Source organism: Saccostrea cucullata, unplaced genomic scaffold (assembly GCF_032062105.1).
Source record: "Saccostrea cucullata isolate Sc308-1 unplaced genomic scaffold, CSIRO_AGI_Scuc_v1 ctg204, whole genome shotgun sequence".
Taxonomy (NCBI): Eukaryota; Metazoa; Mollusca; class Bivalvia; order Ostreida; family Ostreidae; genus Saccostrea; species Saccostrea cuccullata.
The window spans coordinates 619740-763918 of NW_026940736.1; the positions used below are offsets into that span (position 1 = coordinate 619740).

The window sequence follows — 144179 nt, forward strand, 5'->3', positions numbered from 1 at the left end:
ATGATTTTTATATCACAATGGCTAATGGCCTTTGGAAGACCACTATTAGAATGGCAAAAATATGTTCAAAAATTCATACATCACAAATAACATTTTCTACATGTTCAGTTTAACTTTTTTAAAGATTTTCTTCAAGAACAAGATTTGTTTGTGAAACACTGATGCCCCTGTATGGCAACATAGCAAAGATTAAACTTTACATGAAGGTGAATTTAATATATTGGTACCAAAAGTAGGGTATTTTCACTGGAAATACAATTGTGAAATATGAAAGTAGGCCCAAGGTTAAAGTTTTTTCAATAGTACGGAAATCTTCAAGGTCATTGGTATCCAATGAAAGGTCTTGTCACAAAAAATACATATGTGAAGTATGAAAGCCCTAGCCCTAACCGTTCAGATGTTATGCCAAAGGTTAAGAATTTTAAAAAGAAGGTCTAACTCCAAGGTCAAAGGGTCAAAGGTCTTGCTATCAAATGAAAGGTCTTTTCACAAGGATTAAATATATAAAGTATGAAGGCACTAGCGCTAACCCTTTAAAAGTTATAGTCAAGGTTTGCTTTTTTAAAGTAGGTCAAACTCCAAGGTCAAGGTCAAAGGGTCAAAGTTCTTGGTATCCAGTGAAGGGTCTTTTCACAAGGATTGCATTTATATAGTATGAGATCTATTCCTTACCTTTTAAAAGTTATGGCCAAGGTTAAAGTTTTTTCACAATTTTATAAATCTTTGTTCAAGGTCAAAAAATATCGTTGGTATCCAATGAAAGGTCTTTCAACAAAAAATACATATGTGAAGTATAAATGTCCTGGTATCTACTGTTCAAAAGATATGGCCAAAGTAAAAGTTTAAAATTTGTGTTTAAAAGTGGGTCAAACTCCAAGGTCAAAAGGTCAAATTTGGTTTTACACAAAAAAAATTCTTGTCACGAGAAATACACATGTGAAATATAAAAGTCATAGCTCCAATAAATCAAACGTTATAGCAAACTTAAAGTTTTTGCTGAAATAATAAATTTCTTTATTAAGAGAGACAATCAGACTAGACAAATTTTAAAGACAGACAGACTGAATTTTTGTGAAAAAGGCAAACATTTACTTTGGCCATATCTTTTGAACAGTAGATAACAGTACTTTTATACATCATGTAGTATTGTTTGGGGCAAGACTTTTCATTATATACCAACAACTTTGACTCTTTGACCTTGACCTTGTGTAACCAAGCAGTAAGGCAGATGTTATGTTTTCATCATTTATTGAGGAAATAAAGGATTGATCATAAGATGCATATGATGGACACTGGATTATAAATATAACTTCTTTCTTGAAAACGTAATACTGCTCTAGCGCGGCAAATTTATACTTATAATGAAAATGTATTATGGGATGAAAAAATAGGAAATAACCAAATTAAAAAACCAATGAAATCATAGAATAAAACTTTACTCAGGCAACTCAATTCAGATGTGCAATACAACTTTTGGTTAATCAAATTTTAAGATTTTATATCTCAAAACGATACGAAAAAATAAATAACAAGATGTGTTTGTGAAACACTATGCACTTGGCAGCAACAAAATTCGAAAAAGCTATTTTTAGCATATAGGTGACAGTCAAGGTCACAAGGTCATTGACCTTGCATTTGGTGTCATTTGAAAGAACTTGATTAGCTTTGTGGCCTGTTTACAAATATGAAGTTTATATCTTTCATGTTTCAAAAGTTATGGTGAAGGTTAAGTTTGCAGAAAAAAAGCTGTGTTTAGCATATAGGTCACAGTCAAAGTCACAAGGTCATTGACCTTGGTGTCATTTGAAAGAACTTTTTAGTTATGAAAATGTTTATAAAGTTGCATCTTTCATGGTTCAAAAATTATGGCGAAGGTAAAAGTTTGCAGACAAACAAACAAACAAACAGACAGACAGGACAAAAACAATATACGTCCCGGATCTATCGATCCGGGCGCATAAAAACGAATAAATACATATAGAAATAGATTTCATAATATCACACTTGGAGAGTTCCGTACTTATGAAAAAACTTTAACCTTTGCCATAACTTTGAACGCTAAGGGTTAGTGCTTTCATACTTCACATATTTAATCCTTGTGACAAGACCTTTCATTGGATATCAAGAACCCTGACCCTTTGACCTTGACCTTGGAGTTTCGATTTTTACACAAAAAATCCAATTTTTTACTTTGACCTAATTTTTAAACGGTAGATACTAGGAATATCATATTTCAAACATCAATTTTTTGTGAAAAGACCTTTCTTTTGGCACCAACAATTTTGACCTTTTGACCTTGACCATTTCCGTACTTACGAAATAACTTTAACCTTGACCATAACTTTTGAATGGTAAGAGCTAGGGCTTTCAAGCTTCACATATGTAATTCTTGTTGTTTATTGCCTGTTTAGATTGTATTTTTGTTCCTTTTAAATTATTCGTTATCTTCTTTCTTTCTTTCCTTTTTTTACCATATATATATTAATAAAACAAATTTAAATAGAGGTTCTGCATTTTATTACTGTTATAGTTATGAAAATGTTTTTGAAGATGCATTGAAAATGAAAGAAGGGTCGAAGGAAGGTCCCAAATGAGACTTTCCTGCGAGGCGACAATTCTATATATCAAAAATGACCATGCACCTCTTGTCAATTTGCAACATATCAAATCAGCGACCAACGTACGTTTTAAGAGGTCATAAAACTTTTGTAATTTTATTTTTAACTTTATCAGTTTCAGATTACTATTCACCTATTTTCGTCGGGGCAATTTTAATGGACTGCATTTTTAAAAGTCTCTTTTCAAAGAGGCAGTTTTTTTTTCTCTCATGGTATTATTCACCCATTCTACCGATTTTGTATATTGTAGTAAAAACGGACAATAAGTTCGAGAGCGCCCTCGGGTAATTGCCAACAATGGGTCAGTCCCTAACGAGATTATTACTGGTTGGGGCTCTTCATTACTATTTGAAATATCTTTCATTTTTTGAATTTGTATTATCCTAGATGGTCAACATGATCAAAATACATGTCAGACTTCGTTTAATAGGTTCAAAGTCAGTTCATTCACGCTTTGTCTAGTCAGCTTGCTAACAGCAGAAGAACCGATCGAGTTATATATATGTTCTTAAGAAGACCTTTTTGTACATAATTTTTTTTCATTCTTATGCCCCGTAATCGAAGATTCGGAGGTATATATACTTTTTATCCTATCCGTCTGTCTGTCTGTTCACCAAAAATAACCTTGCTCCGATTTTTTGATGGGTTGGGGCTATGGCTTTCATATTTCACAGACGTATTCCTTGTGCCAAGACCTTCCTTTGGGTACAGCGATTACAACCTTTTGACCATGGTATTTGGAATTTGAGTTGCAATTGAGAAAATTCAACCGGTCTCGCCATAAACTGCCATACGGGGACTTCTGTGTTTCTGACTGTTTCAAAAACACATTTCGTTATATGAAATTAATTATTCTGAAACCATTTATTTATTTATTCAATAAATTAATTTAATATCTAGGGAAAAAAAAGAATTATTATAAAAGTGGAATCATCAGAGTCTACTGTTGAGTATTGAACATGAAGGAATTCGATGTAAAACAACGCAACAATTGCAAGCCACGGTGTGCACCCAATGGAAAAAAAGTCTACTAAATTTATACCCGATCTGTAAAGTTCTGAAACCGATTTACGTATTACATGGTTATAAAGCATGATTATGGTAACATATCTTGAATGTGAAATCGGTAACATATCTTGAATGTGAAATCGTTTACCCCAGTCCTAATTATTGGCATATGATGAATCTGGAAGATTAAATTAATAAACTATTAAATTAATATCATTAAATATATAATTTTTATTTTCATTATTTATTGAATTTTACAATAATATTCTGAAATAAACAAGGGCTCTTACGTTTTATCTTAGAAAGTAAAATGTATCAGAACGTAAAATTTCAAAAGCTGTTTGAAGATTACACCAGTTATTATATTTTAAAGAATAATTAAACGGTTGGTAAAGCTTTTCTATTTTCATTCAAAAGATTGTCGAGGGAGCTTACCCAGAGACATAAATAACAGTGAAATATTAATCTCTCGGCCAATTAACAGTTCAAGATTATGAAGATTTTAAATGTTAGATGATGATTGCGCATTGCAATATCTGTTATGTAATCAATATACAAGTATGTTCGGAACACTGACTTATTGTCACTATCATTAATTCTACAAGTCATTAGTTTAACAAATTGAAAAAAAATAAAATATTTAAGAACGTTTTCTAGACTGCATAGGTTTTGAAAAAGTGGAAAGTTTTTCTAAGCTGCAAGCAATATTTTCTTTTTGAGTCGGGATCGGCGTTCAGTTCGAATCTGAAAGCAAAATTTCCTGTCGAGTCAACTTGGGTTACACAGGGACCAAATTTTAGCATATGATGCTTTTGTAATCAGCGACACTTTGTTTAAAGTAAGCATGGTAAGTGAAATGATAACAACTTATAGTATGTTCAAATGGACACGCCTTTCTGGAAAATGTTTAAAATTTAAAATCTTTTTCAAGGCTTCACTTGATTCATAATATTGATTTTGATGCAATTTTGAAACATGTTTGTCTTTATAATCTGTATTTTTATCTGTGTTTATTAAACGTGTACATATTCAACCCTTAAATTATTTAATGATTTCTCAATGTCTTTATATATATACTGTAGTTAGATTACAGAGAGATCCACGGAACAAATATTTTAGAACAGGAAGGATATTAACATTTTTAAAAAAAATCAAATTTGTCATGCCTTTAAAATTTAATTCCTCTATAAACCAATATTTCAAAAAGTCTTACCATTTCCAATGTTTTACTGAGAAATCATACATTGATTGACTGTGTTCTCGGGCAAAGTGTGTTTTGTCTACCCCTCAAACCAAACTGGATGTTTCTTTGTAATCCGAGATTCCTCTGACTCTGTCCTCTGCTTTTTATATTGTAACATGTGCAGGGGAGAGTCAGAGCAGCAGCCAATTTGAGAAGTTGGAATACAGCGACACCAGCTGGTGTCACGACTCTGCCTTACCTTTTACAACTTTATTTCTCGGATTCAGGGACCTATATATATTCGTATGTAAGTCCTTGGCGGATCTAACCCCTGAGGCATGAGAAACCAGTAAAGGGATTATTCTTCTACAATTTTATCCTCACTAAAAGGATGCTATTGCTTTCACAGGTACTTGTGGACAGGACCCCCCCCCCCCCCAATATTCAACCCCGGGGCTTATTTGACATTTTTTTCCACAATTTATACTTAGTACACTTATTCAACATGTTTGAAATAGGAACAAATCGTCAAAACCCCCAAATAATCGCTCCACAAAAAATACCTTACTATACATTATAAGAGAGAAAGGTAAGCAACTTCAGTTTGTTTACGTTGTACCCCCACTGGTCTTTCTGGGTTTAAAAACGTATTTATTTCATTTTCACCTAAAATGTCGGTCCACACTGTCTCTACATATATTTCTGTCTCAGTCAATGCTATCGAATTGACTCTGCATCTCGTAAGAATCCCACAAACAGCATTCCAGTTAGAATGTTGAAATTTCCTTAGGTAAACGCAACGGAAGTGCATAGAGAATGTTACACTTATTACGATAACGTCCGAGAGAGTTTTTGCCTGACGTAATAATCACTCTCGGGTGTTATCATAATAGGTAATAGGCACTTCCGTTGCGTTTACCTAAACGTAAACAAACCGAAGTTGCTTACCTTTCTCTCTTATAATGTATAGTAGGGTATTTTTTGTGGAGCGATTATTTGGGGGTTTGGACGATTTGTTCCTATTGCAAACATGTTGAATAAGTGTACTAAATATAAATTGTGGAAAAAATGTCAAATAAGCCCCGGGGTTGAATATCGGGGGGGGGGTCCTGTCCACAAGTACCTGTGATTGCTTTTTAATCGGCCCTGTCACCAACAAATGGAGCATCACTTGAATTAGGTCACTCCTCACCATTCCATTTCTTTGCGCATGACGTCAGCACACAAATACACAAAATTCCAATCTGTTGTAAAGTAACACATGCTCAAAACATGTGTGGACCTTTTGTAAAAACATGAAAGTGTTGTGAGAAAGTACATAAAACAACATAATAATGTTTCATTTATTTATTGATAAGGAAAGCAACTGTCAAAAACGACTTCTATGCTAATATGTAGGGGAAAATCAGCAGTAACAACACATGTGAATTTTTCAAGTGATAGTTTGTTTGTGTATTTGTGTGCTGACGTCATGCACAAAGAAATGGAATGGCGAGAATGCGACTTATTTCAAGTGATGCTTCATTTGTCAGTGGTAGGGCCATTTAAATGGCTATAGCATCCTTTTAATGAGGATAAAGTTGTAGAAGAATCATCCCTTTACTGATTTCTCACATCCTGGGGTTTAGATCCACGAAATAAAGTAGTGAAAGGTAGACAGGGTCGCGACACTAGCTGGTGTTGCTGAATTCTCACTTTTCAATTTGGCCTCCACTCTGACTCTCTCCTGCACACATCACAATATAAAAAGCAGAGGTAAGAGTCAGAGGAATCTCGGATTAGGTTCCTGGGTCCAACAAAATGCAAGCTGCCCTTTGAAAATTGTCAATAAATGTTTATGATTCTGACCAAACTGTCTTGAAGGTAATGATATAATTTAATCTTCCTCTGCTAGTTTTGCATCTTAGGTAATATGTTGACAGTGTGATGGCTAGGGCAAACCCAAATGCTTATTCAGTTTTTAGCTCACCTGAGCTGAAAGCTCAAGTGAGCTTTTCTGATCACATTTTGTCAGGTGTCCGTCTGAACGTCTGTCTGTCTGTCTGTCTGTCTGTCTGTCTGTCTGTCCGTCTGTCTGTAAACTTTTCACATTTTCATCTTCTTCTCAAGAACCACTGGGCCAATTTCAACCAAACTTGCCACAAAGTATCCTTAGGTGAAGGGGATTCAAGTTTGTTCAAATGAAGGGCCATGCCCTCTTCCAAGGGGAGATAATTATGAATTAGTGAAAAAATAATGGCATTTTTAGGTCACTTGAGTAAACTCAGGTGACCTATTGCTATCTGTTTTCGTCCGTCGTCCGTCGTGCGTCGTGCGTTAACATTTAAACATTTTCAGCTTCTTCTCTGAAACCGCTGAACCAATTTCAATCAAATTTGGAATATAGCATCTGTGGGTGAAGGGGAACAAAAATATTAAATTTCATGGTCCCTGCCCCCTGGGGCCTGGGGGGTGGGGCAAAAACCACTAAAATTAGTGCAATCTTTAAAAATCTTCTTCTTTACTCCTGGACATCAAGCAGTCAAACTGCTGGTATGATTGTAATCAGCATTGAGTCCTCTACCAAAATTGTGAAATTCATGGCCCCAGGGTCAGGGGTTCTGGTGTTAGGGCTGGGCTCTATTGATTATATAGTGAAAATGCATTAATTCTTTGAAAATCTTCTTCTCTGCTCCTGGGTATGCTTCTCTGCTCCTGGGTATTAAATAAACTAATTAAGTTCATAGTTATGATCAGCAAGAGTGCCTCTACCAAAATTGTGAAATTCATGGCCCCAGGGTCAGTGGTTCTGATGTTAAGGCGGGGCTCTATTGAATATATAGTGAAAATGCATTATTTCTTTGAAAATCTTCTTCTCTGTTCCTGAATATTAAATAAACTAATAAAGTACATAGTTATGATAAGCGAGAGTGTCTCTACAAAAATTGTAAATTTTATGGCCCCTGGGTCAGGAATTCTGGTGTTAGGGTGGGGCTCTATTGATTATATAGTGAAAATGCATTAAATCTTTGAAAATCTTCTTCTCTGCTTCTAGGTATTAAATAAACTAACTAAGTATATAGTTATGATGAGCAAGAGTGCCTCTTCCAAAATTCTGAATTTTATGGCCCCAGGGTCAGGGGTTCTGGTGTTAAGGCGGGGCTCTATTGATTATATAGTGAAAATGCATTTATTCTTTGAAAAGCTTCTTCTCTGCTTCTGGGTATTAAATAAACTAATTAAGGACATAGTTATGATGAGCAAGAATGCTTCTACCAAAATTGTGAATTTTATGACCCCAGGGTCAGGGGTTATGGTGTTAGGGTGTGGCTCTATAATGATTATATAGTGAAAGTACATTACATCTATAAAAATCTTTTTCTCTACTCCTGAGTAATAAGCAGATGAACTATTTATATGGTTATGATGTGCAAGGGCTTTTCTTCCAGAATTGTGAATTTCAAGGCCCCTGGGTCAGGGATACCAAAGAGGGGGGGGGGGGGGTGGCTCTACTAATATACTAAAAATGAATTGTTTGAAATCTGCTCCTTGGTATTAATCAAACATTTTTGATAAGCAAGTGTGCATTTAAAAAATTGTGCAATGTGTAGACCTAGGGTCAGGGGTTCATTTGTGGTAGGGGCACTCACAATTATTGCTGAATATTACTGATTAGTTAACATGCATTTTTGTTCCCTTACCCTGCTTATGGGTATTAAGTAAACAAACTAAATATTTGCTAAGTGTATAGTTATGATTAGCAATGGTGCCTCTTTCAAAATTATGAATGCCATAGCATCTAGCTAAAAACATGAACCAAATTCAATCATTTGAAAGTTGTTGCATGATGCTCAGGTGACCTATAAAGCCCATGGGCCTCTTGTTAAAAAATCTTCTTCTGAAGAACCACTGGGCCAGGAAAGATGAAACTCATGTGGAATCATCCTCAGGTAGTGTAGATTCAAGTTTGTTCAAATCATGACCCCCGGGTGTAGGGCGGGGCCACAATGGCCGATCAAAGTTTTACATAGAATTACATAGGAAAATTCTTTAAAAATCTTCTTCTCAAGAATAACAAAGCCATGATTGATCATATTTATATGAAAGCATCCTCAGGTAGTGTAGATTCAAATTTGTTCAAATCATGACCCCCGGGTGTAGGGCGGGGCCACAATGGCCAACCAAAGTTTTACATAGAAATATATAGGAAAATTCTTTAAAAATCTTCTTCTGAAGAATAACAAAGCCATGATTGGTCATATTTAAATGAAAGCAGCCTCAGGTAGTGTAAATTCAAAATTGTTCAAATCATGACCCCCGGGTGTAGGGCGGGGCCACAATTGCCAACCAAAGTTTTACATAGAAATATATAGGAAAATTCTTTAAAAATCTTCTTCTGAAGAATAACAAAGCCATGATTGCTCATATTTATATGGAAGCATCCTCAGGTAGTGTAGATTCAAGTTTGTTCAAATCATGACCCCCGGGTGTAGGGCGGGGCCACAATGGCCAACCAAAGTTTTACATAGAAATATATAGGAAAATTCTTTAAAAATCTTCTTCTGAAGAATAACAAAGCCATGATTGGTCATATTTATATGGAAGCATCCTCAGGTAGTGTAAATTCAAGTTTGTTCAAATCATGACCCCCGGGTGTAGGGCGGGGCCACAATTGCCAACCAAAGTTTTACATAGAAATATATAGGAAAATTCTTTAAAAATCTTCTTCTGAAGAATAACAAAGCCATGATTGCTCATATTTATATGGAAGCATCCTCAGGTAGTGTAGATTCAAGTTTGTTCAAATCATGACCCCCGGGGGTAGGGCAGGGCCACAATGGCCAACCAAAGTTTTACATAGAATTACATAGGAAAATTCTTTAAAAATCTTCTTCTCAAGAATAACAAAGCCATGATTGATCATATTTATATGGAAGCATCCTCAGGTAGTGTAGATTCAAGTTTGTTCAAATCATGACCCACGGGGGTAGGGCAGGGCCACAATGGCCGACCAAAGTTTTACATAGAATTACATAGGAAAATTCTTTAAAAATCTTCTTCTCAAGAATAACAAAGCCATGATTGATCATATTTATATGGAAGCATCCTCAGGTAGTGTAGATTCAAATTTGTTCAAATCATGACCCCCGGGGGTAGGGCGGGGCCACAATGGCCGACCAAAGTTTTACACGGAAATATACAGGACAATTCTTTAAAAATCTTCTTCTTAAGAATAACAAAGCCATGATTGCTCATATTTATATGGAAGCATCCTCAGGTAGTGTGGATTCAAGTTTGTTCAAATCATGACCCCCGTAGGTTGGGCGGGGCCACAATGGCCGACCAAGTTTTACATAGAAATATATAGAAAAATTCTTTAAAAATCTTCTTCTGAAGAATAACAAAGCCATGACTGGTCATATTTATATGGAATCATCCTCAGGTAGTGTAGATTCAAGTTTGTGCAAATCATTCCATCTCTCCTTTAAGGAATGGTTGGGACTACTTTTTGGTTTAAGGTAGTTCTATACTCGGCACTAAATGGGCTCAATCTTTAAAAATCTGCTTTTATAAGATAGACATACATCCCAGCAATGGATAGACACAAGAAAAATTAGATGTCAACATGTTCACTTTTCCGCTATAGCGTATCGGAGTATATACCCCGAAATGTAAAATACTGAAATTTTACCTATCCTAGATTTTGTTGTATATAAATTAATTTAAGTCTAAATATTCAACTTTAATTCCCAAAATAGAGTAGAAACATGTTAGTAAACAATATATAATCATTGTTTTGCATGAATTATTATAAATAGATGCACTTTGTTAGGCTATTGTATCAAAATTTAATGTGAGAAAATATGCTTCATAGGACAATCTCGGTCATTTAAAAAAAATTATGGACTCAAACTTCGTAAATTTGCATTATTTTTACTAAATTATATTTAAGAAAAATAATAAGCTTAAAAAAATTATATGTTGACGCATTACTTTTCATGGTATGAGCTCCACACTAGAGGGACCCCCCTATTTTCTTTCTTCCAGAAGTAATATATTGCCACATATTTCCGTAATACTGTTAATGTTTGAGTGTATACTTGTATTAACAAAGTTGAACATAATTTAAAACAATAATTATACAAACCCAAAACCTATTGTCCCTAAAATTTATTTTATTTTACTCAGAAAAATAAAAAATAAAAAAAAAATAAAACACACTTGTCTTTAAATTGGAGACGATGAAAATGAAAGTAATTGACTGATTCTCAGAAACTGGATGATTTTGCTACAGAAAGTAATGAAGTGTGCTGCAAGTGAATCAAGTTTTGTCAAATACTTATTCAAAAGATAATTTTGCATTGGGTTTCGTGGGTAAGCAGGTTGGGGGAAGGGGGTATGCATTTTATGCAATAATTATTATTCAAAGTAAATTTTGTAATGATTAATTAGTAAAATCCATAAATTGTCAAAGTCAAATCGTAGTCATTACTTTTCTTCCGAATTATCACTTGTCTATTAGCTTCAACTTGGCCGTCGACAATAATCGCCTCGATAGTTTGATACATGTTCTGATGTGGCATGTATATGGTCCGTGTTTTCGGCGCGGCATATAAAACATGCATCATTCACAGAAATATCGTTTTATTACCTAATTAATTCTGTCAACCGAAAGTTGTTCCCAGCCTTCTCTTTTTAATTAATTTATCCTTAAACTGTAGAATCTGTGTTTGTTGACGCGACCGACTTCGAGCAAAATCATTACCGGATATTTAAAACGCTAAGTAAAAGTCAAACCAATATAGTCAAAAAGTCTCATCTCGGAAAAAGGAAGCGCGGTTCCAGTTTTACTATTCGTAAATGACGTAGTGCGAGTATAGACCTACTTTAAACTTTTCAATAATAAACTAATTTCTGCTTTTATGCTAGCCACAGTGCTCAGGTGAGCGATGTGGCCCATGGGCTTCTTGTATTATAGATAAGGCTCATCAAATCTCATGTGACATTTTGTGCATCTCGACTCTGATGTCACATGACGTCATAAGTATGTTGCATCAATAAATGAAGTCTGCACAGTGTGAATTTTAGTCAAAAACTACTATTTATCTGCTCTATATATCCATTAAAATCAAGGCAGACTTAAGTTTATTTTTTTCTTGGAATATCTGGCTACTGGGAGAACATAAATTGGGGTAATACACCTTTGGCTAAGGATTTTGGGACCACAAGTAACTGGAAAAAAATTCATTTGGATCAATATGTGCAAAACCTGATTTTTAGCTCTACTGGTCAGAGACCAAAAGAGCTTATGCAATCGTAATGCGTCCGTCGTCCGTCCGTCTGTCTAGCTGTCTGTCTGTCTGTCTGTCTGTAAGTAATTTTTCAAAATGCTACTCCTCCTAAAGTTGTGGTCTGATTTCAATATAACTTAAAACACAAATAAACTACACTAAGATGCATAATTCTGTGCATCGATTTTGGATTTCAATGAACGGTGTTGCTGTGGTTACTAAAAATAGAAATTTCTGTAGAATTCTTTCAAAATGCTACTCCTCCTACAGGTTTGGTCAGATTTCAATATAACTTGGCACACAAGTAGATTACACTTAGATACATAATTCTGTGCATCGGTTTTTGATTTCGATGAGCGATGTTGCCATGGTTACTAAAAATAGAAATTTCTGTGAAATTCTTTCAAAATGCTACTTCTCCTACAGTTTTGGTCCTATTTCAATATAACTTGGCACACAAGTAGACTACGCTAAGATGCATAATTCTTTGCATTGGTTTTTGATTTCGATGAACGGTGTTGCCATGGTTACTAAAAAAAGAAATTTCTGTGAAATTCTTTCAAAATGCTACTCCTCCTACAGTTTTGGTCTGATTTCAATATAATTTGGCACACAAGTAGATTACACTTAGATACATAATTCTGTGCATCGGTTTTTGATTTCGATGAACGATGTTGCCGTGGTTACTAAAAATAGAAATTTCTGTGAAATTCTTTCAAAATGCTACTCCTCCTACAGTTTTGGTCCTATTTCAATATAACTTGGCACACAAGTAGACTACGCTAAGATGCATAATTCTTTGCATTGGTTTTTGATTTCGATGAACGGTGTTGCCATGGTTACTAAAAAAAGAAATTTCTGTGAAATTCTTTCAAAATGCTACTCCTCCTACAGTTTTGGTCCGATTTCAATATAATTTGGCACACAAGTAGACTACACTAAGATACATAATTCTGTGCATCAGTTTTTGATTCCGTTGATTGGTGTTGCCGTGGTTACTAAAAATAGAAATTTCTGTGAAATTCTTTCAAAATGCTACTCCTCCTACAGTTTTGGTCCGATTTCAATATAACTTGGCACACAAGTAGACTACACTAAGATACATAATTCTGTGCATTGGTTTTTGATTTTGATGAACGGTGTTGCCATGGTTACTAAAAAAAGAAATTTCTGTGAAATTCTTTCAAAATGCTACTCCTCCTACAGTTTTGGTCCGATTTCAATATAACTTGGCACACAAGTAGACTATACTAAGACACATAATACTGTGCATAGGTTTTTATTTTGATGAGCAGCAAGGATCATTTTTCTTTTTATTGCTGTTTTTAATTTTCAAGTCCCAACTGCTACATTTCTATTCCTTTGTTTTAAGTATAAACCAGTTGAGCTACATGTCGAGACTTCTGGTTCTCTTTTCCCATGTGTTGTTTTAAGAGCTCACATTGATAAGCAGCGTTTCACACTGCTCGCTGTGCTTATTATATAATAGCATGAAAGCTCATTGAGACCTTTCAAGTGATCTCTCATTATGACACAAAATAGTCTTAAAAATCTAATGTTGTCCACATGTTTTCATGATTTTAATATTTGACATGGCAGGGAAAAGTCAGAACCAACACCAATGAAAAACCTGAGGTGGCATTCTAATGTCAATTTTTTGAAACATACAAACCAAATTTTATGTCTAACTTACATCTTATAAACAACACAATGCTTCCAGTACTTATACCTGCAGTATGGCTTTATTGTAATTAGTTTGTTTGGGTTTTTATACGCCCGTCTTAAGACGGGTCGTATTATGTTATAGGCTTCATGTCCGTCTGTCTGTCCGTCTGTCCGTCTGTCCGTCCGTCCGTCTGTTAGCTTTTCTCGTGTCCGGCTCATAACTTGAATACTATAAGGCCTAGAGTTATCAAACTTTGTCAGCTGATACATCTTGGGTAGAAGGTGTGTCGCGCACAAAAAGTAGGCCGCTCTGACCTATAATTAAAAAGTTATAGCCAAATATGGAAAAATCCTGTCCGGTCCATAACTAGAAAACTATTAGACTTAGAATCATCAAACTTGGCCACTTCATGCATCTTAGGTAGAAGGTGTGTCGCGACCTATTTCAAGGTCACTGTGACCTTTAATTAAAGTGAAATTTTAAAAAAAAATGTCTTTTTTTCTCTTCATTTACACACTCCAAAAAATGTAAAAGTATTGCACTATCCTTATTAGAAAAATGTTAAATCAAGAAAATACTTATTTTTTTTAGCATATACTTGACAGCAATCTATAACAAATGTAATGTATGTTAAAGAAATTCCACCACTCCCATGAGTTTAATTATCAAGCACTGGTCAAGAAGAATTTTGATAACGGAAAATTGCATGTCAAATTAGAGAGAGAAATTAATGAGTTTAGTGTGAGGAAGAGCATCGGTGCTATCTATATCCCTTGAGTATTGGGACAAATGGGTAATCCTGTTGATTAAAAATAGCTCTTGTTGGCTAGCATAAGTTTTAAAATGAATTTAATGAGAAGTAAATAAAACTAATTTGATTTTGCATAATAAACTATTTTGATATTACATAATATTATGAACTTTAAAAAACTAATTTTATGGGAGTGGGGTGGAATCAGCATGTCCATATGAATTGCATATTAAAACCTGTCTGCCATTAAATCTAACAAAAAAATCATTGAGGTTTTATATGTTTTAAACATGCTTTATGGTAGATAGTGCAGATCCAATAATCTCTTGGAAGTAATGAGTAGACAAGCATCCAGTTAAAGATTAATTAATGTGTTCAATGTAGCAAGGCTATAGCTGTCTCAATCATTTCTTCAGAGCATTATCTTAACTGACAGTGTATCCTTTGGGAATTAGACAGAAGAACTGTTGGTCATTTTATATTTGATGGCCAGCCTTTTATTTTCAAAATTAATTAGGTATAGATTAAGTTGTTAAGACTAATTTGATTTTGTTTAATATGATAGGCATTTTGGCAAGGTCTAACACAACCAGTATAGAAATCTATGAATGATGCAATATATGTTATAATTAATGCCTACACCACAGGAGATGGATAAACAAATTTTTAAGGAGTTGAAAAATCATGGAAATCTAAAATCAAGGTTGACATGATTTTCTTGCACTTTTAATTGTTTAAGATAATTGTAATTTTTTGACGGGCGTATCATGCTGTGGCGTGGCACTTTATTTTATTTTCTAAGAAATTTTTGTCAAATTTTTATTTATATCACAATCGTAAAATTTTATTTTTCAGGTTAAAATGGGAAAGAATTTTGACGAACCACAATGAGTGGACAACTGAATTACAATGAGTGGACAAACTGACAATCTTATTGGGGACCAGCCTGTTACTAGTCCCAGTGTATCGGATGAAATCCTCTATGAACTTGGATATTCCATAAGTCCGTCACAAGAGGAAAATGAGGGGGCTGATGAATTGACTCCAAAAACTGTTGGACAATTGGAATCAAATACAGATTTGACCAGCAATGGCCCTTGTTTAAATTTAGGTCCAGAGTTGCCCAAAGAATCTGAGAATTCTCTTCAAAAAGAAGGTAGTGTTTTGACTGGAGAGGAACAGAGCTCTGAAGAACCTGACTTTCAGATAGGTATAGATTCTTCAGCCATAAAATATCCTGGACATAAATTAAAAGACAAAAAGTACTTGCAGAAAATCAAAAAGAGAAAAAGACGAAGAAAGCACACAACTTGTTCACCAACCAAGCTTGAAGCCATCTGCAGGGAGATGTCTGGACTGGTCGTGTCTGAAGATGATACGTCAGCCAATGAAACTTCTCCAGAGTCACTGAATTCGGAGGAAGGGGGGATACATCAAGATATTGCAAACAATAGACATACAGAAGATCAGAAAGATCAGAATGATGAAAATGAAGTAATGCAGCAGAGCAGCTTAGAGGGGGCAAAGAAAGACCATGACAGCAACACTAACATGGAGAGTAACTCTAAAGAGCTTAGTGAGCATAATCAGGATGAAGAACTCACTGCAGGTTCAAAGGTAAAACAGTGTGTAAATGTCAGAGAGCTCAGTCCAAGTGATGAGGCAAGAGAAAATCTACCTAGTCTAACAGATACCTCCCCAAAGTGTTCAAAATCGGACAAGGAAGAAGATGTAACAAATTTTGCAGACATGACTGAAGTGACAAGTACAGATGTTGATGGCTTCATTTTCAGGTCCTTTAGTAATGAGGAAACTGCATGTGAAAGCTCTGTCAAAGATCCAAGCAGTTCTCTGTCCGCTTCTGATTTGTCTGGAAAAAACGATGTTTGCAAGGAGTATTCTTATGAAGACCTATTTGGAAACATTAAGAAGTGTTCCATAAAAGTGAGAAGGCTAAGTGAGGAATCCATTGCCGTATACACTGGAGGGTCTCCAAAGAAACAAACATCTGAAGTGTCTTATGCCTCAAGCAGTAAAAAACCTCTTCCCGAGCCACCTGTTCAGAGTGAACCCTTGTTTCATGAACCACCTGCTCAAAGTCTACAAAGTGAAACTGATGAAGAGACAGTTGTGAAAAATAAAGCAGAAACTACTGAAACTTCATCAGATAATCTAAAAGAAAATTTCGTGAACTTAAAGCCATTATCAGTAAGAGTGCGTCGTTTGAGTGGTGAGTCCATTGCAAGCTACACAGGCAGTGCGATGTCTCCGCAGAAGGGAAAAAATAAAGATGGTGAATTCAAAGTCCCAGAAAATCCCTCCAAATTGAAATCCAATGACAGAAGAAGATCTGAGAGGTTTACAAAAACTGAAAATCTATCACCAGATCATCAATTGAAAAAGCAGATACCAAGTCCAAGTAAAAGTGTTAATATGAGGGCCAAGGAAAAGTCAAGCAATTCAGTTACCAATCAAACTCAAAAACCTAAGAATTCAAGGATGTTAAGAGGTGAAAAACAGGAGGAACAGAAAGATACCATGACTAGCAGTAGGAGGGGTAGAAGAGGTAGGCCTGGATTGTTTGAAAGTATTAGTGAAATCAACTTCAAGCATGATCTCAAATCAAACACCGTCATCAAGAAATTGGAAGAGAGGAGGAATGAACATGCAAGACATTCTAAAAATTCACTTCTGCTCGAAAAGTTTAGTGAAATTTCTAGCAAAAAGTTTTTAGAACAGATTAAGAAGTGTTCCGTGAGTCTTGAAAAAATTGTTATAGATTCGTCCCTGACTAAGATAAAAGAAAAACCAAAGGCAGCTGATGACAAGAAAAGTTCTGACTTTGACAACTTTAAAGTACCCATGGAGCCCAAGTTATACCTACAACAGAGAAGATCTGGTAGGAGAACTAGTGCTTCCACAATCAGTTTGTCTCCAGGATCAAGTTCAGAAAAGAGTTCAAGCACCAGAGCTGTTCATAAACCAAAGCAGAAACCTATGTCTTTTCAACGAGAAACAGCTAGTGAAGTTAACTATGGAACTAGGACAGTGAGGTCACAGTCATGGCAAGAACAATTCATTAAATCATTAGCAAACACTTCACCTTGTCAATCACAGAACGAAATCGAAAAAGAAAGTTTTAACAATGATAGAACAGTGAATACCAAGAGAACTTCCCCTCGAACAAGAAAACTTAGTGAAGTTTCAGCTGAAAATACTGAGATTCAGAATAAAAGTAAGAAGTCCACAAATAGTAAAGGAAGTCAACAAGAAAGTATGAAAGCCAGTCAGTCATCCCCTATAAAACTATGTAGTGTGAATATTCCAAGACTAAGTAGCAGTGAGATTGCAAAATACATGAGTAAGAATGTTGGGATTTTTGATGACATAGTCAAAGAGTTGAAAAAAAGAACTGAAAAATCAATTTCAGATGAAATAGTGAGGGAAACTGCTGCAAGAAACAGCTCTTCAGAGTTTCTAGTTCCAACTCTACCTGTCAGAAAAAGGAGGAGAAGTGGAGATACCATGTCCAGTTTGTCCAAATGGAGCACCAGGAGGCAGCCATTGAAGATCCCTAAACCAAACACACGAAAAGCTCAGAAAAAGAAATGGATAGACATGGAGAGTGTTGATAGTGAATCATCAGTGAGGCCATGTAGTGTAAAACTCATGAGACTTGATCCAGATTCTGTATCAAACTGTCCACACGACTTGAATCAAACTGGTGACAGAATGCCCAATCAAATTGATAATCCTGCCCTCAATGTAATAAATGTGGACCAAGTGGTAGATGATGAACTGTACTGTTTGAGAAGATTTTTACAGGTGCCTATAATACCTGAACCTGAACTTCAGGCTACAGCAATGGCTGAAAATATATCTGCTGGAAAAAAGGAAGTTCCTAAATTGAAGTCATGTTCAGTTGTGCTAAAAAGGATAACTAAGAAACAGAACTTAAAATCTGTGAATATCAAGAAAGTGATTGCTAAGCAGCTTGCAGACAATGTGGCCTTTTCTTCTGGAAGTGAATCAAATCATGATGAAGAAGAATCCTGCATGGATATTGACAAACTTTTGTTTTCTCTGAAGGAGACCACTGGTGCTAAAGCTCAGTTGGATGAACCCACAAAGGAAGACTTGCCAGAAGTAGGAGAAACCATTGATAGGGTGACAAAAGAATTAGAAAACATCAATAGTAGGGAAGAGGATGTTAACATTTGTGGGACAAATGACCAAGCAGATGAAGAAATAACTAGCTTGCCATTACCTGTTAGTGAAAATGAAGATGGAAAAAAGGATAAAGCAATTGCTGAACAGAGTAGATTGAGAACAGAGGACAGTAGTGAAGACATAGTATCTATAAGTGTTATTTCTACTGAATTCATCATGGCTGAAGAGAAACCTGCTGAAAATATAGTCCCACCTGTAGACCAAGAAAGTGTACCACTGACTTTAGATGCAATATATGAAGAAACCAAAAGGCAGTGTACAGAGAAAGTGGGCAACAGGGATTTTGAAGTCAGTGTTGAGGTGCATAAGAACCTGACAGAAACTGTGAAATTGATAGAAAAAAGAAAACCGGAGTCTGATATCTGGAGTGATAGTCTTCCAGATTTAGACTTAGATGATGCAAATGTGGAGAAAGCAAAAGAAATCCAGTCGGAAAGCTTGTCAACTGCCAGTGTATGTTCAACCAGTAACTCTTCTGTCAAGGAGGATGGTGGAAAGGAAAAAAGCACAAAACTACACAGAGACTATTTTAATTTGGCAGACATGACAAAGAAATGTAGTGTAAGGTTGGAGAAAATCAGTATGAATGTCAAAGTGTAGCCAATGACCACCATTTTGGGTTTTTTTTTTCAAAAATCATGATAAAAACAAGTTTTGTTTTGTCATTTTTGATTGGTTGATTTTGTATTGTTTGTTGACTAGTTGGGATGTATGATTAGGAATCTATATATATTTTTACCTACTAATATTTTAGTATTGAAATTTAGCATATCTCTTGTGAAGAACATATGAAAAATCACATTTCAGCAATGCTCATGAATATACCATCTTTAAACATGTTTTTGTGGTAAAATATGAAAACCAAATATGTTCACATGCAGTATTAGATGTTTCTTTAAATTTAAGAAATTTTTAACCAAAAAAAATTCTCTTTTTCAATTTTTAAGGAAATCTTTGACCTGAAGCTAGGTTCAAAGATGAGTTTAGTTAATGATATGTGCGCAAGAAAAATGTTTTGATTAAAATTTCATTTAGAGTGGAAACGTAAAGTTTTGTTTCAACTTTTGGAATGCAAAGTTCTTTAATGTGTGATGTTTACCGGATTGAAATATCAGGCTTTACAAGTAGGAAAAAAAATGTAAAACTAAATTTTTAGAATTATACTTCCATATGAAATAAAACCTTATTTCTTTATGAAAAAAGATGGTATAAGCATATTTGTTCTATCATTTGCCTCCGTAAAGGTCCCCGGCATAAGGCCAGATATGTTTATTGTGATAACCTAGCTAGCTTTCCTTGTAATTAAAAAAGAGGAATGAATTGTAAATTGATATTATGGATAAAGTGTGATTTTTGCCATATTGTGATTGTTTACAGGTTATGGCTAGGCAACCGTTGAAAGTTAAAGTTGTAGGCCCAAACAATTTTCATTTGTTTTAATGTAAGTTTACCAACTTCTGTTTTCATTTGAATATCTTTCATTTGAGCTTTTATTTAAAGCAATTTGAGCTGCATTTTTAATAGTTTTATTTTGCCGATGAAATATGTTATTATGATAAATTTTTATGTACATTAAACCTTTATGTTCAGTTAGACTAAATTAACGTATTCAATTGTTTCGAAAGAAACACTTCTGTATAATCAAGTATAATAGCATTAGTTAAGACATCAATATTGTACAGAATGACAGTAATGCAATTTTGCTTCAATCATTGCTTATAAAAAGTTCTTCCATCACAAATATGAACAACGGAAGATTATAAATATTCTTTTTCTCTGTTCTTGAAATAGTTACTTGTATTTATAGTTTTGCAATAAAAATTTATGGCTTCAAAGTTGCAGCTCATATTTCTTTAAAGAATCAAACATTTTCTTTCTCCTATCCAAATTTTCTGTACTGTTCTTTCATATTCTGAAGTTGGTTTGGTGTATAATATATTTTTTTTCAAGTTTGACACAAAATTAATGTACAGCTGTATGTATAGTGAAAATGTGTAGAAAACATTTCATACATATGTATGCATGCCTGGGGTTCATGATTTTGAAGCCAATGCTTTCCTAAAATGAATGGATGATAAATTGTAAAAAAAAATTTCATAATATCTGAATTTTGCTTCTTTTAAATGCATTATTGTGTACCAGTACTTAATGTAGGGCCAAGTGACTTAATCATCTTTTTGTAAATCAGTGTTTGATATGTATATAACCATTAAAATCCATTGATTTAGCAAATGATTTGCAATTAAAGTCAACTCCAAGTTGAATTCCTCTTTAAGAAAACTTACAAATAAATCAAAAAGTGTAATTACCGGTAGTTTAAATCTAGTTTAGTTGTTCCTGTTGATGTTATCATCTGAGTTGTTTGTTTGCTTTTTAATTAGTTATGGTGCTTATATTTTCATGACCACTATGTGCCATTTTTCATGGATTTTTTTTTGGTTTCATATTTCAAATGTTATTTTAGTGTTTTACCATGTTTACTGCAAGAAAATGTTGAAGTAAAGCATTGGGCTTCATATGAGAGTGTATTGTGTTTTTTGTTCACTGTTTAAAAAAACTTACCTTTTGATGTTTTCAAGGGTCTGTGTTTAGACCCTGTTTACAATTTGTTGTTTTTTTTTAAAGAATTTATTAAAATGATCACTGTTCGTTATCGACACTTCACATTATTAGAAATAAGTATGGAAGATTGTGTGTGAAAAATACAGTTACCACTAGATTTTTAAGAAATTATCTAGCTGATATAATATAATCCTCACATGAGGTTATGCAGTTACGGTATCAACATTCGGATTATCTCTCTTCCCACAGAGGGTACATCCTGTTAGCTTTCCACATTGATGTTTGGTGTTCATTTGATTCAGAACTGCATTCGCAATGTCTCAATAATTTCTAAACAGCCCTCATATATGTTGTGAAACATTTTTTTATTCATATTTTTTAATTTTTATATCCTGAAATATGAAAGGAAATGCGACCTTGTTTTATTATAAGTCTGAAAGTTTTGTTTAAATTGCATTTCCATCATGAACCGTGACCTTTGCACAATTATTGACGTTTTTATACCTGCTTTTAATTAGTATTCTACAAGTGGCTTAATTTTTCTGTTAAAGATAACTCAAAATGATAGTTACCCTCTAGGTGATTTTCTCGATATATTCTTAAGTAGGCAACCATTTACATTACATTTAAGGCTATAAGCAAAAAAATTCCATTCTAATAAATATACATACAACTTGATTAGTAAAAAAATCATACCTTTATGTACCGTATATACTGGCCTATAAGTCGGATTTTTGGGAGTTAATTTCTGGTCCAAAACTCTATGTCCGACTTATAGGCGAGCTATAAAATGAATGGTTTTATATGAGGTCAGTCCCTATGATATATAAGCTTTTAAAATACAACCGACTTATAGGCAGACCGACTTATAGGCGAGTATATACGGTACATGTCACAGAGGGGGTTTAAGACAATCGATTAAATTAAAGTTGTGAATTTTTTCAGAGATTCAAGGAGCAATGTTTTAGAAATATTATTGCTTTGAAAGGATGCGTAGGTTTGTTTAAAAACTCAGATTTTTTACAATAAGAAATATTAAAACATTATTTTTATACATTTTTCTATAATTGAAAGAGAACTAAAATTGTTGTTCAGGTAGTAGGTGTTTTGGGTATTTTTGTGAGCGTACAAATGTTCTTAATTCTTTGTAAATAGTTTTTCATAGATTTTTCTTAAAAAAGGTTTTGATAAGAAATATTCTCTATCATTAATAGGATCCATCATATTTTCATATGTTGTGGAAAACAGTCGTTGTAGAATGCAGGTGCTTCGTTTTGTTTTGTAGCAACATTCTTTGATGAATTGTGTATGGCACACCAAATTCACAAAAATGAGCTAAAAATAGTTTCACAGTTGATAAACTAGGTTTATCGACTGTAAACTATAGTTTACAAACCATGAACTATAGTTTACAATTCGTTAACCATAGTTTTCATCTATAAAACTTATTGTTAACTATAGTTTACGAATGCTAATCTAAGTTTATCTGTCTGTAATAAAACGTTAACAATAGATTTTGTTGATAAACATAGATTCACGTCTGTAAACTATAATTTACAATCGTGAACTATAGTTAAGAGTTGTTAATCATAGTTTCACAAATCGTGAAATTATATTTATCAAATCGTTAACTATAGTTAAGAGTTGTAAACCATAGTTTACAAATCATGAAACTGTATTTATCAGATAATCTATGTTTTGCAATCGCAAAAAATTGTTTTCAGTCGTAAGTATAGTTTACGGTTCTGAAACATAGATTATCGCTTTAACTATGGTTTACAGATGTAAAATATTTACGTTGTTTAACTACAGTTTACAACCGATAAACATAGTTTATCGACTGTGAAACTATGTTTAGCTCATTTGTGTGAATTTGGCGTGCCATAATTGTGTTTAAATTTTCATTTCAAGAAATTTGTTTTTTGACTCATTTGAAATGTGTATTTGTAATTGCCCATTTTTATGGAGGTGTTGTAATTTGCTCATTTAAATCAGTAAAGTCTTTGTTATTCAGCAAGTTATAATTTTTGGATGACTCCAAAAAATACATAATTACAGATTTTAAGATTATATTTGAAAATACGAGACTTTTGTGTTCTTTTTATTGCGAAATATTTTTAATAAAAATTTAAACTCTTCTGACCAAAGACCAAATGAGCTTGGGTGAATGTAGTATCATTTATTTTCCGTCTGTCTATGTGTATAAACATTTTTTTTCCATCAATACTTTTCGTAAATGGGTCGAATTTCAGGAAAAACGTAACATTCTAGTAGAAGAACCAAGCATTGAATGTGAAATTCTTTATCATTAATTAAGACTTCACCTGAACCAGTGGATCTAGAACAGTGAGCCTATACGATCATATGTTGTCTGTCAATGGTTTTGAACCTTTTTACATTTTTTGACTTACCAAAGCTAAAAAAAAACTTGCCACAAAGCATCCTATGGGGATGAAGATTCATGTTTTTTTCAAATCGAGGGCCAATGTCTTTTGTTGGTGGGTCATTTAAAAAATCTTTTGAAGAAACAGTGGGTCAGAAAAAATGAAGCTTCTTTGAAAGCTTCCAGGCAGAGTATAGAATGGGATTTTTTAAAATAATGGAGAGGATTGGACCAGTATGAAGGATCCAAGTTGTCTTTTTAAATAAGAATATACTGTATAGTTTAAAGGGGAAAAATGAGAAAACTCGTCTTTAAAGTGTCAAGTTTATAAGCATTAAGTTTGATTTTAAATAATCTTTGAAAAATCGTTTTATTTTTATGTCAAAATCTTGACGAAATCCCATTGCAGAGGTGTGACAACTCGGCAAAAGAGACTGGGAATAAATAGATAAAAAACATAAAGGTGGTTCCCTTTGATGCCGTAATATTTCTCTTTTTATCTACACATACATCCTTTTAGTCCTCAAGAAAATTGAAATTCTAAAGAAAATTTTAGGAACTTAACACTTCTTTTCTATTTATATAAATGTTTGCACGGAATAGGGCACATTTTTTCCAAATAATATGCATGTATATCTTTATTGTTAATTCAGTATGCAAATGTTCGCTGATTTGCCCTCTCCATTTTGTTGTAGCAATGTCAAATTCTTCATTGGTGACGTATATGTATTTAAAATTTTATATTCATAAAAAGTTGCTTTCCATCCCTGAAAATAGGATTGTTCTGTTTTGAAGTTGTTAATTTCCCCCTTCCCTAATTTTCTGAAACGTTACCACGTGCCTGGTATGTATTATGTAAACTGAATGTTGATTGAGAAAAAAGATTCAACGACACAAGAATTAATTGCGAGAAATAATGTTCAAAGGAAGCTCTCACAACCTGTTAAATTGAAGAAAATACTTTTAATAAATTAAAATTGTAAAAAGCATTGGTTTGATGTACAAACAAAACATTTTTTAAAAAGTTTGTGATTCATAATGTACATATAAAACAGCATCAGAAAACGATCATGAATTCGTACTCAAGGCCACTTCCAAGGTCAAATCTATCGCCGTAAACAAACATTGTTTTGTCTTTCATCTTGGAATGTAGAGAAATAAAAAAAAAATATTGATTATTCAAAGTAAAAGTTATGTCATACAATTCGAACGTGTTTATGATCTGATTTCGACACTTGTAGATCAGCTTGTAAGATCTTAACAATGTCGTGTCGACCTATATGACTAAGTCCTTTCATAAGTATGCCCACGGTCGTGTTCCGTTTACTGTGTGACCAAGTCTGCAACATCATCTGACAACAATGTAAACTGTCCCCAGCACTCGATTCTAATTGGTCAATCTTTGTAGATGTGTATCCTGAAAAAAAGGATTAAAATTGTTAAAAATTCCGAAACGCTTTTCCAGTTCTACTTTTTTTAAGGAACGCCATAAAATGATGAATTTTATATGATCTGTCGAATACACGGATCGCAGATGAAATTTTAAAAAAGAGGTTATCCCCCTTTTACAAATTATATAAGGGTCATTGCATCAAGTTGATGACTCTTGATTCATGATATAAACGCCTTCAATGCAGTGGTCTTTAGCCTTGAAAAATATGACCTTAAATCAAAACCAGAACACATTTCAAAGACATTGCGAACAGCACGCTAAACTTCAAATCTATTACATTCCATCCATCAATGATCCTAGTCTTGTATATTCTAGTATGACCTTGACCTTAAGTTTTGACACAGCTCTAAGTCACCATTATAGTCATATCAACTTGAGATTCTTGTAGCTGCCATTGGATAAGCTTGAAAATCGCTAAACTGGCAACACACTTTGATTTGTATAGAGATATTACTCAAAATAATTTTTGAAGTAAAGCGTTTCAATGATATTCCTGTGCACATCAATGTTATTACTAAGCTTGCACCAGTGCAAAGGACCGTATCTCATGTCCTGACGCCTTTGATTCGTCTGCTACTATTCATCTGTGTTTATTTAGCTCTTGTTCGATGTACACTGTAAAAAAGGAGATTAAAAGAACAAAAAAGAGTGCAGTGAAGCTTTATACCGAGAATTTGTGCCAGAGCTCTCCAGTCGCTGGGATTTCCGCGGCGGCTAACTAACTGATGCTCCACGCACTTTCTCTTTGATATAGGAAGATCTTTGTACTTTGTGAGCTCATTATCTGAGAAACAAAATTTGTTCATTTGTAAAACCACGTGTTGAAATGACAATATGTTTTTAGCATTTGGAAATTTATAACTATTAATCAAGGGGAAATTTAGTTTGAACATCATTTCAATATTTGTTGAAGAATTGTGTCTTCTAAGAAAATGTCATCTTTTATAAAGTCACATTGATCAAAGGGAAACTTGGTTTTAACACCATTTTTCAATATAAGTAAAAGAATTGTTTCTTCGAAGAAAATGTCATATTTTATAAAGTTATTTGTAAGTTATTTGTAGAGCTCTTTAATTCTTAGTAACCGAGAATCAAAATGTGTTCTTCAAATTATATCTCTTTTAATTCTTGGAAATAAGTATAATCCTAACTTGTAAGTTTTGTATCTGTTTCATTGATCTAACGAAATGTATCCTATTTATAAAGAAATGTTTCTCTTTGATACAAATCTTTGAACTTGTGATCTCTTTCAGTAAGAAACAATATTTCTACTTGTTTTCTGTAAGTCGCAAGTTGTGTATTGTTTCTTACAAGATGTACTTTGCAAAACCAACATCTAAAGATAAAGATACTTATAAGTTGAAGAAATGTGTAGATTTCATGTAACTTTAAAAAGAAGGCTTACATGTTTTGCATTGCATGGTAAAATCTACACACACGCCGCTGTCTGTACCACCGGAAGCTCTTGCATATTCCACGTGATCGTGCGGATCATGAATTTGGTGGCGCTTCTTGTCTTTGAGTCTGGAATACTGTTTGAAGAACACATAACCAAGGAGACCTAGCACAACCGCTCCAAGAGCTGCGCAGTAAATTGGAATGGCGTCGAATTCGTCCTCTTTGATGGTTTTACTAGGTGGCTGTTGTGTTAGCTTTGTCGTTAGGAATGCTGTTGGTTTATCTTAAATAAGATAAAGAAGAAAAAGATTATTCATCATATTCATAATCAATAGTCGTTTCATGTAAGAAAACCTAAAAAAAAAACACTTTTTGAAAAGCGACCAATGTATCAAAAATGGCGAGTAAACTTATTAAACGTTCGAAACTTAAGTTCCTCCAGATTTGATGCAAAGCGTCAAATTAAGATAGGTTTCAATTATATCCTCATTATATGTGCAAGGAAAACTGAAGACCTGCAAATGCAATTAGGATGCAATAATGTTGCCACTTTTCACTGAATTACATGCATGTATTATAAACTATTCAGCTGTGCACTAAAAGAAAAATTAAATCACTTTTCGACTGTTCATAATTTTTTTTAATGTTCTTGAATAAGTTTATATTAATAGAGAAGATGTTTTTAACTACAAATAGGGTTCAACCTGTTGATATATATTTGGTTGCTTCAATGACAAAATGTATTTTTTTTTAAATCGAAGATTTGCCATTTACAATGAATGTGTTATCTTTGCTAGTAAATTATTTTGCTTCTTATTGCCTGCACATTCTGAAATTTGTTCAGATCAACATAATGATGATTTCACCCAAAAGAGGAGTCAAGTCCAGAAGCGTTATTTGGGCGGTTTTCCCTAAAACGGAGTTGTGTTCATTTTGGACTCTTTTTACCAAAAATAACTGATTGACATAATGGTAAATGGAAAGAAAAAGGTCTGCTTCCTGAACTTCCTTCCATAAAACATTCCCAACAAGTACATGAAAGCACAAATTTAGATTCTTAAAAGGGTTATGTGGTCACGACAATTTTTATGCAATTTAAACCTCCTGGAAAAGACGAGTTCTGTTTGAAAATAAAGGAAATTACATAATATCATGTGGTATTTTACAGTTTATGGCTTGAAAAAAAATTAGGTGGATCTTTCTTAAATTTTTATACCACTCAGTGACTTTGAATAATTTTTTTTAATTTCGGTGAACTTACCAGGTATAATGATTTCCTTCTAAAGATGCTTTTTCATAGTTTTTAATTCTTATAGTATTCGTTCATTTTTTTGGTTTGATTGGGTACTAAAATTTAAAATTTTATTTACAGCATCTAAAGTATTTACCCTGGGGGCGGGGATTGGGTGTAATACTTACATGCATCCAAATTTTAAAACACGCTAGTTATATCAAGTGATTATGAATTTGCTAGATACTATATGAGCCTATCCGGCTTTTCCTAATCTAAAAAAAAAATTTCACAGACAAAAATAAACTTTTTTCTTTATATCAAAATCGAATTTCTGATATAAAAAAAGTATAACAAATAAAAATCAAGATATCAGATATTATTTTTTTTTAATCAAGTATATATCTTTTGATATCAGAAATTCAACCAATGAAATTCTTTTAGACGTGTTTGCTGTATTTACGGATTTATTTTTATTCATTTTACAATAATACGTATTAAGTTCAGACAACCTCGTAAAAATCGTATGTCAAAGGAAGAAATGAATATATTACAAGTGCTGATCACACTTCTATGGATTCAGGGACATAAAAACTTAGAGTTGAGGTCACTTTTGATATCAGTTTCACTTTTCCACTATACACTCTTTTTCTAAAAGCGAGATTAAGATCAAAAGTGAGCTCACCAAAGCTTCGTGGTCATGAAGTCTGTTGTTTTGTGAAGAAAATTATTCATCAAAAAACATATACGATGAATTGACAGTTTCTAACCTATTTAGAGATTTTCTTTTAGATGACTTCATTTAGAGTCGAATCTTTGCAAACTAGTTCGTGATTTACATCGGGATTAAAAAATAACTTGTCTGGGTCTAAAAGTATAACTTTAAGTATTCTATATTTTTAGGATCAATGCCCATTCCTTTGCAATGTTGCTCGTTAACAAATGTGACGCACATTAAATCAGTTAATTGGGCCAAAAAGAAATCAGACAAGGGTGTTAGAAATTTTTAAAACATATATATCTTGTACCCAATGACATGTCTCCAGAAAACGATATTTAGGGTGCTTGAACTTTTTATAGAATTTTTTTCAAGCGAAACAAGGATCTTTTTCTAGCATTATGTTGTTTTTTTTAATATCACTGTATTTTTATTGGATACTAGTATTCATACAGCACACTTACTCGAAACCATCATGGCGCCTTGGGCAAAAATGATGAAAGGAGAAAAAATATATATAGGCATACTACAACAAATCAATGTCAATTCGGGCGATATCAAATTATTTTCAGTGCATCAAAAATAAGCATATGTATATAATGTAATGGATTGGAGCTTTGAATTTCTATCCACAAGTGGCTCATGAGCCATGACTTTTAACCGAGTATGAGTATCAAATCAAATAATCAACCCCATTCCCCTTAGAATCGGAAATCGACTCATGTGAGGCGATTTTTTCAGTTTGTTAAGGGCTCTAATATTATGGAGCTGTTAGAGGGCTAAATGTTTTTATATAAAAAGTTTCGAATTTAGAACCACGGTAAAGAAAAATTGTTACCTTGTAAGAGGTATGATATTCGCCATATCCATGTTTTACTGTACAATTATATATAATACTTTCATCGTACATTGTGGTCCCATCCTACCCCGGGGTCATGTTTTAAAATAAGTACATCTACTGTAACAATTGCAACGAAGCTTTTATTCAAGTTTCATCTTATTTGGCCCAGGTGGTTCTTGAAAAGAAGTTTTTGAAACTTTATTCTCATTAATTTTCCACAATTCTTTATAATGTTCTCTGAATTCTCTTCACTCAAGGATACTTTGCGGTATTTGATTTGAATGACATTGGCTGGCTCAGCGGTTCTGGAGAAGGCGATGAAATGGGAAATGTTTACAGCGTCAGACAACGGATAAATTTCATTTAAAACAGCTTTGTTGAGCCTTCGACTCAGGTGAGCTAAAAATATCAAAGATTACATTTAATTCTTCTTTGAATTTTTATTTTAGGAAAAAGGCTTTTGTAGTCTAACTTTTCAGGATTTTACTGGTCTTCATAATAGATACAATCTTCATAATTTTAAAGGATAGACTAAAACATACATTAAACATGTACTTCATGTATCACAAAAACGGGACAAATTGTTCTGTATTATATTTTATTAATAAATTCCAAGTCTTTTGTATTTTCACTCATCTCCATTTCGGAATAAAAAAAACATTGTAACCCCCCCCCCCACCCCCCACCCCCTCCATACTATAGTGCCGTAATATCTAATTTTGAGTTACATAAAGCTGTAACTTTTATGATCCTCTAATCTTCGACTTCTGAAATGTCAATGGTTATCATTCAGGCATCTTCAAAACCCACGTGTTTTCTCCCTTACATTTTGGATTGAATGTAAAATGACGGAGAGAAAACTCGTACATTGGTTCCGACATGTTCGCTAGCCAGTGGTTTCTATAGTCCGTTTCTGAGGAGTGTAGCGGACCCGAGACCTTTGGTTAGCTAAGATGGTGTTCCAATTAACAATGAGAAATAATCTGGGTTACTTTGTATTTGAAAAGTAATACAGGGTATAATCTACACAGTTACAAAACAGCTAAAAGTTACTTTGAACAGAGGAATTTTGATTAGTTGAAGGAGTGTGTTCTTTGCATTGAATTGCAATGTTTGGGATCTACATGTAAGATCCACATAAGAGTCCGAGATTCAAAATTCTTTGCGGAGGTCTCAATCTATTCGATTTATATCTTATTGATTAATCTGTTCGTCGATTTCTACATTAAAAATTCAAAATCTTTTGTCTGCAACTTTCTTGCAAAAAAAAAATGTATTAACTTCTATCATGGTGATTCGTTGAGACATAATATAAATTAGACATTCGTGACTTTATCCATCAAACTTCTAACCACCAAATGCTTTCACAACAAACACTTTGACTGCGTCGTTAATCTGGTTTTATCCCTGATCAACTTCGTGTTTTCTACATCTTAAAAAGAAAACATGAAAAGGGGTAACGTATTTTATACATCGGGGTTTGTCGTAACCGGCAGATATTATCGTTTCTTCCTCTTTTGTAGTCCTATGGTGGAGGCAGGCAGTTGTCGGGGCCATAAAGCGATAAAATAAAACCCTGTATACATAATTCAAACAATCTGAAATCAAAAAGACGATTTTACAGCTACGATCATCTGTGGTTCCTTTATACTGACGGGGAGCAGTCCTTGAGTCAGGCAGACTTCCGGTAACTGAACACTCCCGAGAGAATCCGCGTTTTTGCCCATAATATGCAACTAAGATTTTTTATTATATACATGTAATATAAAGTTGATACCTTATTCGATTAGGAAAATACTCTTAAATTGCAAATTGCATACAGTTCCAATGAAAATTAATATACAAATGGCTTTGGTTTCAAAGCCAATAGCTGCAGAACTGTAGCTCGCGGGAAAAAAATATTGATCAATCCTTCTTTTTTTCAGACCAGCGAGATACAGGTCTGGAGCTACAGAGCCAGTGGAATGGAAACGGATTTGGTCCACACCTAGATGTGTATTTCCAAATTTTTGCAAGTCAAAACTCCAGTCCTAGTTTTAAACACATATTAACCTTTCGTGTTATGAAGAAACTCTTGGATTTGGAGGATAATTAGAAAGAACAAATGTTACTTTAACCCCCTTCTCACTGCATGCACCTTTAGTTGATTAACTTTAAGTTTGATTGGTAAAACATGTTGACGACGACAGAGACAAAAATTGTATGAATTTCCAATATTACGATAGATCAATGTCCTGTTTATGTAGATCAAAAAATTAAAACGAATGCAGAAACTGTGTTTGATGTTGGTAAACGCGGCGTTAAATTGATTTAAGTAATGGCTTAAAGGAAATTCGAATACTTCTATCTCGGGTTTTATTGCATTGCTATATCAAATAGAGAGACTTTTTTATCGATGTAAAATAAGTACATATATAAACCAAACATCAGCTTTTAAAATCTCGCGAGATTTTAGATTGTGATTGATCTTTAAAATAAAAAAGAGATGAAAAGGACAAATTCAACACAGTCGTTCTGGAGGTATAGTTTTTTTTTTTGTCAGGACGTGGTGTCTTAATTAACAATCATGGTTATAGGAATGAAATTAACAAACATGTTATCAAATTGATGGTTAAACTTCACAGTCGTATTTAGTCCTTATGGACTCTCTCTCTCTCTCTCAAATTAACTCATGGAAAACTTGTTTGATTTATATATTCCTCCATCTTTGATGTATAATTCAACAGGTTTAAATTCTATCCATGTTACTGTACTAATTTCTAAATTATAATCAATACATACACTATACAATTAAATAAAACTTGAAGCTTTATAAAGATCAAAACATAAAACTACCATATGTCATTAAAAATAAATATCTAGTTTCAAACATGTGAGAGAATAAAGAACGAGGCCGGATAGGTGTAGAATAAGTCAGCTGCTTCAGCTGTCAAATTTATTTATAAATTTTAGATGAAATCTCTTTTGAAGTGCCCAGACGTTATCGATTTTAATTCCAAAGAACAATCAGTAGGATAACAGCGTATATGCCACTTTTTCAATACATAATAAACAAGGATGGTTTATATCAGACATATTTAGGAGTCGCTTCACAAAAAAAAGGGGGGGGTGGCGCAGAATTAGAGTTAGAGAAAAAAAATTCGACCCTCCTCAGCTATGATATAAAGATAATAAAAAATCTTATTTTAGTCGTTTTAATGTTTCCCATGCTTAGTGATATCTAATTTTTATAATCTAATCAATATTTTATTGTGTAAAGACTCATTACATAACTGGATTGGACACCAGATAAGATGCATATATATGTCCTCTCCAAAAGGTCAAGGTTACATGTGCTTAGAATTAACAGAATATTTACCCTTTAGTGTCAGGAGTTTTGTAACATAAAAATGTTTTAATTTTCTGATTATGAAAGCATAGGTTAACAAAAGTTGCCAGTCAAGATATTACAATGAAATCTTGTTGTATGCTCAATTTGACAGATTCTCGACAAATGCAGAATGAAAAAGATGAAAATAACGAACAATGGCCAATCTCGATATTCTTATATTAAAAGTAAAATTTTGTGAACAGGGACATTTAGAAACTCCAAAGGGTATCAGGTGTTTGGGCGGTTTATATGAACATTTCCTGCATGTCGATCGGTTATATATGCGTTACATATGCCGTAAACTCTTTGTTTTGATCAGGGGGACAGGAAATTAGTTAGCATAAAAAGTGTCCAACAATAGACATATGAAATCTGTCGGTCGACAATAAGACTGAATTTTAGTTATATTTGCGAAAGGTGTCATTATAGCGACCCTAGCAGTTTTGAACTACGGCCTATCATTTCTTTGAAATCCCTGTAACATAAACTTATTTACCAATAACCTGTTTCGGTCTATAAGTTGAAAACTAGTCTAACGCATAGCATGTTTGCAAAGGAATTTTTTTTAATCAGAAAAACCATTAACAGGTGAATCAACGTGATAATGAAATATATGTATATAACTAAATAAGGAACTCTGACGATTGAAAAAAATGAATTTTTATTGTAAGGGGGGCATTATTGTCTATAATCAGTAAAATAGCAAAATATGAAATATAAGTTCACTGAGGTATATCGATTCGCCATATGAATGAAAGTTGTATATAGTTGTTTACTGAGAAACGAATTGACAAAATAGTATAACCAAAAAAAATTCTTTCTCTGAACTTCTGTTTTGGTGTGTGTTTTCTGATCAAGGGTTGTTTTAATTTAAAATCACGTTGACATGAGTAGATTCTAACCAAAGAAAAATTCTATACATAAAAAATGAAATCGTTTGATAACACAGTAGATGTTGTGAACTTTAGAAATTCTAAAATACCTCATCAGTAATTTTCATATATACATATAGGTCTGCTTAAATAAAGGGAAAGGATAGTGCTGTACAAACCACCGCGTTAGCCGCTTTAAAATGCAGAGGTGTAGTTGTTTTGGTGGTGCTGGTGTGGGTTAATAGGGGTAGTGGGGTAGTAGGGTAGGTACCTACCTAAACACATGGTGTCCTGCTCATTTGTACAATCCATTACTGTGAATTGATTCGGCCTGCAGATGGAACAACGTCTACACCGCGCGGTGGCGCTCTTGACGTCGGAGAAAGTACCATTCTCGCATTTCCTACATATGGAGTTAGAGTCAGTACTACAGGGTACCATGACACCCGAACCATACGGACACAAGTCACAAAGCTGGCATTTCCTTACTTCTTCTGCAAAATAAAAGTCTAATGGACACCCACAAACGGTATCGTGTGTGGTATTGCACGGCGAAATTTCTCGTTCCATTTCCCGGCAAGTTTTACATTTCTTACAGGGTAATGTGTCGTATTTTGATGAAGAAAACGTTTTTCTGTATTCACAGGGCTGACATTTTGTATCTGTTTCGTTTGTACACTTCTCGATTTCTCCATGGCCCGGTGGACATAAGCTGCAGCATTTTGAGATATCGCTGGAAGAGTTCGATGTGCAGTCCTCGTAAGAAAGGCTTCCCATGATGCAAGTCTGTCAAAATGATTTAGATAAATATTAGTTAATTGGAATGGAGGGGGACATTCATTTTATTAAAAACAAAATGATTGTAGAGGCACTTGGAATTAAAAAAAGGTCGAAAACGTATGCATAACAGAGAGGTGGAAATAAAAATTCATGCCACATAGTGAGAGAGAGAGAGAGAAAGAGAGAGAGAGATATACATATGTATGTAAATGAAATAATAAATCAAAATTTGATGTGACTTTTAACTCTAAATTTAATCAAATGAAAAACTAAAATTGACTTTCGTCACTTTGTATTATATAAAGGTATTGGACAATCTTCTCATGATTTAACTTGCACTAAGTTTTTGAAATTTGAAAAATTGCAGCATTGAATAAAAAAACAAAGACTTCTCATACCCAAAGCAAATAAAAACATTAACCGCATTTAAACGACCTCATGGGTGGGTGACCATGTTATATATTCCAAAAAAACTTCCTCACATAAAACACTCCGATAAAAAGAGGGGAAAAGAAAATTACTTTATTGACAGGCATTTAATTTTTAATTTCTCATGGAATTTCTTCTTTTGTTGAAATTAATATTTCATCACGCAACATGAAACATCGCAAGAGGCTGGCGTGCATAATTATCACCTTTCATTAGCTCTTCTTCCAACACTGTGATCGGGAAAGCATAGTAAAGGTATCCCAGGTGTAATGTTTCTAATTTAACATCAAAGGCAACCGCTCAGGTAAATTATACAACACACAAGGATCGCAAAACAATTGATCAATATTTACTTTGTAGCGGAGGCACATTTTTCTTTCGCTGAAAGAGTTGAGATATAAAGTTCGTTCGATCTATAGTGCTCGTCTGTCATCGCGTTTGGTTAGAAGTTGTGATGCACCGGCATGATTAACGCTATATAGATTTATCTATCATTTTTTCTATGTGTGATTATCATTGAGTTCTCATCATCAAAAGTACCCTAATTAGAATATGGGAAATAAAACCAAGTTAAGCCCGGATCTGAGAAAAACGATTTCCATTCTAAGTCTTAACCACAAAATGTTGAGAACTATATTGCTACATGTAGTCATCTTTAAATTAAATACGGGAAGTTACTTGTTAAGGTTACAAATGTTGTTAATGCATTATGTAATAAGATCGTCGAATAAAATTATACCATTACTGAACTAGCAACGGGGGAAAAAGTTTACTTCTTTTAATTTTTATAATTTTGCTGTTCAACCCCCCCCCCCCCCCCCCCCCGTTATAAGAAACCGTACTTTCCTCAATTCTTTCAATTTTTTTTCTTAATTTGAAATTTTAAATAAAAAATCCTCGTTGAATCCACCCATCCTTTTCATCGCCCTTTATTGGTTTCTTGAAGTTTCTGATTTAGCTGTAAGTTGTGGAGAAAATTTACATACAGTTACACACAATCGCAAATCTAGACACACCTACATCTTCGGAAAATAAAAGAGCAGAGGAAATTAAATGGTCAAGTTTTATGAGAATTGTCTTATTTAATGGCCATTATTGACTACAAGTAGAAAAGCCGGTGATTGGTAAACATTCTCTTAAAATGTGCTTAAAAATTGCTGTTATGAACATGGGTGGTGGATCAAGCATTTTGTTGTTCATTTATTTATTTTACTAAGAAATAACAAAATTATGCATATATTACACATTAAATTATTAATTATATATTTACAATATTATTATCATTTACACTATATACATATTTTTAAAAAGTTTTTGCTGAGAGAGAGAGAGAGAGAGAGAGAGAGAGAGAGAGAGAGAGAGAGAGAGAGAGAGAGAGAATAACCGTAAAAATTAGAAAAGGAAAAAATTAAGATTTAAAACATATAATTGTTAAAAATGAAGGTCTAACTACAAAAAGTTTGAATATAAAAATAAAGTAATAAAACCTTACCACAATGGTTAGGAGGATGATATGCTTGTGTCCCATGTCTCAGCCACTATACGATGTTCACTGCAGCTCTCACACTATAATATGATCTGATCAATTCTGCACGCGTTTGACGGTATAATTCAACTAGGTGACAAATTTAATTCTAATTTACAAAATATCTCGATGTAAAGAGATCAAAACTACATAATTTATCCAGCGGCAATTAAGATATCGTAAGATGAATAAACGTGTGAAATCCTTTTCTTCGGGTCAAAAGTTAGAGTTAATTGCATTAAGGGTAGTGTAAATTATACCTGTTGATTTTCATACGTATAAAAGTGATACGCACCCCTTTCTTCTATCGGAATCCCGACAAAATTCAAAATTTGACAATTACCAAGTATATCTGATTTGAAACAAAGGCAGTAAAAGAAATGAACGGGTGTGACTGCCAGATGTCCCACCATTATCCATGCCCTGGGGAATAATTAATAAATCCGACAAGTTTACACACCGATAAAAATTCCATCTAAGTTTCTGAGCAAGGTATTAAAACTTTGCGCAAATGCGAGATTTTTTTTTAATGTGTGTAAGTCAGAGAGGGGGGTTTATAAATAAATAGACATCACAAACACGCAATAGGGCCCTTACGCGTAATTACAGGTTGCTTATAATATCCAATGCATTTTTGTCCCTCAGAACTTCTACAGCGCAATGTTGTGTGATCGTTTTCCGCTTGCAGAGTCAAAGAATTTTTCTCACTGCCATAAAAACCAACTCCAAAGCTATCTCTCCAATTGAATCGTACACGTTAATAAACAGACACGGTTAAGTTCACAAGACAAATTAAATGCCACCATCTTTAACATTTATTTTATTTCGATATAATTTTTGTCCTGTTCTTCACAAGTGGTTGAATCCTATTAACTTTTTTCCCCTTTTCTAAATCTCCTGTTTGCCAAGTTAAAATGACATAAAACGGAGAGAGAGAGAGAGAGAGAGAGAGAGAGAGAGAGAGCTCTTTACAGATGGATGTATATTTCAGAATAATTATCCTTTTAGATCCACCCATTGTATAAAAATATCTTTCCTTGTCAGTTTCAAAGTTTAAATTGTTTTTAAGAGTCTATGAATTTTAATTTTAAGAAATAATTTTTATAGCACATGCAAGGCTTTCTTTCTTAATTTTTTTTTACAATTTGAAGAAATTTTTAGATTGGACAATAATCAGAACAATACGCCAGGTGCCAATGTAAACTGCAAGACGGAGAAGCGGGTTTTTAACTTTAATGGGAAAATAAAATTTATGCCATCACCTTTTAACTGTGGATTAATTTTATATGGCAATTTATCTTTCTTGGTGCCATAAATGGATGGTTTTAATATAACTATCATTTTGCAGATATATCAAAATCAATTCATCTTCAGTTTCAGAAATAAATAACTGAGTATGAAATAGGTAATGTTTATTTTAAATTGCACATGCAAGTTACCATGAGCATTACCAGTATTTATATTTATGTGTACTTAAATATGTTTCTCAAATCAAAAAAAGTTTTTTTCTTAAACACAATTGTTTCCTGAAATTGTTATGCACTTTTATTTCCCTTACATTTTGAGAGAGAGAGGGAGAGTACTTAATATGTATTTTATTCTTTTTCAGTCAAAATATTAACAATTTCAAATTTTAGAAAATTCATAACTCAATGGTAAAATAAATGCAGTTTTGTGTCTTTAACAGTTTTAAAGCCATGAAAACAAAACAGTGGGGTTTTTATGCGACACAGTTTTGTACATTTGAGAAACACATAAATGTTTATGAAGTCTATGTATACATATAATATCATTCTAGCACATGTGTCAACACATTTAAAAATGAAAAATGTGAAAATAAACAGACCATGTAACTTTAGGACACAAACATACTTTTTTTTTGGGGGGGGGGGGGGGGGAGGAGGGTCTAAATGAAATTTCTAGCATCGTAAAATATTAAGTTTTTAGTAATTATGCACTTCATTAAATATCAAGATTACAGTACACTGTAATTATGTAAATTTAGAAAAACAAAAACAAGTTGTTTTATCTCTGAAAAAAAGAAGTAAATCATAGATGCTGTAGTTTTCAATCAAAACCCAAAGATAAAGCTGTTTTTAAAAGTTAAATCATCCATCTGTGTACAGTTTATATAAATGCCCCCCCCCCCCCCTAAATATCAATTTTATTAAAGAAATAGAATTTTTAAATTCTAAAATTTTCAGCATACTTGTACATTGTAGGGCAAAATTCTACAGAAAAATATTTTAATTTAACATTTTATTAAAGGAATAATTGCATCACATTGAGAGTTATCTCTCTCATAAGAAACCTTAATTGTACAGTAAAAAATGATTGATTTGAACATGTTTTATTGTTTAGATGTTACAACAAAAGGATTGGACACAAGTTCTTTTAAAACTTAGAACATCCTCTCCTTAAAAAATCATGTAAAACATGATTATGGTGGACATGCTTATCAAAAATGGATGCAGAGAGCAAAGTGATTTTTATTCCTAGCCTCAAAACCATAAACTGAGAACAGGGTTAATTAAGTCCTAATTTCAAATCAATATAACTTTATTTTTAATTTTGATAACAATACAAAGTTTTTACCATATTATTAAAATCTGCACATTTTTTATAATGTATGTAATTATAAATGACAAGGTATTCAATATCAAAATTTCAGTTTATGGTCTCTAGACCTTATACCTTAACAGGAGGCCCATGGGCAACATCGCTCACCTGAGTAGCCTTGCCCATGCTGTTCTTTCCTAGATTTCCCCCTTGTAATACATACTGTGACCCCACCCTACCCCCAGGGGTCATGATTTGAACAATTTGAAATCTACACTATCCCAGGAAGCTTCCACATAAGATTCAGCTTTTCTGGCCCAGTGGGTCTTGAGGAGAAGATTTTTTAAAGATTTTTTCTACTGTAGATCACTAAATTTTCGCGACACCTTATTTTCACGAGATAGTCATTGACTTTTGATTAGCGAGACACAATTTTCACAAATTGTGGTTATTGCCTTATATAATCCTACAGTATATATTTCTATGAAAAACTTTGTGCCCCCCCCCTCCCCCCCCGAACCCGGGATCATGATTCGAATAATCTAAAACCTACACTAACCCAGGATGCCTCCATATAAGTTTCAGCTAATCTGGCCCAGTGGTTCTTGAGAAGATTTTTTTATGATTTTTCTTACATATTTCTATGTAAAACTTCGATTACCCCATTAAGGCCCCGCCATAACCCTGGGGGTCATGATTTGAACAATTTAGAATCTACACTACCCCAGAATGCTTCTACATAAGTTTCAGCTTTTCTGGTCCAGTGGTTCTTGAGAAGAAGATTTTTAAAGATTTTTCCTAAATATTTCTCACAGGTCTTCAGATCACTTTGATCTTACCGACATGTATAAAAAAGTTTTTTTTATACATGTCGGTAAGATCAAAGCGATCTGAAGGCCTGTGATATTTCTATGTAAAATTTGATTCCCCATTGTGGCCCTGCCCTACCCCCGGGGGTCATGATTTGAACAATTTAGAATCTACACTAACCCCCATGATGCTTCCACATAAGTTTTAGCTTTTCTGGCCCAGTGGTTCTTGAGAAGAAGATTTTTAACGATTTTTCCTATACATTTCTATGTAAAACTTTGATTCCCCATTGTGGCCCTGCCCTACCCCGGGGGTCATGATTTGAACAATTTAGAATCTACACTACCCAAGGATGCTTCCACATAAGTTTCAACTTCTCGAGCTCAGTGGTTCTTGAGAAGAGGATTTTAAAGATTTTTCCTATATATTTCTATGTAAAACTTTGATTCCCCATTGTGGCCCTGCCCTACCCCAGGGGGTCATGATTTGAACAATTTAGAATCTACACTACCCCAGGATGCTTCCACATAACTTTCAGCTTTTCTGGCCCAGTGGTTCTTGAGAAGAGGATTTTTAAAGATTTTTCCTATATATTTCTATGTAAAACTTTGATTCCCCATTGTGGCCCCGCCCTATCCCCGGGGGTCATGATTTTTACAGTTTAGAATCTACACTACCCCAGGATGCTTCCATATAAGTTTCAGCTTTTCTGGCCCAGTGGTTCTTGAGAAGAATTTTTTTTAATGACCCCACCCTATTTTTGCCTTTTCTTAATTATCTCCCCTTGTGAGTGCTTTGTACCAAGTTTGGTCAAAATTGGCTCAGTGGTTCTTGAGAAGAAGTCAAAAATGTGAAAAGTTTACAGACGAACGGACAGACAGACGGATGGATGGACAGACGACGAACAAAATGTGATCAGAAAAGCTCTCTTGAGCCTTCGGCTCAGGTGAGCTAAAAATATATATTCATGGACTTAATGAATATAAAGAATTACGTTTATAACAAAGCAAACTTTTCTGTCCCTGGAACTTTGTTATACATGTAAGCATCTTCCAGTGTAATAAAACTTTACTTGTTTTCCAAGTTGCATAATATTCTTATGTAGAAAAAAAGCATCCCATTTAAGTTGTCTTATTTTATTATTCTTGAGCATTTTTTAAAATCATTCAACTACATAACATTTTTTCATTTGCCATAAAAATAAACTTCATCAATAACAATATACACTTAAAAAATATATACTGATACATAATTTTAAAACACAGTTTTCCTTGCAGTCTTCCATTATAAATCATTTTGTGTTTCTCACAAATTACCTCTACATAAATAATGTAGTTCTTCCATTTTATATTGAGGTTTCACATCACATGAACAGGTAAATAACATATACATTGTTATATAAAAACTGCTAGTCTGCTCTCATAGCTAGCATTTATCAAAGTGGACTCTCCTGCGCAGGGTAAACTGGGGTGCTGGGACCTGCTTATACAGTGCTCCTTGTTCATCACTATAATGGAGATCGCTCACGGCATTATTAACTTCTGTCAGAATGGACATCAGATCAGAGCTCCTGAAAATAAAAACAATATATACATTTTTTTCAGAAACAATAAAGATAAGTTCAAATTGTGTGATCGTTTTCTGCTTGAAGCCAATGTTTTTCAAAGCAGCCATGTTTTTTCTCTCAATGACCAAGCCAATTTCCATCAAGAACAGTAGTTACAAGTATGTCAATGCAAACAAGAAATTTTCTTAGGCTCAAAGAAATGTATCTTTGAATCGATAAAACTTAATTAGCACTTGTGATGTGAATGAAGCATCAAATTAATCATTTGTAAAAACTAATTCATAAATTACTGTCAGATATCTTATATAATTTTTTTTTGCATCATTCATTAGAAATTGTGCCATACTTTCCACTGCATCAAAATAACAAGGTTTAAATAAATAATTTTGTCACATGTATATTCATAAGTCTGCAATCTTCCAGCATTTTGAGTTTTAACAAGTTTAAATAAACTTAAATAGAAGAATACTTAATAAAAGCAATTTATAGTTTCTACCTTTGACCAAGAGCATATTTCTTCAATTTCTCCACGAGTGTGTTGATATAGAAGGATCCAGCTGACCTACTTCTATAGGACACATAACCTGGGACCGTGGCATACCCCAACAGGAAGTCAGACTCATCAGGGATCACGCTGCGGGGAGGGGCAGGGCTGGCCCCCTCAGGGGGTTCCTCAGGTCTCGGGTGTTCATACTGTGTGTCTGTCTGTATACCTGGACTAACAATTCTAGTGGTTCTTGTGTTATGCAGACCTGTAAAAGTGCATAAAAATTGCATTATGTTTCAAATTCAATACGAGTAATAACAAATATGATACCAGAAAATATGAAATAATAATGTTTAAAAAGCAAAACTAATTTTCCCTTGTGCTTGAGTTAATGGAAGAGAAAAGGGATAAGACTCTGTTTTAAAATTGCATGAACTGAATATGTGTAAATAGGATATTCTAGCTGTCTCTGAAAAAAAAAAAACGTTGGGACTGAAATCCTACTTTGACAAATCCCAGTATTCAAGATGTATAAGATACCAAAGTTCAACTGTAGATCCCTACCATATGACCACAAAATAATGTTAATCTCCCATTATTCTTACCTGACTGATGAACAAGCCCTTGGCATGCTTGAAAAAAGAAAAGTTTTGGTTTATCAGCCAGAGTGGGGCACTGTGAGGCAGTAAAATAGGAGGTTATATCTCGGATAGGAATGCTCTGGCTGTCTGAACCATACACAGCTCCTGTTGTTCCATGGGACAGAATGCACACAACTAGGCTGTCAAATTGGCTGTGATCTTTTCTTGAATAATCCTGGCAGACTTTCCTGATTTCTTCACAAGTGCAATCTCTGAATATCTGAACGTCAAATTCCAAGAAGTTTCCAAAAGTTTCTTCGAGTTTCTCTGTTCAACAATACAATTTTTAAATAAAATTATCTACTACTGTTTCTGCAGAACTGTAGCTCTCTGAGAAAGTCTGGACAGAAAAACCAAAGCTATAGTTCCATGCATTGTAAAAGCTTTTGATTTACAAAACTTTTGTGAGATTTATCCCATATGCGTCTGTCTTTAACACCCTGGCATACCAAACAAACTAGACAGTGATTATATTTATTACAATTAACATGTGGATGTAAATGAAATGTTTTCTAATAGAACTGAAATACAAGAAGCATTTCATGTTAAAAATGCATAGTCCCCATCCAAGTACATCAGACATTATATTAAAGACAGTTGCAAGAGATTGTCATGCAAACTTAGGCACTTAACCTTTCACTGGCAAAATTTGTAAATATTGAGGAATCAACAAACTGAATTTTCAAAGAAATGTCACAGCTAGAGAAAACGGAAATGTAAATAGATATATATCATTGTAAAAAGATGTACTTTATACAGGGTTATTTTTACCCCATGCTATTTTCGTCCTTTTACACTTGCCAACAATTTTGCCCAGTTTCAAATTCCCCCAGTCACAGTTCTGTTTTAGAATTTATACTGTATTCTTTGAATTTGCCCTGTTTTCAATTCGCCCACTTGTGAAAAGGGCGAATTGAAAACTGGAGATAAAATTTCTGTACTGTACAGTACATTTGTATTACCTAAAGTAATCTTCAATATGCCATTATTTTACTTTAAAAATAATTGATATAAAACAGCTTGCCTTCATCTATATCTGTTCCTGCTCTCTCTCTCAGATCTGTCTGTCCACGGAAGATTTTATTATTGATAATGATACAGTAACCTGTTAAAGAAAAGAACATTAGATTCAATGCAACATCCAATAAAGTTACAGTAATTCTTTTGCCTGATATATATAAATACTGTAGAAGTGGAATACATTACGGTGTTTTTAATTTCACTATGTTCACGATTTTTAAATTTTCTGCAAACTTTAAACCATCGTGATTACTATTTCACTTTATTTTTACCTTAAAACAGGCATTATAGCACCTGAGTATTTATAATCGATTCACTGTGAAATTAAAACCACCGTGAAAAGTAACTTTCTAACAAACCATGAAATTTTAGACATGTGAGACAAAAGACGTCTACAGTCCATTTAATTCTTTTTTTTAAGTTTAATGATTTTTGTTGTTGGTGCATTAACACAATTAAGGGAGGTAACTCCTATAATTTTCAAATGTCTCTAGAAACATCTACAAGTTTTTGACCTTTCTCAAAATCTAACGATCCAGAATTATTTCACGTTTACATGGGGATATACCATAAAGGTACATAAAAGTGAATAAGACTGATAAATTCACAAATGTTGTACTTCACTTAGCAGTTATCATATACTCTGCCATTAACTCCTAATTTCCAATACTAATCAATAGACAAATGTTTTGTTCTTTTTTTGTAGCCCATTGTCTTACAAACGCATTTTTATATTTATCAATCTTTAGGTCCTACGTATTCTTTGCTTAGGATGTTTTCTTTTTATATTTTTGCATATATATATATAGTTAAACTTTGTTATCTTAAACTCAATACATGTAGATCTGAGAAAAAAAAAATTCAAGATTTCCAAAGATTCCAGATGATAATCAAGGTAAAATACAATTAAATACTGTATTTAGGATTATTCTTGCCTGGTGTTATTTTCGCCCTTTTACACTTGCTAATAATTTTTATGAGTTATATTTCATTTGCAGATTCACATTTATTTTTTTTTCTCTACATCAATTCACACCAAAGACATAAGAATGGATCCTCTGTGAAATAAAGTCATGCAGCCATGCTTTTATCATGGGTGTACTAATTCTAACCTCTGGGCTTTGCTGTCATTTTGTAGTAACTAAAACTATCCAATGAGTCTTGGTCTTCCTGGGGCGACTGGACAACTGACCCTTGCCTTGACAACAATGTATCCATGGCATCTTGTGCTGGAGGGTTCATGGAAGACAGAGATGGATAGGCAGCCATTTGTGGACCAGCTCTCTCTAAACATATGCAAAAGTCAATTTTCAAATATATGATCAGAGTAGAGAATTCAAACTAGAAATCTATAATAGAAGCTGTATGTATCTAACTTCATTGAGGCTGTAAAGGAGAAATACAATTGCTTTTCTAAATTAGAAGTTATTTTCATCAACATTTTTGCTCAAGACTAAATTGAACCTGTCTTGTAAATGTATTACCAGTTGTAGTTATATAAACATGTAGCAAAAGCTAACTAGTATGCACTTTCATGTACATCACAAAACATGTATACTTTAGCATTTACTGCATGAGGGCATATAAGTTACCTGACTGAGCAGTGTGGTTCTGTGGTGGTTCCTGATGTTCTTGTGGCACCACTGGGGTGGAGTCTGGGTGGTTACTTATGTGTAAGTTCAACTTCATCCCTGGTACTTCATCAGATGGACAGGCAACTGCAAAAAATCAAATAAGTTTATACATGTGTTAAGTCTTTTTAGAAATAAGTTAGATTCTTGATATCTAAACATTATTTTATTTAGTTTGAATTTAATCGATTTACTCTTTCAGTGTTTTCCCTAAGAAAAGCCACCAGCCAAATCGACTGCTTCAGTTGACAAAATGCCACTTCAAAATAAAAATTCATTTGTTGTTAGGTCCGACCAGATTTTGTTCAAAACCTGTTACAACTGATCTCTAACCTTTTACTGTGAAATAAAGAGAAAACACTGCTCTTTGTCTCTACATGTATGTCCAAAACCATATGAAAATGTATAGGCTTGTCTGTTATTGTAGAAAACTGTACATGTTTTTTTTCCCACCTACATGTAGTAAGGAAGACTACTACCCTCTATCTGCTATTCATAAATATCAGTGAAGAATTTTTGATACTAAGTGTAATTTGGAAACAAGCTGTATGAATGAAATGAAATAACAGACTTTAATTTTTTTAATTGCTGAAATTTGAATTAAAAACTTGAGATAATCAGTCTGCTAAGCAATTTATGTTCTCACAATTTTACATCTACCTGTCGATTGTGATATTAAGAATGCACATATTAAGGAATCTACAGTACATGTCTCATATCCCTTAATTTCCTCTTCAAAAGGTACAAAAATTGTCATATACATGTAGTACCACTGTACTCTGAATTGTTATACATGTAATACTAAGGCCTTATCTATTTTTATGCTGCTTAATAAATGTAGTACATGTACCTAAATTTTTGTTTTTGTATTTGTAGAGAAGATCTAATAATTCTTCATCTCCAGTTGTTTCAATGAGTTGCTCCATTGTTTTGACTTGAATTGGGGTCAACAGCTCTTCTTTTTCCAGGACGTTGAACAAACTTAAACATGTTGTCACTTTATTCAGCATTTTCTTGGTCATCTGCAAAGTTGTCCGTGAATAAAATTTCATGGCTTCAAATTCCTCATTGCCACAGTCCTCAGAAATTTCAAAAAGTAAAACCCTGCAAACAAAAAAAAAAAAATCATTTATTTAAAAAAATTGGCTATGTGGCAAAATGTAATATTTAACATTATTATTTCTAATGAAACCTTACTCCAACCATTAAATTGCTGTTTATGTAGTGTTAAAACAAGGCTATGTACAAGTAACTGTCATTAATGTAGAATAGAACTTAAGTATCTCAAACAACCATATCTCATGCATATGGACAAATAAATGTGGGATGGAAGTCCAAACTATATAAAAAATGTATTTTACGTTAAACATATTTTGGCCTCCATATTTTGAATGTTTTAATATTTTTGACAGCTAGTATACCAGTATATGTAACGTACAAAAATATGGAATCAGGATACAATGATCCTAGTGTAACAAGAAAGGAAGAAATGTATGGCTGGACAGGGAACCAAACCCATGACCTCTGATTAACTTGTCAGGTGCTCAACCAACTGAGCTATCCATGCTGAGATCCATGGCCCAAACCATTACATTTTCTCCTATCCAGTTACAAAAGCATATGTTCCACTACAAGAGTTCATTCTGAAGATTGAAGCATAAGAAAAAAAAAACAACCAAGTGATACAGGCTACATATGAATGAGTTGAAAGATTTACCTAAATTCAGTTAGCTGACTAGGTCCATCAGCTTTTATCTTCTTCTCAAGCCTTTGTGGATCTCCACCTAGTTTTCTGATTAAATCTTTTCTCTGCATGTAGTGGAAACATTCTTGTAAAAATTTGGAGTCTTCCTCTCTGAGCTTCCCTTTTTGTTCTAAATTAGCAAACACATCCAGACTCCTCCTACATTTATCAAGAACACTGAATGGAATAATGTCTTTACAAAGAAACTTTAGAAGTTCCAGGTCACTAGAATCCAGATGAGCATCGATATCTAGTAATGTTGCTCGGAAATCACCAGATTGTGGCATCTTAGATGATTCCCAGTCTTTGCTTTACGTAATTTTTAGATGTCTTACAGGTAAGGATGATACTAAGACTAAACTCTAAAAAGATAAAATATAATGCCATTAATGGTAAAATTCAATTTAAAACCCATTGTGAATTTAGTGAAATATATATCAATTATATTCAACATTTTGAAATTTTGAGTGAAGTCATGCTTTTAAAGAGTCAGCTCATGAAGAAAACAATTCATTGATTAGGCTGTGATTATATTCTCCAAAAGGGATGTAAAATTAGCCTATCTCATTATTTTCATTTTACCCCCAACTGTTGAAAGTGAAAGTAGTGAAAATATTTCAGTATACAAATTGATTTGAGGGGTATCAAAAATGTTTTACATGTATAGAATAAACATGATATAATTCTAATACTTCTGATATAAACTAGTCGTTTACTCATTACCAGGGAGACGACACATTTACTTAATGTGTTTACCAATAACACTAACAGGCCTAATCCCTTATGTTTACATTTTTTAATGACGTCATATGATTCGATGTCAAGTTGTACAATCTTATTTCATTTTCTTTCAAAAATGGAAACAAACCCTTTATATATAACATAGACGTGATTCATATAAACGTGTGAAGATTATAGTTAGTTTTCATTACTTTTGATTTTTTAAAATCAATTAAATGCAACGGAAAATCAATTCTTTTCTCTAAAATGTAACCGAGTTAACGTACGAGTTAACAAAAAATTACATTATAAATATTCATTACGTATTTTCCCATATTTCAGTATTTCGATACAGGCTCGAAAGGGATTTCGCAATATTTAAAGTGGGAAATACATTTATTTAAAGAATGAAAGGAAGGCTTTGTTAATTGCACAAGTTAAGCGAGGAGAAGACATCATGAAGATAAAAATTGTAATATGTTTTGCTGTCATTTTGCTTTGTAAGTATTTCTTGTGCAGTTTGGGACACCCTGAACTAACCGCTTTCTTTCGATAGAGTCACTAGTTACCGGATCAGTTTAATCCATGTAATACACATGATCAGAGAGAGTAATTAGCCAATGAAGATTTAAATAAATCCATTTCAGTTGTATAACTTGCCCACCAGCTGCCCAAGTACTTTCTCTAAAATAAGTAATAACCTTAAACTTTGAATAAATTCTCTTCTGTATTATATTCAAATGAATTGAAATGTTGTTTTATCTAGGATTTGAATATATCCATGATAATTTATTAAATTACTGACTAAAATTATAATTTTGGGGTTAATTATTATGGTCGCAGCAGCGGCCGATCTATTTGTGATTGTGTTAGAAAGCTAGTGCACATATGGGGAAATGAGGTGTTATTTTATTTGTTCAGTAAAATAATTCTCAAATCAAATCAAATGATAACGTGTATAAAATCATGAGTAAAATATTTTTAAAGCTTGCTTTAAAATAAGTTTTAATCATAATTCATTGTTATTATGTTTCAATTTCAGTTATTTATCATTTCATATCAGATAATTGATAAGTAGGTACTCTCCAGGCCATCCTTAAAAAAATGTTTGTTTGGAATTGCCGCCTGGGGGTTTTATATTCTTTTTTTTTTTTAAATTGAAGCTAAATGCTAAAAAAAGAAAATCTCAATGAACATTTGTGATTTTTATCAATTTTCCTCCTTTAATTTATTATTATTTTTGTTTTTATTTTGAAAAATATAAATATATATATACAGAACAGTACTAAAATACCAATCTTATTTAGATGTTAGATCTGCTCATTTAATAACAGTCAAATTTCAGCATCAAACATTCTAGTTTATTTAAAAAAAATATATCAAAATAATTTTATTAGTCTAAATCATAACATTTCTCTTAAAATTTAGCCCTTTGTTAAGACATCCCTTACAAACAGTGCAAATCACACAAAAGTTCTTAAAAATAGTTGGAGTGTTTTGTGGAAAAGCAGGAACGAGTGTTTGGTACATTGTATGTTCTAGAGCGTTTACCATGAATCAGTTTTAACAGACTTGTCATACTGACAGACAATATTTTTCCTTTGGTATTTGGGATAACAGATATCTGATTCATGTATTTTTTTTAAACTGGGATCTAAGAGGATCAATAGCTTTTTTCCTGTATTGGTGTGTTTTGGTGTATTATTCCATTTAATTATTTATTCACCTTTTATTTTTATGGAGATGCATAAATGTTCTGCTCATCAACGCTTGAATGTTTTCACATCCACTGACCCAACCTGGTCTGACATTTTGACGGCTTTCATTTTGTCAAATCACCACCTATAATCGCTATATCATCAATACTAATTACTATGAAGAAAGCGTTTTATTGACTGGTTTTGTTAAATTAATGGGAGCAGCGATTTTTTTCCTACCTATTGGGAAAGGGTCCGGTACCGGTTCAATTGGGAAAAATAACATCAAAGAAGAACAATGAAAATTTTCTCTCATTTAATCAAATAAAACGTATTTTGTGCTTATTCTAACTAAATTACCTATTACTACGTGTTTTGGAGAATAAGCAACAAGAACTTTTTTTTAAATCAATGTCCCATGTTTTCCATATTTTCATGCTTTCAATTTGTCAAAACGTATGATACTACGCTTTTTACACCACAGGTCCCGCTAAATTACGACGTTCTCTACTTTCGATTAAAGCGGAAGTGAAACAATTAGTCAATTTGTACATTGTTTCGTGTAGAAAGAAATATGATGTCGTCATAGTCTGCTGCTTCACAGTTGAACTGGGAATTTTGGTCACAAAATTGGGAAAAATTAACGTTTTGGTGCAGTTTATCGGTACCAGTTATATTAGGGGAAAAAAAAACGCTGGAGCTCAAACCCGACTTTAAAATGCTATTTCGACAAACGAAACGGTAAAAAAAAAAAATATTGTCAATATTTTGCCAATAAAATTTTTTGAGCGGGGGGTATTTCAATGAGGCGGGCGGCAATTCCAAACAAACTATAATTTTATTTTGGCCCCATCCTGGGAATGTGTAAGATACTTTAGGAAATCGTCATGATTTTCCGGATAATAATGACATAATATGTTAAAAGTGCATGGACGGTGAATAAAAAATGGAAAAGTTGTTGAACTAGTAAAAAATTGTTTGAATATGCTACAGCTGAGAGTGACACAAAGATTATTTTTCTACTTTTTGCATCACGCCATGCAGCATAGCCTACTCTGCAGAAAACATACAGGCATTATCACGTGACAAAAATCCAGGGTATCAGCACGTGGTTCATCTTGAGAGTCCTACATCTTCATTTTGATGACAATAATTTATCACATATTATTCATTGAATAGATTATTTTACATTGATAAATCCATTGTATGAGCAAATGCACTAAAATTTCTATTTAATTTATTTATTTTGCTTTGAAGAGGGTCTGAAATAAAAATGATCTTGCATGCATAGATGCTTTTAGTTTTAAAATTGTGAAAGTACTTTTTAGCTCACCTGAGCTGAAATAAAAATCGTAAACTTTTCACATTTTCATCTTCTTGCAAACTTGGCACAAAGTATCCTTGGGTGAAGGGGAATCAAGATGCTTAGAGAAAAATTAATGGCATTTTTAAAAAATCTTTTTAAAATTGGGCCAGGAAAGGTGAAAGTACTTTTTTGAAGTTTGCTAGATTTGTTCATAACCCCCGGGGCAGCCAATTTGATGCTTTGCATCAAGTTTTACATAGGAATATATAGGAAAAATCTTTAAACATCTTCTTCTCCAGAACCACTGGAACAGGAAAGATGAAACTCAAGTGCAGTTATCCTCAGGTAGTGTAGATTCAAGTTTGTTCAAATCATGACCCCCGGGGCAAGGGTGGGGCCAAAATGGCCGACCCAAGTTTTACATAGGAATATATAGGAAAAATCTTTAAAAATCTTCTTCTCCAGAACCACTGGGCCAGGAAAGATGAAACTCAAGTGGAATCATCCTCAGGTAGTGTAGATTCAAATTTGTTCAAATGATAACCCCGGGGCAAGGGTGGGGCCAAAATGGCCGACCCAAGTTTTACATAGGAAAAAATCTTGAAAAATCTTCTTCTCCAGAACCACTGGGCCAGGAAAGATGAAACTTATGTGGAATCATCCTCAGGTAGTGTAGATTCAAGTTTGTTCAAAACATGACCCCTGGGGCTTTGGCCCACCCAAGTTTTACATAAGGATATATAGGGAAACCTTTTAAAATCTTTTCAAGTACTTCAAAACTATGATTAGTGTTATTTATATGGAATAATCCTCAGGTAGTGTAGATTTTAGTTTGTTCAAATGATGAACGCCTGGGGGGGGGGTTAAATTCAAGCCCAATGTGCTCAGGTGAGCTCTGTGGCCCCTGGGCCTCTTGTTTGAAATGCTAGATTTGTTAGCAGCCAATTTGATGCTTTGCATCAATTTTACTTGTTGAAATATTTTGTTAGATATGTTAGGTATAACTAGAAAAGCTGCATGATATCCTCTAATTATTTTCTTTGAAGACAAGTAAAATAAAGTTTTTTGTTTTCTGATGATTTTTCAGTGATAGCCTTGACTGATCTCCAAGTTTTCAGGAAACAGGTTATCAGGCAACAGGTTATCTTCAAAAAGCAGTTTGAGGACAGCCATATTGTTAGGTTCAGTTTACGGTGCCACAAGATGGAAGAGAAGGGCTAGCTATAGGTCTAAGGGGAGTTGTAAGTAATTCATCCAGTATCAGCCAGCAGTGCTATTGAGTTTTGCAAGCATTTGTTTTATACATAAATTAATTTATTTTGCATTTATTTAATACCTTTTTATCTATCAATTCATGCTGTAAGGAATAACAAACAAGTAGTAATTGCTTTACATATTATTAATGCCCCTTCCTCTCTCATCATCATGCTTTCAATTTGTCAAAATCTAAGGCACTTAGCATGATTACGCTGTCAATAACATGTGTCCTGCCACATTGGCTATTATACTGAACTCTATTTTGATTTAAGAGGATGTTAAACATTTTGTAAACTCATACATTTCTTATTAAAAAGAAATACATTGTCATCATAGGCTGTTCCCTAGCAGTTGGGAAATTTGGAAAAATTAATGTCTTTTTGCATTATGAATGGTAATGAAGGAAATAAACACTGGTACTAAAACCAATTAAAACTTAAATGCAGTGAATACAATTTAAGATTAAATAATAAGCTTATGTACAACTGATTGACATAATTAATCATGAATGCAAAAGTGAATTTTATTTTTTTAAAAATACTTAACACTGGAGGAAAATCAGGAAATATAAGTTTCAGATTTTAAATCTTAATTAATTGATCCTTATCATGGACATTTTCCTTTTCAGTGCCAGAAGTCTGCTACAATGACAGATATGATAAAAATGCATGGGGCAATGTGTCGTATGTGGGGCGTTTCCTTTGCCCCACAGATGACAGTATGGGGGATGACCACACCTACTGCTGTGGTGACGTGGGGCAACAGTACTGCTGTACATTCTGGGATGAGTAAGTGAAAGAGATTAATAGACTGAATTGTTATAATTCAAGTCTATAGTTGAAGTGTTACCACTGTTTGAAATCTGTCCCTGACTCAATGATGTTCTTGATTTCTGGAAATATTAAAACTATTATAATAGCAGGAGTATTGTATTAACCAGCCAATGTTTGTTGTTGTAAATTTTTGTTTTAAAAGAAATATTTTTTCTCTCCTGGTTTTTAGAAAGTGATGATTGCACATAGGTCCATATTTAATTGTTAATTTATTATTATAACTAACAGGAATATTGTATTATCCAACTGATCTTTGTAGTTTAAGGAAAACATTTATATCCTGTTTTTACCCTGCAGTGACATGCACAAAGGCCTTGTATTTTCAACAAATATTTTAGCTTATGTCATTTGAATTAATATATTTTATTTGTTTACAGTGGAGGAAGAGTGGCTGGGGTCGTAATTGGAATAATTGTGGTAGCGGGGATTATTTTCATTGGTTGTTATTGTTGTATCAAGAGACGCAAGCACAGTCAAGGTTCAGTTGTTCGCAGCCCTCCAAAAACCAATTACCAACCAGCAGGTAAATAAATGGAAATATTTACATGTAACCAATGCATGTTTAATGTATTCATTTGTGGTGGTTTTATTCATCCTTGGGTGATTATAAGCTTACACACTGCTCTTCAATTCAGTTATTGACAACACCATCATAAACACAACGGCAAATAAGTCATGAATGGAACAATAGGATGATAATTGTGCGATCCTAAATATAGGACCTGTTTGAGGTTAAACAGAAATGAACTCATTTTTGGGTTAAAAAAATTTCCAGCTGAATCATTTAGGTGTCAGGGGCTTGGAGGGACTTCACTGACTAAAATATAATCTGCCATTCACACAATCTGCCCCTTGTGTTGCATTGCACCTGCTTGATATTGACATACATGCTTTAGAATATTAAGGTTCATTGGCACTCTGAGAAGAGGAATAACTTACCAAAATAAACAGCATGATAAACACATCCTTCTATTTTAAAGTTCTCAAGTTCAAAAGTCTTGTTTTTTTGTCAAATTCTGCCTTTTTTGGTTTGCTGAATTTGTGTACATTTTTAAAAAATAATCAAATCGATTTGATTTCTTCTTTTTTATGGCGTCGGGCTTGCCCGATCGTCATCTAGCCATCAGTCAGGTTTACGCGACCGCACGTGTCAGTGGATGCATCCGCAATAGAAAATAGCAACAGCTGTAAACCAATTTCTTTTAAAACGTTCACAATGAATAATAGCTTGAATATAAAATTAAATCAATTGTTTCTTCAATTAATACTACAACAAAACAACGATATTATGTTTAATTTTTACGCAAGAAAAACGTTATGGTTGTTGCGGATGAATTTCTACAGAGAGGGTGCATCGAATGACATGAATCACATTTTGGGACCGATTAATTAATACAAACAATCTTAAATACGGTAAAATAATAAAAAAATAAACATGAATTCAACAAGACAATAAAGATTGAATTTCTTAATCTTAGCTTTACTTTTCCGATCTTCAATCCAATTTTATCCGAACAACCGACGATATTGACCAGTAATGCCAGTATTACTGTATTTATCCATTTCCTCCATTTGTTTACCGCGCCCTATCGTAAGTCGATCGTACTTCACTACTTGTAACATTACTATTAGAGTCATGGTTGTAGTTAAAGATACAGTCACTATACAACAGAACAACGCTCTGACAATGTAAATTAATTAAAATAATTTATGAAACCCTTCATATGTCATCGATTGACTGAAAAGAAATTAGATTGATATAGAGGATGGACATTTCTGACGATGTCTGGTCAATTCGAACCCTGACTCATTCGGAACAGGACACAAGGCTATCAGGCCATATACTGTATTTGTGTTAAGACTATTTTTTAAAAATTTTATTATTATGTTACCGGAGTCATTCACTTGACCTATCTGCAGATCTTTTGAAATTGTTTTTCTTGTTCGACGCCATTGAAGCCTTTCAGGCTTTTGATTTTTTTTTTTTTGAAAGAAAAAAGAAAATTTTAAACGAGTTAACAGAGCTTGAGAAAATGAACCTTAATATTAACAGAGTGTCATTGTTAAAGATGTCCAGTTTTTGTTGTAGATGACTGCATGCAAGTGTACTAATTGTTTCAGATTATCAAGATCAGAGTGTCCCACTCAGATCCCCTTATAATCATGACAATGGTAAGTATATATACAAGTAGTTAATAGTATTTTTGGAGAGTGTTTGGGTTGTTTTCAGGGTAGTCATTTATTGGGTGGTATTTATAGCAATTTGTGTGTTATTTTCACTCAAAAGGGCAGTGTTTGGGGTAAACTGTAAATTGTGGTAAGGTTATATAACTTTAATGGTACGCTATGTTTTCATTTTACATAATACATATACAGGGTTGTCAATAAGAATTGAAGTAGAAGGGGAAATTTATAAAGAAGGAGGGGGAGGGGGTTCTGACGTTCTTTTCCTAACATTGGGTTGAGGAAGAAGGGGGATAATGTTATTATAGCCAGGGTAATTCCCTCACTTCAGGCCTTAGAGACAACCCGGTATATAAATGTTGAATTTCAAGTAAAAATAACGTTTGAAAGAGCATGCAGTATGCTATATAAAATTTACATTGTTTCTTATAATTAATTCAAAGTAAGGGAGAATATAATTATTAAAGCATTGTATTATGGCATTGGAAGGTGAAGATATTTTTATGTCAGATATACATGTAATGATGTGGAATGGATCTGTATCATGGTTCTTGCATGATGAAAAGATGAAGATGGGCATTTTTCTGTCTGTAAAAGTCAATCAACTCAGCTAAACCAAATAATTAAATTTTATGCATACAAGGATCTGTTGGTTTCAAAGGAAGCATGCATATAACTTCATAAATATATACAGTGTAAAAACAATGAGGATATTTTGACATTTATTCTATAAGAAATCAAAAGGTTTTATATTTGTAAAAGTTGTATTGCAGTATTTGAAATTCCCAAAATTTAAAATAAAACTTATTTTAATGGTAAACATCAAATTGTATGAAAAAGTATGAATATTTATGTTTTTTTTTTTTTACACAACTTGCATTAAAACATGAGCATGTATTAGGATATTTTTCAAAGAATGGATTATTTGAACATAAATGTAAATAGGAAAGCTACATGAAATGATGCCAAAAGAAAACCAACATGAAACTTGCTTGTAGATATTAAATGTTTTGCTATCTTTACTTTCAATTTATTTTTATCTTTTAGGTCCAATGTCAAGTTACCCAATGACCAAACCGCCTTACCCTGGACAGGAAAACGGCCCACCCCCCTCTGGTGCTCCCCCTCCCTATGACTCTGCCACAGCTGGTCAGGGAAACCTACCCTACGACCCAAATCCAAGTAAGTATTTCTCATGTCCGCATAACAATTGCTTCTTTATATACTGGAAGTTAAGGAGTTATGGTAAAAAGATTGTTTTTAATTTGTAAATTGATCGTATTAATGCACAGACTAGTAGGAAATATATGGATTGGATAACAACTTGTACAATGAGAGAAAAAAAAACATTTGGATGCAGAATGGTAGTTTTTATACGCCCGTCTTAAGACGGGACGTATTATGTTATAGGCTTCGCGTCCGTCCGTCTGTCCGTCTGTCTGTTAGCTTTTCGTTTCCGGCTCATAACTTTAATACTATTAGGCCTAGGAATATCAAACTTTGTCATATGATGCATCTTGGGTGGAAGGTGTGTCGCGCACAAAAAGTGGGTCGCTCTAACCTTTAATTAAGAAGTTATAGCCAAATATGGAAAAATCCTTTCCGACCCATAACTAGAAAACTATAAGACTTACAATCATGAAATTTGGCCAGTTTATGCATCTTAGGTAGAAGGTGTGTCGCGACCTATTTCAAGGTCACTGTGACCTTTAATTTAGGTGAAATTTTTTTTTAAAATGTGTTTTTTTACCATTCATTTACACATCCCAAATAATGTAAGAGTATTGCACTGTCCTTATTAAAAAGTGCTAAATCAAGTAAATACTTGTTCTTTTTAAGCAAATACTTGACAGCAATCTATAAAAAATATAATGTATGTTAGAGAAATCCTACCTCTCCCATGAGTGTAATTATCAAGCACTGGTCAAGAAGAACAGAAAATTGCATGTCAAATTAGAGAGAAATTAATGAGTTTAGTGTGAGGAGCTAACTGGTAGACCATTGGTGTTATCTATATCCCTTGGGTATTGGGCAAATGGGTTAGCCTGTTGGATTAAAAATAGCTCTTGTTGGCTAGCCTAAGTTTTAAAATCAATTTTATAAAAAGTAATTTAAACTAACTAATTTGATATTGCGTAATAGACTAATCTGATATTATATTATAATATTAATTTAAAAACTAATTTTATGGGGTGAGTGGAATCAGCATGTCCATATGAATTACACATTAAAACCTGTTGGACATTAAATCTCAACCAAAAAAAAAAACAACTTTGAGACAGTATTTTATATGTTTTAAAAAAAATTTATGGTAGATAGTGCAGACCCATTCATCTCTTGGTAGTAATGAGTAGACAAGCATCCAGTTAAAGATTAATTAATGAGTTCAATGTAGGAAGGCACTTCTTTAGAGCATCGTCTTATCTTTATCCTTTGGGGATTAGACAGAAGAACTGCTGGTCAGTTTATAGCATATGTCCTTTGATGGTTAGCCTTTTCTTTTCAAAATTAATTTGGTATAGATAAATGTGTTAAGACTAATTTGATATTGTTTAATATGATGGGCATTTGACAAGGTCTAGCAAACACAACCATGCAGCATAGAAATCTATCAATGATGTAATATTTATTATAATTATTGCCTACATCACAGGGGATGGATAAATATTTTAAGAAATGGAAAAATCATGGAAATCTTAGAATCAAGGTTGACCTGATTTTCTTGCACTCTAAGTTGTTCAAGAAAATTGTAATTTTTTGACGGGCGTATCATGCTGTGGCGCAGCACTTTATTAAACTTTGATCCAACAGAAAAACGCATGAACTCTATTAGAAAAACTGTAAACCCCATTTATACCTCACCTGAGAGCTGATGAAGTCAATGTTTTCAATGCTAAACTGATTTCTGCTTTTTCCTAGCCACTGCGCTCAGGTGAGTAATGTGGCCTATGGGCCTCTTGTAATAGGAATGAAAAATGTTGGTGATTTATATTCTTGTATGATAATTAAGCAGACAAATTTCAGAGTTGATAATTTTGCAAAATATTAATCTGATTCATATTGTCTTTGTAAATCCTGCAGCAGGGAATTTGCCTTATCCTGTAAATCCACCACCATTTCAATACCAAGGTATATACATGTATTTGTGGAATACTCTCTGTATTGTGGTGCGATACATGTTACACTGTCTTTCCTGACCCAGATTGTGTATGTGCATGCAGTGTTACACATCTCCACTAAATTCTTCTTTTTTCCATATTTATCAAATCCAGTCTTTATAATTAGTTAGATTAGGGGCATCTCCATACGTTTTAAATCTTTTTGTTGGACCTTAATTGAATGGTATCAATTAATTCATCCTTCTTTATTATTAAATAACAAATGTTGTATTCAAGTTTTCTGACCCATTACTTATTTTTTTATGGAAAAAATATACGTTTACTAACTGTTGAAAAACTTTTACCCATTTCTTTTCCTTTATCAGTTGTTTATACATTGTAAATCACTGACACATGTATTTCCTGTTGAGTAGAGCTACAGTCTCTGTGGAGTTTCTTTATACTGAGAAACACTTTTTGTTCATGACAACTTTATTTTCATGTAACCATTTACTTGCAAAAATCCATTCTTACATTTATTTTTCAATATCAAAGATTTTTGATGGGAAGGCCAACTTTAAAAAAAAAATGTTTGTTTTATCCTCTTCCAACTGACTAACTAAAAATGGCATAACTCAAAACTTTTTGATATTTTTTTTCCCCATTATTCCATCAACAAATATGTTCAAATTTTCTGGAAAAAAGGTTTTCCCATCTTACAACCGATCCATTATTTTTACCCTGAGTCGGGGGAGAGCAAACATGCAGTAATTTAAAGATGGCCTTATACTCAAATCTGTAAAAAAAAAAAATTGTTTTGCTTATATAAATATAAATTCCAAACAACAATCTCACAAAAATAAGAAGTCACCAAAATTTATTGTTCTGCAGTATATGAGTTGTCATTTTCAAGTGATTGTCAATTAATCCATTTATAATTGATGTCATATAATACCAATAACTGTTTTTTTCTGTGTTTTGTAAATGTCAAGATATATTGATCTGATCTCTCTTGTGCAAGGAAAAGCATTGGAAATGATTGTATTAAATCAATTATTTACAATGTATGAGTGGGTGTTGTACATGTAATCCAAATGAAAGTAGTTTTTTTAGCTCTACTGGTCAGAGACCAGAAGAGCTTATGCGATAGTAATGCGTCCGTCATCCGTCCGTCTGTCTGTCTGTCTGTAAACAATTTTTCAAAATCTACTCCTCCTACAGTTTTGGTCCGATTTCAATATAACTTGGCACACAAGTAGACTACACTAAGATACATAATTTTGTGCATCGGTTTTTGATTTCGATGAACGGTGTTGCCGTGGTTACTAAAAATAGAAATTTCTGTGAAATTCTTTCAAAATGCTACTCCTCCTACAGTTTTGGTCTGATTTCAATATAACTTGGCACAAAAGTAGACTACACTAAGATACATAATTCTATGCATCGGTTTTTGATTTCGATGAACGGTGTTGCCGTGGTTACTAAAAATAGAAATTTCTTTGAAATTCTTTCAAAATGCTACTCCTCCTACAGTTTTGGTCCAATTTCAATATTACTTGGCACACAAGTAGACTACACTAAAATACATAATTCTGTGCATCGGTTTTTGATTTCAATGAACGGTGTTGCCGTGGTTACTAAAAATAGAAAATTCTTTGAAATTCTTTCAAAATGCTACTCCTCCTACAGATTTGGTCCGATTTCAATATTACTTGGCACACATGTAGACTACACTAAGATACATAATTTTTGATTTCGATCAACGGTGTTGCCGTGGTTACTAAAAATAGAAATTTCTGTAAAATTCTTTCAAAATGCTACTCCTCCTACAGTTTTGGTCCAATTTCATAATAACTTGGCACACAAGTAGACTACACTAAGATACATAATTCTGTGCATCGGTTTTTGATTTCAGTGAACGGTGTTGCCTTGGTTACTAAAAATAGAAATTTCTTTGAAATTCTTTCAAAATGCTACTCCTCCTACAGATTTGGTCCGATTTCAGTATAACTTGGCACACAAGTAGACTACACTAAGATACATAATTCTGTGCATCGGTTTTTGATTTCGATCAACGGTGTTGCCGTGGTTACTAAAAATAGAAATTTCTGTGAAATTCTTTCAAAATGCTACTCCTCCTACAGTTTTGGGCTGATTTTGATATAACTTGGCATACAAGTAGACTACACTAAGATACATAATTCTGTGCATCGGTTTTTGATTTCAATGAACAATGTTGCCATGGTTACTAAAAATAGAAATTTCTGTGAAATTCTTTCAAAATGCTACTCCTCCTGCAGTTTTGGTCTGATTTCAGTATAACTTGGCACACAAGTAGACTATACTAAGATACATAATTCTGTGCATTGGTTTTTATTTTGATGAGTGGCAAGGATCATTTTTAGCTCTACTTGTCAGAGACCAGAAGAGCTTATGCGAAAGTAATGCGTCCGGCGTCCGTCCGTCTGTCTGTCCGTCTGTCTGTAAACAATTTTTCAAAACGCTACTCCTCCTACAATTTTGGTCTGATTTCAATATAACTTGGCACACAAGTAGACTACACTAAGATACACAAAATAGTGCATCGGTTTTTGATTTCGATGAACGATGTTGCCATGGTTACTAAAAATAGAATTTTCTGAGAAATTCCTTTAAAACACTACTCCTTCTACAGTTTTGGTCTGATTTCAATATAACTTGGCACACAAGTAGACTACACTAAGATACATAAAATAGTGCATCGGTTTTTGATTTCGATGAACGGTGATGCCATGGTTACTAAAAATAGAATTTTCTGAGAAATTTCTTTAAAACGCTACTCCTTCTACAGTTTTGGTCTGATTTCAGTATAACTTGGCACACAAGTAGACTACACTAAGATACATAAAATAGTGCATCGGTTTTTGATTTCGATGAACGGTGTTGCCATGGTTACTAAAAATAGAATTTTCTGTGAAATTCCTTTAAAACGCTACTCCTTCTACAGTTTTAGTCTCATTTCAATATCACTTGGCACACAAGTAGACTACACTAAGATACATAAAATAGTGCATCGGTTTTTGATTTCGATGAACGATGTTGCCATGGTTACTAAAAATAGCATTTTCTGACAAATTCCTTTAAAACGCTTCTCCTTTTACAGTTTTGGTCTGATTTCAGTATTACTTGGCACACAAGTAGACTACACTAAGATACATAGAATAGTGCATCGGTTTTTGATTTCGATGAACGATGTTGCCATGGTTACTAAAAATAGAATTTTCTGTGAAATTCCTTTAAAATGCTACTCCTTCTACAGTTTTAGTCTCATTTCAATATCACTTGGCACACAAGAAGACTACACTCAGATACATAAAATAGTGCATTAGTTTTTGATTTCAATGAAGGATGTTGCCATGGTTACTAAAAATAGAATTTTCTGTGAAATTCCTTTAAAACGCTACTCCTTCTACAGTTTTAGTCTCATTTCAATATCACTTGGCACACAAGTAGACTACACTAAGATACATAATTTTGTGCATCGGTTTTTGATTTCGATGAACGATGTTGTCATGGTTACTAAAAAAAGAATTTTCTGTGGAATTCCTTTAAAACGCTACTCCTTCTACAGTTTTAGTCTCATTTCAATATCACTTGGCACACAAGTAGACTACACTAAGATACATAATTTTGTGCATCGGTTTTTGATTTCGATGAACGATGTTGTCATGGTTACTAAAAAAAGAATTTTCTGTGGAATTCCTTTAAAATGCTACTCCTTCTACAGTTTTGGTCTGATTTCAATATAACTTATCACACAAGTAGACTACACTAAGATACATAATTCTGTGCATCGGTTTTTGATCAGTACAAACCAGTAGAGCTACAGTCTGGACAGAGACTTCTGGTTCTATTTATTGCTGATTTAAAGTCTCAAGTCCCAACTGCTACTTTTCTCTTCCTTTGTTTTAAGTATAAACCAGTAGAGCTACAGTCTCGACAGAGACTTCTGGTTTTTTTTTTTTGGCATAATGTTTGAAATGATGAATATTTGAATTAGATTTAAATGCCATATAATGAATATACATACATGTGTCCTTGTATTTTGTCAGGTTAAAATGAGACATAATTTTAAGATACCCAGTTTTTTCTCAGAATGACAAATGCCACCTTTTCTAAAACAAATAGAATTTGTTTGTATTAAACACTTTGGATGAAATGAGGATAATATATATTTGGTATCTGTGTATTTTCAGATGGGGAGAAGCCACCAATGTCCTCTAACGGATCTCTGCCCTACCCCCTACACCCACCGTCTGCACCCTCGGCACCACCCTATGGTGAGGCACCCTACCCCACAGGCAACGCCCCCTACCCACCAGCTGGAAACATGCCATACCCACCAAACAACACTCCCTACCCAAATCAGTAGGACTTAAGGGAGTGTGTGGGTGGGGGTATTATTGAATTTTTTTGTACGGATCTACTTCTTATGGCAATTTCTTCAATGTAAACGTATACATGTACTTTAAGATTTTTATCAAACTTTTTATGGACATGTTTTGAACCTTGTGAACCATTGATATTTTAAAATTTATTATTGTTGGATTTTATATTTGATGTTTTGGATAAATTTAATGATTTTTTATGTTAACTTTTTTTCTAAGTTGTTGAACAAAAAGAAGTTTAATATTACTATTTTTTTTATTATTTATTTGTAGTGTTTTTAAGAACCAGTATTTCTGCTGGATTGAAAAAAGAGATTTTTTTCTCTTGTTTTCACTGTTGTGATTACTGTGAATATTTACTATACTGAAATATTTCAGAAATATATCACTTTATTTAGAAAAGTGTCCTACATCTGTTAAAATAAGAAACATGTTTGTTTAATTTAACTATGGTTGCATACCTATAGTTATATTTCAAAATGGCAATGACTTTTAAGTTTGGTATTTCATCTTATTTCATTTTAAAAGCATTTAATCTTGTAACTTTTTTGGCTAACTATAAATCATTAAATGTAAGTAAAATTGAAAGAATAAATGATTAGTAATTAGGGAAAAACTGAGAGAAAAAAGGGGAGAAAAGATAAAGATCAAGTTTTTCTAGATTTATTACAAATTTATATGTATATTTTTGCATAGAAAAAATAGATCTACTAAACACACACTAGAAATAATAAATAATTTCAAATTTTCATGAACATTCCATGCCTGTTACCTCGAAAGTTACCTCCGAATGTATTGATTCTATAATACTGATGCATTATGCATTTAATTAAAGATTTAAAATTAGTCTTTTTATCAGCTCATTATACAATAATTAAAATTTTATCTATTGGTAATGCTATGTTTAAGTCATATGACTTGAAAGATTCTACAAAGAGGCATTTCAAAATTGGATAAATGATTCAATAAAAGTACATGTATCCTTTAATATTTGAAATGGTTGTAAATTCAATTTCATTTAAAGTCCGATTGAGATTGTACATTTATTTATTTTTTTTCGTATTTTTCATTCTTGATGGTACTTTTATTTGTTGATATATCATGTATATCAATATTTAGTTTTATTTAATGTGAGCATTGATGGGAAATTTCATCATTTAATGCAGAATTGGTTTTGATGTGTTGTTATTTATCCTCATTGAGAAATTTATTTTCTGCAGTAGAAAGTACTACATCACAAATAATGGGGATTGTGGGTATTTTATACAATAGAAATTATCTGGTCACTGTGTTTTCATTTTGTTGTGTCAGATTAAAATAAAAAGTTCAAACTTTCATGAAATGGTGTATAGTTTCATATATTTTGATTCTGAATGATTAAAAAAATATCCCTGGATATCACCACTGTGAACAAGTCAAGATCTGTGTTATATTTCACAAACACAAAATTTTCTCTTAATAACTCTGTTGTGGAGGAAAGAAAAATAACTCTCCACTTTAAAACAAGAGAATGCAGATCGAATTAAATGTTTTTTCTTTTAAATAGATTTGTTGTTGAAGTACATGTATAAGATTGACATGACTTTTTGTATTCTATGTACAATGTACATATATGTGATGTACTATTTACTCTAAGGAATGTTTACCTGAATGTCGCTGATGTTGTGTTCTATGGAACATGTATTCTTTTATAGTTTATACAAACTCTCAATGTTATGATGTCCTTAAACTGCTTTTTAGCTCACCTGAGCTGAAAAGCTAAAGTGAGCTTTTCTGATCACCCAATGTCTGTCGTCCATCCGTCCCCCAGTCTAGCTGTGTGTCCTTCCATCTGTAAACTTTTCAAATTTTCAACTTCTTCTCAAGAACCACTGGGCCAATTTAAATCAGACTTGATACAAAGCATCCTTGGGTGAAGGGGAGTTTAAATTATTAAAATGAAGGCCTTCCAAGGGAAGATAATCAAGACAAGACAGGGTCATTAAAAACTTTCTTCTCAAGAACCACTGGCCATTAAAGCTGAAATATATGTGGAAGTGTCCTCAGATAGTATAGATTCTAAATTCTCAAATCATGACCTCCAGGGTAAAACGGGACCACAATAGACAATCCAAGTTTTACATTAAATTATATTAGAAAAATCCTTTCCTCAAGAACCACATCAAGAAAGCTGAAACTTATGTGGAAGCATCCTGGGTCAGGTTAGATTCAAAATTTTCCAAATAATGATCCCTGGGGGTAGGTTGGGCCACTATAGGTGTAACGAGGGGGAGAATCTGGTGAAGAATAGCATGGCCAAAGTAAGTCTGGTGAGCGGTGTGGCCCATGGGCCTCTTGTTTTTTATTGTTATAATGCAGGTGCTGGTCTTTTATGCCATCAGAGGTTTTATATACTCGGATTTTTTACTGTGTCAGTTTTTCTTAAATTTTCATTTTTAAAAAAAAATTAAACCACCTTTGCCAAGTTTATATCACAGGAATCTGAAGTTTTTATCACCCACCCCCCCCCCCCCCTCAAAAAAAAAAATCAGAAAAAAATTACCACCCTTAACTAAAAAAACACACAGTCTTAAGTTTTTATTGTCTAAAAAAAAAATTACCTTGGAGGTAAGATTTATATTTCTTGGCATAAAATATGAAAATATAAAAGTTTATTAAAATTATATTTCATTTTTTAAAGCAAACTTCTAAATTCTTCCTACTGGGTATTCAGGGTTTCCATTATATTTTGCTAATTTGTATACATTTTATATTAGCTAAAACTTCATGCATAATTGTTCAGCTAACAATTATAACTTACATGTTGCCTACATGTACATGTATTTGCAAATTTGTTGTTTTGAATGTGTTTTTTTTTACTTCATACTTATATAATAAGGCAACCAGAAGTAAAGTAATCCTAAATATTATGTGTTTTTATCTTTTGAAATGCATTAGTTTATGAAAGCTTAATGATTTTTTAAAGCTATTTCAAAATTAACTAATGAATAAGTACTTAACCAACAGATTCATGTTGTAGTGCACTGACTGGCCTACATAAATATATGAAATGTGCAGATAACAAAGGGTAATCAAGCTCAAAAGTCCATTAAAACTGTACAAATCAGGAGCAGAGCAAACACAAACCTCTCAAAACAACAGAGGTGGGATCAGGTGCCATAGAGGAATGAGAATCCTTCTATAGACCAGACACACCCACTGTGTGCCCCTTGACATGATATTTCAGTTTGTAAATATTGATTGGCCAAATGATTAATTTTAAAAATGTCAGTCAGCATTTGCCTTATAGCGAGCGCAGCAAGCTCAATAGACTAACGTGTAAGAACAGAGAAAATTCGGATTGAAATCTGTACATACGTCAGCCAAATTTCTCTGTGAAACATTCCCAGAATTTCTGCACTACCCAATGTCCTTTGTGCAAATGAATAAATAAATAAATAATAACGTAAAGCATAAAAGGCTAGAACAGTTTGTAGAAATCTTTCAAAGAATCAAAAAATAATTCTACAATGTTTATCAACTAAAATTGCACAAGGTCTATAGTTTCAAAGAGACGCTCGGCTGTCTCCGTAAGCTCCGACGAGCTCCGTGACGTCACAGCTAGTCGAGATGTCTCGTTTGGCTTGATGTTTGAATTAGCTGATCAATTTTTAGAATGTTTTTGATGGTACAACTGCGCTTGCCCCAACGGTCACACCGTAAAACACATTATTAATAATAGAATGTATTTGCTGCAATCTACTTAGTAATTAAAATTAGATGTTAGATCTCCTTGCATACTTGCTACACTAGCATCTAACAACATCCCAGGGTTACTTCAGAGGTCAAATTAGGTACAACTTCAGACTTATTCACTTCAACAAATATACAGTGATTTTGTAGACGACAACTTGATTGGTTGATAGAATTTGATCTCTGGCATGACCCTCTGTAGAATGTTGTTAGATGATCAAATGATAGTGTAGCAAGTATGGGAGCAGATCTAACATCTAATTTAATTAGACTGTATTTGCTGACAAGGCCATGGTATTGACTACAAACAATCCAAAGACTACATAGAACAATTGAAATAATAGTTTCTGACAACAATGGTTCAGAGTTGTAAACTATAGTTAACAACGTTAATCTATATTTTACATCTGTAAACTATAGTTAACGCGATAATCTATGTTTCACAACTGTAAACTATACTTAACACCGAAAACTATCATTTGCGATTGCAAAACATAGATTATCTGATAAATACAGTTTCACGATTTGTAAACTATAGTTTACAAACCGTTAACTATAGTTAACGATCTGATAAATATAGTTTCACGATTTGTGAAACTATGATTAACAACTCTTAACTATAGTTTACGATTGTAAACTATAGTTTACAAACGTGAATCTATGTTTATCAACAAAATCTATTGTTAACACTTTATTCAGACAGATAAACTTAGATTAGCATTCGTAAACTATAGTTAACGACCGTTAAATATAGTTTTACAGATGAAAATTATACTTAACGAATCGTTAACTATAGTTTACGGTTTGTAAACTATAGTTTACGTTCGATAAACCTAGTTTATCAATTGTGAAACTAGGTTTATCTCATTTTTGTGAATTTGGCGTGCCATAGCAGTGGTATTAGAGAACTTTTGAGATAGCACTGGTCAGAGGTACATAGACTATGCATACACACTACAAAAGCATTATATGAATTTTAGAAAACAAAGATGTATTTATGAGACACTGAGGCCCGCGTATGGCAGCATATGGTGAGGGTTGAATTTTCTCAAATGCATATCAAACTCCAAATGTCAAGGTCAAAAGTGTAGGTACCCAGAGGAATGTACTGTTACAAAGAGTACACTTGTGAAAAATGAAAGCCCTAGTTCTTACTGTTCAAAAGTTATGCCAAAGTTAACGTTTTTCAAAAGAGGGTCGAACTATAAGGTTTAGGTCACAAGGTTAAAAAAAAGTTATATCCTCTGAAAGGTCTTGTCACAATGAATACACATATGAAGTATGGAAGTCCTTGCTCCAACTGTTCAAAAGTTACAGTCAAGGTTACAAAGTGGTATTTTTTGTAGAAATAAGTCAAATCCCAAGGACAACAGGTCCAATTTGATGGTATCCAAAGAAAGGTCTTGTCACAAGGAATACATCTGTAAAATATGAAAGCCATAGCTCCAATAACTCAAAAGTTATGGGCAAGGTTTTTGCGGACTAACAGACAGACAGAGAAACAGATAGACAGACGGATAGGGCAAAATTATTTATCCCCGAAACTTCGTTTACGATGGCATAAAGATATAGAAAAACAAGATGTGTTTACCAACGAATACACATGTATAAAGAAGAACACTTGATACAGAACAGTAAGACAGAAATGAAATATTTAAAAATTTAAATCATGCTGTACATGGTCAAGGCACCACTATAACCATGCAGATTTCAAAAGATGAGGCACGAAAAAGATCCTTTACTACTCAATGACCCTGATTGCAGAGTAAAGAAAAAAGTTTGTAGCTCTCCACCGGCAAGTGGTGGCGTCTCCATATGATCGAAAAATTCTTGAGAGAGACTTTAACCAACACACAATCAATCAATCAACAATTAAAAAAGATCCCTCACTACTCAATTGCCATTAGTACCGAGTATAGGACAAAATTTGTAGCTCTCCACCGGCAAGTTGTGGCGTCTCCTTATGAGTGAAAAATTCTCGAGAGGGACGTTAAACAATATACAATCAATTGATCAACACTCAAAAGATGAGGTAGGTACTACTTAAAACGTAGGAGTATTTTGAAAAAGATTGGTTTTTCTTTCTTGATAAAGTGCAGGTATTGATTATGGACATATCTTTTTAGTGGAATCCCAATAGGAGATTCAAAAAATGAATTGAAAGACTTAAAATTCTATTTTTAACCAAACATTGGACCCGGAGGAAGGGTGGCTAAAATTAAAGCTCCGGACCCGGTTGTATCAAAAGTTCATTAAATTTAATGAATTATTAAGCCTAATGATTTTACATCATGCATGTATGTATACCTAAATTTAAATAATTTCAATCCCCTTTCTTCACAACAAAATACAAGACCATTTTATTCATACTTAAACTTGAGTATCGCCTCGTTCAAGTCTGATAAATCCAGTAAGTCACATTTTACGACGAGGCATGGAGGAAGAGTGGTCTGTTACAACGCGAAATGTAACTAGTGCTAATTGTAACGGGGACCGTTACAGATGTTCCCCAAACGCTCCCCAACTTCCTTTTGGTGCCACATTCCCTGTAAGCTTCATTAAATAAGACAAACTCTATGCATTTGAGGCTTTAACAACATTTACCCAGAAAGTACCAAGTTCATTCAAATTTTAGAATTCCACGCGTGCGCATGTGAATGCATGTGCGTAAAGACTATATCATCTTGTCTATACAATCTATATATTTCAATATACTAAATATTAAAGTATTTAATCCAAAAGTATAAAAAAAAAATACGCTCATTAAATTGTATTTTTGATTTTACTCATTTCACGTAGAAGCACGTGCATACATGAGCATGATGGCCTACCTTCTTGTAGAGGTCCACTACATCTATCTATGTTCTAATTCCCACCCCGTTTGATTGAAAACCAAGGGAGTTATAGCTGTTTAAAGTTTCAGCCAATCAGATTGCAGTGCACGTACACGCACGTGTATGCGTGTGCATGATGACTATACCATCTTGTAGAAGTCCATTATATCTATCTATGTTCCAAATCCCATCCTGTTTGGTTGAAAACCAAGGGAGTTATAGCTATTTAAAGCATAAGCCAATCAGATTGCAGCGCATGTGCATGCACGCGTTTTCATGATAATTGCTATAAATCTTATTGTAGGATATCCTAATACATGCCTATGTTTAAAATTTCAAAGGATTTCGTCAAAAAACGAGAAAGATATTGAGACTTTAGTTTCAGCCAATCAGAGCGAAGCGCACGTGCATGCGCGTGAGATCTTACTTTTTTGACCATGTCATTTTGTTTATGCTTCTAATATATACTTATAATATGAGTTTCAAAGCATTTCATCAATAATTTAAATAGTTACGTCTGTATCAATTATATTGGACATTTCTCGTGTTGCACGTGCGAGCTCTTGCAAGCACATGTGCATGCACATGCTTTCATGATAAATCTTATAATACAGGCTGTAGATCTCCCTAATATATGACTATGTTCAAAATTTCAAATGATTTTATCAAAAAACAAAAAAGATATTGAGACTTTAGTTTCAGCCAATCAGAGCGAAGCGCACGTGCATGCGCGTGCGATCTTGCTATTTTGACCATGTCATCTTGTGCTTACTACTAATTTATCCTTACATTATAAGTTTCAAAATATTTCGTCACAAAATAGAAAAGTTACGGTTATATCCATTTTATATTGGTCATTTTAAGTTTTGCACGTGCGCGCTCTTGCAAGCACGTGCGCGCAAAATGACCTTGATTCCGCAAATCTACATAACATGCCTACTTACCCTAAAAAGGTTTCACCTAAGTCGGATGTGTAGTTTACAAGATCACTCGCGGACAAAATTTTCCCAGGAAGAAAAATAAGAATAAGAATAATAACTAGAGCAAAGCTCGTTGCAAAGCAACGAGTAGGTCTTCCGTCCGGTTTTGACCGGAAGTTGCGGAAGTGACATCAACACAAGAGAGCAATGAGCTAAGTTGTCTTCAGTGACTTTATAATTTCAATTTTGCATCAAAACCTTCAAAATAAGCTATTTTTGGCTACTTCCGGTTTGACCGGAAGTGATGACGACGGACGGAATATTAATTTTTATGATACCAGAGACATATATTATCCAAAAACTTGTCTAGAACGGCAAAAATACGTGTTTTCCGACTACTTCCGGTTTGGCCGGAAGTGACGACGCCGGACGTATTTTGACGACCCCATTAGATAAATCTTGACATTTTTAACAACTTTGCTTCTTTGATGTATTACAAATTCTCTATACGTTTTGAGATATAAAGAAAAAACTTTCGGCCCCTCTAGGCCCTTAATTTTAGGGGCCAGCCCTTTTTTCGAGATATCATTTGAAAGATCTTGGAATTCTACACTTCTTTTGTTCTATATGTTTAATCAAATTATTTCCAGGTAAAAAGATATCGTAGAAAAGGTGTTAAAATGATGAAATTCGAAATATGTCATTTTTCGGGTCATAGCGAGCGCGGACGTGCGGCACTTCCGATAAAAATGAAATACCTTACGCATATCTACAGACTTAGGACTTTCATGCCTGAAAGTTTCATGATTCTATCTAGAACCATTTCTTAGAAAGTCTGCGGACAACCTGACCCTTCAAAGATCATAAAATCGGCAATATCTCCGAACCGGAAGTGACATCATCAAATCAAAAAATACGTATCAGGTTCAAGTAATGTTAAATAAGTCCTGAAAGTTTCATTAAAATCCATCGAGCCGTTTTCGAGAAATCGCGTGCACAAAATCGGTAAGAAAAAAAAGAATAATAATATAGAAGAAAAAAAGTGAAAAAGAAACCGAAGAATAACAAGAAGGTCTTCCGCTGAAGACGGAAGACCTTAATAATAAGAAACAGAGTAAAAACAATATGTTCCCCAACTTCGTTTGGGGAACATAATAACGCGAAATGTTAAATAACTGCAAAATACATCGGGGGGACGCTCTAGATGCACACACGAGTCCTAAGGTGAGCGTAGTCTAAAGGTCTCTTGTCTACAGAAGAACTTGTAATCTATACGCTTCTTATAAGAAAGAACTTTATTCGGTTATAACCAATATTTGCCCCCAAATCAAACTTTGATGGAGATTTATTTAACTAAGTTCTTAAACAGGGGGGTATATGTTGACTTAAAAGCACTGAATACGAGGGACGTTCAATAAATAATGTCATCGGGGCTCGGAAAGAAGCAAAAGACGCTTTTTAATGATTTAATCTTCATGATTTTACTTATTAATCTCTTGTGATTAAAATAGAGGCCCGTTAAAGTTTTTATCTAATTTCTGATTGTATATAGAACACATTTTTGGGTATGACCCTTAGTATACTGGAAAATAGCAGATCCAATGATTTCCTGGACTTGTTTTTTTCTTCCTGAAAGGTGGTTTTTCAAGTTTGGAAATAGAAACAAGTCAAAAGGTAAAAGATCTATCGAACATTGTTAAAGTGAAAAAATATTTACTTTCTTTTTATCCCGAAAACCCCTTTACTCTTCAGGGGTGCAGGGTTTGGACGCTGTCATGAAGAAATTTCATGTAGTGGATTCCTGATTCTAGGTCCTTCTTCTAATACTAGTAAACCTTCGATTTTTTTGCAAAAAGATTGCTTTCTAGACTCCTCCAAAAATTAAATTATCTTCCCTAATACGAAATTGAACAACATTACCACTAATATTTAAGAAAATTGCATATAAATCTGTGTTTGTGTTCTTGAATACCTTTCCTCTTGCTCAAGTACATCTTATGGTAAATATTGTATTGAGTGTTTTAACCAATAGATTCATCTTCAATTATCTCTTTGAATATGAAACAAACTTGAATAGCTACAGTAACTGATATTTTAAAATAATTGTTAAGACATTCTTAAACGCTGTCGTTTTCACTCTTTTTTCAAAATATAGGGTGATCTTTGAGTACCAAGCTTTTTTTTTTACCGTCAAACGTTTCGTAAAAGCATTGTAAACTACTCCCGATATGATGTATATCAAATTTGCTATGTGTCTTAAAGTCAGTCATAAATCATCAGATATTATTTGTTGAAATTGGGCAAATATTACATAAGTTGTTATAATTTGTGTTGGAGAAGACGGTACCCATTTTTGATGCCCATTATATAATTTTTTATCATTGAAATCCACCTGCTTATTTGTCTATAAAACAGGCATTGGTTGCTGTAAGTGTCACATATTTCAGTGAAAATTTCTTTGGGATTTTTAACACGTTTTACAGCAGCTTTAATGAAGCTTTTATTTTCACTCAAGTTTACTGATTCTTTACCATTCATTTATAACGCAGTGTCTCGAATAGCCCTTGTTTACCAGCTTCTCACGATTAAACTATGTGATGAAAAGTGGTCACATAAACTGTTATCAATTCATTAAAGATTCAATAATGAGAGAAAGTCTAGCTTAATGTCACATGATTTCTATGTTGTATGTCATCGAGCTATTGACATTATTTATTGAATGTCCCTCGTATTTTCATAAGTAATGACGCCGTATGTACGTAATGACGTCACAAACAGACGTAAATTTCAGTTTTTTATGAGTTTTACAGAAAAATATTTCGTCGATATTTTGAGTAAAAGTCACCGAGCGCATGTGTGTTCAGGATCAATATTTTGATATAATGTGTAGAATGATAATATCAATGAAATGTGTCAATATTGTTCCTGAACAAACGTGCGCTCTATAAATTTTAAAGCTAAAATTGTTGAAATTTTGTCCATTTTGTCCTCTTTCTGAAAAAGGATATAAAATCGGACTAGTTTGTGACGTCATAAAAACAAAAATTGTGAATACACTGCTTTGACACTGTGATATTTTCTATTAATTTATATTTCTCATACAATTTACTGAATTCAGCACATTTCAGGAAGTTTTCAAAATTTGACTTTTGTGGGGGCAAATGTATGCAATATACCACATATAGTTCTTTGAATTCGTAAGTTTTGTATGACTGGTGGAAACCTTTTTTTCCTCCCAAAAATGTCTGTGATCTTAAAAATAATTTAATTGTTTTTCAAATTTCAATCTATTAAATGTCAGATGTTTGACCCGCTTGATATATTGCTCTCAAATTTCTGATTTTTATACGACTGATTTAGGAGTATAAGTTGCGTTTAACATGAGAACATGCCTCAGGAGTATCTGTTAATAAATAAGTAAAATATATCATTAATATTCATGAGGAATTCCATTATACTTATTCCGTTCTCTTAGAAGTTGGAAATTCCCATTTAATAATATGATAAACAAACGTAATAAAAGACTGATCTGGAAGATAGGGTTAATTGCGCAAGTTTAATGAAAAAGAAGACTCAATTGCAAAATATATTGTAACTGGATTTGCGGTTATTGTGCTTTGTAAGTATTGAATTCTATGCTAGCTAGATAAAATTGAAATGTACAGGTTAAGGCTCTCTGTAATTGTTGGTTTTATTGTTTTTACTCTAGAATTTTTGTGTTTTATATGTTTTGAAATGAGATGTTATTTTTCAATGTTTTAAACCTATTGAAAACAACCTCAAAAGGTATGATTATAAAAGATTTTTTTAAGCCACATGTTTAGTCTTAATGTTTGGTTTAGCGATGTTACTTCACTGAAAATGAAGCATACATTTTATGCCCCCGCAAACGAAATTTCGGGGGTATATAGTTTTTGCCCTGTTCGTCCGTCTGTCTGTCTGCTGGTCTGTTTGTCTGCAAAAGCTTTAACCTTTAACTGGGTGGGATTGTGGCTTTCATATTTCATATAAGCAATATACCAGCTGAGTAACACATCAAGTAACATTTCAATATAAGTTACAAAAGATTTTGTTGAACTTTTACACTAGGGCAATATACGGAACCTCTACTGCAATATATATATAGTATATATATATATATATATATATATATATATATATATATATATATATATATATATATATATATATATATATATATATATATATATATATATTTAGCTCAACTTTTAAAGAAAAGATAACAATTAGCTTTTCAAAGCACATACTGAGTTGTTTGGGAAGAGAACGCAAACACCCTATCCTTAACCCCTCCCCTTTCCACTTTGACCAAAATTTGCGAAGTTTTCTATCTGGAAAATTTTTGCCTTATTTGATTCATTCCGAGAATGAGATTAAAAGGAGTTATTAATAATTATCCCTTATCTAAAGTTATGTTCTGCCTCAAAAACATCTCTTGTATACCAGTAAATCATGTTAGCGCTCTAAAACAATATATTATAATAATCACTTCTTAGGTTTTCTTACCTATTGTCAATTCCGTACCACCGTACATAATGAAGGTTTTCAAATGTCAAAGTAAGCTGTCCACCGTGAAAATCAGCGCTTCTCGAAAACGTTTAATAATAACATTTCACTTCAAATCAAAACGGGTATAATGTGCAATAAAGATGGGATTTTCATTTTTCTCCCGGATGACCAATGGGGGTGTTCGAAAATCGACTTTTTCTATGAAAACCTGGTTCGTAAACTCCTCCCACAATCTACATAGTAGTCAATTTATCTTTTGGAATATGTTCGTGGTGTCCTCCATATTTGCAATAAAGTGTTTAAAATTTTATTTTAACCAAGGAGCTAATTTTGTGTCAAACGTTAATATGTATATAAATATATTCTTTTTGTAATAGCAAAATTTGAGTGTTCTTTCCCAAACGCCTTAGTTTTAAGCCGTGTAGCTAATTCATCTGTAGGAATATAATAAGTAATGTAACGTCAGCGGTTCGAATCCCACGGCGGGACGTGGAGAATGGTTCTTCGGAAGAGACCGTATAAACCGAGGTCCCACTTTCATATATTTGATCCGCTCCTTATTTTGATAGCCTGCAGTTTACATGATTCTTTATGATTTAAACATTAAGAAAAAAAATGCCTCGGGAGTTTATGTTAATTAAAAGTTATGCTATTATTATTCATGAAGCTTCCATTCATACTTTATCTGACGTTTCAAGAAGTTGGGAAATCCATAGTATTATTTTTGTAAATTATCTACATAAAAGAAAGACCTGTAGTTAATTGCGCATTTAATGAAAAAGAATGGACCATGGGAAAATACATTTTAATTCTATTTGTGGTCATTATGCTTTGTACGAGTAAGTATATTTCATTCTGTGTCAGTTTAAATGAAATTGGTACACACGGCGGGTTCTTTTTATACCCCCGCTTGAAAAGCGGGAGGGTATATAGTAATCGTTAATTCCGTCCGTCCGTCCGTCCGTCCGTCTGTTACGCTTTGGGGTACCCATCTCTTATCCGCAACTCCTCTCATACCACTGAATGAAATTTGATGAGACTTTCACAGAATCTTTATTACAAATTGCCATCGTGCACCTGCTATTTTACTTTTTGATCTGACATATATTTTGGGTTTTCCGGCCACAGCAAAACATGGACTTTGCCATTATAACTATATGGAGGCGGGGGGTATCATTTAGTGAGCTCATCGCTCACAGTACCTCTAGTTTTTGTATAGTATTTGTGCTTAAACAGCTGTTAAATAGTACGTTATATGTCCCGTAGTATTCAATATTGACATCAGACTTCCCGAGACACCATGAACGCTCCTGATAAAACAGGCTGGATGAAGTCTATGTCTGTGTGTGTATGTTGGTGGTGATGGATACAATTAGAAATTAAACATATTTTTCAGTTTGTAAGAAAATATACTAGTCTCTGTCATACTTATGATCGTTAGTTCGTCTGAAAAATCGAACGGATAACATGAAAAAGAGCTAGTAAATGTTATAAACTATAGCTATCAGACCGACCATCCATTTTTGTTTTTTTTCAGACAAATGAGCTACAGATCTGTCATTATACATAGTACTGTGTCTTGAATTCTCTACACATGTGTATATATCAACTGAATAAATCAATCAATATTCAATAAAAAAATCTAAATTAGCCCGATCTTAGATTAATTAACAAAGAAGTAAAAATAAAATAGCTGCAATACTGTCAAATGTATTTCTTAAGGAATTAAGAAGTTGGGAACTTGTCAACGTCTTTTAAAGTTAGATTGACTCCTTTATTCTTGTTTGTACATACAAGCATATATACTCAAGATTTTTTTCTATTTCAGAATTAGTTTAGAAGCGCTGTGGCAACGCACTTTGAAAAAATTACGCACTTTGAAAAAAAATTTCAAAGAGCGTAAAAATTGGGACAAAATCAACGCACTTTGAAAAAATTTTTCAAAGTGCGTGAAATTTTGGACATACTCAACTCATTTTGAAAAAAAATTTCAGAGTGCGTAAAGAGTTTACATCAATATTTTTTTACCATGGAGACATTTAACGCACTTTGAAAAAAAAATATGTAAACACAAAAATTCTGGATAAAGATTTTAGTACTGGAACGATTCTATTTTAGTGTTATTTATCTGGTAGAAGATCTCTCGGCCTAACTCTTTCTCTTTCAATACATAGGCGTCGGAAACAACTCAACCTACCCAAAAATGGAAATGTATTTACATTACCGGTACGACGTTGAAAACTATCAATAATTGTATTAACTTAAATCAGATGAAAACTAGAAATTTTAAAGCACAGTAAAACGTTTGAGAAAGAATTTTCATAGTCTTGAAAAATCATATTGCCCCTTTTTCGGAAGATAAATGGCTATGCTTTAAGTCGTTCACTTTTAGCCCCCCCCCCCCCCCACACACACACACACACTTCCAACATCTACTTATTACAGATTAGAACTTCTTCTTTTAAAAAGAAACGAAAAAATGATATGAAAGAATCATCTCTATTTTTTCTTAAAGACCCATTTCCCATTTTTGATAACGGTATTTATCAAAACCTAAAATATTTAAAACGTCAATATCACAGGTCCTGAAGTGATCTTACCACCAAAAAGATATCCAACCAGGGTCAATTATTTATCAAATTATCAAACCGATTATTTGTAAGAATATTGATCAAGCTTTACATTTTTTTCAAAGTGCGTTAATATGGTCGATATTAACGCACTTTGAAAAGAAATTAAATTTTTTTTTCTAATTTGAAATTTTTTTCAAAGTGCGAAATTTTTCAAATTGCGTTGTAACAAAGCGCATTTGTCTTATTGCTCACAGTAATGACAATATGTATTCGCTATTTGAATTTTCCTCATTCAATGATATAAGCTTTAACTTAGGAATGGATATCACATCATCAAAGACAGATATAATCTAAGTTCAGTATTTTTATTAGCTCTACTGGTCAGAGACCAGAAGAGCTTATGCAATAGTAATGCGTCCGTCCTCCGTCCGTCTGTCTGTAATTTTTTTTTTCAAAATGCTACTCCTCCAACAGTTTTTGTCCGATTTCAATATAACTTGGCACACAAGTAAACTACACTAAGATTCATAATTCTGTGCATTGGTTTTTGATTTCGATGAACGGTGTTGACATGGTTACTAAAAATAGAAAATTCTGTGAATTCATTCAAAATGCTACTCCACCTACTGTTTTGGTCCGATTTTAATATAACTAAGCACACAAGTAGACTACACTGAGATACATAATTCTGTGCATCGGTTTTTGATTACGATAAATGGTGTTTCCTTGGTTACTAAAAATGGAAATTTCTGTTAAATTGTTTCAAAATGCTACTCCTCCTACAATTTTAGTCCGATTTCAATATTACTTAGCACACAGGAAGACTATACTAAGATTCATAATTCTTTTCATCGGTTTTTATTTTGATGAGCGGCAAGGATAATTTTCCTATTTAGACGTTTTAAAGTTTCAACTCCCTACTGCTATTTTTCTCTTCCTTTGTTTTAAGTATAAACCAGTAGAGCTACAGTCTCGACAGAGACTTCTGGTTTTATTTATTTTTTAATTTTTTGATTAATTTTCCTGGATATTTTTCAGTGTTAGTATTGATTGACGCAAGAGGAGGAAAAGTGAGATGGAGAGTGAGATTTTCCTTTGGAAGACATTTTTCAGGAAACAAAATTACCTCGAAAAACGATGTTGGTTCAGTTTACGGGGCCTCATATTGGCGGATACGTTCTAGCTCTAGGTCAAAGGGGGATTGTAAGTTACTAGATTTATAGTCCAGAATCAGAAACAATTTTAAGAGATTTGTAAATAAATTTTACGCAGATAATGATTCTAGTGTTTTCAACTCAATCGAAGCCGTAGATGTATTACGACTTTTACTAAACTTACATATAAATTTCTTTCGCTAATAATTATTCCCTTTTAAGGATATTTCTGTAATTTTTCTTCTTTTTCTGGCTCAAAATTGAACAATGAAATCAACAACAACAAAATCTTTCTGTTTAGTGCCAGAAGTCTGCTACAATGACAAATATGATAAAAATAATTTGACCAATGTGTCATATGTGGGGCTGTTTATTTGCCCGACAGACGACAGTATGGGAGATGACCACACTTACTGCTGCGGTGACGAGGGGCAACAGTACTGCTGTACATTCTGGGATGAGTAAGTAAAACGTATCAGGAAAGAATTATTTTCAAATTAAAATGCACATTTTATGCATTGTTATATTTAATCAGAGTATTAATGTTTAATAGTTATGTCTGTTCTGTATTAGCATTATTATTATCAATCAGACTTAACTCAATATGAGTTAAGTCACGTTATGGAGACAAATAGAGATATGGTCCAGTAAAGATAACTCTCATGCAAATGTATATAACTGCTTAGCCACACCCATTGTGATTACGCATGTGCATTTTACTCTTTCTTTTCCATCTTCTGTCATCCATTGAAGCTCAGTATATCATTGAATATCGTTGTATCATTGAATATCATTGGATATCTTTGAATATTGTTGTATCATTGGATACCATTAAATATCATTGCATATCATTGAATATCGTTGCATATCATTGAATATCGTTGAGTATTGTTGTATCAGTGGATACCGTTGAATATCATTGAATATCGTTGCATGTCATTGAATACCGTTGAATATTGTTGTATCATTGGATACCGTTGAATATCATTGAATATTGTTGCATATCATTGAATATCGTTGAATACCATTGAACTATCGTTCTATATCATTTAGTACCCATTTAGTTGCAGTCGTTCAATATACACTTTGTGTACATAATTGCATCGATACCATATGTACATCATTGTTTTGATACCATGAGTACATCATTGTATTGATAATTCACTTTGGCTATTAATCAATAAAGCCATGACAAAAACTACCAATCATTGTTAATCTATTTTGTCGACATAATACATGAGTACATGTCGTTGATACTATATCGTAAGTCAGTTACGCTGTTGGGTACCCATCTCTTATCCGCAACTCCTCTTATGCCACTGAGTGAAATTTAATGAAACTTTCACAGAGTCGTTACATATTATCATTCAGACCTTCTATTTTACTTTTTGATCCGGCACATATTTTAGGTTTTGACCACAGCAAAATATGGACTTTGCAATTGCCATTATAACCATATGGGAGACGGGGGTATCATTTAGTGAGCTCATTGCTCACAGTACTTCTCGTTTTAATAATACCTGTAAGGATATTTTCCAAAAAAAATCGTTTGCGCTCTCCCGACCAACTGGCTAAAAATAGACGGACTCAAAACTTTTTTACCTCCAGAAAACACAATATACCGGTATTTTATTTTACTTTTTACCCTTGAAACTTGTCAATTGCAATAAGTATGTTGAAATTTTTCACTTACCTATATACCGACCAATATTTTCTACTTTGAATAGGGAGGGGCCAAAACAAACGTTATGTTAAAGATGACCTTTAATTGATTTCTTCTTTTTTTCAGTGACTGGAGAGTATATCAAGTTGTATTTGGAATACTTTGGGGACTATTCGTGATTTGCATCTTTTCTTGTGTGTGTTATATGTATTGCTTTAAAAAATGCAAGTCTAAGTAATCCTTCATATGACAACAGATAATTAGTTGGAGATTTTGAAAACATTTTTGATAACTCTCTTATTTCATATCAGCTGGGGCTAAATCTAAGGTCAGACATTTAAAATCTTTGGTATAGAATCCATGTACGATGACATTCAATAACGTTGTTCATAAGCATGTTTGTCTCTTTCAGTTAGATAAGAGTGAATGGCATAGGGATAAGGCCTTAAAACCGAGGCCCTGTACCACGATAGGTGTTGGCATGAAAATGTAAAGTGGGTAATCTTTAAGTGCGAGGCATAGGGCAAGATCCCTTACTGCTCAATGGGCCTTCATACCTATATGAGTGAAAAATTCTCGAATGGCACGTAAAAAACATAAATCAATCAATTATTTAAACTATGCTTTTTGTCTTAAATATCACAGGAAATGGGTAGCACTGGTTCTCTACCCTTGATTCCAGTCGCTGCCGCTAGGAATTGTGTCTGTTAACCAATGACAGGGCACCAGTCTAATGAAATGGGAAGAGTTTACAAAAGTATTTAAAAAATTTGTTTTAAAAAAAAAATTATGCGTCGTCATGTTTATAATATAAATAGTTTTAATTCAATTTTTCAGTTAAAGTCAGATTGGAAGTGTACATATATTTGTTACTGTTTTAGCATTAATTGTTAATGATGCATGTAATTTTATATTTAGTGGATATTATGTACATATATTAACGTATTGTTTCTATGTAAGTATTATTAAGAAAAACTAGTTATGCAGATTTTGTTTATGCTTTATTGACTGGCTCCTTATTGAGAAATATGTTATATCCAGTGTATAATACTACAAATGCTGTTCAAGGTACCTGTCGACATTTTTCACAACAGAAATCTATCTATTGTATTAAACATTTAACAATATTTTTTGTCAGCATGAAATGAGGAGTCTTTCAAAATTAATGTTACAATGGTGTACATGGATGGAATATATTAAAATTTGTTCTATTGTTTTCTGTTTACAAAAAAATTCAGTTTGACTTGGGAAGCGTTTTGAAGCTGACGGTTTCCTTTCTGTTTGATCCTCTTTCCGCATCACTGCATTTTGGGTTATGAGCATGAAAAAGCATCAAATAACAATTCATATGAATTACTAGTAGATATATGCTCCAATTTTCAGAATACAACAAATTTCAATACAAGCATGGCTAAAATCCCGAAAAATGTCAGAACATGCTTATGCAAGTAGGGAAGTAGAAAGAATCTTTCAAAACAGCAACATTAATGATCATTCTTATGCCCAGATGCACGATCAGCAAATAACAAAAGTCAACACTGCAAATTACATTTCTGATGAGCATAATTATGCAAGCAAAACAAATCAATTCAATCAGTGTCATTCAGTTCTGCCAGAGAGCTCCAAAATTTTTCAACATCAAGAAAACTCAAAATTCTTTTAATAAACATACATCCCCATCAACCATTTGAGGTCCAGTTAGAATTAATGAAACAAATCAGGGCTCTGTTTCCAAAACATTACTGCCCATGGACACAGCTCAAATTGAAAGTGAAGCAACACATTTTGAAAAAATGACATCAAACTCATATTTTGTAAATCACTCAAAATACAAGAAAAAGACATGCTCAACAAAATTAACACAATCCTTCACCTTTTTCCCAAAAACAAAACAAAAAAAGAAAAACACGCCTTTTTGTCTCAACAGGAGATAAAACTACAAGAACGCTGCAGAAAATTTAGTGTGCCATATAAAATGCCAGCACAAAACGAAACATATCTTAAGTTAGGAAATAGAAAGCAAAGATTAAATTGGCAAATTCAAAATAAAATAAATACATGTACTTATAAAATGCAAGAAAATGAAATTCTCCATCCTCATCCTCCTTCTGAAGACAACCAACATTTTGGTAAGGCCTTGGATTCAATAAGAGCATTTGAACTTCAACAAATGGCATATTCTTTTGAACTTTGTACATTATGTCATGAAAGGAGACTAGATATGAAAATGGACACAAGTGAAATTGGTACGCGTTGTTATAGAGATAAGCAAAATATAAAAATATACTCAAAAGAAAACAACATAGACCCAGGTAGATTACCCGAGCAACTTAAAGATTTTACAATTATAGAACAACAACTAATCAGTAGAATTACTCCATACATTGATGTCTACATGCTAAACCATGGTGGTATCGCATCATCAGGTCATTGTGTCACTTTCCCCCAAGAAATCAATGAACCATCAAATGTTTTTTCCTAGATTGCCTTCTGAAATACAAATAATATAAGTTAGAAAACAATTAAAAGGCAAAAATGATACTTCCAAAAAATTTCGAGTCCGGCGTTGAACAGTCCTTGAAATGGCTTAAGAAGAACAATCCTGCGTACTCTGACATTATTATTAGTAACGAAAGGTTGCAATCAATTCCTGAAGATTAAGAGACATTGTAAAAAAAATTCAAAGAAAAAATACTGTCCACAAAAATGATAAAGGTCCATCACTTGATCAGACAGATATTGGAGTTTCCCAGAGCTTTACACACTCTGGTGCTCAACTACCAGATTCAAATATACACAAACGAGAAGAAGGTTGAGAAAATTGTTACTGAAATAATTGGTGAAAACCATGGGGGAGTTACTATGAACAGATAGGGAACCATCACCGTTCCTTGGCATACAAGAGACAACATTCCACAGCGCAACATTCTTTTACCCTTGCCTTTCCTGCTCTTTTTCCTAATGGCTCTGGAGACTTTTTTGTCAATAGGCCTATTACATTATCTTTTATGGGACAGTGGGCTGTGATGGAAGATGGCAAAGCATCCATACTTTGAATTTGTTGTTCAAAACATGATGACGTGGAGACCGGTCCTTCGGATGAGACCGTATAAACCGAGGCCCCGTGTCGCAGTAGGTGTTGGCACGAAAAAGATCCCTCACTGCTCAAAGGCCCTGAGTGCCGAGCATAGGACAAAATTTGTAGCCCTCCACCGGCAAGTGGTGGCGTCTCCATATGAGTGAAAAATTCTCGAGAGGGACGTTAAACAATATACAATCAATCAATCAATCAATCAAAACATGATAATGAGAAAATGAGAAAAAGGGCGCTTGAACAAAGTCAGCAATTTACAATAACTGAGTTGAAAAAACTGATTGAAAATGGTGACACTTCAGTTTGCCAAAAATTCTCTATTTTTTGGGAAAATTTAAGGGGGACTTCTCAATACTGGGAACAGAGGCGGAAAGAATTAAGAGCATGAATTAGTGCAATATAAAATGAATGAAGTGCAGGTCTGTCCTCATTTTTCACCACTGGCAGTAGTGCAGAATTTCACTTTGGACCCCTTAAACGTTTGCTTTCAATGTATGTTTCAGAAACAACTGGTTCATCTGTAGATTTAACAGACAAAAATATCCTTTTCAAAACTCTTCAGGAAAATGCCCATTTAGTTGCACATTATTTTGATCTCAGAACTCAGTCATACTTCAAAAATGTAATGGGACCTGTCTTTGGTGTTGACTCCTACTGGTAGAGGCAAGTGTTTGCCAGATCCAGAGGTATGGTCCACTGGCACGGCATTTGTTGGAGGTCAGATAGAGAGCCTCATGAATTACTACACACTGCTATTTCAGCTGGTCTATCTGATGAACAATGTGCCGTGAAACTTTCTCAATGGGCAGCTGAAAATTTTGGTATGACTGCTTCTCATCCTGCTGGTAAGGATGAAAGTGGAAATCCAAACAGAAATGTGTGGCCTCCACCTTAAGGTAATGCTCCTTCTCCTCCAGAAGAAATTAACCTTCTGATTTGTGATATACAGTGAAATATTAATTGCTATAAAAGGTTTAGGATGAATTATTGATGTACATGTAACAAGGATGGAACTTTTGAAGCAAACAGAGATTTAGAGACCTATTGAAATATCAAGGATTCTATAGAAGTTTTGAAGCAAAAAGATTTAAAGAACTTTTGAAATTGACAAGGATCCTGTAGAACTTCTGCAACAAAGGGGATTTGGAGGACTATTAAAATGTCAACTGTAGAACATTTAAAGCAAAAATGGTTAGAGAGCTATTAGAATAACAAGAATTCTGTAAAACTTCTAAAGCAAAATGGAGATTTAGAGAACTATTGAAAAACAACATTGTAAGTAACAAACATTCTGTGGAACTTTTGAAGCATTTTGGTTTAGAGAACTATTGAAACAACAAACATTCTACAAAATTTTTGAAGCAAAAAAGATTTAGAGAATTATTGAAATACCAAGGACCCTGAGGAACGTTCGAAGTAAAAAGGGATTTGGTGGACTACCGGTATATTAAAAAAAAACAACAACTGTAGAAACCTTTGAAGCGAACGGGGATAAGAGAACTATATTGAAAGATACAAAGATTATCTAGAACTTTTGAAGCAAAAAAGACTTTGAGAACTATTTGAAATAGCAAAGATTCCGAAGTAAAAAAAATCCATAATAATATTTGGACATCAAAGATTCCTCGGTACTATTGAGAAAAAAAAAAAAAGAAGAAACAACAATACAATTGAAATAACGTTTCTAGAGATTAACAATGCCCACTTTAATCCATCAAGTTGATTCGATTAATTTCTTTGACATACAGAGGCTAACACATCTGTTTCATATTTGGATATTAATTGATGTCAGCAAATACATAGAATATGGAAAGACTAGAAACCGTTATGTGATATAGGACAAAGTCGTTTGTGATCAAACATTAATGATTAAGATTATGAAACATATTGCAGATTCGATCATATTTCAGAAATTTTTCCGACCTTGTCACTTTTGATAATGACATTTATTTACCAAATTCCTTTTAATTATTTTAACTGTCCACACTGCGTTACATATTTTCTGATATTTATCAAAATTATTACTGCTACATGTTACTCCTTATACAGTTTTGGTCCGATTTTAATATAACTTTGCACACAAGTAGACTACACTAAGGTACATAATTCTGTACATCGGTTATTGATTTCGATGAACGGTGTTGCCATGGTTACTAAAAATAGAAATTTCTGTGAAATTCTTTCAAAATGCTACTCCTCCTACAGTTTTGGTCCGATTTCAGTATAACTTTGCACACAAATAGACTACACTAAGATACATAATTCTGTACATCAGTTTTTGATTTTGATGAACAGTGTTGCAATGGTTACTAAGAATAGAAATTTCTGTGAAATTCTTTCAAAATGCTACTCCTCCTACAGTTTTGGTCCGATTTCAATATAACGTGGCACACAAGTAGACTATACTAAGATACATAATTCTGTGCATCGGTTTTTATGTTGACGAGCAGCAAGTTTCAAGTCCCAACTGCTTCTTTTCTCTTCCTGTGTTTTAAGTATAAACCAGTAGAGCTACAGTCTCGACAGAGACTTCTGGTTTTGGTACATAGTTATATCCCGTAAATAATGTCGCCCTAAAATTAGGGTGTTGCGTTTCTATTGTTTGTGAGTATATATTGCTAACTTGTATACATTTCATATTAGCTAAACTTTATGCATAATTGTTCAGATAACAAAAATTATAACATATACTCGTATGTTGCATATTTGTCGTTTTGAATGTGTTTTTTTTTTACTTTATACTTGTATAATAAGGCAACCAGAAGTAAAGTAATACTAAATATTATATGTTTTTATCTTTTGAAAAGTCTTAGTTTATGAAAGCTTAATGATTTTTTTAAGGTATTTCAAAATTAACTAATGAGTAAGTACTTAACAACAGATTCATGTTGAAGTGCACTGACTGGCCTACATAAATATATGAAATGTGCAGATAACAAAGGGTAATCAAGCTCAAAAGTCCATTAAGACTGTACAAATCAAGCCAGGAGCAGAGCAAACACTGACCTCTCAAAACAACAGAGGTGGGATCAGGTGCCATAGAGGAATGAGAATCCTTCTATAGACCAGACACACCCACTGTGTGCTCCTTGTCATGATATTTCAGCCTGTTAAAATTAATTGGCCAAATGATTACACATGTAATTTTAAAAATGTCAGTCAGCATTTGTCTTATATCAATAATGTATTTGCTGCAATCTTCTTAGATTGATCCTAATTAGCCCCTTCACGGTAACTGCGGTACTACACTTTTGCAGGGCAAAATAATACCGTTTGGTGAAGTTTTTGTTGACAGATAATTAAATGGCGTATGTCTAACAATTACCTTTACGTCATATTTCACCAAACTATATCATTTCGCCCTGCAAAAGAGCAGTACCGCAGTTACCGTGAAACGGTCTATAGTAACAAAATGCAAGTCCATTTAATTCATACTTAATTGAAGTATCGCTTTGTTCAAGTCTGATAAATCACGGCATTTTACGACAAGGTGGGGAGAAAGAGTGGTCACAAAAATGGGGATCAAATATTTTCATGGTAGTAAAGAAGGGAAAGTAAATGATAGGAGAAGTACACCAGACCCAGGTGCGAAGGGGGGGGGTCATATAATTGATTGCGAATTAAAGCTTCATATCTATGACGCAAAGTCATAGATATGAAGCTTTAATTCGAAATCAAAATTGAGGGGAGGGGGTCCGAGGTCCCTTTTAATTGGTTTATTACACACTGTATATAGATTTAATAACTCTGCAAAATACAGCCCGGGAGGGGGGGGGGGCTCTAGATGCACACATGAGTCCTTAGGTGAGCGTTGTAGTCTAAAGGCCTCTTGTAAGAACTTGCAATCTATACGCTTGTTGTAAGAGGTTTGAAATCGGAAGTTTTGTATGACTAGTGGAAACCTTTCTTCCTCCCAAAAATGTCTGTGATCTTAAAAAAAATTAATTGTTTTTCAAAATTCAATCTAATAAATGTAAGAGGTTTGACCCGCTTGATATATTGCTCTCAAAGTCTGATTTTTATACGACTGATTTAGGAGTATAAGTTGCGTTTAACATGAGAACATGCCTCAGGAGTTTCTGTTAATAAAAAAGTAAAATATATCATTAATATTCATGAGACATTCCATTATACTTATTTCGTTCTCTTAGAAGTTGGAAATTCCCATTTGATAATATGATAAACAAACGTAATAAAAGACTGATCTGGAAGATAGGGTTAATTGCGCAAGTTTAACGAAAAAGAAGAAGCGATTGCAAAATATATTGTAACTGGATTTGCGGTTATTGTGCTTGTGTAAGTATTGAATTCTATGCTAGCTAGATAAAATTGAAATGTACAGGTTAAGGCTCTCTCTAATTGTTGGCTTTATTGTTTTTACTCTAGCATTTTTGTGTTTAATATGTTTTGAAATGAGATGACATTTTTCAACGTTTCAAACCTATTGAAAACAACCTCAAAATGTATGATTATAAAAGATTTTTTTAAGCCACATGTTTAGTCTTAATGTTTGGTTTAGCGATGTTACTTCACTGAAAATGAAGCATACATTTTATGCCCCCGCAAACGAAATTTCGGGGGTATATAGTTTTTGCCCTGTTCGACCGTCTGTCTGTCTGCTGGTCTGTTTGTCTGCAAAAGCTTTAACCTTTAACTGGGTGGGATTGTGGCTTTCATATTTCATATTTATAAGCAATATACCAGCTGAGTAACACATCAAGTAACATTTCAATATAAGTTACAAAAGCTTTTGTTGAACTTTTACACTAGGGCAATATACGGAACCTCTACTGCAATACATATATATATATATATATATAGCTTTGTATTGTAAAACATCATGAAGAAGAAATGAAAGCGCTTATGTTTCACTCGTTCTCTGTGTTTTTATTCCGAGAATGAGATTAAAAGGAGTTATTAATAATTATCCCTTATCTAAAGTTATGTTCTGCCTCAAAAACATCTCTTGTATACCAGAAAATCATGTTAGCGCTCGAAAACAATATATTATAATAATCACTTCTTAGGTTTTCTTACCTATTGTCAATTCCGTACCACCGTACATAATGAAGGTTTTCAAATGTCAAAGTAAGCTGTCCACTGTGAAAATCAGCGCTTCTCGAAAAAGTTTAATAATAACATTTCACTTCAAATCAAAACGGGTATAATGTGCAATAAAGATGGGATTTTCATTTTTCTCCCGGATGACCAATGGGGGTGTTCGAAAATCGACGTTTTCTATGAAAACCTAGTTCGTAAATTCCTCCCACAATCTACATAGTAGTCAATTTATCTTTTGGAATATGTTCGTGGTGTCCTCCATATTTGCAATAAAGTGTTTAAAATTTTATTTTAACCAAGGAGCCAATTTTGTGTCAAACGTTAATATGTATATAAATATATTCTTTTTGTAATAGCAAAATTTGAGTGTTCTTTCCCAAACGCCTTAGTTTTAAGCCGTGTAGCTAATTCATCTGTAGGAATATAATAAGTAATGTAACGTCAGCGGTTCGAATCCCACGGCGGGACGTGGAGAATGGTTCTTCGGAAGAGACCGTATAAACTGAGGTCCCACTTTCATATATTTGATCCGCTCCTTATTTTGATAGCCTGCAGTTTACATGATTCTTTATGATTTAAACATTAAGAAAAAAAATGCCTCGGGAGTTTATGTTAATAAAAAGTTATGCTATTATTATTCATGAAGCCTCCATTCATACTTTATCTGACGTTTCAAGAAGTTGGGAAATCCATAGTATTATTTTGTAAATTATCTTCATAAGAGAAAGATCTGTAGTTAATTGCGCATTTAATGAAAAAGAATGGACCATGGGAAAATACATTTTCATACTATTTGTGGTCATTGTGCTTTGTACGAGTAAGTATATTTCATTCTGTGTCAGTTTAAATGAAATTGGTTCACACAGCTAACTGACTTGTCACTGATCGAGGGTTTATTTTTTGTAAGTTTTTATGCTTAAATAGTTTTATGTCCCTAGTATTCAATATTGACATCAGACTTCCTGAGACACCGTGAACCCTCCTGATGAAACAGACTGGATGAAGTCTATGTCTGTGTGTGTATGTTAGTGGTGATGGATACAGTTAGAAATGAAACATATTTTTTTCAGTTTGTAATAAAATATGCTAGTCTCTGTCATACCTCAGATCTATAGCTCGTCTGAAACATCGAACGGATAACATGAAAAGAGCTAGTAAATGATATAAACTGTAGTTCTCAGACCAGCCATCCATTTTTGTTTTTTTTCCAGACAAATGAGCTACAGATCTGTCATTTTACACAGTGCTGTGTCTTGAATGCTCTATACATGTGTATATATCAACTGAATAAATCAATCAACTATCATTAAAAAAAAATCTCAATGAGCCCGATCTTAAAATTTACCAAAGATTAATAAAGAAGTAAAAAAAAAAAATCTAGCTGCAATACTCACAGTTAAACGTATTCCAAAAGACGCCGGGAACTTGTCAACGTCTTCTTATGTTAGATTGATTCCTTTATGCTTGTTTGTATATACAAGCATATATACTCAAGATTTTGTTATTTCAGAATTAGTTAAGAAGCGCATTTGTCTTATTGCTCACAATAATGACAATATGTATTTGCTATTAAATTTTCCTCTTTCATTGATACAACTTGGAGATGGATATCACATCATCAAAGACAGATGTTATCTAGGTTCAGTATTTTTTATTTTATTTTATTTATTTATTTTTTGTCTTTTGATTAATTTTCCTGGATATTTTTCAGTGTTAGTATTGACTGAGGCAAGAGGAGGAAAAGGAGGAGGAGGAAGAGGAGGAGGAAAAGGAGGAGGAAAAGGAGGAGGAAAAGGGACATGGGGAGTGCGATTTTCCTCTGGAAGACATTTTTCAGGAAACAAAATTACCTCGAAAGGCGATGTTAAGGCAGCTATATTAGCAGGTTCAGTTTACGGGGCCTCATACTGGCAGAGACGTTTCAGTTTCAGGTCAAAGGGGGATTGTAAGTTACTAGGTTTATAGTCCAGAATCAGAAACAATTTTAAGAGATTTGTGAATAAATTTTACGCAGATAATGATTCTAGTGTTTTCAACTCAATCATAATCGTAGATCTATGAAGACTTTTACTAAACTTACATATAAATTTCTTTCGCTAATAATTATTCCCTTTTATTAAGAGTATTATTTTCTGTAATTTTTCTTCTTTTTTTCTTTAAATTGAACAATGGAATCAACAACAAAATCTTTCTGTTTAGTGCCAGAAGTCTGCTACAATGACAAATATGATAAAAATAATTTGACCAATGTATCATATGTGGGACGGTTTATTTGCCCGACAGACGACACTATGGGTAATGACCACACCTACTGCTGCGGTGAAGAGGGGCAACAGTACTGCTGTACATTCTGGGATGAGTAAGTAAAACGTATTAGGACCTAAAGAATTATTTTCAAATTAAAATGCACATTTTATGCATTGTAATACTTAATCAGAGTATTGATGTTTAATTCTTATGTCTGTTCTGTATTTGCATTAAGGAGGCTAGCTAGCGGGTAAACAATTTGCGGTCAGTGTGCTTTGTAAGTACATATTGATTTTTATGTCAGTCAGGTAAGGGTTCTCACTGATTTTCGGTTCATGTTTATTGCTCTAGAATATTTGTTTATATGTTTTGAAATGAGATGTTTATTTTTCAATGTTTTAAACCTATTGAAAACATCCTCCTCAAAGGTTACGATTATGAAAGTTCTGGAAAAAAAATGAATACTCAATATTAATGTTTGTTGTAACGATGCTACGTCACTGAAAATGAAGCATATATTTTTCTGTTTTTTTTTTTCTTCTTTGGAATCTTTCTTATTTAAAATCTTCAAAATGCTAAATAATGAATACCTTTTTGCAGTTATTGTATTGTTTTGCTTCAATTTAACTTGAATTTATTAAATTAATGTTCAATATTGACATCGGATAAGTCGTGCATTATTCGATTCCATACAGCTCTTTGGTATATAACTCGAGATCATTATTTTTTTTTCTTTTTTATCCGATCATGAGAAAGAGAACATAACAGGAAATGTTTACTCCTTCATGGCACCTGATCCTGCCCCTCATGTTTCTGGAGGTCCTCATTTGTCTGTTCCTGAATTCTTCTGTTTTCATGGGCATTGGGTTTAAATACTGTTCGTTTCCTTCGTTTACTCGAAATTATCTTCTGCTCTTTTAATTAATTAGAAAAGGAATTCATAGAGGGAACGTAATCTTGTTCCATCAATACTTTATTTTTATGCCTCACCCCGCAATCATAGACTCGGGAGTATGTCAGTCCGTCGTCTAGCTGTCTTCCCATAACTTTAGAATTCGACCTATGACTTTCATTTTCACACGTGTATTTCTTACAACAAAGCCTTTCTTTAAATACCAATGCGATTGACCTTGACCCTGGAGTTTGACCCACTTTTGCAAGAATTTTTTCAAAATTTTAAATTTGGCCATTTTTTTAATCGTTGGTGCACACTTTACATGCTTTTTTACGATGATAAGGCATTTACATGGATGTAAATATTTTTGACCTTAAACTTTGAGTGTTTTCTGCTTTTAAGAAACTTTCGTCATGGGCATACATGTAATTTACGAACAGTTCAATTTTACTCTATAATAATATACCGACATTTTGTCCTTTTCACCTTGGATATTGACCTACTTTTGAAGAACTTTAATCTTGGCCATAATTTGTGTGTATTCCTTACGACAAGACCTTCCACTTCTTTAATTTGACCCTTTGACCTTAGAGTTTGACCAAAATTTAAAAAAAACTTAAATCTTAGGTTTTATTAATTTCTAGTACCGTTCAAAAATAAGAAAAATACATAAAAAATGAATACTGATTAAAAAAAAGAAAACTGTGGGACCAATTTTTTATCTTTAAAAAGTCGCGTGGTCCCGTAGTTACATGTAGACATAGAGAGAGGTAATGAGTTGATCCTTACGTCCCGGGTTCGAATCTCATTGTCGGACGTGGACACTGGTCCTTCGGATGAGACAGTTCATAAACCGAGTTCCCATGTTGCAGTACATGTAGGTGCTGTCACGAAAAAAAACCCTCAATGCTCAAAGATTACAAGTGCGGAATATAGGGCAAAATTTGTAGATCTCCACCAGCAAGTAGTGGCGTCTCCTTATGAGCGAAAAATTCGTTAAACAACATTCAATCAATCAATCTTCAATTCGTAAAACAAAGACGGCATGTAAACTCTGTAGTATGTCATCAGTTTCAGAGAAGCGTGATATGGATGAAAAATGGAGATGATGAACAAGCCCAAAAGTCCATCAAATAATACAAAATAGGATTCAGGATAGGATAGAAAAGTCGGATCACGCCGTAGCGTGAATTCAACAGTTAACTTGAGTGATATAGAATTGAGTATATTATAACATATTTCTTGGGGTAACGAATATTTTTGATCTCCTGACCTTGGCGTTTAATTTGCATTTAAGAAACTTTTGCCTGCCATTCGGGGGCCTCGGTGTTTTTAAACCATAAACCACAGGAGTTGGTGTACTTATCAATTTTACTGAAATTTTCAGTAAATTAATAATAAAATACGTTATACCGGGGGAACCAATAACAATACGTTTTTTAATTTACTGAAATTTTCGGTAAAATTGGTAGGTACGCGAACTCCTGTGCATGAATATATCTTCTTTTTTTAGTGGTAGGCTCGTCTGAAGCTTGGGCTTCTCAAAGAAGATACCATTCCAAATTTTCAGGAAACAAGCTTTACACGAGAAGCGATGTTAAAACAGATATATTGGCAGGATCAGTTTACGGGGCCTCATATTGGAAGAGACGTTCCAGCTTTAGGTCAAAGGGAGATTGTAGGTTACCATTATCCAGAATTAGAAATAATTTTCAGTTAAGCTCAAACTGCATTCACATTAGCTCAGACTGCATTCACATAATTTCTTTTTAAGACTATCTCGTATTTTTCTGTTAAATACGGAAGCCCTGGAGGGACATTGACTTACTTGTTATTACTTACTTGTTATAACTTTTTTGTTTTGACTTATTTGTTGTGAATGTTTCATAGCTAGTTATAACAAAGTGTAAGAAAGCTATTGAAAACCTGTTGCTTGGCTTACTTTTATGATAAAAATGATTCTAGTATTTAGTCCTATTTTAACTGTGGTTTTTGATTAACAAATTGTCCAGTACAGTTGTGATTTCTAAAGAAAATATTATTTTTGTTGTTACAACTTAATTCTTATTTTCAAAAAGTTATTACGTAATTCTTATCTGTAACTTCCAGTTTGCGTAATGATTGACAAACTGACAGTCACTACTATTTTATCTTGTCGTTAGTAATAAATTCAAGGACATTTTTTTTTCTTTTTTCTGAAACTATACGTTGCCTTCATCTTTCACGCCACTTTTTGTAAACTACAATTGTCATAACAAATTCAAAATAACAAGAATTCAAAGTTAAGTCATAAGAACTAAGTCAAAACACATAAGATATAAGTCAAAACACATAAAGACTAAGTCAAAACACATAAGAAATAAGTCAATATCCCTCAAGGGGAGTTCCTAATTAACAGATAAAAATTTAGTAATCACATCAGTTTTGTACGTTTAACTACAAAACTACAATTAATTGTTCTAAATAGCTTACCTACGCTCAGTTAGAACTAACAAAAAAAAATCTCAAAACAAATAAGTCAAAAAAAAAAGTTATAACAAATAAGTCATAACAAGTAAGTCAATGTCCCTCCAGGGCTTCCGTAGTTAAATGTGATGAAAAAAAATCAATAAAATTAATCTACTTGTTTTCAGTTTAAATTATGAAGAAAAAAACATTAGATTGAATTTAAAATATCTTTTTTCAAATGAGAAATATGAAAGTAACATGGAGCAAAAACAAAGGTATATATACATGTAATGCTCTTATTGCAAATTTATCATGGAGGTCCTTCTTTGTAGTGCCAACAACCTGCTATAATGACAAATACGATAGAAATGAATCGAGCAATGTGTCGTATTTTGGGGGTTCCTATGCCCCCCCCCCCCCCGAGGAGGGTCTGTAGTATTGCTATACTTTCTGGGGCGAGCTAGAGAGAGCAAATAAACTTTGGTCTCAAGTGAAATCAAACTGCAGACTTCAATACTTAGTCTTTTAACTTACGATTTAGATAACTAAATTGTAATTGAAGTCAGTTGAATTAATATTAATTATTTGTTTTTCAGTTTAGGACGCGTACATTGGGCCGTATCGGGAATTTTAGTTTTGGTTGGTGTTTTCATGATTGCTTGCGTCTACTGTCACGAGTACTATGTAAGTCTGTTTGTATGTATATTGTTTAACGTTCCTCTCGAGAATTTTTCACTTATATGGCATGGCAGTAGGAACCAGGGGACGCCCCCAATCTACTAATTAGGCCTATATATATAATAGATTACTATAAGAACATTTCTATTAAATTTGCTTGTGTCCCTCAATAAAAACGTCTGATGACCCTTTTCTTGTCACGGAATTTTCTGTTGGTAGTACCCCATCAACTAAAAATATATGGATCCCCCCAACTGAAATAGCTTCCTACGGCCCTGTATGGAGACGCCACTACTTGCCGGTGGAGAATTGAAAATTTGTCCTATACTTGGCATGTAGAGCCATTGAGCAGTAAGGGATCTTTTTCGTACCAGTACCTAGATCTCGATTTGTACGGTCACATCACAGGCACTTGTTTCTGTACTAAATTGTGAATCCATAGTATAACGAGATACTGTGAGAAATAAGCTCACTAAATGATACCCCTGCCTCACATATGGTCATATTTTGCACTGAAAGACCCTAAATAAGTGTCAGAACAAAAAGTAAAATAGGAGTTGCACAATCGCAAATGAGTTAAGGTTATTAAAAGTTTTTTTCTTAATCTTGATAAGTGGTTGTAAAATCACACTAAAAGTAATTGGATATTTATTTTCAAAACCTTATTTTGAATAAGAGATACATAGCTAGGGTAATTGGTAAAGTTATAAGTCAAATAAAAAGTTATGCTAATCCGAATTTCCTCTGGTCTATTTTTTAAAAATTACCCCGAAGTACATATATTGGCAATTTTAAGGCTATTAAAATCAATCAAAAGTAATCAATTATCATTTTATTTATTCAAACATTATGAGAACAAACTTTAAATAATACCTTCAATGGAAAATTAAATAAAAAATTCAAGAATTTTAAAACTTACTTTCCGAATTTCCTTTGCTTTTTTTTTAACCTTTAACTTTTGAATTGATTCTTGATTCGTTAAACAAAATATAATATAAAAATTGTAGTATTTTTTTTAAAGATGTAATATGTATACCTTATTTAGAAAACAACACCCTCTGACATATTTACTCAGTTCAGGTGAAAAACAAGAGACTCAATGGCTTTATAGGTCACCTAAGTATTATGTAACATTTTTCCAACAATTTGGTTCGTGTTTTAAACCAGAGGCCATGAAATTCACAATTTTGAAAAAGGCACAATTGCTTATCATATTTATATACTTAGTTTGCTTACGCTGGTTACTTAACACCCAGAGGTAGATCAGAGTTACAAATAGAAAATGCATTTAACTTTATAACCAGTTGTGCTCCCCACCCCAAATGAACCACTGATCCTAGGGCCACATATTTAAACATTTTGTAAATTTTATCATAAATTATATTTCATTATAAATGGTTAATTAATTAATACAAAACAGCAGATTTCAGAGCATTAATTTATTTTCAGAAAAAGAGAATCAAGAGACGGACTTAATGGTATCAACGTTACCTTTCGAGCTCTGTATTTTTATCAAATTCTATGGATTGAATTTCATCTTTTCAAATTCTATGTGGTTTGGATTGAATTTCATCTTTTCAATTTCTTTTTGTTTTGTGTGGACAATAAACTACATAGATATATTTTCTAGTGAAACTTTAAAAATAATATTGGATTGGATTTATGTGCATTGTGTTTATCTTGTTCTTTAGTGCGTAATTCAGTGAGTGAGTGGTCAGCGAATAGTGCTTATCAAAACGATGTCACAGATCTTAAAGCCTCTGTCTATTAATACTATAAAGACCATGGAAATCAACTTTTTACTTGTGCAATGCGATGCAAAGGTGGTCGGTGACACCATTTGGTGTATTTGTTACTGTAAATATGTGTAATCAGGATTTTAAGGAAATTTATGCATTTCCTGTATTTGAAATAGACGAAATTCCTATTCCGCTTAGGGAATACACGTATTTACTGATTTCATTTAAGAAATACACGTATTTACTAAATTAAAAAAAAATTAAATGCATTATTAGTGAATATTAATAAAAAACAAACTAACAAAAAAATAATATTAATGGTATGTGTACACTGCGATTTATTTTCTGGAAATCACAACTATTTTAACTAAAATCTTTATATTCTATTTATATTCAAAGAACTAAAATCGCTTAGTACTGACATTTCTTATTTTACCAGATGTTCATACAATGCTACTTTGTATTCATTGATAGTAAATTTAAAACCCTGAAACATCTTATTTGCAAATCTACAATAAAGCCCTTAATTACTTCTTTAGCATGAAATGATGAAATTAAAAAGTGATCTGTGATGTCTCTAAATGATAGCACAAGTGTTTCACAAACAGATCTTGTTCATTCAATTTAAATTAGTCCACCGATTTCACTGAAAGTGGGGGATGTAAATTTTGGTCTGTCTGTAACACTTTTGTTTCCATGTTTGATATCTTGAGAATCATTTGAGTTTATGCATATCAGCTTGATAATAATGTTGATAATAATTACGTTGTTAATACTTGATATTATCAAAAAAATATTTTTCATTCATAGCTTTATTTGTTTTATTTTTTTTTTTACTTTGTCAGTTTTTTTTTTAATTATAGTTGCTTTGTCTTTATATATAAAGATGCTTTGTCTATCAAGATGCAAATGTGTTGAATTTGCAGATTGCAACTTCGGAATATTAGAGAAATGAAAAAAAATATTTTTCCTTATCCTTCATGACTTAAGATAAATAACTTTATATATTCATATACGAGGGACGTTCAATAAATAATGTCATCGGGGCTCGGAAAAAAGCAAAAGACGCTTTTTAATGATTTAGTCTTCATGATTTGACTTATTGATCTCTTTTGATTAAAATAGATGTCCGTTAAAGTTTCTATTTAATTTCTGATTGTATTTAGAAAACATTTTTGGGTATGACCCTTAGTATACTGGAAAAAAGCAGATCCAATGTTTTTATCTTTCTGAAATGTGGTTTTTCAAGTAAGGAAATAGAAACAAGTCAAAAGGTAAAAGATATAGCGAATATTGTTAATGTGAACAAATATTAACGAGGCTAGGGGGTGGCAGTCATTTTTAGACTATTTCTATCTCCTTTAAAAGGAGAGCTCCATATAAAGATATACAAAGTGATCAAATTTTAAAACTAAAATATACTGAAAGGAAAAAGAAACGCAGGGTGAACTTTTGAGGTGAATTAAATTTGTTTTTCTTAAAATACTTATTAGTTTTCTTATCTACCTTTTAAAACCATCTTTCAAAAAGATATAACCAAATTCTCATAAGATTTTGTCTAATTATTCCTAAGTTATTGAAGCTCAAATAACGATACCCCCCAAAAGTGAAAATCGAAAACTCTCATTATCTTCAATGTCTATCTCGTGCATTTGTCAAAGCCTTATTTCTCCTTTGCACGGAATTTCATCAGAGTGTTTAATTTTCAAATCCTGGCTATATTTAGCGTGGGTAACAACGCAAAAAATAAGTCAAGCGGCGCGCGCATGCGCCAGTGAGAGGAATACAACCGTAAGTTGACTGGCTCAAAAAACCAAATTGCAGAATTGTTTTCTTTAAAATTTCGTATGAATGTGATGATTATAATCGTCTACTCTATGAATGGCTGTTTTTGTGGTAGTAAGGTGGCGATTTAAGAGATGGCAGGACGAATAACCCGCTCGTAACATGACTCTGTTTCGCGTTACCGTTATCGTCACGGTTGATTGAAAACCACTCCAGACCCTCTCTGACAACGGCTTAAACTTTTTATGGGGGAAAATTTACAAGAGACTGCTTAATAAACCGTTGTTGCCTTTTTCATTAATTAGGCAATTCGAAAACAAGACCCCATTTAACTTTCGTAAACTGTGCCAAGATGGCAATAAATTCATAATGTCTCTTAATATTGAAAAACGATGTGCATACCTCGTATGCATCAAATAATGCAACAAGATTTGTTAAAAAACTCGTCGTTATCAAATTGCACGTGTTTTGAGCTTTTTAGCGTTATCCCTACGTGACGTCATAAATTTTACGGTTGAGTAATTCTGAATACTGATTTTGATGCACAGCACCTAAATTTCCCTTCTGACCAATATTCGTAATTTTCGGTCATGTGGTCAAATTTTTATCGAAAATTATGCTACCCTGCGTTTCTTTTTCCTTTCAGTATATATGATTTTTTTTCTTTGCCAAATGATAGTTGCCAGCTAAAGATACGGTATGTAAAAAAATAATTTAAATCTGGTGGTTAATTTGGGATTAAATTGTTGACCCACCAGCCTCCTTAACTTTCTTTTTATCCCGAAAACCTCTTTACTCTTCAGGGGTGCAGGGTTTGGACGCTGTCATCAAGAAATTTAATGTAGTGGATTCCTGATTCTAGGATTTTCCTCTAATAAACCTTTCGGTTTTTTTGCAAAAAGAATGTTTTCTAGACTCCTCCAAAAATTAAACTGTCTCCCCGAATACGAAATTGAACAACAGTACCACTAATATTTAAGAAAATTGCATATAAATCTGTCTTTGCACACCTTTGCTCTTGTCGGACCATTGCTGTTCTTATCAAGTACATCTTATGGTAAATTTTGTGTTAAGTGTTTTAAGCAATAGATTCATGTTCCCTCATCTGTTTGAATATGACACAAACTAACTACAGTTACTGATATTTTAAAATAATTGTTAAGACATTCCTACACGCTGTCGCTTTCACTCATTTTTCAAAATATAGGGTGATCTTTGAGTACCAAGCTTTTTTACCGTCAAACGTTTCTTAAAAACATTATAAACTACTCCCGATATGATGTAAATCAAATTTCCTATCTGTCTTAAAGTCAGTCATACATCATCAGATATTATTTTTTTGAAATTGGGCAAATAGCACATAAGTTACTATAATTTTTGTTGGCAAGGACGGTACCCTTTTTTGATGCCCATTATATAATTTTTTATCATTTAAATCCACCTGCTCATTTGTCTATAAAACAGGCATTGGTTGCTGTAAATGTCACATATTTCAGTGAAAATTTCTTTGGGATTTTTAACACGTTTTACAGCAGCTTTAATGAAGCTTTTATTTTCACTCTAGTTTACTGATTCTTTACCATTTATTTATAATGCAGTGTCTCGAGTAGCCCTTGTTTCCCAGCTTCTCACGATTAAACTATGTGATGAAAAGTGGTCACAGAAACTGTTATCAATTCATTAAAGATTCAAAAATAAGAAGTCTAGCTTATTGTCATATGATTTCTATAATGTATGTCATCGAGTAAATGACATTATTTATCGAACGTCCCTCGTATATACGAGGGCCGTTCAAAAATTACGCGGACTTGTTGCACAGAAAAAATATTTATCGACATAATCGGGCAAAATGTCGCACATAATATAAAAGAATCTTTACTTACAAAATTTCATATCAAAATGTTATAAATTGTTATCAATTTTGAGTGATTTTTCAGGACATATCATTAAGACACGGAGCAGCAAAACCTTTGACGTCACAGACATTATAGAAAATTGGTGATTGAGCTTTCATTTTCTCAACATTTTCCCAAGACTACTTGTACAGTTTGAGTTATCTAATCTACTTAACATCCAAACACCATTTCTTGTCAAGCTTTAAATCTATTAAACAAGTAAAGAATATTCTTTTTTTTGTTTTAAAAACCAAAAACTGCAGGTATTTATGAGATATAGCTATAGAGTGATATTGGTGACTCTCAGTCACGTTATTTACAGTCTGGATAAAGTTTTCGTTGATAATCTTCTTTCCGTCCTCACGTGTAGCCATTTTACAGGGGTCTAATGGTCTTAAATTACATGTACTATTTGCTATTTGTGGACGAATGTCACGAATACCCTAGTTTACTATACATTTCATTATGCATATTTTGGATCTATGTTGGCGATATCTCGAGCATTACACAAAATTTAACTAAAGTGTGGTGCGCCGTCAATTCAGGAGACGTCATTTTCACAGTCGTTTTCACGGGAATCGCATCAGAGGAAAATCACTATATTTCTGTTAGTACTTCAAATATCAGGTCAGAAATCCAAATACTTAATAATAGAACAATTTAAAGATACATTTGAGAAAATCCTCGAAAAATATTGCGAATTATAGAAAATAAATGAGTTAAATTTTGGATTCCGCATGCTTTTGCTTCAATTTTTTTGTCGTGCTCCGTACCTCTCCATCAGCGATATCAATGTGGCGGAGTCATATTTATTTAAAATAAATTTTTTATCTTTATTGAATAACTTACTGAGCCATAATTTACTATATGCCATATTTGGTAGTAGTCTCCATTCATGAATTCTACTCACAGAATCTCATTGGCCAGTAAATTTGTACCCCCTTGTTTAACCGGTTTTTCTGCTATATATACTGAGGCATGGGCCCATCCCTGTCAGTGCGGGCAATTTAACTTACTTATTACCAGCTGCCCGTTGTCACCACTTGAAAGGTAATTTTCCTAGTTTATTAAATTTTTGTATTTTATTTATTAAGTCCAAGTTATAAGCTCAAGTGTTTTTCATATTTTTGAGAGAAAGGTATTTTAAACTATGAAATTGACGTTTTTGGCTTAATGAACTTAAATTTTCTTATTTTTGAAGTGAATATGAAATAAAAGTATTTTGTCTCAGTGTCTATGTGTATTATGATATTGTATATATGTTTTTGTATTTGTAGTTCTGCCATTGCTTTTTCATTCCTAATAAATTTATTAAACTGAACCTGCGTTCTTCATCCCCGCTTGGTTACATTTGGCGTCGCCGGGAACTAAAGCAATGGCTAGTGGTGACAACGGAGAATTTCATGTAAAATTCCAACGACGTGAGTAGAACTTCAAATTCCATTACATCAATGAAACATCGTGGGAAAGGAATGTTTACTCGAGCGTAAACTACCCGTACTGATAATGAATACCATTTTCGGCTGTTACAATGGCGAGTCATCCAACTGTAAAATCGTTACAGAAAGAAATCAAAGGTCTGCAGAATCAACTTAGCGAAATGGGCTGGAAAACAAATTACGAACCAAAAGAACCAAAAACTGTTTATGTGCAGCGAGATCGCACTGTTCCGAAATTCACCGGCAATAACATGGATATAGAGGACTGGATAGAAAATGTTCAATATGCAGCACGTGGTATGACAAAAGAAGAAGGGGCGGATCTAATTTACCAAAATCTATCTGGAAATGCGCGAGACGAAATCAAGTATTTGTCAGGTGATGTACGATAAGATCCTCTACATATGGTTAAAATTTTGCGGGATGTATTCGGTGATAGAGACAGTGCTATTAAATTACAGAAGAAATTTCTTGACAGAAAACAGAATGAAACTGATAATGATAATGACACTGCGTCAATATTCTTACGGTCTGATGGATATCATTAGAAGAATTACTCGGAAAGACTCGTCAGTTTTCGGGTACCAAGATAGAACATTGTGTGAACATTTTTCAGAAAATGTCAGAGACCAGTATCTACGGAAACATCTAAAACGTATTCTGCGCACGCAACCGGATATCACGTTTAGGGAACTTAGAGAAGAGGCTATACTCTGGTCAGAAGAAGATGAACATGGCGAAGTCTCGTTACAAGAATCACTGGAGAAGAAATCAACTGAACAAAACCGTGAGTCTGATAGTGAAAAGAAAACTGAAGTATCGACAGAAAAAATACCGAAGCAAACGGAAAGTGAAAGTGAAAAGAAAATAAAACAACTTACCGACGCATTGAAGAAACAATCGTGTCAGATAGAAAATTTAACAAAAGCTGTCAATTCCAAACAAAAATACTACGACAACAACTGGTATTATTATGATCGACCACTTACCATGCTGACATGTTACCGATGCAAAAAGCAGGGACACAAAGCTAATGAATGCCCAACAAAACCGGATTCTACAAATTCTGAACAGGAAAACAAAAGCCCTTCGTAATGCAGAGTCCCGTTATAGAGGGGAGTGAAACGGACTCATGGAAAATGAACACACGTTTAGTTGGTAAATGTCCTTCAGTATTTGTGGCAATGAATGGTGTTAGTGTTAATTGTTTAGTTGATACTGGATCATCAGTTTCTACAGTGACAGAATCATTTCATGAGAAACATCTGAAGTCAGCAACGAAATTAAATACATTGTGTTTTCTTTGAAAGCATCTAACGGACTTTCCATACCGTTTATTGGATACATCGACGTCAACATTGAGGTCATGGGTCAACAGTTACAGCAAGTGGGTGTGTTAGTTGTGAAAAATTCTGTTGATTTTGAAACATGTCAGCGCAAAGAAAACATTCCGGCCATTTTAGGAATGAACACGATTTCACTGTGTAAGAATCTATTAGAAACGCAACACGGAGCAGAGTACACAGAAAAAGTTGAAGAAATTTCAGCAAATTACAAATTAAAAGAACAATTCAAAGCATGTGACAAAATCTTAAACGTGATGTCATAGGATATGTTAAAGTCTGTGCAAAGTCTCCAGTACGCATTCCGGGAAAATCTGTTACTGTTATCAATGGTGCAGCACCAAAGATGCCAAGACTGTATGAAGCCATGGTAGAACCGTTAACATCTACTCAACATTTGTCATCAAACATTATCGTTGTCTGGACTCTTAGTAAAGTGAACCGTGGATTTCTATGTTTTCGTATCGCAAATATTGGTACTGACGATGTGTGGTTAGCACCCAGAACAAGAGTTGCCGTCCTTGTCAATGGCGATGTACTTGAAAATTCATCTAACATCAAATTCACTAGAAAAGGAAATACTGAAGAGATTTTTGTTCAACAAGAATTTATGTGCAGTGAAACCACAAATTCAGAGGAAGTGACAAGTGATTTCAAAATTCCACCGGAAATAGAAAAGTTGAATTTAGATCCTGCACAGATGAAAGAAATTCGCACTCTTTTCTACCGAAATCAAGATGTATTCTCTCAAAATAATGACGATATAGGATATACTACAGCCATAAAACATACTATTCGGACAACAGACGATCAGCCTATAGTGCAACCTTACAGACGAATACCCCCATCACAATATGAGGAAGTGAAATCACATATTCGTAAATTGTTGAACAACAATATTATAAGGGAGAGTACTAGTCCATACGCATCTCCTATTGTGTTAGTCAGAAAGAAAGATAATTCGCTCCGCTTATGTGTGGACTACCGTAAACTTAACAGCAAAACTCACAAAGATGCCTATCCACTACCCAGAGTAGAAGAATCATTTGATGCTCTATGCGGTGCAGAATTTTTCTCGACAATGGATCTTACCTGTGGCTATAACCAAGTAGCTGTCCATGAAGATGATATCGAAAAAACGGCATTCACAACGCCAATGGGTCTGTATGAATATCTTCGTATGCCGTTTGGTTTGTGCAACGCCCCTGCGACGTTTCAGAGGTTAATGCAACACTGCTTCAGGGATGAGATATTTAACATTTTACTTGTGTTTTTGGATGATATTATCGTTTATTCAGAAGACATTCCAGAACATTTGAAGCGATAAGAGACAGTGTTTAGAATCATCCGGAAACATGGATTAAAGTTGAAAATGTCAAAGTGCAATTTTTTTCAAAGTGAAGTTCGTTATTTCGGACATGTTATATCCTCCGAGGGAATCAAAACTGACCCAGAAAAAATAAGTGCTGTGCAAAATTTTGAAAAACCGACAACTGTGAAAAAACTCAAGTCATTTCTTCAGGGACCAACCTAGACCAAAAATTTAGGGAGACTTCACTTCTCCCTCAGAGAAATTTAGGGAGAAGTTTTGAAATTTAGGGAGACTTCTTGGCGCGCGTCGCACTCATTAATCATTATTTAACTTTTTAAAATTTAAATTACTTCATTGTTTATAACTGATTTATAAATATATTTCAATAATTTTTCTGTTTTAACATTTACTAACAATAATAAAAAAGAGAAAAAAATTCTTTAAAAATATTTTTTTTTTATATTTTTCCAATTACAAAGTATAAAATTATCTGACCCAAAAAATTAAAAATATCATGACTGTACATAAATTTCTTTTTGATAAACTTGTTTATCTTTCTTTTCATTTCTTGCATAGACATTAGTATGCACAATTAACTTTAAAATTCTCTCTTGTTATTTTAGATTTTCAGGCTCTTTGCATAGTCGTAATATTTTTTAATTTTCACTTCAAAATTCATTTCCAATCTTCAATTCTTTTTCTTAAAAAGTTTTCATGCACTACTACATGTAGTCCTGCATGACTACTTGACTGTGTGTATTAGACGTGTAATTTCTTAGATAGGCCTAGTTAATAACCCCAAAATATAACAGTAAAAATATGTCTGTATTCACAGCATTAATTCAAAAAGATCTAAAATCATCTCCAACATCTTTGGCATGACATCGATAGCTGTCCAGCTGTTTTGCATCTTGTTGTCTACAATGGACTTTTACATACATGGAAGCGTAAAATCTAGAGGAGTTCCGACAGAGTATTCGATGACTTGGTCATTAGTAGCGAAACAGGTGCAAGTGTCCTGCTGTTTCGCTTATTTCATCAGTAATAAAACCAGATTTATACAATACTGACGATTCTACCACGTTTCTTAATAGATTTTTTATGATTTTCAATAAAGGAATTGCAAATGTTAAGGCGACTAAAACTTCGCTTTCATGATAAATTACGGCGAAGTTTGGAGCTCAAAAGCGACTTTTTCGCCTCAGTCGCCCCCTAGGTTGGTCCTTGTTTCTTGGATTAGCAGGGTACTATAGACGTTTTGTGAAAGGATTTAGTAATATAGCATCGCCATTACACAAGTTGTCCCAGCAGTTTACACCTTATCCAAGGAAACCGTTTGGAAATGGAATTCTCAGTGTGACGATGCGTTTACAACATTGAAAAAGCTTCTTGTGAGTTCTCCTATCTTAGCTTATGCAGATTTCCAAAAGCCGTTTATTCTTGAAACAGACGCTAGTATGTTAGGATTAGGAGCCATTCTATCGCAAATCAAAGACGGAAAACAACATGTCATCGCCTATGCTAGCAGATCCTTGAGACCAAGTGAAAGGAACATGCAAAATTATAGTTCTCGAAAACTGGAATTACTATCATTAACCTGGGCAATAACAGAAAAATTCAAAGATTACTTATTGGGATCAAAATTCACAGTGTTCACTGATAACAACCCGTTGTGTCATCTTAACACATCAAAACTCAGTGCAATTGAACAACGCTGGATTTCAAAATTGGCTATGTTTAACTTTGATGTGAAATTCCGACCAGGCCGCCATAACGAAAACGCAGATGCTCTTTCACGTATCAGTGATCCTGATGATTCATCGCGGCAAAGTGATTTAGAGATTCTACTAGAGAAGGTCTCAGATTCTACGAAACTACCCTCGGATCTACAGAAACAAAGTATTTCAAGTGTAATTGTGAATGAAGTTTACAACACTTTTCCATCTCTTAAACCAGATGAAATACAGTCTCTTCAGTCAGCTGATTCAGACTTGGCAACATTTCTGAAGATTTTCAATAAAGGATCTAAACCAACAAAAACAGAAATCAGAAAATTACCAAGATCTGTGATTACATTAGTAAGACAGTGGGATAAAATTGTAATTGTGAAAGGAATTCTTTACAGAGTGGTAACAGATCCGATACTAGGGGATTTAAAACAACTTATTCTTCCAAGATCATTACGTGAAAAAGTGTTATTCAGTTGTCATGACAACTTGGGCCATCAAGGGATAGAGCGCACATTTTCTGCTGTTCGTTTAAGATGTTATTGGCCTGGAATATTAAATTCTGTGAAGGATTATTGTAAGCGCTGTGAACGTTGTGTAATTTCCAAGATGCCTCAACCAGCTACACGCACTACAATGAGCCACCTCATCGCATCTAGACCTCTGCAAATTCTAGTAATCGATTTTACTGTTTTGGAACCAGCGCATGGAAAAGAAAACGTTCTTGTGATGACTGATGTCTTTACAAAATTTACGCAAGCTGTTCCAACAAAGGACCAGAAGGCAGATACAGTTGCGAATGTTCTTTTAAACGAATGGTTCTTCAAGTATGGTGTTCCCGATCGTATTCATTCGGATCAAGGCCGAAATTTTGAAGCAAATATCATTGCTCAACTGTGTAGGATGTATGGAATTACACGATCTCGAACCACACCTTACCACCCAGAAGGAAACGCCCAGTGCGAAAGATTTAATAGAACCCTACACAACTTATTAAAGAATCTTACACCTGACCGAAAGCGACATTGGCCAAAACATCTGCCCGAATTACTATTTTCCTACAACGCAACACAGAATTCAACAACCCGATACAGCCCATTTTATCTTATGTTTGGACGTCATCCCAAGATACCCATCGATTTTCTACTTGGAGCTTTGGACAGTGACGATGATGATCAAATGACGACTGACGAATGGATCAAATCTCACCAGGACCGACTAAAGTACGCGTTCGACAAAGCAAGTGATCATACGTCTCTGATGGCCAAAAACAGGAAGTCGACCAACGACAGAAAAGCCTTTGACCCGGAATTGAATACTGATGACAAAGTGTACGTTCGAAACCGTCAAATCCGCGGCAGAAACAAAATCCAAGATTCATGGGACTCTACTGTGTATCGTGTTGTGAATATTTCAGGAAATGTCGTTAGTGTCATGTCAGACGATGGCAGCCAGAAAACCTTAAACCGCCGTGATGTGACGAGATGTGTTTCCTAAATAACGCTATTACTTATGCAAAAACTTTTTGTTACTTTTGATGTTCATATGTATATTTTTCTGGAGAGTATGAGGCTATTATTGAAAAATGTATTTTGATAGAATATATATTTTTCATTTATCGAGACGCTAAATTTAAAGCTGGGGAGTATGTGGCGGAGTCATATTTATTTAAAATAAATTTTTTATCTTTATTGAATAACTTACTGAGCCATAATTTACTATATGCCATATTTGGTAGTAGTCTCCATTCATGAATTCTACTCACAGAATCTCATTGGCCAGTAAATTTGTACCCCCTTGTTTAACCGGTTTTTCTGCTATATATACTGAGGCATGGGCCCATCCCTGTCAGTGCGGGCAATTTAACTTACTTATTACCAGCTGCCCATTGTCACCACTTGAAAGGTAATTTTCCTAGTTTATTAAATTTTTGTATTTTATTTATTAAGTCCAAGTTATAAGCTCAAGTGTTTTTCATATTTTTGAGAGAAAGGTATTTTAAACTATGAAATTGACGTTTTTGGCTTAATGAACTTAAATTTTCTTATTTTTGAATGAATATGAAATAAGAGTATTTTGTCTCAGTGTCTATGTGTATTATGATATTGTATATATGTTTTTGTATTTGTAGATCTGCCATTGCTTTTTCATTCCTAATAAATTTATTAAACTGAACCTGCGTTCTTCATCCCCGCTTGGTTACATCAACATAACGATAATTTTAGTAGAATTTTTTTTAAAATACAGAAATTTTGCCCAACATTTATTGGAATCTTTGAGATACATATTTCTGTGAAATTTCATAACTCTATGACGTCTGTAAGAGTGAATAATAGCACAGTCCGCGTAATTTTTGAACGGCCCTCGTAGTGTAATAAACTGTTAGTTTTACAATTTTTGTTTATATTAAATTTTCATAATTGGTTTGAGTATCATTGCATCATTATTTTACAATAAAAGAACCACGAAATAAATTAAGTATGGATATAAAATGTCTTGTCTTTCCTCTGCGATTTTCGTATTATTTTTTTAATTCAAAAGTGCACTTGCTGAGCATTTCTATTGTGATTTTCACATCGTTCAGACTAATTTGCAGCGAAAAGAAAATACTTGATAACTTTATGGAATTTAATTAAAACTCCTAGTAATCAAATGTTTATAGAGAAATGTCGACAGATAACAGATTCTTCCGTTATTACCTGTTCATGACAAGAAGCATACGGCGGGTGTGACCGGTCAGCAGGGGATGCTCACTCCTCCATGGCACCTGATCCACCTCTGATGTTTCGAATGTACTATGCTTTGCTACTATTTTGTATTGTTTTATGGACTTTGATATTGAATACTGTTCGTTATTTCCATATCCTTCATTTTGCTATATATGCACACATAACAATCAGATGGCTTTGGAGAACTATTGTGAAAAAAATAGTTCTACAACGATTCGGATAACTGGGCTTCCAGAGAAATTTTTTTTTTAAAAAATTCATTGATAACAGTGAAAAATCAATTGATATAAAAGGCTAATTGATATACAAGGGGCGTTCAATAAATAATGTCACTGGGGCTCAGAAAGAAGCAAACGACGCTTTTCAATGATTTAGTCTTCATTATTTACTTTTGATCTCTTTTAATTCAAACACATGTCCGTAACATTTTTTATCCAATATCTGATTGTTTTTAGAACTCATTTTTGGGTATGACTCTTAGTATACTGGAAAATGGCAGATCCAATGATTTCCTGGACTTTTTTTTTCCTTCTGAAAGGTGTTTTTTCCAAGTGTGGAAATAGAAACAAGTCAAAAGGTCAAAGATCTGGTAAATATTGTTAATGTGAAAAAACATTAACTTTCTTTTTATCACGAAAACCCCTTTACTCTTTAGGGCATGCGGATTTGAACGCTGTCATGGAGAAATACAATGTAGTGGATTCCTGATTCTGGGTCCTTTCTCTGATAAACCTTTCGATTTCTTTGCAAAAAACTGCTTTCTAGACACCTCCAGATATTAAACTGTCTCCCCGAATACTAATTTGAACAACAATACCACTTATATTTAAGAAAATTGCATATAAATCTGTCTTTGTGCTCTTGCATACCTTTGCTCTTGACAGATCTTCGACGTTTTTTTTCAAGTACATCTTATGTTAAATTTTGTTTTAATGGTTTTAAGCAATAGATTCATGTTCCAATATCTGTTTGAATATAAAACAAACGTGGATTACTACAATTACTGATATTTTAAAATAATTGTTAAGACTTTTGTACATGCAGTCGCTTTCACTCATTTTTTTAAAAATACAGGGTGACCTTAGAGTACCAAGCTTAATTACTGTCAAACGTTTCTTAACAGCAGTGTAAACTACTCCCGATATGATGTCTATCAAATTTGCTATGTGTCTTAAAGTCAATCATACAACATCAAATCTTATTTGCTGAAATTTTGTTAACAGTACATAAGTTGTTATAATTTTTGTTGGCAAGGAGGGTACCCATTTTTGATGCCCATTATAAAATTTTTTATCATTGATATCCACCTGCTCATTTGTCTATAAAACACATTGGTTGCTGTAAATGTCACATATTTCAGTAAATATTTCTTTACGATTTTGAACAAGTTTTACAGCAGCTTTAATGTAGCTTTTATTTTTATTCTAGTTTAATGATTCTTTACCATTCATTTATAATGCAGTGGCTCGAATAGCCCTTGTTTCCCAGCTTCTCACGATAAAACTATGTGATGAAAAGTGGTCACATAAACTGTTATAAATTCATTAAAGATTCAATAATGAGAGAAAGTCAAGCTTTATGTCATATGACTGCTATGTTGTATGTCATCGAGCTAGTGACATTATTTATTGAACGTCCCTCGTACATGTAACAAGGATTCTGTGGAACTTTTGAAGCAAAAATAGGTTTAGAGAACTATTGCATTATCAAGGATTTATAGAATTTTGAAGCAAGAAGAGATTTAGATAAATATTGAAATAACAAGGATCCGGTAGAACTGAAACAAAAGGGATTTGAAGGACTATTGAAATAACAACTGTAGAACCTTTGAGATTTAGAAAATTAATGATATAACAAAATTTTACAGGGAATCAAAAATGGGTTAAAAGGGCTATTGAAATAACCACTGTAGAACATTTAAAGCAAAGATGGTTTGGAGAACTTTTGGAATAATAAGGATTCAGTAGAGCTTCTGAAGCAAAAGGAATTTAGAGAACTATTGAGATACTTCGTACCAAGCATTTTGGGGAACTTTTGAAGCAAAAAGGGTTTAGAGAATTATTGAAACAACCAACATTCTACAAAATTTTTGAAGCAATAAAGACTTAGAGAGCTATTGAAATACTAATGATCCTGTAGAACTTTTGAAGTAAAAAAGGCTTTGATGGACTATTGTAAATTATAGAAACAACTGTGGACACCTTTGAAGGAAAGGGGTTTTAGAGAACTACTAGTTTATTGATATTACAATTATTATATACGACTTTTGAAGCAAAAAAGGAATAAGAGAACTAACTTTTGCAATAACAAGGTTCCTGTAGAACTTTGAAGCAAAAATGACTTGTGAGAACTGTTTAAAATAGCAAGAATTCCAAAATGAAAAAAAATTCAGACATTGTAATTATGTATGTATTTAGACAACTGTGTTTCATTGGTACTATTCAGATAAAAAAGGGATAAATACATTTGAAATAACGTTTTTAGAGATTAACAAGTCAACTTTAATTTATCAAGTTGATTCCATTAATTTCTTTGACAACAGAGAGGCTTACGGATCTGTTTTATATTTGCATATTATTTGATCTCAGCAATTACAAACTATCATTTAATCAAATGCTTTCATAAAACTTCTTAGTCCATTATTTACACACTGAATCGACGATGAATTTTCGGTTATATTCAGTTCAGTATAAGTAGCAAACGGCGGGTGTGACCGGTCGGCAGGGGGTGTTAACTCCTGCATGGCACCTGATCCCACCTCTGATGTCCCGGAGGTCCGTGTTTACTCTGCTCCTATTTTGTATTGTTTATCAAACTTTTGAGTTCTATTCATTATCTCCATAAATTCCATTGTAGTCTATAGACCTGTTATATAGAGAGAGAAAGGTTAATTCGACAATTCATATATATGTATGAGGAACTAGTTATCTTCATTTGTTCTTACATGTTTCTTATAAGTGTTACTGTCATGAGTCTTAAAAAAGGAGATCTTCCTGTGGCAACATTTAATAAGATGGACATTTTTAAAAATATTTTAATCACTCTCTTATATCATATCAACTGAAGAATAATCCAAGGCCAGACATTTAAAATTATAGTATAGAATCCATGCAGGATGACATGATTCTGTAACTTTCATATGCATGTTTACATGTATCTCTTTTACTTTAGGTAAGATTGAATGAGAACGGTTCATAATTTGATGAGAAGACTTTGATTACTAAATCCTCTATTAATTTACGATTCTTGTCTTAGATATAACATGAAATGAAAGATTTTACAAAAGTATTTCAAAAATGTATGGTTTTTTAACGTATACAAGAAATATGATTATATTTTAGTTCAATTTTACACAGATATATTTTATTAGTATTCGATAATTTATAGCTTGGATGGAAAGTTATACAATTCAAATGAAAAATAATAGAATACAAATAAAAAATAAAGGGAATACGAAATAAATTATACAAAACATATAAAAATTATACACTGCAAAAACACAATGTAGATAATTATAGAATACAAATAAAAATCATCCAATTCAAATGGATATTTTTTACAATACAAATAGAAATTTACAGAATACAAAGAAAATTATACAATACAAATGGATTAGTTTACAATGTAAATGGAAAACTATAGGATGCAAATGAAAATTATGCAATTCAAATGGAACATTTTACCTTGCAAATGGAAAATTATAGAATGAAAAAAAAAATTAAAATACAAATGGAAAAATTTAATTTTGTAACTTTTGACAAACTACAGTTTAAAAACATTCTTATGAAAAATGACGTAATAAATATTCAACAATCTAAGTACTGCCTTTTTTGTTACATACATTTAAAACACTTTCTTCGATTTATACAATGCATATTTTTTCAATTTGAAATATATTTGATGTCGAATTTTTTCCCGCTCCCCGAAAGACAAATGACCCGGAAGTTAATGTGAAGTGGGTCAATAGATTATTGTACCGCAGTCTAAAGAAGCCATGTTTTAGGGCGTGAAAGGTAAGGCAGATATTAATCTTTTAATTGAATATCTTTTAATTTTTCTACATATAGATGCAATCAATGATATTTGTTTATAAACTGTAATTTAATTCTTGAAACTTGAACTAGCCATACAGCCTTTTATTCTACTTTCAGTTTAAAGCGATTCCCAAATAAACCCTAGCCCATAATGTTACAACTCATAGCTATAAAAATAATTTAAAAAAATAAACTAGCATAAAGTTGTTTAAATTCTTATACAATTGAATAAGTAAAGTTACCCGTGCATGTCTACAGTAAAGAAAAAAAACTGTCGGTTCGTTAAAACTTAGAATGAACATATTTCTGAGAGAATGCAAAGACTAGTGTTAATTAAAGACACACACTCTTGAAATGTTGGAAAATAACTAGTAAAATACAAAATTAATTAAATTCAACTTTACTTTATCATCTCATCGGAGACCATAGCCAATTTGAACTAAATCAAAATGTAGGTGTATATAATATAATAATATATTTTTTACTATACAATTAATTGTTAATCAAAATTTATGGAACGCCGTCAATGCCTTATAGCAGAACACTACAACTGCATTGTGTCAACTTTCCATTACATTATGTCTACACTTAAGTGACATTTACTTACAGTACTATTGCATTGAGTCAACTTTCCAGTACATTATGTCAACTCTTTATTACATTTACACACACTACTATTGCGTTATATCAACTTTCTATAACATTTTGTCAAGTCTTTATGGCATTAACTCACACTTGAGTTCAATTACATTGCGCCAATCTATCATTGCATTATATCAGCTCTTTATGACATTAAGTCAAAACAATTTTACGTGGTGTAAAGATGTTTTAAATAATTTCAACTCATTGTTACATTATGTGCACTCCCTACTATTTGGTCGAAGTAGTCCATTACATGATGTGAATTTACAGTAATTCAATATCAAGTCGATATAACACGATGTCAGATTTTCATTTCATGATGTCAAAACATTGTCACATGTGGCCAATTCCTTACTACACTGTGTCATCAATATGCTACATGACGACGGGAATCTATTACATGATGTCAATTTTTCCTTACTTTTTGACAAATCATTATTATGTTATGCCATTGTATCTTTACATTGTGTCTAAAATGCTTACCCTCTTGTCATTATATCTTATAGTATTTCAACCCTTTATTGTGTGACATAAGGTATAGGTTATGCCTAAAAGTTCCTTTTGTGTTTTCAATATTACATGCACAGATGTTAAACTTGCAAATAATTTTATTTTAACATATCAATATGTGTCATGCAGCAATATTTTTCTTTTTATTTTGAATTGTTTTGAAAAGTCCGAAACTTCTGATCTGACGACAAAACACTGTCCTAATAAGCTTCTTATCAGTCTTTTTAAAAGTGTAAACACATCGTATTTCATACGTGCACTGGTGGGTGGGTTGGGAGAGGGGGATCCCGCCCTCCCCTCTTTAGTGACCAAACTTTGCCGGTATGAAATTAATCAGCTGATTTTACTTTGTAGGACATTGCATTAGTTTCACATAAAGTATAATTGAAATAAGTTGAAAACTTAAAAAAAAACAACAAAAGAAAAGCCCGAGAGATCTCAGGCTTTTACCCCCCTGATCCCCAACTTAGACGCCATACCGTCCCCCTAAGGCTACTCTTTTCAAGAACCCAAGATCGTCACTGATATGTGCCCATGTTTACTGAGGCATTGTCAATTGATTTAAGTGAAGGATTGGTAGATTTTTGTAACAGAATTCTGGTCCTGGAATGGTTGAAAAATGACTAATTTCAGTGACATTACATCGTTTTTGAAAGTTGGGGGAGGTTTGTCAGCCAGAAAAAAAAATGGAGTACAAGAAAAGGCAAAAAAAAAAAAAAAAAAAAAAAAAAAAAAAACAAACAAACAAACAAAAAAAAAAAAAAAAAAAAATTGTCCAAACTCGAAAGTCCTATTTCGGGTGAAAGGGGGGATCCAACTTCGATCAGTCCTAATTTTTTTTTCCAAATATACAACATTGCCCTTATACTTCAGCAAAAAGTGGGGCGGAATTTCAATGAACATTATCTATGATGAAGTTATTTCGGAAAAAGAGGAAGCCAGACCCCCCCCCCTCTCATATAATGTGTCTGTAATTCGTCCTAATTAATCAGGACCCCCCTTCCCAGTCGTGAAAACACGGTTATCAACTTTGACATAATGTAAATGTATTTTACAGCACGTATTGAACATTTGTAATCAACGTGCTGAAGAGTTAACACAATGTAAAGATAATTTGAAATAACATAAGAAAGAGTTAACATATTCTCATTAAATATCCACATAACGGAATGGAGTGTTGACATAATGTAATAAAGTTTTGATATAATATGGAACGCCGGGACTGTCTCCATAATGTATGTTCACATTATGTTATAAAACTTTTTAAATCACGTAATATAGCACTGGCATAAAGGTAAGATGTATTCACCTCACATTTTGATGACCTCGGCGTAAAATAAAGATACTTTAACATCACGTAATAATGATTTGTAATAACAGAAATATACATTCACAAAAGGGAATGGACTTTGACTTAACATAATGATAAATTTTATCATAGAACACATGTAAAACGAAATTAACTTTACGTAATGAAATTTTGACCGCACATATTAAAGAAATGAAATAATATAAAGAAATATTCATTTCACATAATAAAGTTTTTACACAATGTAAACATATTTTCACTCCACATAATGAACTTCGGACTTTAAGTTATAAAGTGATGACATTATGGAAGAAAGTGTTTACTTCATGTAATGCAGCATTGACATGATGTAAAGATATTTTTACATCACCCATAAAAAGTTGACAAAACGTAAAGATATGTTCACAACACGTAATGATAGATTGACATAATGAGGGCATAGTTTTATGCTATAAGGCAGTGATGGCGTTCCATAGAAATTAAATTAAATGATTCCTCGTCCATTTTAACTAGAATTACTTACTCTGCCACATTCTTCCGAAAGTTTCAATATTCTAACTTTCGTGCCCAAACCTTTCATGTAATGTAATAAGCTTTACCTTTTAAGTTAGTTTGGGGTTCTAATATTGATCTAAAAGATTTTCTGAATTTTTTTCTATTTTTTTTTTTAACAAACTTATTCATATGTACATTTTATTCTTTTATTCAGTAAACTTTTAAACATGGCTTCGGGGTTTGCTCAGCACTACGTGGAATGTACAACATGCGATAGCAATGCTGAATACTACTGCAACACTTGTCAGTTTGACTTGTGTCAGGCCTGCAAAGAGACCCATCAGCGAAAGAAGAAAACGGAAAACCATGAGGTCGTTCTGTATAGAGAAAGAGAAGAAAAAGTACAAGAAAGGTGCAGCACGCATAGTGACAAAATATACAACGCTTGCTGCAAAGAATGCGAACTACCCGTATGTATAAAATGTATAACAGAAAGCCATTCGTGTCACGCCATTGTGGAAATTGAAGACATTTTCAATCAGAAGCTTGAAGTGTTTAACAAACAAATACAAGACTTGAAAGAAAAAATAATTCCACAGTGTGAGGATGTTCAAAAGAATATAAGCAAAGAAATTGAAAACTGCAGGAAAACACTCTCACAAATTCGATCAGATTTATTAACTACCGCTCAATCCATTAAAGACCTAGTGGACTTCATACTTAAAGAGAAAACGGAAAAAGTAAGTAAACTTGAAGAAAATCTTATGAAGGAATTGCAATCTCATGAAAAAGAGATGAAGACATACACCAACGGTCTGAATTCCATCATCGAAGACTTCGAAGATCTAAGGAGAACAGATAAAAAGGCCGAGTTTATCATTAAACACAAAGAAAAATTACAAATAATCCCCTTACAGTCGCTTGGTAACATGTTTTATACTCCGCCTCCATCATTCACGCCGTGTCCTGTATCCAAGGAGCAGATAGAGAAATTGTTTGGGGATATTGCTGAAGAGTCACAAATACCTTTACCGTGTACATCAGATCTGCATCACCTTGTTCATGAAGCGAGTTTTTTCCCCAGTTTTGAAATAGCCAAAACTTCTGAAGAAATTGGTGATATTGGTGTGTCCGGTGTTAATGTCATACGCCATATTGTTTTCCAAGATGAAAATACTTTCTGGGTCAATGATGGGACCGGATGTCTAAAACAGACAGACTTGCAAGGAAAAATATTACAAACGATCAAACCTGCCTCTAATGGAGACGGCATTCATACATTCACAGAACAAGGAATTCTATATATTGCACCGAATAAACGTAATATACACTTATCAGACCGGGAGGGAAAAGTAAGAGATCTCATTACTGTTAATGATTGGGATTTATGTAGTGTCCACAAAAGTCGTTTGAATGGCGATATCTTTGTTGGAATGAGGAAAGAATCTACAACAGCTCGAGTCACGAGGTTCAATGAAAATGGCAAAGTTCTTCAACACGTCCAAGTTGATAAACATACAATCGGACCATATCCACATCCACACTTCATAACAGAAAACAGGAATGGCGATGTAATAGTGACAAATAATGGAAACAGAAAGGTTGTAGTTGTAATGGACAGTTCTGGAAGATACAGATTCACCTATACAGGGAATCCAGAAAGCTCGATAGGAAATCCCTGGGGAGTAGTGACGGATATTCTAAAGAATATTCTTATCTGTGACAGTGATAATAAAAAGATCCATATTATCAACGAAGATGGCGTGTTTCTCGAATACATAGAAGTACCTAATATGTACGGTTTTCTTAGTGCTGTAGATGTTGATGACATGCACAACGTCTGGGTGGGATTTTCGAAATCTGGTACAATAAGAAAATTTCGATATCTTCAAGAATTCCAAAAGTCTACATGCAGTTTTGATAAGCTTACTTAATTTGACGTTATATTTTTTAAAACCATTAAAGATCAAATTCCATTATACTGAGTAGGACTTTCTAAGATTAAAAATGATATGCTTAGCACTTGATCCCAGTTATGATGTTTTGGAGAACTGTGTTTGCTCTGCTTTTAGTTTGTGATTATTTTCCTTACATAAACGAGGACTGCCAGGAATTTTTCATGATTTTTTAAAAATCACCATAGTTTTGTGCATTACTCTGAAAACTCTTTAATTTAAGGTTCCTCCACACCCCGTGACTTGTGATATCGAGAAAAAATACTTTTACTTTGGTTTATATAGTTTGTGCACTAGCAATTTGCCTGTTGTATTTTTTTTAATAAAGAAAGAAAATATATGCTCAAATAGAAGAAAAAAAGTCGCCTGCTTAGCGCAGTGGAAAAAGCGTCTGCTTTTGCGGAGTAAGAAGCTAATCCTTACGTCGCGTATTCGAAACCCACTGTGGGGCGAGGAGACCAGTCCTTCAGGTGAAATCGTATATACCGAGGTTCCTTGTCACAAAATGTGTTGGGACGAAAAAAGTTTACTGCTTAAAGGTCCTAAGTGTCGAGTAAAGGACAAAATTTGCAGCTCTCCGGCAAATACTGCCGTCTCTGTATGAGTGAAAAATTCTCGAGAGGGACGTTGAAAAACATACAATCAAATAAATGGGGAAAAAAATTAAATACTGGAAATTGATCTAACAAAAATTATGAAATAAAAATACGCAATAATAAAATAAAGAGGTACTTAAAACAAATTGTGGCATACACAATACGATCGATTAAAACGATAATACGATACGATCGGGGTATACAAAGACAGTCACAGTAGAGAAGGAGTGTTCGTTACTTCTCTGTAAGGAGTTCAATTGTTTCACTACATTTGTATCACAGGCATTTCCTACAAAGGGTTACTGTATATTTTCCCTTTTAATAACCATAGGTCATGTGCAGATCCCCTTAAATTTGCATTGTTATAAAATTGATATACTAAACCAAGTACACAATGACCTTGGACCCCCCCCCCCTTAGAAAACGCAGACACCCCTCGAAACCCCCCCATGGGTTTTTGGACGGTATAGGCGAGTTTAGTTTTTTTTTCTTTTTTACAAGGGTGGACCCCCCTCCCCCTGCTGGATCCACGCATGAAAGGTTGTAATTCTTGTTTGATTGTGAAATATTTTTTTTAATCTTTTATCGAAAATTAAGAAATACTAATTAAAACTTTTTACAATATTAATAATTCTACCTTTCTGCAACCATCCATTTTTTACAAGGAAGCGAAGCAATATATATAACAACATAAAATTAACAAACAAAACCATATATTACTTTTTAGCTCACCTGAGCCAAAGGCCCAAGAGAAATTTTCTGATCGAAATTTGTCCGTTGTCTGTTGTCGTCGTTGTTGGCGTTGCAAACTTTTCACATTTTCATCTTCTTCTTAAGAACCACTGGGCCAATTTCAACCAAACTTGCTTCAAAGTATTGTTGGGTGAAGGAATTCAAGTTTATTCAATTGAAGGGCAACGCCCTCTTCAAAGGGGAGATAATTATAAATTAGTGAAAAAGTAATGTCATATTTAAAATTCTTCTTCTTAAAAGTCACTGGGCCAGGAAAAATGAAACTCGTGTAGAAACATCCTAATGTTGTGATGATTAAAGTTTGTTCAAATAATGACCTCCGGGTGAAGGGTGGGGCCACAATGGGGTATCAAAGTTGAACATAGGAATACATAAGAAAAATTTTCAAAATTTTCTTCTCAAGAACCACTGGGTCAGGAAAGAAGAAACTCATGTAGAAGCATCTTCTGGTAATGTAGATTCAAGTTTATTCAATTCATGACCCCCGGAGGAGGGGTGGGGCCACAATGGAAAATATCAAAGTTTAACATACAAAATACATATGAAAAATCTTTTAAAATATTTTTTTCAAGAACAACTGGGTCAGGAAGGTGAAACTAATGTAGAAGCATTATCATGTAGTGTAGATTCACGTTCAAATCATTAACACAACCCGTAGGGGTAGAGGTGGGCCACAATGGGTAATCAATGGGAAAACTGGAAACATGGGAAAAATCGTTTAAATTCACCACAAGAACAACAAAGCCTTGATTGACAAGGCATATAAAAGCATCAAAAAAGGTTATGTAGATTAAAATTTGTTCAAAGCACGTCACTGATATGTGCCCATGTTTACTGAGGCATTGTCAATTGATTTAAGTGAAGGATTGGTAGATTTTTGTAACAGAATTCTGGTCCTGGAATGGTTGAAAAATGACTAATTTCAGTGACATTACATCGTTTTTGAAAGTTGGGGGAGGTTTGTCAGCCAGAAAAAAAAATGGAGTACAAGAAAAGGCAAAAAAAAAAAAAAAAAAAAAAAAAAAAAAAAAGAAAGAAAACAAACAAACAAACAAAAAAAAAAGAAAAAAAAATTGTCCAAACTCGAAAGTCCTATTTCGGGTGAAAGGGGGGATCCAACTTCGATCAGTCCTAATTTTTTTTTCCAAATATACAACATTGCCCTTATACTTCAGCAAAAAGTGGGGCGGAATTTCAATGAACATTATCTATGATGAAGTTATTTCGGAAAAAGAGGAACCCAGACCCCCCCCCTCTCATATAATGTGTCTGTAATTCGTCCTAATTAATCAGGACCCCCCTTCCCAGTCGTGAAAACACGGTTATCAACTTTGACATAATGTAAATGTATTTTACAGCACGTATTGAACATTTGTAATCAACGTGCTGAAGAGTTAACACAATGTAAAGACAATTTGAAATAACATAAGAAAGAGTTAACATATTCTCATTAAATATCCACATAACGGAATGGAGTTTTGACATAATGTAATAAAGTTTTGATATAATATGGAACGCCGGGACTGTCTCCATAATGTATGTTCACATTATGTTATAAAACTTTTTAAATCACGTAATATAGCACTGGCATAAAGGTAAGATGTATTCACCTCACATTATGATGACCTCGGCGTAAAATAAAGATACTTTAACATCACGTAATAATGGTTTGTAATAACAGAAATATACATTCACAAAAGGGAATGGACTTTGACTTAACATAATGATAAATTTTATCATAGAACACATGTAAAACGAAATGAAATTTTGACCGCACATATTAAAGAAATGAAATAATATAAAGAAATATTCATTTCACATGATAAAGTTTTTACACAATGTAAACATATTTTCACTCCACATAATGAACTTCGGACTTTAAGTTATAAAGTGATGACATTATGGAAGAAAGTGTTTACTTCATGTAATGCAGCATTGACATGATGTAAAGATATTTTTACATCACCCATAAAAAGTTGACAAAACGTAAAGATATGTTCACAACACGTAATGATAGATTGACATAATGAGGGCATAGTTTTATGCTATAAGGCAGTGATGGCGTTCCATAAAAATTAAATTAAATGATTCCTCGTCCATTTTAACTAGAATTACTTACTCTGCCACATTCTTCCGAAAGTTTCAATATTCTAACTTTCGTGCCCAAACCTTTCATGTAATGTAATAAGCTTTACCTTTTAAGTTATAGTTTGGGGTTCTAATATTGATCTAAAAGATTTTCTGAATTTTTTTCTATTTTTTTTTAACAAACTTATTCATATGTACATTTTATTCTTTTATTCAGTAAACTTTTAAACATGGCTTCGGGGTTTGCTCAGCACTACGTGGAATGTACAACATGCGATAGCAATGCTGAATACTACTGCAACACTTGTCAGTTTGACTTGTGTCAGGCCTGCAAAGAGACCCATCAGCGAAAGAAGAAAACGGAAAACCATGAGGTCGTTCTGTATAGAGAAAGAGAAGATAAAGTACAAGAAAGGTGCAGCACGCATAGTGACAAAATATACAACGCTTGCTGCAAAGAATGCGAACTACCCGTATGTATAAAATGTATAACAGAAAGCCATTCGTGTCACGCCATTGTGGAAATTGAAGACATTTTCAATCAGAAGCTTGAAGTGTTTAACAAACAAATACAAGACTTGAAAGAAAAAATAATTCCACAATGTGAGGATGTTCAAAAGAATATAAGCAAAGAAATTGAAAACTGCAGGAAAACACTCTCACAAATTCGATCAGATTTATTAACTACCGCTCAATCCATTAAAGACCTAGTGGACTTCATACTTAAAGAGAAAACGGAAAAAGTAAGTAAACTTGAAGAAAGTCTTATGAAGGAATTGCAATCTCGTGAAAAAGAGATGAAGACATACACCAACGGTCTGAATTCCATCATCGAAGATTTCGAAGATCTAAGGAGAACAGACAAAAAGGCCGAGTTTATCATTAAACACAAAGAAAAATTACAAATAATCCCCTTACAGTCGCTTGGTACCATGTTTTATACTCCGCCTCCATCATTCACGCCGTGTCCTGTATCCAAGGAGCAGATAGAGAAATTGTCTGGGGATATTGTTGAAGAGTCACAAAAACCTATACCCGGTACATCAGATCTGCATCACCTTGTTCATAAAGCGAGTTTTTTCCCAGTTTTGAAATAGCCAAAACTTCTGAAGAAATTGGTGATATTGGTGTGTCCGGTGTTAATGTCATATGCCATTTTGTTTTCCAAGATGAAAATACTTTCTGGGTCAATGATGGGACCGGATGTCTAAAACAGACAGACTTGCAAGGAAAAATATTACAGACGATCAAACCTGCCTCTAATGGAGACGACATTCATACATTCACATGTCACAGAGCAATCACCCAAGTTAATTAATTGTAAATGAGAGAGTTAGAAGTTCTGATAGGTTGCAGGTGCGCGGCGCAGGCGTTGTAGCCCTGTTTCCCAAGAGTGTGATTTGAGCTAGTTAGAGAGAAAGCGAGTGGACAAGCATGGATTTATAATTTGTTTATTTGTCATTTCTGTTATCGTTGTTTATTGTGCGTGAAAGAGTTCTGAGAGATGAAAGTGAGCACTAGAATGATTTGTGTGAGAAGGTGGGCCCTGGGAACATGAGTGAGAGAGAGGAGGACAAGTCTGAAAGTCAACGAGTGTGGATGTGTTTTTGTATTGTGAACAATTGTGATTTCTTATATATATATCTGTGTTGTAAATATGTAAATAAACGATGTAAATAAAAACTATAGTCATTAATTACCAGTGCCAATGACGGGGAGGACCCCCGTCACATATTATGGTGGCCAGCGGTCGGATTAGATTAACTTAATCATGTCAACAGATACTTTGGGAAATTAACTCTTGTTTAGAATTTGTGAGGAAAATGACTCGGAAAAACAGGAGACGCAAACTGTAGAGGATTACGATGGAAACATAACGAAGCTCGCTACACGTGCGTACATGGACATGCCTGGACGGCAAAAAGAAACTCTCACTAAGGAGCATTTCATTCAAGGACTAAAACCTGAAACCAAAAGGTATGTTTTGCTTCCCAATCTTAAAACTTTCGAAGAAGCAATCAGGGGCACAAAGAGGGAGGAATGTAACAACTTCCTGGTGGATGTCCCGATGGCCAGGATAACAGTGGCAACTAGATGTACGTCGTGTGGCTCTATGAGAACAGGAGAGCTGGAAAAGTCCCTTGCACTTGCAGAACACACAGCAAAGGTGTCCGTGATGGCTACCGAGATCAAATTATTCATCTCTAAGCAACAGTACATTCCGCAAAACCTTCGAGAACGAGGCCGTGGATTCCGTCAAAGACCGGACCGAAATCCTAGGACCACCGACGGGAGACCGATCTGTAATAGCTGTGGGAATGTAGGGCATTTCGCACTCCAGTGTAACGATGAGAAAGATGCCGATTCCAAAAACTGAAGTTCGCATCCAGTACTCCTGAGGACAGCCGGTGACAGAAGACGGACGATGAAGTTTCGTCGGTCTGTGAAAAATGTTTTTGAAAATTTACCCTCAAGTTTTGTGTCGCCAAAACTGGAGGAGGTGATTGTCATTTAAATCCGCAATTTTGTTTCGCCAAAATTGGAGAAAGTGTTAAGAGTCAAATGGTCTTAAAGTTGATTGATAATGGACCCAGTGAGATGATTTTCAGTGAAGAATTCGTGCGTGGAGACGCAACGAAAACGGCCTAGGGAGTGACCTTTTTTGATGGCAACGGGCGACCGTGTCGACATAATTGGAAAAATGCGATTTTAGAATAAGAATTGGTAAAGAAAAAAATGGATATTGTGTATGGCAACGGGCGACCGTGTCGGCATAATTGGGAAAATGCCACTTTATTATAAGAATTGGTGAAAAAAATCTGATGTTATGTGTAATGCTTTTATTGCCCGGAATTTCCAGTATAATTGTATTTTTAACTTCGATATTTTGAAAGACATTGCATGATATATTGATGATACAAATGATTCCTTGTATATAAATGGCGAGTGTAAATCATTTAGTCTTGATGCAAAGAAGTTAGATTGTGCAAGATGCATATGTAATTATGAGAAGATTTTATTCAGTCAAAGAAATAACTACTTGAGTGTATATACGTAGGTTGTGTACATAATGTACATGTATTTCAAATTCTAAAATGAACATTTGTTTAAAAAAATATATATAAAGATAAAACGCAAAAATCTAAGAAAAAAAAAGGTAAAACATGAAATGTGTGTGCATGTTAAACTATTTTTCTTATTTCTGTGTGTAGTAAACTGTATTGTCTCTATCTATAAACAATGATAAATGTGTGATTCTTATTCAGCGATATCAAATTGTCATTATCAGTCTACTACATGTAATTTTATTAGTGTGTCGGGACGCCACACTCAAGAGGGGAGGTATGTCACAACGACGTTACGCGCGGTGTTGGTGACGTTTGACGTTACACTTTAATAGCGCTACAGAAAAATTGACGTAATGCTTCTAATAGTTTTACTTGCTTGACTGGTACCCTATCGCTTCCTCTTTGTACTTGAAATATGAGTTTAAAAAAAACAGAGGCTACTAATATTTAAACTTATGAACATAAAAGGCGCTGGGATTTGTATACATACATGATAAATTTTGTTAATTACTCGAAGCACTCTTAAACGCTTTTTCATGTATTACGTTGAAGCAAAACGAATTTTACGCCTTAAAAAACGTCCACTGGACAAATACGTTGAACCTCCAAAATGTTGCGTAAAAAATTAATTAATGGAGTAAATTATAATTCTGACATTCAATCTGGCCGATTAGAGTAGCACATTATGAACATTCAATTATTTCTGTAGTTGATGGGGAAAACAATAAAATTTAACGACTCGGAAATAGGCATTGTCTTATTTTTGCACGTCATTTTAGACGCTGGACATTTGTGTTGAACTTATAGTCCAATTAATAGCTCCAAAGGATGCAGTTTGATATCAAAATCAATGAAATATTTAAAATTTATATGAAAAGCACATTATTTTGATATAATTTGTTTCTATCTAAAGTTTCTTGTAAATGAGTAAATTTTTTGTTTATTTTGATATGCACGTTTTTAATAAAAAGCGTTACAGATTCTTCCTTTGTAAAAACTATCGCTCTCTATTTCCAGCCAAAATTTTAATGCAAAATCGTTAATAAAGCCCCAAACGAAATTGATTGCTGTAGTTTTGAAAGGAAAATAAAAATTCTAATTCACTTTTGAACGCGCTACACACGACAAATGCATGATACCTGCTAAAAAATGTAACGCGTTACACGCTTCAAATACCTTTTATTTGCGCTTTAAAATTCCATTTTTTGCATAAAAAACTATCTAAATGTTATTTTCTTACAAGAATCAAGTAGTTCTGTTTAAACCCTATCCATACATACCAAAATCATCTATATTACGAGTATATTTTAAAAATCACCGATGAGTTTAATAGGTCATATTCTAAAATTGTAAAATGGCACCAACACCGCGCGTAACGTCAGAGCAATCACCCAAGTTAATTAATTGTAAATGAGAGAGTTAGAAGTTCTGATAGGTTGCAGGTGCGCGGCGCAGGCGTTGTAGCCCTGTTTCCCAAGAGTGTGATTTGAGCTAGTTAGAGAGAAAGCGAGTGGACAAGCATGGATTTATAATTTGTTTATTTGTCATTTCTGTTACCGTTGTTTATTGTGCGTGATAGAGTTCTGAGAGATGAAAGTGAGCACTAGAATGATTTGTGTGAGAAGGTGGGCCCTGGGAACATGAGTGAGAGAGAGGAGGACAAGTCTGAAAGTCAACGAGTGTGGATGTGTTTTTGTATTGTGAACAATTGTGATTTCTTATATATATATCTGTGTTGTAAATATGTAAATAAACGATGTAAATAAAAACTATAGTCATTAATTACCAGTGCCAATGACGGGGAGGACCCCCGTCACACACAGAACAAGGTATTCTATATATTGCACCGAATAAACGTAATATACACTTATCAGACCGGGAGGGAAAAGTAAGAGATCTCATTACTGTTAATGATTGGGATTTATGTAGTGTCCACAAAAGTCGTTTGAATGGCAATATCTTTGTTGGGATGAGGAAAGAATGTACAGCAGCTCGAGTCAAGAGGTTCAATGAAAATGGCAAAGTTCTTCAACACGTCCAAGTTGATAAACAGAAAGTCGGACCAACTCTACATCCACACTTTATAACAGAAAACGGGAATGGCGATGTAATAGTGACAAGTAATGGAATCAAAAAGGTTGTTGTGATGGACAGATCGGGAAGATACAGATTCACCTATACAGGGAATCCAGAAAACTCGATAGGAAATCCATGAGGAGTAGTGACAGATATTCTAAAGAACATTCTTATCTGTGACAGTGATAATAAAAAGATACAGATTATCAACGAGGATGGCGTGTTTCTCGCATACATAGATGTTAATAAGTACGGTTTGCCTTTTGCTGTTGATATTGATGTTGTGCACAACGTCTGGGTGGGGTTTTTGGGTTCTGGTACGATAAGAAAATTTCGATATCTTCAGGAATGTGACTAACGTCCCTCCTTTCCACTAGCATGCAAGAAATCTTGTCAGAATGTGAAAATCTGTTGTTGTTTTTTATTATTATAATCAAAATCAAGTGATTAAGAATTATTTACGATTAAAGTTTAATTTCAATCATTATTGAATAGGAATATTTATCTAGATAAAAAACAAATGAAAATTATACAACATAATTATTAAAGGTTTAATTTTTTAAAAGCAATTAATTAAACAATGACTACCGTATAAGTAGAATTTTTAGCGAGGATTTAATTTTGGCATTATTAGCGAGGGTCCTGAGATCGCTAATAATTAATTGCATTTATCTGTAAAAGCTCCTTTAGTAAACATTTTAAAATCGTTAAAATTACCTCTCGCTAAAAATAAATAACATTTTTTAAGGAGAAATCGCTAAATGTGCGTCTCGCTAAAATTTCCACTTATACGGTATTTATATTGAATACATGTACAAGTGGAGAAAAATATGCTCATTTAAGAAAATAATAATGAAAAAAATGATCAAGTAGAAAAATCCAACATGTGTACAATAAAAATAGACAATTGATAACGTTGACAACTTACCTGGGTATTACAAAGACAGTACAGTAAGAGTGATCGTTCCTTTCATGTAAGAAGTTGTGATCAGTAATTTTATCCACTTCCAGTAGGAAACACATTTTAGAAAACAATATTTTAAAATTAGAAAAATGACAATCAGCTTAAAAGATATGTCTTCACTTTTAGTTTGACTGAAAGTTGTAATAATACAAACATGATAAAAAAATGATATAACTGTTTTTCATCGTTAGGTTAATCCACATACGTAAATGTATTGTTTCACGTTGTCAAATTCAAAATTTATTTTCGTTTCTGAATTTCTCAAAGATTAACCAAATGACTAACACATTTTAATTGAAATCACGAAAGTTTATAGCAAAAGCATTTCACTTTAAATCAAACCGAATAGATTGTGGACTTTTCTGCAACCATCATTTTTGAATCTTTACAAATTTATATCGCTTAAAATTTCAAGGTTTTTTTTTTTAAATAAAAGTTTGTATCATCTGTCCTTAACCTTTAAAAATATTGGTCCTAGCACATTTGGTTGCAAACATTTTTCAATCCTTTTTATTAATTTGAATAGGAAAGAGCATCCAAATTATTTTTGTGCATCAAAATTAGTAAAACATTACCAGTCAATATGGGACGCTTTTTTCTCTTTCTTTAATTTTTTTCATACGCAACGTACCTTACCGATTGATAATTTTTCAAGATATTCTTAAAATTTAAAAATTATCGTCAGATGTTCAAAGACAAAAAAATCAGCATGCATTACAGGGGTTTTTAAAAGATATTGATTGGTGAAAATTTCTGGATGATTCAACGAAAAATGTATTTAAAAAATACTTAACATATATTCTAGATGTTTCTTTAATATAAAATTGTTATAGAAGAAGTGTACAACACTATAAGATAAGATAATTTTATTTCCAATTTTGGGCCCAGAAGGCATAAAGGTTTCTTACAATGACAAGATAGAAAGTTCTGAAAGAAAGGTTAGTAAACATATACAAACATAAACACACACACACACATGTATATATCTGATATAATATTACAAGTAACTGGACATGTAGATGCAGCAGTTGGGGTTATCAAATTGTTAATTAACACTATATATAGAAGTTAAAATACAACACAGTTCCTTCAAAAAGCCAAAAAAAAAACTATACATTGCATATAACCTTAAGATATGGCTTCGGGGCCATAAATCTAGATGAGTTCACTTTTGATCCGAGTATAATCTTTTACTAAGGATAAAGTACTGAGTAGTAGTAAAGTGAGAATCAGGTCAAAACTGACCCATCTAGTTGTATGGTCCCGGAGCCAGGCGACACCTCTGTAATTTCCAGGATTCTGAGTCTGTAGGATTACTATTCTTTATCTTCACCTGTTTCATTAAAATAAAACATATATCATGAACAATACTTATTGTATGTGGTTTTTTTTCGTTAAATTATGTTGTTTAGTGTCTCTTCCTCATACTTTTATTTTGAAGATTCTTGACACCGCCAAGATGCGTGACAAGTATATTATAAACAGCACAGTCCTTGACTACCTGTCAAGTATTCTAGAGGTGATTTTAGTACTTTATCGTCTTCTGCTTGGCGCAAGACACCTCTAATTATTTGTCTAATAACTTTACAATGGTGATTTAATCCCCTCTGACGTTATTTAAAGAAGTCATCAAATTTGTCTAAGAATCTCCCGAGATAAGCGAGCAAACACCGTAAAAGAAGCTGTGTATAGATTTTGTTTGCAGTTAACCGAAGGAGCAATAAGTGGGGTCATAAAACAGAATACTAAAATCTGTCGTCTCTATTCATAAAAATTAGCAAAGAATTTACTTCAAAATACATGAGGAAGTATTATGTTTAGTCTAGAAGCTAGAAGACATGATACATGTTACCAGTTAAAAGATATGACATGAACCATACATACAATACAAAACCCGTTCTCTATTGTTGGGTATGTTACGTGATCTTGTTCTGTCCATCTGTCACATTAACTTCTCCCTCAAATTCGGTTTATATATTTTCCCTTGTACCCAAATTCATCTTTTAGGACATGAGTTGTGGTGTCCATGTATATGCAGTAAGATTTTTAAGTTTTCAAATTCAACCTTGGAAACAAATTGGCAAGTCAAAAATAAATTATTTTTCCTTAAAAACATTCTGGGAACATTCTAGTTCTAAAGGTCTTCCTATATTCTATAGCCAAATAATCTCTGGAGTACATGTATATATGTGCAATAAGGGATTGGATTTTTTTTCTAAACGCAGGAGTTAATTTAACTCTGATTGATGTGATTGTTGGTTTATATTTTTATTATATGAAAAACGTTTCTTGTCCTTTTTTTCACTATTCATTTCTAAATGATTTCATATATTTGAATGTGATAAATAAATGACACTAAAAGCAAAAAGATAGTTCCATCGCTCTTTACTAAAAATTTTCAAAACAAAAACACACAAAAAGACATTCAAAATGTGTCTGTATATAACAAAGCAGCTGTTCATAACATAAAACAAGAGTGGTAAGTTTCTCCGGTTTGTTCAAGCTTATACCACCTTGTATACGGTTCACCGAAGCAGAGCTCCTCAAACTGAATGGTCATCTGGCCAATACAGAAGTTCCTACCGTATTTATTATAGTGCCAAACTGTTACCAGTAATTCTGAATCTTGTAAGTCCGATTTTGATATAAAATACTGAAATAAAAAGAAAAAAGGGTTTGATTCAAGAAAGTCCTTTAAGGATTATTATTTTAATCAAAGGAAATGCTAATATAAAGTTACATATATCTACCTAGAGTGTTACATTAATGTATTGTTCTATAATTTGATTTGTTGAAAACAAGTGAAAACAAGAAATCTGAGCCAATGCTCGCTAGTAATACCCCCGCTCTGATGTAAATTATAAAGCACTATCATGTTAATATACTGTTTACACAAGTTCAATTACAGACAGATGAAGTTGACATCAGATTCATATCAAAATTAGTCCCACCATATGGCATGCCTCAACAAAGTCGGTAATGAAATTTCAAGCATCTGCTATGAAAAGCTAATGAGAAAACTGCTACGAAGATTTGTCATGTATAAAAGGGACAGACGCTCAGACAAACAGGAAGTTGATATCGGATTTAAACAAAAATGTATCCCACCAAATGGCACGCCTCAGAGAAGATTGTGTTAAAATTTCAAGCATCTGCGATGAGTAGTTGCTGAGAAAACTGTGACGAAAATTCGTTATATATGAAACGGTCAGACGCACAGACAAACAGGAAGTTGACATCGGATTTAAACAAAATTGTATCCCACCATATGGCATGCCTCAGAGAAGATTGTGTTAAAATTTCAAGCATCTACCTTGAGTAGTTGCTGAGAAAACTGTGACGAAAATTTGTTATGTATGAAACGGACAGACGCACAGACAAACAGGAAGTTGACATCGTATTTAAACAAAAATGTATCCCACCATATGGCATGCCTCAGAGAAGATTGTGTAAAAATTTCAAGCATATACGATGAGTAGTTGCTGAGGAAACTGCGACGAAAATTTGTTATGTATGAAATGGACAGACGCACAGACAAACAGGAAGTTGACATCGGATTTGAGCAAAACTGTATCCCAATATCCCAACATATGGCATGCCTCAGAGAAGACTGTGTTAAAATTTCAAGCATCTACTATGAGTAGTTGCTGAGAAAACTGTGACGAAAATTTGTTTCGGACGGACACACGGACACACGGACGCACAGACAGACGGACAGACAGACAGACAGACAGACACACAAGGGTAAAACAGTATACCCCCCTCTCCTTCGGAGCGGGGGTATAAATATTTTTGAAGAGTTAAAAAAGTTTAATGACTATAAAATACTTGTTATTTCCATTTTGATGAGGTAATGCAAATGTTGATGTTGCTCTAAGATTCTGTACATTTATGTAACATATCTCCTCATAATTGCAAAAAATGAAAGAGGATGAATTCTATAGTTCATAGGATAAATGGTCGATTTCCTAACATGATTTAAGCTGCTAAAAATATATTTTAGACATTGGTTAGTTCAATAAATGACATTTTCACTCACTTGTTTTCTTAAAAAATTTATACACGAGGTTAAGCAAAAGCAAGCTGCGAATAGCCAGATTTGTCTTCTCTGGTTACAGGAAAAGAACTATATGCGGTATATTGCATATATTTGCCCCCACAAAAGTCAAATTTTGAAAACTTCCTGAAATGTGCTGAATTCAATAAATTGTATGAGAAATATAAATTAACAGAAAATATTATAGTTTCAAAGCAGTGTATTCAAATTTTTTTGTTTTAATGACGTCATAAACTAGTCTTATTTTATATCCTTTTTCAGAAAGAGGACAAAATGGACAAAATTTCAACACTTTTAGCTTTAAAATATATACAGCGCAAGTTTGTTCAGGAACAATATTGACATATTTCATTGATATTATCATTTTACATATTATATCAAAATCTTGATCCTGAACACACATACGCTCGGTGACTTCTACTCAAAATACCGACGAAATATGTAAATTTTTCTGTAGAATTCATAAAAAAAAGAAATTTACGTCATGTTTGTGACATCATATCGTACATATGACGTCATTACTTATGAAATTATTCATTGCGTTGAAGTCAGCATATATTCCCCTGTTTAAGAACTTAATGAAATATATCTCCATCAAAGTTTGATTTGGGGGGCAAATATTGGTTATTACCGAATAAAGTTCTTTGTAGATACACTATAATATATTTCATTATTGTCATGGAAATATTATTTGACCAAAGAATTCAATTATTATCCTGCGTCTGTGTTTTGTAACTAACCTAGAGAAAGGTTGCAAAGGATAAAACTTATAACAATGCTCTCTAATTTACTTAAGTATGTTTCATCATACCCGAAATAATTCATAGAACCTCGGATTGGTTGAGGATGGCATGACCTTTGTTTTCCTTTTGCCGTATTTGATATCTGCGATAACTAAATATGATTTAACATATCTGAAATGAAGAACACAGAGATAATCATTCAAATTTAAGTAAGGTACTTTAAAGTAGTTCTTTTACTTAATTTAAATCGAATAACATATTCAAAATAGCATTGTCCCAGTGAGAGATTGGTTTACTTAAACGTATCTTGTTTTAGCATGACTGATTTGATTAAGATGAAATTAATCTGGATTTCGATTTTCAGGATTCCCCCTTTAAAATCTATCTTACGGATTTGACTGTTGTTTCTTCCAATCCACAAAAGGGAGGTTACGACATTCCATAATGGACACATCTAGACTCTTCAAGTTATTGTTGTATTTCAATCCTAGGCATATAGCAGGGGCAGTATCCCTCTAAAGTGAAAGTTTAAGGAAAAATTTATAAAATACACAAAACTATTGAAGCTAGTAAAAAGCTAAACAAAAATGCGAAAACAAAATTGTTTGATATAAAGCAGTAAAGATAATGGAAAGTAGCGGAATGCATTTTAAAACTTACCACATGATCGTTGGCCTTAGAATCCAAAGCAATGCTGTATCTAGAGCTTTCTGAATTAAACATTTAAAAGTTGATAATCACAGTACTAAAATTCAGTTCATTATCATTTTATGTAAGTAAAATATAATTGTATTTAGTATGAGTTAGTTAATCATTTCAGAGCAAAAAAAAACCCGACCTTTTTTCTTCTTATCTAGAAGATCATCAAAAGATGAAAACGAGTTTTCGGTTTCATCTTTCGGACTCTGTTCCTCAAACTGGGAAATACAATAGCTTTCTGTGTCGTCTTCACAATAAACAATGGTCTCTAAACATGGACTCTCTGGCGAGATCCTGTACCAGTTTGTTTCCCTCCAGAAAGTCTCAGGATAAGCAGGATCTCCGACAATTCCAGATCCTAAAGAAAAGAGGGACTTGAATTACTAGTTCCATGTATTTGTAAAGTTGATATATACACATCTAATGAAATTGTCGATTATTGTGTTGGTGAAATTAACATGGATATTATTTACAGATGTAAATAATGAGTATTCTGTAATTGAGAATGAAGTTTTTTTTATCATTTATTACAATGACGAAACAAATGTAAAATTTGTGTAACAATATACATCGCCGGAAAACCACGGTTAATTTCGATGGAGAGATGATGAGTAAAACATAATCAGCCGTTGGTTTCCGACGATATTAACTTTATTACAAAACAAGTTTGAGGAAAATTCTAAGAATGTTTGGTACTGTATTCCTTTTTATGTTTTTTTTTTCTACATAACTTGAGACATAGGCTCAATTTCTGTTTAACTTCCTTTAAACTTAAAGAGTATTTGAATAAATTAATATAATTAATAAATAGTACTTTACCTGTATAATTCCATAATAAAATTTCAAGGCACCAATCCATGATCATCACGGAAAGAACTTCGTGATTTTTCCCACTAACTGGACAATGAAGATTTCTGGTCAATGGTCTAACATTTTCAAACCAGTCGTACTCTTGACAATTGCGTAAATACATATAGCAATTTTATTCGAATCTGTCTTGATAATTCGTGGTCTTTTCATCAATTTGATCTGCCCTCGTCGTGAACTTGTTACATTACAATAGGAAGAATTTCTTGTAATTCTATGGACATAAATATATTACAGGATGGTGAAACGTAAAACCGTGCTTCGAGGTTCTAAAACTTAAATTCAATTCTAAAAATAATAAATCTTTGAAAATTAAATAAGGTCGCTAAAATAACATCACCAGAATTTCATACTTTTTCGAAAATATTTTTACTTCTGTATCAATATATCCTTATCACCTGCATATGGATTTTTTTATGCGCAACAGCATTACGTACATGTTCAAAATCGAGGTAAGTTGAGAAACACGTTTATTATAATAGAATATCAAGAATATTATTTCAAGTCATCAATTCGCGAGTTCTATACATTGACCTTGTCAGCAAATACGACCTATCATTAAGGCAAATCCAGGTGGACGTTTTACAAACTAATTGTTAGACCATCATCAATATACTGAATTACAAACGGATTTTTTTTTCTGTTATTTCCCGATGATGTCAAGGAGCAAATAGTGGGTTTGATCGATCGGCAGTAGATGCTCACTCCTCTATGGCACCTGATCCCACCTCTGATATTTCAGACATCCGTATCTGTTCTTCTCCTGATTTGGATTGTTTCAATGGACTTTTGAATTTGAATATTGTTCGTTGTATCCATGTTTCTTTTAAGCTTTCTTCTGCTCTAAGTTCATAAGTACTGAATAATTTTAAGAACCGAGGTTTTTTTTTTTAATTTTGCCATACAGGCACTACATAGACAGATTCGATGCTGACACGAATATTATACATTTATTGCATGATAGTGAGGGAAATATGAAGACTAATGCAGCCAAGAAAAATCATATTCCCCGAGGGCTTTGCCGGAGGGGAATATGATTTTTCTTGGCTGAATAAGTCTTCATGTTTCCCGAACATTCATGCAATGAATTGTTTATTATACCAAAACAAGCAAAACCTTTGAAAGAAACACGAACTTTCAAATTCGACACCGCTCTCAAATTCACTTTCATTTTTAACGTAAAAGTTCCTGAAACCTTTTGACACATTTCTCATCAACAATTTTGTGTCGCAAACCAGTCTATTGTGACGTTGACTACTCTCGGGAGTTTTCTTTATACGAACGATAACTAAATTGCGGGAAAATACAATAGGTTCCGAAGAGGTGGGATATGATGAAAAGCATGCCGACGACCGGGAAATATGAAGTTTGATGGCCCGATCACGTGATAATCTAGAACCAATCAGATAACGCGTCGTGTAGAATAATTATAATGAGGTATAATAATATCACTTCCAGCGTAACTTGACAAACAATACAAGTAAAGTATGGATTAAATATTAAGCCTTGTTCTTTTTTTCTTTAAAAAAGCAAACTTATTGTATAAAGGATGTTCATGAATTGACAACCCTTGTAAATTTATTTTCGATCATCGTTTTTGCAGTGCATACATTATGTCATAACTGTGGAAAAGATGAGGTGTGTATTTTATTGGTGCTATGATATAATTGACTAATCATCAAGGGTTTTTTTAATTACTTAATGATAATCAGTCAAATTTAGCTTTTCAAAACCAGTTACTCGGACATGTCTTGTTGCTAACTGATATCAAACCTTTGAAAAGAGAAAAACAGAGGAAATTGACATCAATTTTGTAAACGGAAATTGACAGCATGTACCATGTTTATTCCTCTTGCTGAACCGGAAACGGTATTGTAGATTGCTATTTAACCTGATCCCGTTTCTCTCCTTCATCGACAGTCATCCTTTGCTAGTCAGACGGACCATCAGATTAATAAACCATTGTAATCCATCGGTTCACAGAGAGAACATCAATTAACTGTATTAAATATCCATGTGAAGCCACACAATATTTTGAATTCAATTCATACATAGAGAACTGGGTTAGAAAGTAAGTGGGGGAAAAAATTAGGCCTGTATATTTGCATTAAATATGTATAAATCTTGTTTAAATGTTCCACGCTTTCTTTCAGGTTAACTGAAGTACGACTTAAAAAAATCGATGGTGTACATGTACTATTTTATACATTCAAACATTATTGTGTTGCAGAAGTCATATTTTAAAATTTAGATTCTAATGTTTTACTATTAAATTGGCCGAAATCTAAGGATATGAAAAATACTATTTCAGATTTCAATTAATCAAAATGCACGACTTTTTATAACGTCAATCTGAATGGGTTTTTTTTTTTTTACCTTTCCCTCATTTTTATGGTTGCTTCTCCCGTTAAGTGACAGAGGAAAAGTTGATTGCAATGTCAACCTAATTAGTGGTAACGACAAATACTTGAGTTATCGACAGAGCTAACCTCTGGTCAACACAATCCAGCCACCCTTCACTTGTTAAACAAATCTCAAAGTCGATGGACAATGAAAAGTTGTGTTGGTCGTTTAAATAAACTCGCTTTTCAATTAAACCGAGCGGTCCTGCTTTCCGCAAACATAGAAAATTTGCAAACCCATTATTTGAACATCTTAACGAGGGAATGTTAAAAGACCGCTATACTGCCACGGCTAGGTGTACCTAACAATTTGAGGCATATTTACTTTCCCCAAACAAAATCTAATATTCTAAACAGATTTTATTTACATCAGTGTGGCTATGATTTCTCAATTAGCCCAAATCCAGTCACGGATTTAGCCATTTGCGTCAGGATCGAAAGGATCTTTTCCGAACTTACGAATTCATAGGCACTGCATATAGATGCGAACACTTTTCCTCGCCGGTGTTGGGTTTTAAAAAGGGTGAGAAAGGATATAAAAAATCTTATCTTTTTTCTGACTCGTCGTGGAAAGGTAACAGGCAAATTAAAGCCAGTTAGAGCTGACTTTGGAATATATAACGTTCATTTATTATTGGAAAAAGGTGGAGAGATACCTATTTATAGTTCTCAGCAGAGCGATGATCGTAAATCCGTTAAAAAGTGCGATTTGCATCATTTTGATAGTAAGGGAGGACCCTTGATTTGAATTGAAGTTTGTTTGCAGGTAGACTTTAAAGGATAAACATCTTCAGAAGTTATCAGGCGAAGACATAAATGTATTATTACACCGTTATATTAGAACCACGTGGGATATGGGAGGAATTAATACGAAAGTATATTGATTTTTGATGCTAATATTCCAGGAGAGAGAGGGGGAGAAAAAAGTTCGTTATAATACTTAGATAATACACTTGGGATTTTCCTCTCAACATGTCGAACACGTATGAAAAAATTCTAAACGTGATATCGAAGCCACCAGCTTTTAGACAGGACTTCGAGATCCAGACTTTGATGCCATGGCTTCGGAAACAATCACAGCTATTCTCACAACTCAAAACAGGTAAGACAAACTGGCGGGGGATACATTTAGCAAAATTACAGGTTTCAAGGGTGTATATTTGCCTTGAAATTATTTATAAGTTTATTTTGATTATAATTTTTTTGATTTTCAGAGTTTTTTTTTATATGAAATTTTAAGATGATATCTGTTGCCACTTCATAAAGTTTTTTTTATTTAGACTCAACCAGATAAAATAAAATAATTAACGATATTACTCTGAAGTAGACAAAGACCTTTTTCTAAATATAAGAATAGTTGATAAGACTGAATTAGACAAAAGTTCTTACATTGCAATACAAAACATACCTGTCTTGTTGAGTTTGATTTTTAATTTAAAGTAGTATAACGATATTATATTTTTGTATTTAAAGATATATATTTTTTTTCTTTTTTTCGCTTGACAAATTTTGTTTGAATGAAATATAAAAAAAGTCCCATTTTATTTGTCTGATCTTTAAAGAGATCAATGAATAAAATTATATACTTTTGAAATGTAAAATGACCTTTAAAAAAAATTCAACAGTACCACACCTTATACATGTAACCATTAGTTGACAAAAATTTTTCCGATCATTACACATCCACAAATCAATGAACAATTGGATGACTAAAAGTGAACTCAATTACCGTTTGTTCAACAGTAATACACTTTCATTCAGAAAATGATCATTAATGGCATAAATAAATAATTCCTTTACATTAAAAATAAAGGAACAAACAGACTTCAAACCCAAAACAAAACCTTCAGACAAATAATGGAAGTGAAATGGCGTACAGGATGCCAAACCCTAGACGCTTTTGTATACATATGTTTGAACTTAAAAGTCTCTTCATTGATATGTATATGTAAAACCAAAACTGGGGACCTTTACTTGTAACAATTTAAATGTTATAACAATGCTTTGACAAACAGTACGTGTTGCTTTGATGTATTGCCTTAAATCTCGAACCAGAGGACATTTTGAATTCGTTCCTCTTTCCCGTTCCTCACTCATAAATCCGGTACTTTGTCGACACAAGTGTTTCTTATTTCCACGCAAATTGAAATCAATTTAAGATCTTTGTCTCAAGCGATAAAAATTTAAAAGACCTTGCTAAGATTTCATTAGTTCAAGTGTGTCGTTTATAGAAAAGGTATAAGGTTGAAAAAGCATACATAAATTTCTGGAAAAGTGTTTTCATGTTTAAATCAAAAGAGAATCGACCATAAACATCCAAATGCCATCGATTTCAAGTGTTTTGGTTTTTAAAAAATTCCACAGTATTGAGCATAAATTCTGTCACCTATTTCTTTCTGACATTAAGTACTGTTGTATATTTTGAAGATTAGCCTTGTTTTGAAACACACAATTACCATACGTAAATGTACATGTTGTATATAGGTAAAATATTTTCATCGATGTCTGACAAGTTGTTTTTTTTTTCACAGAAAAGTATTACAACAATTCAATTGCAAAATTGCATACTTTGAATAGACACAAAAAAAAAAATCAAAGTCCCTATAGTAGCATACTCGGTCTGAAAATGATTGAATTAAAATAAATTTAAAGAAAAATTGATCTGTGTACAATCCCATTTTTTTTTTACATTGAGAAAATAAGACAGGATGAAAAAAAATCGAAAGAGCTTTAGAGAGGATAAAGAGAAACGCAGAGAAAAGACACGTTTCGTAAAATTAATGCATGTTTTATTACAAATACATTACATTTCATTAAAGTTTAATAGCAGGTGAGGTGAAGCTTTTTGATCGAATGAAATTCTGTCAATGCCTGCCTGACAATTGATAACAAATGTGTTGAAAAATCAGTGATCTGGATAAAATTTCTCTGTACGTTATTGTAGTATTTGGACATCTTTATAGTGATCTCTTGACATCTATTAAAACATTCTTCCTGTGCCAGAAAACGTTGTTGGGATATTATTATTACGATGTTGTTGTTATGTCAAGAAATATGAAAGGAAAAGAACTGGTGCGCATGATATAAGAATTTGATCCCTGTAATCTACATGTTTTCTGAGCTCGTGTCTCTATTTTGAAAGATGTTTGAAAGATGTCTCTCAAAAAGTCAACAAACGCCATGTCTGATCCATCTAATTAAGGATAAGGAGACCGATGATAGAAAAACAATTTATAAAAGGTATCTAGGGATTGTTTGTCCTAGAGACACAAGAAACGTAAACTGAGGTACAAGAGATGATAAATATGGTGTTTATGTTGCACATTGTAATATACACCCGAGTAGTGAAAACAATTTTAACAAAAACAAATATTTGTCTTGCAAGGTAAACTCATGTGCTATAGATAATATATTGAAGTTGAATATTTGGGCTGAACGTAAATTAGGAAAACAAATTTGTTTTGTAAAATTTATTAAATATGTAAACGATCCTTTTCTTTCAAATGACCGAGTTCGATGTCGGCGCCAGATTTGTTGGTCTTTTGTTGAATTTTACAAGAAGAGAGAAACAGCAATGCCTCAGATACCATTTACAGAAAATTACGAAAGAATTTCGAAGAAAAAAAAATGAGAAAAATTATTTATTAATTAAAAGTTAGACCTTATTAAACATGTATGGATACATCCATCAATGTATATCATGCATAAGCTCCTTTAAATTCGCATGCTGCCATCGCCATTAAGATTTTTTTCATCAGGTTTTGATATTCATTTCTTATCAGATCTTTTTTTTTAAACTAATGACCGTATATCATTTCAATTACTTAAAGACTTGAATGGAAATGTTTTAAAAAGTCGTGAAAAAAGTCACTTTACTAGTACATCATGCTAGTTTGGTGTGAGAGAAGTGAAGGTCATTTTTTGTACATGCGCTCACCTTGAGAATTAATGTAACTTAGAGTATATCTACACAAATTACCCCTCTTAACTTTAAACATTAAAGACCCTCCAAATCCCTGCAAAAATTAAGCCCTGATATCGAAAACATAAAATCCCGTGTCTTTAGCATTTTATGACGGGTAATAAAACTCTTTAGGGGCATTTGAGGGACTATATGATATCATCTTTTGAACTTTAAGGATTTGTGCTGATATATTAATTTTCCCTCACGATTACACACTCCAAAACCCAGGAGAGATATCTGGAAGCTATCGTTATCGGGGAGATTTTCGAAGTCCAAAGTCATGTTTTAAAATTTCAATATCTTTTTTATGTTAACAAAAACACTCAACTTTCTAGACATATACGCAGTAAAATTATGCTTTTTAGACGTCATATATTTTGTTTGTTAGGGATAAGATTACTACTTTGGCGTAATACTCAGTGTACCTAATGATTTTGCTCATGGGGGTAGCTTTATTTCATGTGATAAGACCAATAAACTATATGTAGCAGATCAACGAGTTTGTTATTATCGCTGAAAATAAATCCAAATTAAATATTAAGCGATTTTACTTTATGCAACATGCGCTGAGAGAAATATTAAAATCAGAAACGCTTAAATAATATGAACCCCAGTCTTGTCCTCGGTGTAATTGGACTAGGTGTACGGCAATGAATTGCTTTAAGAACATGCATATTTCATACATTGATATAATAGTGTACCATTTTATTTCAGAGTACTTGAAAGACATTCTAAGAAACTGTGGACAAGTTACTTTTAACAAAGATGACATTATAATCAAACAGGGGGACCAGGGAGATTGGTACGTATATCTGAAAATAAAATCAAAAAACAATAACAAAGCAGAAAACAAATAAACAACAAACGAAACAATTCAAAAAATAAACAATTGAAAGAAAAATCCTGAAAAGTTTTACTTCGCCCGCAGGGGCTTGCTACCGGGATGTAAAAATTATTTTGCGTATTTTTTGTTATTTCTATTTATTTTTTAATTAATGATTAATTAATCATGTAAATGATTTTAATGAATACTTTTTACACGGCGGGAGCAATCCTCTGCATGTTCTTTGGCCAGTACTATACAAGAGAAGAAAACCCTATGAAGGCTTAAACAAGTACATATGTACCTCTTGGGATAATAGAAAAGTACATTGTGTTGACCCGTTTTTACAGAAGGGTCACCATTTTTTAAGCATGCATAAGTAGTTTGACTCTTTATGGTGTTCTAATGTTAGGATTTTCGATGGTTTGATGTTAGTTCTTCTAGCTGTTTAGTTTAAAAAAACCTTTCAAGAACTGTTCAAATATTTGACTTCTTATTCACGATTCTCCACTTTCACCCTGTTTTCAAGGATAGAATTATTTTACGTTATGGAAAAGGAATTAAATGCATGTAGATAGCCAAGGATTTTAGAGGAGAGTAGTGGATCAGATACCCTTGTTTAGAAAAGACGCTTGATATCCAGAGTCGTACATTTACTGTAATGTGTAATATACTTTATATCCTTAATATAAATGAATATTGAATTTTTAATTAATGATGTATGTGATAAAAAATTTCTAATTTGGGATAGTTATAGATAAATTTCAGATTAAAGTTTTTATGTAACATTTGTTGTGGGGGAAAATCTAAAAAAAAAAATGAATGATATCAGTGACTTTCGTTCGAATTTTTCTGGTTATTTCTTCAAACTTTTCGCAAAACAAGTACTTAAAACTAAAATTGATAATCATATATGTTTAAGCTACTTTAAACAACTACTATTTAAAAAAAAAAGATATGAAAAGAAGACAAGTCATAATGCACAGATAATGGAAAAGCAACATCTTTTGTATAAAGAATTTGTGCCTTAATATTTTTTTTGTCAATGGCAAGAAACATTTTCTTTAATCATTATCATTATGCACCTGTTTTACTCATATGGACCGGAACCACAAATATGGGCGATAAATTAAGGTCAAATCCTTAGAAAATTGACTGTAGCTATAAAAGTAACAATGTACCTTAATTTCATGTATTTCAAATACAAATATCCGCATACACTCCAGGGTAAATCCCAATAATGCAGTGTCAGACATATGAAAGGATCAAAAATTGCAGAGGAATATAAAAAATTTAATGGTCATCAAAGCTAGAGAAAACGTGCTATTCCGATTGATATTTGTTTAGTCGAATCATCAAAACTTTGAAAATTAGTAAAACTATTTTTGTTTTTGATATTTTTGGATCAAGCGGAATTGGAGAGTTGAAATCAAAGTGATGCAAGTGTTGGAGTAAAAGTGCATCATTGGTTAACGGAGAATGCAGTGATATTTTGCGAGATGTTTTAATTTGATTTTAATTGAGTGCATATCGTGCATCAGTAAATGCTAATACAAATCACCAAAGTATCATTCTCAAAAATGTGTTGTTTGGATCTATATTAATGTTGTTTGTTGAATAAGCGTAACTGTTAAACGGTGTGTAAACTGCAATTATGAGCCACTGATATACCTTTATAATTCCGTATAAACTACAAAAGATTTTTAAAGCAAGGTATTTGGGATTAGCCTAGGGTAAAAAGTTACGAAACATGCACTTCAGATCACTGGTGTTATACTTTATTTGCTTGTTAATTAAGTACATAATAGAATTTAATAAATGACAAGAATATATAATTTACAAAATTAATAAACTGCAAACATAAAGTATTTGAACATTTATTATTTATAAATACCTTTGAAGTTACAAGCAAGCCATCGTCTCAAGCCACGGTTCGGAGTCCGCATATAGCTCTCTCAGAATGAGAAAGGATCGAACATCTTAGCCGTGGTTTGCGATGGTACAATCAAGCTAAAAATCGCATCTTTCGTCATTTTTCTTTTTCAGTTTTTATATGATTCTGGGCGGCAAAATCTCCATCTACATCCTCAATAAGGAGAAGAACGAAGAGGGAGATGAAACCGTCCCCCTAGACCAGATAGGGACCAGGAATGCTAAGGGGCAGCTTGACAGATCCAAATTAGGAATATTTGTCACCCATTTAGGTAAAGTGGAAAATTAGGCCATTTTCTTTTATTGTGATAATGACATCAATTGTTTAATATTGAATAATTCTCTGCAACTTTGCTGTACAAGAAAACAAGAAGTGTGTGGCATGCAACATTCTGCAATTTTCAGTGGTCTTTTTTTATTTTCTAGGAACGGGCGTTCCGTTCGGAGATGTAGCGTTAATGTCCGAAGACTGTGTCCGAACAGCCACGATCATTGCCGAAGAGGAAACGGATCTACTCGTGGTTGACCGAGCTCTGTACAACAGGGCTGTGAAAGAGGTCCTGGCGAAAGAATACGAAGACAAAGTGTCTTTTATTAACAATAACCCACTATTTGCTGCTTGGCCTCCTAGATATAAGAAACAATTGACGATGGCCATGTTTAAGGAGGAATTTACTTACAATACAACTCTAGTCAAACAAGGAGATCCTGTTGATATTATTTACTTTCTAATTAGGTAAAATAATTACACTTAATATTCATTAAAAAAATATTCTTTTATTTTTATTATAATGACCCAAAAGGCAAAAGAGTACTAAGGATTTCTGATACGAAGTTATCATAGTTTTATTATCATTTTACATGTCTATTTTCAAGGTTGACCCAAGGGTTCTCTACCAAATTTAGATTTTTTAAATTAATTATTTTTACATGACATTTTTTTAAAAATCTAAATATGATAGGGAACATATACCAAATAATTATTTTAATGATAGGGGAAAACCATAATTTTTAAATGATGTTTTAATTATTTTCAGAGGTCATGTAGAGCTGCGCACTGACCCCGCAATGCATCCAGTACAGTACCCTAAAATCTACCTCGATACCATGAATGAAGGGGAAAGGTAAAAAACAAATACATTAGAGAAAACTTCCATTTCAAAACAACAGCTTTATGAACAATAAGTGTTTACTGGAAGTGTAATGAAGAAAACTCAAAATTGGTTTTTCTAACAAAAGAAGAGTACAAATGCTTTAGATGATGGTTTAATGATTTTCTATCCTCAAAAAGAAAAGGGAAAGGTTGTTAACCCATGACTGAATTTTGACTACATTAAACATTCACGGAAAAGGAGAATATAAGATGTAGACTATAAGCCTAGTTCAATCTACGAATTATCAAATGATGTAAATTCCCAGAAACTCTACAAAACCTCAGTCACTATTGATTAAAATTGCTTGCACTTCAGTTGTCCTTTGGATTATACTGTTTACACCATGGAATTGGTCAAATAATTATTTTCCTTAGATGTCCGATGCTTTTAGAAGTTATGACACCATAAAACGTATCCAAGCAACTCAATATTTGCCCATCTGTCGAACTTTTATATATAGAACATCTGAGGATCAACGGAAATGATTAAGAAGAAACTCAGTCCATTGATTCTATTTTTATTGTTGATAAAAATCACCAAGCTCCGTCATTGGGTGGTTGCAGATTATTATTTACTTTGTTGTTCTTTTGAAGTTCAACCTTTCTAGATCTGAAGAATTGTTCTATACTTATGCAGAGATAGAAACGATTTGACAAAACACTCGAAAATCGAGTTTAACGAACGCTGAAAACAAAATGACTTTTTCCCCATTAATTCTGTCCATTGTTAGGGAAAATTATCAGAACGAATTTCTGGCTTGTTGCATTTACTTTTATTCCATGTATACCGGGGTCTACAGAAAATACGAAACGTTAAGTTCTGCACATATGATAATTCAAATTGTTTTATGCATGTACAATGTTACATATACAATAATTTTTATTTTATGTTATTTTTTTATTTTATGTATTTTTAGGCTGATAAGACGTGACAAAGTTCGACCCCCTACAGAACCCCATTATAACAATAGTACTCACCTC

General features: G+C 33.3%; 10 protein-coding genes across 11 annotated transcripts in view; 7 read left to right on the plus strand and 3 right to left on the minus strand.

Moving 5' to 3' along the window:
* The first annotated feature begins 4380 nt into the window (after positions 1–4380).
* Positions 4381–20258, plus strand: LOC134256189 (uncharacterized). Its single transcript, XM_062738838.1, has 2 exons — positions 4381–4464; positions 15353–20258. The coding sequence occupies exon 2, from the start codon at positions 15407–15409 to the stop codon at positions 19325–19327; it is 3921 nt and encodes a 1306-aa protein (XP_062594822.1). The 5' UTR covers positions 4381–4464; positions 15353–15406; the 3' UTR covers positions 19328–20258.
* A 4235-nt stretch (positions 20259–24493) lies between these two features.
* LOC134256144 (tumor necrosis factor receptor superfamily member 16-like) lies at positions 24494–37023 on the minus strand. 2 transcript variants are annotated; one of them, XM_062738762.1, is made up of 6 exons: positions 36585–37023; positions 36257–36379; positions 33831–34341; positions 26531–26806; positions 25793–25909; positions 24494–25089 (listed from the first exon to the last, which is right to left on the minus strand). In XM_062738762.1, exons 2-6 carry the CDS (start codon positions 36290–36292, stop codon positions 24869–24871), a joined length of 1161 nt encoding a protein of 386 aa, XP_062594746.1. In that variant the 5' UTR covers positions 36293–36379; positions 36585–37023; the 3' UTR covers positions 24494–24868. The 2 variants fall into 2 exon arrangements, with proteins under 2 accessions (XP_062594746.1, XP_062594745.1); XM_062738761.1 differs by having other exon boundaries at positions 36257–37023.
* A 4031-nt stretch (positions 37024–41054) lies between these two features.
* LOC134256146 (caspase-8-like) lies at positions 41055–47110 on the minus strand. Its single transcript, XM_062738764.1, has 8 exons — positions 46722–47110; positions 45855–46108; positions 44966–45091; positions 44486–44659; positions 43378–43458; positions 42318–42620; positions 41722–41977; positions 41055–41228 (listed from the first exon to the last, which is right to left on the minus strand). The coding sequence occupies exons 1-8, from the start codon at positions 47033–47035 to the stop codon at positions 41084–41086; spliced, it is 1653 nt and encodes a 550-aa protein (XP_062594748.1). The 5' UTR covers positions 47036–47110; the 3' UTR covers positions 41055–41083.
* Positions 47111–51585: 4475 nt separating this feature from the next.
* LOC134256191 (uncharacterized) lies at positions 51586–64777 on the plus strand (the record flags this gene model as incomplete). The annotated part of the gene is made up of 7 exons (XM_062738839.1): positions 51586–51712; positions 52357–52516; positions 52939–53084; positions 54683–54733; positions 55793–55927; positions 57827–57874; positions 62079–64777. Coding segments are annotated over 7 exons (843 nt in total), but the record flags the coding sequence as incomplete, so codon positions are not given.
* Positions 64778–75037: 10260 nt separating this feature from the next.
* LOC134256159 (uncharacterized) lies at positions 75038–80863 on the plus strand. The gene is made up of 4 exons (XM_062738778.1): positions 75038–75125; positions 77898–78062; positions 78315–78474; positions 79803–80863. Exons 1-4 carry the CDS (start codon positions 75077–75079, stop codon positions 79912–79914), a joined length of 486 nt encoding a protein of 161 aa, XP_062594762.1. The 5' UTR covers positions 75038–75076; the 3' UTR covers positions 79915–80863.
* Positions 80864–89616: 8753 nt separating this feature from the next.
* LOC134256192 (uncharacterized) lies at positions 89617–100927 on the plus strand (the record flags this gene model as incomplete). The annotated part of the gene is made up of 4 exons (XM_062738840.1): positions 89617–89776; positions 90031–90190; positions 94018–94105; positions 100796–100927. Coding segments are annotated over 4 exons (540 nt in total), but the record flags the coding sequence as incomplete, so codon positions are not given.
* An 11085-nt stretch (positions 100928–112012) lies between these two features.
* Positions 112013–117309, plus strand: LOC134256155 (E3 ubiquitin-protein ligase TRIM45-like). The gene is made up of 2 exons (XM_062738774.1): positions 112013–112081; positions 115273–117309. Exon 2 carries the CDS (start codon positions 115286–115288, stop codon positions 116990–116992), a length of 1707 nt encoding a protein of 568 aa, XP_062594758.1. The 5' UTR covers positions 112013–112081; positions 115273–115285; the 3' UTR covers positions 116993–117309.
* Positions 117310–120680: 3371 nt separating this feature from the next.
* Positions 120681–121547, plus strand: LOC134256193 (RING finger protein 207-like). Its single transcript, XM_062738842.1, has one exon. The coding sequence runs from the start codon at positions 120681–120683 to the stop codon at positions 121545–121547; it is 867 nt and encodes a 288-aa protein (XP_062594826.1).
* A 7461-nt stretch (positions 121548–129008) lies between these two features.
* On the minus strand, positions 129009–133030 carry LOC134256194 (synaptotagmin-like protein 2). The gene is made up of 6 exons (XM_062738843.1): positions 132877–133030; positions 132197–132415; positions 132019–132068; positions 131749–131873; positions 131427–131529; positions 129009–129211 (listed from the first exon to the last, which is right to left on the minus strand). The coding sequence occupies exons 1-6, from the start codon at positions 133028–133030 to the stop codon at positions 129017–129019; spliced, it is 846 nt and encodes a 281-aa protein (XP_062594827.1). The 3' UTR covers positions 129009–129016.
* Positions 133031–135777: 2747 nt separating this feature from the next.
* LOC134256151 (uncharacterized) overlaps positions 135778–144179 on the plus strand; it is a 10369-nt gene continuing 1967 nt past the window's right edge. The window contains exons 1-6 of the mRNA XM_062738769.1: positions 135778–136428; positions 140005–140092; positions 142160–142317; positions 142472–142781; positions 143083–143169; positions 144116–144179. The exon at positions 144116–144179 is cut by the window's right edge and continues 61 nt beyond it. Of these exons, the coding sequence (XP_062594753.1) occupies positions 136299–136428; positions 140005–140092; positions 142160–142317; positions 142472–142781; positions 143083–143169; positions 144116–144179 (837 nt within the window). The 5' untranslated portion in view covers positions 135778–136298. The remainder of the gene's footprint in view (positions 136429–140004; positions 140093–142159; positions 142318–142471; positions 142782–143082; positions 143170–144115) is intronic.

What these genes read in the sequence shown, in the direction of transcription:
- LOC134256194 (XM_062738843.1), bottom strand. Translation starts at nt 133,030, where the DNA reads ATGTATTTACGCAATTGTCAAGAGTACGACTGGTTTGAAAATGTTAGA. An exon ending in TCTAGATAAGAAGAAAAAAG is followed by an intron (nt 132,069 to 132,196) that starts GTCGGGTTTTTT and finishes TGTTTAATTCAG; the next exon opens with AAAGCTCTAGATACAGCATT. An exon ending in GGTTCTATGAATTATTTCGG is followed by an intron (nt 129,212 to 131,426) that starts GTATGATGAAAC and finishes TTTTTATTTCAG; the next exon opens with TATTTTATATCAAAATCGGA.
- LOC134256144 (XM_062738762.1), bottom strand. Translation starts at nt 36,292, where the DNA reads ATGGGACACAAGCATATCATCCTCCTAACCATTGTG. An exon ending in TCATCCTCCTAACCATTGTG is followed by an intron (nt 34,342 to 36,256) that starts GTAAGGTTTTAT and finishes TCATTTTGACAG; the next exon opens with ACTTGCATCATGGGAAGCCT. An exon ending in GCAGGACACCATGTGTTTAG is followed by an intron (nt 26,807 to 33,830) that starts GTAGGTACCTAC and finishes ATCTTATTTAAG; the next exon opens with ATAAACCAACAGCATTCCTA.
- LOC134256146 (XM_062738764.1), bottom strand. Translation starts at nt 47,035, where the DNA reads ATGCCACAATCTGGTGATTTCCGAGCAACATTACTAGATATCGATGCT. An exon ending in AGTCAGCTAACTGAATTTAG is followed by an intron (nt 46,109 to 46,721) that starts GTAAATCTTTCA and finishes TTTTGTTTGCAG; the next exon opens with GGTTTTACTTTTTGAAATTT. An exon ending in AGGAACAGATATAGATGAAG is followed by an intron (nt 42,621 to 43,377) that starts GCAAGCTGTTTT and finishes ATTGTTGAACAG; the next exon opens with AGAAACTCGAAGAAACTTTT.
- LOC134256189 (XM_062738838.1), top strand. Translation starts at nt 15,407, where the DNA reads ATGAGTGGACAAACTGACAATCTTATTGGGGACCAGCCTGTTACTAGT.
- LOC134256193 (XM_062738842.1), top strand. Translation starts at nt 120,681, where the DNA reads ATGGCTTCGGGGTTTGCTCAGCACTACGTGGAATGTACAACATGCGAT.
- LOC134256155 (XM_062738774.1), top strand. Translation starts at nt 115,286, where the DNA reads ATGGCTTCGGGGTTTGCTCAGCACTACGTGGAATGTACAACATGCGAT.
- LOC134256159 (XM_062738778.1), top strand. Translation starts at nt 75,077, where the DNA reads ATGGGAAAATACATTTTAATTCTATTTGTGGTCATTATGCTTTGTACG. An exon ending in CTCTAGGTCAAAGGGGGATT is followed by an intron (nt 78,063 to 78,314) that starts GTAAGTTACTAG and finishes CTTTCTGTTTAG; the next exon opens with TGCCAGAAGTCTGCTACAAT. An exon ending in TGCTGTACATTCTGGGATGA is followed by an intron (nt 78,475 to 79,802) that starts GTAAGTAAAACG and finishes TCTTTTTTTCAG; the next exon opens with TGACTGGAGAGTATATCAAG.